Source organism: Dromiciops gliroides, chromosome 2, assembly GCF_019393635.1.
Source record: "Dromiciops gliroides isolate mDroGli1 chromosome 2, mDroGli1.pri, whole genome shotgun sequence".
Taxonomy (NCBI): domain Eukaryota; kingdom Metazoa; phylum Chordata; class Mammalia; order Microbiotheria; family Microbiotheriidae; genus Dromiciops; species Dromiciops gliroides.
The window spans coordinates 602,803,482-602,940,681 of NC_057862.1; the positions used below are offsets into that span (position 1 = coordinate 602,803,482).

The 137,200-nt window shown below is 38.0% G+C and overlaps 1 protein-coding gene across 6 annotated transcripts; it reads right to left on the minus strand.

The window, feature by feature from the left end:
* Positions 1-662: 662 nt before the first annotated feature.
* FOXN2 (forkhead box N2) lies at positions 663-71,649 on the minus strand. 6 transcript variants are annotated; one of them, XM_043987017.1, is made up of 7 exons: positions 71,518-71,646; positions 59,023-59,120; positions 40,911-41,458; positions 24,802-24,926; positions 21,844-21,908; positions 5,245-5,313; positions 663-4,702 (listed from the first exon to the last, which is right to left on the minus strand). In XM_043987017.1, exons 3-7 carry the CDS (start codon positions 41,442-41,444, stop codon positions 4,185-4,187), a joined length of 1,311 nt encoding a protein of 436 aa, XP_043842952.1. In that variant the 5' UTR covers positions 41,445-41,458; positions 59,023-59,120; positions 71,518-71,646; the 3' UTR covers positions 663-4,184. The 6 variants fall into 6 exon arrangements, with proteins under 6 accessions (XP_043842952.1, XP_043842950.1, XP_043842954.1 ...); XM_043987015.1 differs by lacking the exon at positions 71,518-71,646 and adding an exon at positions 71,275-71,446; XM_043987019.1 differs by lacking the exon at positions 71,518-71,646 and adding an exon at positions 70,548-70,817.
* Between the last annotated feature and the right edge of the window lie 65,551 nt (positions 71,650-137,200).

The following is a 137,200-nucleotide window of genomic DNA, read 5'->3' on the forward strand; positions in this document are numbered from 1 at the left end:
TGACTTTTTTCTGACTTTCCTGCATCACTCTGATTTCTCTTTACATTCTTTCCTCTACCTCTATCTTTCTTCTATCTCTCCTACTTTTTCTTCAAAGTCCCTTTTGAGCTTTGGATGTAGGGGCCCTGAAGTTGCTATCCTCTTCTGAGGGTGAACCTTGATCTTCCTTGTCGCTAAAGAAACTTTCTGTAATTCTCAACTTAGGGGAGCTAGGTGGCTTAGTGGATAAAGCACCAGCCTTGGATTTAGGAGGACCTGAGTTCAAATCTGGCCTCAGACACTTGACACTTACTAACTGTGTGACCCTGGACAAATCACTTAACCCTCATTGCCCTGTAAAAACAAACATACATACATACATACATACATACATACATACATACATACATACATACATACGTATACATACATAAATGGAGTTTCAACAAACTCCCTCTTACAGTGGAGCCCTACTTCCAAGCTATACTGTCCCAAGCTTCAGTTCTTCTAACTGGGGACTTCCCACCTCTACAAAAGCTGGGAGGGGATGGGAGAAGGAATCACCTCATATTTCTTTTTTGGGGTGATAGTATAATTCTTCAAGGTATGATTCCAATATCATTATCAGAAAGATACTGCAACAATGTACCACCCCTAATTCCAAAGAAAAAAGCAAGCACACATGTTATAAAACAAAGTTTATTCTGCAATACTTTATCATAATGAATTGCATCTCTTTGGTAAAAATAAACTTTATAAACATTTTAATTAACAGAGATTAGATACAAAAACTAAACATTTGTAAATTGTTTTTAAAATGAGCAAAAGACTTGGAACTGAAAATAGGTTCACTCATAACTGGTCATCTACTGGCAGAGTCATTCTATAGTCCAGACATTCCTTAGGCTACATTAGAAAACAGGATTAAGGGATAGTATAACTCAAATTGCTTTTCTACATTTTTACTTTAAATAAATAATAATTAAAATGACTTGGCAACTGTAAATTGCTTCATATCACTATATGATGGCAACATCATACTTGTAAATTAAGTACTTTAGCTGAATAGAAACATACATTTATATTTTAAAAAACTGTTTTGATAATGGCACTGGCAGTTAGATACGAAGAGTGTGCTTTAAAATAACGGCAGGTACAATGCTTAAAATACTCTACTTTTCCTGTCAATAAATATTTTGACTACATTATTATTAACAAATCTGAGTAAGCTTTGCTCTAACCAAAGCTTCCCCTTTCCAGCCTAACAAAGAACTCTAGAGAAGTTGCAAACCAGAAAGCCTCAAAATTTCAACAAATTCTGCGGTCTCCACAAAATATCAAAAAGTTGCAGTAGAATTAAAGACAATAGTTTTTAGAGCTCTGTGAAGTATCCACATTTGTTGCTTAAACTGGCAGGAAAGACTTCCTGGTGCACCAAGTCTCACACATTCCTCCAGAAACACTTCCTCCTACCTTTGAATTCCTGCTAAAATAAAATTTAGCTGACCATTTGGTATGAACCCTTTACATAATGTCATGAAAAGTAGCCCCAAAAAAGAGAAAGGAAAAAGGAAAAAAAAAAGAAAGCAAAGGAAAAAAAAATTACACCCCCCATTCTGATTATACTAAGTTCATACTATATACAAAAAAAACCAAAACTTTAATTTAAGAAGCCATGCTGAATATGGGAGGGATAGGAAAAGCTTACTGTTACAAAGCTGTAGAAAAAAAGGAAATGATTCACTAAAAGAAATACCTCCTATGTATATGGAAAGGCTGTGTTCTTTTTCTGTATGTAAAGAATAAAATGAAAATATAACTTTTGGTAAGACATTGCACATGCAAATTAATGTGTGTGTATATATATACATATACGTATGTGTGTATGTATATATTTAGAAGACACTGATTTCTATTTGGGGTAAGAAATATTAATACTATGGCAAGTAAAAACATTTAATAGGGAAACATATAGATCAGTACCAATTTCAACACTACTTCTATTATTTTGACATATGGCAAATTATATTTGAACTGAAATCATGGTTTTTAGCCACAATGGCAAAACTCCATCGTGACAAACTCCCTGGGACATTAAAGTGGTTATTAGAGTAGAACTTTGTTAGGAACAAGTTGCTAGACATCAGACACCCAGTCTGTTGGGCCTAGCCATGAAACTGAGCTAACTCCCAATCTTCCCAAGTAAAAGCCCTATTTTGAACCTAGTAGGAGAAAGAGTAAATTGTAAAAACTGTGGTAATAAGCACTTGTGTTATGTTTACTACCTATCTAACAGTTATTAACTAGGGATACTAATGTCCTCTGATAACTGCATCATATATGGTAGAATTAAAAAAAAACAACACACACACACACTAAGAAATATAACCTAGTTGTGCTTAAGAGCTATTTTTCATGAACAATAAATAAAATTACTATCTCTACACTCCCACAAATTCTACTAACAAGGCTTAGCAGGTCCATTTACTACTAAAATAGGTGACATTAACATAGAACAGAGAACATTTAACATTACATATCCCTGCTTAAGGTTTCTGTGAAAGACATTTATTAACATGCATCTTATTTGAAAATTATGCCCAAACAAATTTTAAAAATTAAACAAGAGGGTTGTTTTATCCCTTTTAACAATCCTAAGAGCTTGAAATTATTTGAAAGCATCAAGGCAACATCAACCTGACAAGGCAGGAGGAGAAAGTCAGTCTTTTTTGGGAAAATAAAAACAAAAACATCCTACAGGGAGAATCTTAAATAAAAAGGAGATGACAGAGGACAAGGATAAACTTTTAAAAGATTTCCTTCCAAAAGCTCAGAAGGGGAAAATTCCACTTAGTAAATACTGAATTTACCTCAAATCCTTAGATTTTTCTGAAGAACTATAACTTCAAATCTGGAAAATGCTTCTTATGTAGGTAGAGTCATTCAAATAATACTTAACCACTTCAGCCAATGGATTAATTATTAGAAGCAGTAATATCTATTAGGTAAAGATTAATGGCACATTTGGGTATTATACTGCTTTTTCCAAAGGGGTTTAATTTGTCTAAGTCTGAAAATATTAAGACTAAACTTGTTTTACCCTGTATTTGGATAGATTTTCCAAAATTACCTACCATTACTTAACTGTAAACATTAAGAACTTTTATTCTATTAGACTACATGTTCCTAAAGGGCAAGTATTGCTTCCTTTTTTTGTCTTTATATCTCTAGTGCCTGGCACAGTTGCATGCACATAGTAGGCATTTAATTACTGAACTGAACCAAATTCCAGATACACTCCATTCAAATTATGATTATAATTTGTAATTATAATTGTTCCCATGAAGACAAGAAAATATAAGAGAACCTCTTATTGCAAAGGAGTGACAAAAAAGGATGATTATTACATGCTATCATCTCACTGACTATCTGCTATATGAAGAGTTAACAGAGAATAAACCAACTAATTACTGTATTTAAAGCACTTAGGGTAAGAGCAAAAGTGTCCCCAATAAAGTCTATATAACAACAAATATGTCAAAGAATTTTCAAAAGATGATGTTATAAGAGACATGGAGTAGACTTAGAAATGACATTAAAAATCAAGTTTTCCCATTTTCTACTTGTATAAACAGAACTTTCTGGCAATCATTTTAGTTTAGCTACCTAAGATCTTTCCAAATTTATTTTTCTCCCCCACTTGGTTCATGTCTCAACCAGCATTCACTAAAATTATATTCTACATTGGTAAATAAAATATAAAGTAGGGTAAAAGGGAAAATATCATTTTTAGCCAATTCATCCACTGTATTTCAGTGTTTTAAAAAGAATGGAAAAATTGCTACACTGAGTGGCAAGTTATTCCATTTCGAAACATCAATAAAAGATATTTATCTGGGAAAGATTTTGTCTACAATCTTAAGAGGGAGCCTGAGGATTTCCCTGTGGAAGTTTTCCAAATCTCTGAATCAATGATTAGAAAAGGTATTCTATTAGCACTTCAATCATGCATTGATTGGCTCAATCCTAGGTAAGCATAAGCCTAATTGCAGTGATTAAAAAAAAGTGTAAAGGGAAAAAAGTTAATTAGCATACCCCCACCCCCCCTCCCAGCTAAAGAAGTCTATTATGGCTTTGATCTCCCTTGTGAAGAGAAAGTAGAAGAGTATTGCCACATTAAAAAAAAAAATCACTATCTGGAATTACTATTTCTTCCTTTGCTTTTGGATCTTTGCAGTACTTATTAGAGAACCCAGACACGTGCGGATTCCAGCAAGGTGCAGCAGAGATCCAGCAGCCTCTTTAAGCTCTTCATCAATTTCCTGACATGACTCTCTTTTAGGCTTCTTGATGGGCCGGTCTTTGCCAGAGGTATTTGCACAAGGCTGTGATACATAGCCACTGTCTCCAAGAGGGTCATCTTCATACTCAATGTCTGTATCTTCTTCACTGTGAAACCCTTCACTGCCATCACTTCCTGCAAGATTATTCTTTGGGATAAACTCATACACCTCATCAACAGAAGATAAGGAAGACACACTGGATCTGGATGCACAACGCTGTGTTGCTATGCTGCTTGCGCTGTAATTGTGATCCTCCTTTGGATCAATATTGTTGACTGCAGAATCACTCTCTTGTAAATTTATGGCACTGGGATGGCTAAATGCACTAACAAAACTCCTTTTCTTTTGTAAAGCTGTTTTGAGTGGCAGGGGCTTCTCACCTGCATAAAATGAAGTTCAATCAATGAATACAACATCTAGCTCAACATCAAGTTATTTATACATAGGATTTTCTTGTTGAGACAACTATGCTACTACACTGGATTTACACAGCATCTTTCTTCAATAGGCTACAGATTAAATGAGATATCTAAAATTGTACTTAATCTTCTCAAAATACTAGTCATTTCATCATTTACTAGAACATCTGAAAATTTTAGCACAGTATAGTGAAAAACCACTAGATTTTGAAGTCAAAGGATTTGCGTTTATTAGCCTGGTTCCACTACATGTGACATTCCTTGCCTGGGTGAGTTATGGGCCCAACTTTCTGGGTTTTAGTTTTCTTCTCTGCAAAATAAGGGTGTGGGACTAAGATGATTTCTAGTTGTTGCAAGCAAATACTGCTTGCTCTAACCAAGAACAGACAGCAATAGAAATCTCAGGTCTTAAAATAAAACCATTAAATACTTTATATTCTAATCAGAAAACATTCAAAAGTCCAAAATGTTTTACAGTAAAAAAATTTTAAAACATTTCTTACATTCTAAAATTCCTTGTTGAATAGATGTATTTAAAAGCATCATTGCAGTGGCTGCATCAATATCAGATTCTGAAATGAGAGAAGTTAATTATCAATAACATTTTAGAAATTTTGCTAAAAGAATATCTTTTAAAATGTGATACCTGCATTTATAATTTTCAAACCACTGAAGTCTGTGTTTAACCTTTACTACTGCTCTCTGATCACAAGCTAGAACAAAATATAAAGTACCAGCTTTCAAGTTTCCAGTTTGGGGGAAAGCAAAGGACAAACTTCACTGCTTAAATAACCAAGTGTGTAAAACTAACAAAGTTGTCAATGACAGCCTTTTGCTATGAATATGTTCTTACCAACAATGGACCAGGAATCAGGATCCCAACTCAGGCACTCAGTGGCTGTGACCCTGGTCCATCTAATCTTTCTAAACCTCAGTTTCCATTTTTTTTTTAAGTGAGGCAATTGGGGTTAAGTGACTTGCCCAGGGTCATACAGCTAGTAAGTGTTAAGTGTCTGAGGCCGGATTTGAACTCAGGTTCTCCTGACTCCAGGGCCAGTGCTCTATCCACTGCACCACCTAGCTGCCCCTGTTTCCACATTTTTAAGATGAAGTGATGACACATACTTTAAATGGTTTTTGTTGTTATTCAGTCATGCCTGACTGTGACCCCATTTGGTTGGTTGGTTTGTTTGTTTTTGCAGGGGGCAAAGATACTGGAATGATTTGCCATCTCATTTTACAGATGAGGAAACGGAGGCAAACAGAAGTGACTTGCTCAGGGTCACACAGCTAGTAAATGTCTGAAGCCAGATTTGAACTCAGGAAGATGAGCTCCTTATTTCAAGTCCACTGTGGAACCTAACTGCCCACTGTACATGGCAGTGAGGCGCAAATGTCATCACATATGGAAAGTAGTTGGCATAATAAGGTGTACAAATCTCAGCTATTATAAGCAGCATGTGTCAGTTGCAAAGGCTACACAAAGAGACAATCAACAAGCAATTACTAAATGCTTACTATGTATCTACCAGGCAGATGCTAAGGACTGGGATACAGAGAAAGAGAAAAAATAATACTTGCCCTCAAAGAGCTAACATTTAACAATGTGTACAAAAATAAGTACATGAAAGACACAGACATAATAGATGGAGAAGGAAAGCCAAATAACGAGAACAAATATGTGAGAAACAAAATTCGTCAACCCATGCTTCATGAAGCTGTGAGATAACAGGTGACAACATAAAAAACATTAGCTGAACAGCAATATCTTCACATAAATACAAATGTAGCTTTGTGCAGGAACATGCATAAAACGATGAACTACTGCGGATTTAATTGTCTCTGTAAGAGAGAAGGCTATTATGATCTTAGTCTATTTATGTGTTCATTGCAACATTTAGTGTCTATTAGGTGTAAGGTATTATACTAGCTGCCAAAGATTATAAATGAGTTTGTAACCTAACAGAAAAGGAATGTGTATACAAATTTTCATAATATGACAGAAAATGGAATAAGTGTAAGTATATGCAAAGTACTAGTTCATCAGCACCAAAGAGCTGCTGTGGTACCAAGAGGGGACTGCCCCATCATTAGTGAGCAAGGCAGTTAAAGTAGTCTGGATAACTGAAATGAGGGCATTGCCTGAATTGCCTAATAAGAAAAGAGGAATAAGGAGAAGGACCTACAAGACTTCACCCTAACTGTGCCACAGCATAAAAGAGGCGGGGATGGGGAGATATCTGGTCTCTGAGACAATTAAACCTTAGGAAACAAGCATTCTAAGGACTAGGGACCAGTCAAACTAGGTTCATCAGTTCACACCAATAATCAGCCTACTCAAGATAAGTGTTCACCTTAAAAAGTGAAGTGAAGGGGCAGCTAGGTGGCGCAGTGGATAGAGCACCGGCCCTGGAGTTAGGAGTACCTGAGTTCAAATCCGGCCTCAGATGCTTAACACTTACTAGCTGTGTGACCCTAGGCAAGTCACTTAACCCCAATTGCCTCACTTAAAAAAAAAGTGAAGTGAAGGAATCTAAAAGGATTGAAGAAGGCAAAACAATTATTTCATATATGATTTTGATTTGAGTATAGGAAACCTTCCACTCCTCTACTCTTTTTCAGTGTGGTAAGATGAAACTTAAACAATCATCATCACATTATTCCAAAGTTCTTGTAGAGAAATTAAGTCATAAATTGTAATGGCCAGCCTTACTAATTCGATAAAGATGCGTAAGGGCCTAAAATTCTAGCTGTGATGTCTAAAATTTAATGAATGGTCGCCTTAAATTAGAAAACATATAGCACCAATCTTTGGGCATTAAGTATTTATTAAAGTATATTAAGGGTTAGTAAAGAGAAACACATGGATAAAGTATGAGATTTGCCTGCTCTCCCTATCCTGCCTGTCTCTGCTGCCAAGCCCCCATCTGGCCATGAAAAGACTTCGCTCCTCCCAAAAGCCTCCTGTGAAACAGGAAACAGGGCTGTCCACATACACAGCTCCAAGCTAATCGGTTAGTTTTAGTAGCAATGATTGACAGGACCCTCAGGGTCGCAAACATAACTTCCGGACACTAAAGTCACATGGTTTCTTTTCAGGCCAGAGCTCACAATGTCCCTCCCAGCAGGGGTGTCATTCCAATTCTCACAGATGACAGGATCAAACAATTCAATGATAATTATCATTAGGCAACATACACTTCTCTTTTTAAAAGTTTTATCCATCAAGTTAAATGTTGTAACTTTAAACTAGAATTTATTCATTCAACCATTTATGTATGTATGTGTATGTATGTATGTATGTATGTATGTATGTATGTATGTTTTTACAGGGCAATGAGGGTTAAGTGATTTGCCCAGGGCCACACAGTTAGTAAGTGTCAAGTGTCTGAGGCCAGATTTGAACTCAGGTCCTCCTAAATCCAAGGCTGGTGCTTTATCCACTAAGCCACCTAGCTCCCCTAAACTAGAATTTAAATTGAACTTACACCTTGATAAATTAAACTGAACTAAAGGAAAGATGACAAAAGGAAAATAATGAATATGAAAAACAATACCAGAAACAAAAGTGAAAGTATTGCAAACCACATCAACTTGGATAACTGCAATGAAGAGATAAATTAAATTAGCAAAGAACAAATGAGACAAGATGATGATGAAATGCAACAATTTAGAAAATACCTATGGAAAATATAAAGAATGAATTATGAGGGGGCAGCTAGGTGGCACAGTGGATAGAGCACCAGCCCTGGAGTCAGGAGTACCTGAGTTCAAATCTGGACTCAGACACTTAACACTTACTAGCTGTGTGACCCTGGGCAAGTCACTTAACCCCAATTGCCTCACTTAAAAAAAAAAATGAATTACGAAATAAAACTATTTTGCTGGAAGATGAATCACCAAAAGAAAAAAATAAAGCTAGAGCAATGCTTTTAAGCTTTTAAAAAAACATGATGGATTTGTAGGACCTAACGAAGAGAAATGACCAAAGAGTTTTACTGGGCTTCCTCAAAAATATGACGAAAGAGTCTAACATGTTGTAGGAGACTAACAAGAAATTTTCTCAGAGATATTTAAAAGAGACTGAAGACTTACTAAATGCCAAAAGGGACGAGACTGAGACTCCACTTACCCAGACATATTGTAAACAAATTCTAAGACTGTAATGGGAAAATAATTTTTAGAAGCCACCAAAAAATAAAAATATAATATATCAAACACCAAGAACTGATTCTAAGAATAGGAGTGATGGCCTGATGAAGTGTGGAGGTAGGGAGGGACAGGAGGTCACAGAAAGAATAGCTGTGGAGTAGTGAGGAATAAGGAGAGATGGAATAAGTGAAAACCAGCAATTCTGGAGTTCTTGAATATGATGGACACAGAACACTTATGGGTGACTACAAGATTAAGGGTATGATCATGTATGCCTGTGTGAAGCCAAAGTGGAATAGAAGGAGTAAATTATGGTAGTTGAGTAGCTTTAGGAATAGAGAAGTCAGGGTACTTGAGGGACCATCAACATATAGGCTGAAGACACTGAGTATGAAGGCAATAGTTGGGATGGAGAGAGAAACTGAGCCAGGCACTGAATCTACTGGGGAACATTAAGTGCAGGGGGTATTGGCAGATAACAACCCACAGGATCTGGATTGGGTGAGAAAGCTAGATGGAATGAATCTCAAAAGGAGGAGAGGTTGCTAAGTAATAGTAGTAGAGGAAGGAGCTTTGGAAGTAGCAGTAGAAAGCAAGGAGTATTCTGACTTCCCCACTGAGTCCAGTTACGGGGATAAAAGGCAAGGTATGTAACCAGTTCTGGAAAGGATGGTGAAGAATGTCAGAACTTAACAGGAAGAGGTCTAAAATGAAAGAAAGTTTGCTCATTATAGAGTAGAAGTTCCAGAGAATGGTGTAAAAAGTAGAAAGATCTAGACATTGGGACATTATGAAGTATAGTGGGAAATGAATGATGAATAGAAATCAGAATGGACAGCAAGGGTTGGGGAAGAGGAGTTCTTCTGCAAATGGTAATTCTAAAGGGATAGGAAGACTAAGAGGTGGTGGGAGTATGCCAGCAGTAGAGGAAAGAGTCCAGGCAGAATAGCAGTGGACAGGAGGGACTCCACTAATGAAAGCAGAAGATTCAAAGGTTCAAGGTTTCAGGGCACTGTGGAAGTGTTGTGCAACATAGGCATCAAGAAGTCTAGTCTCAAAACCATCAGGAAGCATTATCTGTAATGTGCATAAGCTAGGAGCATTCCCAGTACAATCAGAGGTGAAACAAGGGTGCCCCATATCATCTCTATTATTTAATATTGTACCAGAAATGTTAGCTATAGCAATAAAATAAAGAAATTAAAGGAATTAGAATAGGCAATAAGGAAACAAAACTATCACTCTTTGCAGATGATATTTTACTTAGAAAATCCTAGAGAATCAACTGAAAAACTACCTGAAATTTTTTAACAACTTTAGCAAAGGTTCAGGATAAAAAATAAACCCATATAAATCAGCATTTTTATATTAACATCAAAGTCCAGCAACCACAAATAGAAAAATCCTATTTAAAATAACTGTAGAAAATATAAAATATTTGGGAGTCTACCTTCCAAGACAAAGACAGGAACTATATAAACACAACTATAAAACTTTTCACACAAATGAAGTTGGATCTAAACAACTGTAAAAACATTAATTGCTCATGGGTAGGCCAAGCCAATATAATAAAAATGACAATCCTACCTAAATCAACCTATTAATTTAGTGCTATAGCAATCAAACTATAAAAAAAGATTTTATAGAACTAGAAAAATAATAACAAAATTCATCTCGAAGAACAAAACCTCAAGGATATCAAGGAAATCAATGAAAAATGTGAAAGAAGATAGTCTAGCAGTACCAGATTTCAAACTGTATTATAAAGTGGTAATTATCAAAACAATCTGGTACTGGCTAAGAAATAGAGTGGTGGATCAGTGGAATAGAATAGTAAATGATTATGGTAATCTAGTATATGATAAAGCCAAAGATCCATGCTGGGAAAAAGGAAAACAGTATGGCAGAAACTGGGGATAGACCAAGACCTCATATCATATATTAGAATTAGGTTAAAATGGGACACAATTTACACATAAATGATGATACCATAACCAAATTAAGAGAGCATGGAATAGTTTATCTGTCAGATTTATGGCCAGAAGAAAAATTTTGTACCAAAGAAGATATAGAGAGCATTACAAAATATAAAATAAATAATTTTGATTATATAAAATTAAAAAGCTTTTGCACAAAGAAATCCAATGTAACCAAAATTTTAAGGAAAGCAGGAAACTGGGAATTTTTGCAACAAGTATAATTGATAAAGGCCTAATTTCTCAAATATATAGAGAACTGAGTCAAATTTATAAAAATACAAGTCATTCCCCAATTGATAAATGGTCAAAGGATATGAATAGGCAGTTTTCAGACAAAGAAATCAAAGCTATCCATGATAGTCATAAAAAAATGCTCTAAATCTCTACTGATCAGAGAAATGCAAATTAAGACAACTCTGAAGCACTACTTCTCACACCTATCAGAGTGGCAAATATAACAAAAAAGGAAAATGTTGGATGTTGGAAGGGATGTGGGAAAACTGGGATACTAATCCACTATTGGTAGAGTTGTGAACAGATCCAACCATTCTGGAAAGTAATTTGGAACTATGCCCAAAAGACTGTGTAAACCCTTTGATCCAGCAATACCACTATTAGGTTTATACCCCAAAGACATCCCCAAAAAAGTGAAAAAGACCTATTTGTACAAAAAAAGTATAGTTGCTCTTTTTGTGGTGGCTAAGAATTGGAAATTAAAGAAATGACTATCAATTTCAGAATGACTAAACAAGCTATGGAACATGATTTTAATGGAATATTATTGTGCTATAAGAAATGACAAGTAGGATGATTTCAGAAAGGCCTAGATGTATAGTGAAGTGAGCAGAACCAGGAAAAAACTGTGCACAGTGTTTGATGAAGAACTCAGCAATACAATGATCTAAGACAGTCCCAAAGGATTAATGATGAAGCATACTATCCACCTCCAGAGAAAGAATGGATATTGATGGAATAGACTGAAACATGCTGTTTTTCACTTTCTTTCATTTTTCTTTATTTGAGTTTTCTTACATAAAAGGACTAACATGGTAATGTTCTATATAACTGCACATGTATAACCTATATCTGATTGCTTACTACCTCAGAGTGAGGGTAGAAGAGGAAAGGGAAGAGGGATAGAATTTGAAACTCAAAACTTAAAATAAATAAAAATGTTTATTATTTAAAAAAAGAAAAAAAAGGAAGAAGTGCAGAAGTTCAGCCTCAGCAAATTGCAAGCAGGGCATTAAAGTGTCTGTTCTTCAGACTTAAAAGATCCATTTCCTTCAACCAATACATATATGAAACCCTTCATTACTGAGTTGCTCTTCTCTGGTCATTCTTCAGTTTATCAATGTCCTTCCTAAAATGTCAGAACAAAGTACTCCAAATGTGGCCTGAACAAGACACTGTATGATAGGACCATCACTTCCTTATTCCTGAGTGCTCTGTGTCTATTTAATGCAGCCCAAGATGACATTCAGTTTCTGGGCTGCCACATAACATTACTGAAACTCATGCTGAGAGTCCATTAAATCATCTAAATCATTTTCAGACAAACCATTGTTTGTTTTTAGCCATGCCTCCCCACCTAGTATCTGGGAACTGTAGGCCTTTGCATTTAACTCTACTAAATTTCATCTTATTAGATTTGTCCCAATGTTATAGCCTGTCAAAGTATTTTTAAATTCTAATTCTTTCATTATGTTACTATTCCTCCCAGCTTTGTATTATCTGAAAATTTGATCAGCACGTCATCTATTCCTTTACCCAAACTGACAAAAGTTACAAAGCGCAGAATCATTCATAGATCCATGGGCACAACACTGGAGACTTCCTTCCAAGCTGATTTGGAAACATTAATGAGTATTCAGTGGGTCTGGTCATCCAACCAGTTCAGAATTCACCCAACAGTAACAGTGTCTAGCCCAAAATTCCCGATTCCCTGTCTTTTCCATAATATGACATAAAATCTAAAAACACACACATACACATAGCCAGGTCCCGAGTATGAATAATGAATCCCGCCCCCAACCCAAACAAATAAATCCACACTGCATATATTAATTGATCAAGTGAACAAATGACTATATTTCACATAATTATAACTTCAAATAGTATGAATTCAAATACATGTGACCAATTTGTAGGATGCATTACTCAGACTAATCAGGGCCTGGCTTTAATTCCATTTCTCCCAACACTACAAATTTAGTAACCATATCCGTGCCCCACCTCCCCCCACCAAAAAAAAAATCAGATTAAACTACCATGACCTACTTTGGATGAAGACACACTGATCTTTTGTGAGTCCTGTGTCTGTATACTCCCCAAACAGACCTTTTAATAGCACATTCTAGAATTTTGCCAGCTCCATTCATTTTCCTTGTTTTCTGAAACTAGAACATTTGCCCTTTTCCAATCCTACCATATTTCCCCCATCCTCATTGATCTCTCAAAGATAACTGATAATAGCTCAGAAATCACATTTGCCAGTTTGTTTAGTGCCTAGCAGATATAGGATCACAGATTTAAAGTGGAAAGGGACATAAAGGTCACCAAGTTCAAACTTCCACTTTGCAGATAAAGAAAATGAGGCTCAGAAGTTAGGAGACATATCCAAGGTCACAATTTGTAAGGGTCAGAGGCTATTTGTGAATCCAGTACAGCACCTGGAGTGACAGACCCTGATACTTAAAGCAGAGTTTGTTCACTTGAGTCAGGAAACTTAAATGCATCAAGGCTGAGTAGGTTTTCTTTATTTCATTACTTATGTTGGGTATCATCTCCCTATGACTCATTTTTGCTCTGTCTTCTCCAATGGAAGGACTGTTCTATGAAAGGAAGAGTTGAACTGTTTTCTGTCACTTATCTTCCCATACACCCCAAGCAGTGACCTTCCTTCTCTTTCATTCTACCTCATTCCCCTAATGCTTTTAAAAAATCTATCCTTTGGGGTGGCTAGATGGCGCAGTGGATAAAGCACCGGCCTTGGATTCAGGAGTACCTGAGTTCAAATCTGGCCTCAGACACTTGACTTACTAGCTGTGTGACCCTGGGCAAGTCACTTAACCCCACTGCCCAGCCAAAAAAAAAAAAAATCTATCCTTTGTTATCTTTAACTTTTCCTGCTACCTTTAGTACATGCCCAAACTTAGCACTCAACACTGATCTTACAGTCTTATGTCAGAAGATTGTAAGATCCTCCGCTGTCTCTCCATGCTTTCATTTTCTGCATGTCTTTTATAAATTGGAGTATTCACTAGCTATGTATTTTATCCCCCTCCTCAATAGAATTGTTTCTCTTTTTTTATAGTGCTTAGTACACATAGCAAACACTTTAAAAAAATATTTGTTGAATGAAGTATCTTCAGAACTAACTCCACCCCACTCTGATCCCCCCCCATAGAATTTTTAGTTTGTAGAATCCTATCTACCTTATCTCTGAACCATTTGCAACCATCCCAAGATTTAAGGAGCTTTTCAAATATACCCACATTTCATCTCTTCAATCACAACTCTAAGATGCAATGGGTAGTTAGCAAACTCAATTAAGTCAACAGCCTATTATGGTAGCCAAGAAAGATAAGAAGGCAAATAGTCTCATTGTAGTCTGCCATGGTCAGAACACATTGTTCAAGTCTGGGTAACACATTTTAACAAGAGTACAACCAGACAACCAGGATGATAGAGGGTCTCAAGCTCATGTTATGAGAACTGGCTGACAGTAATAGGCACAGCATTTTTAGCCTGGAGAAAAAGACTTGAGATAAGGAAAACCAGAGAGCTGTTTTCAAGTGCATCAAGGTCTGATACAAGGAAGAGAAACTAGACTTATTTTGCTTGGCTCCAAAAAACAAAATAGAAGCAATGGATGGAAGTTGCAAGGATGCTAATCTGGCCTTTAAGAAAAAACTCACTAATAATTTGAGCTACCCTAGGTTGGTATAGGCTGTGAGAAGGAACGCCGATCACCCTGACCCAATGTCTTGAGGTAGGATGTCTGGTATGTTGCAGAAGTGATTCTTCTTCAGGTATAGTTTAGACTAGCTAGTCCAGCTATGAAATTCCATGATTTCCCTCAAGGTTCACAACATTTCCATCCCAGTAATTTCCTCTTCTTTGATGGGGAATATAGAATTTGAATTTCTCCTTGTTTGTTTTTCTACCTTTTTTTTTTTTTTGGTGGGCAGGGCAATGAAGGTTAAGTGACTTGCCCAGGGTCACACAGCTAGTAAGTGTCAAGTGTTTGAGGCCAGATTTGAACTCAGGTCCTCCTGAATCTAGGGCTGGTGCTTTATCCACTGTGCCACCTAGCTGCCCCCTCTTTTACCTTTTAAAGGATAAAAATCATCATTGAAGTAAGACAAGAAATTACTAGCAACCTTGCTTTGGGCAGAAAGAGATAGCCAGCTCCAGTAGGAATCCAAATAATGTAGTACCATATCACACTCTATAATTGCCTGTGGAGCAGAAGTGTGATCTGTCTCTCAAAAACATGTACTTCCTCTTTGGGTCTAGTCAAGGTGATCTATAGCATACTTTAATGGCAGTATTACTTCTATTTCTGCCTCTGGTCATTTTTACCCAAATGAAGATTTTCATCCTGTCCCCTATTTTGGTTCCTGGATTTGCTCATGAATGTTATCTTCTTAAAACAGTATTACCACCAAACACCAGGCTCCAACTTTACCTATGCTAATTATTTTCAGCATGGTAAATTCTTCCAGAGCCATATTCTAGTCATAGGTCTCATTCCACCAAGTCTCAGTGATATAGTTACTGAGGTCAAATTCACCTCCTTATTCTAGTATTTCTACTGCATCTTGCTTGTCATTTTGTATATTTCTAAAAAGACATCAGAGGTGAAGGGTTTTTTTTTTGTTTGTTTGGTTGTTTTTTTTTTTGTTTTTGTGAGGCAATTGGGGTTAAGTGACTTGCCCAGGGTCACACAGCTAGTAAGTGCTAAGTGTGTGAGGTCAGATTTGAACTCAGGTACTCCTGAATCCAGGGCCGGTACTCTATCCACTGTGCCATCTAGTTGCCCCCAGAGGTGAAGGTTTTTAAACCTATTACTGAATTTTGTCTCCTGTGGAATTCTGGTGAAGGGGATGTGGTATTAATCTTGATATTATTCTTTTTCTACTTAGCTATACTCTTTGGCATCTAGCTTGGTACATACATAGGCAGTTTTTCTCCCTTCCACTTCCTTTTCATTTTAAAACTCTTGATTAGATTTGTAAGATTCTAGGCAGCATTCTTACCAGCACTCCATCCCTGGCTGGAAGCCTGTCATTCCTATACTTTAAGCCATAGTCCATAAATCCAAATCCTATTCTTAAACATCATCTTCTTAACCAGTTGTTCACTTCTCAAATTGCCTTTTTCTTCCGAATTACTTGTCTTAAATGGGCACCAATGATGGAAACAGCTATGTCCCTAAGATCTTCAGCATCTTACCCAAGACTTCATAATCTTCCACCTTCTTGAAAAGTTGGCTTTTTAATACTGTCCATTCATTCATTCAAGGACTCACTATGTGGAAGGCTCTGTGGGAGGTACAAAGCCAAATAAGACAAGATTCCCTGCCCTCAAGAAGCATATATTCAAGCAAGGGATAACAAATAACTACTATATAAATAAAGAAAAGGCTAAACCGGAAAAACAGATATAAAAGTGCTATGCAAGTTCTTTGTTTGATATGCCCTGAGTTCCTTTCTAGCTAGGATTCCTAACTAGCTTTATAGAAGAGGTGAGTGGTATCTAAACTGGGCACTGAAAAGGAAAGATTTCAAAAAGTAAAGATTAGGTTTGGGATGGAGAAATGAAATGCGGGTGCATTTTATATACATGGAATGATTTGAGCAAAATATACATTTATAGATGTGACAGAGAAAGGTAATGAGGAACTTAAGCTGTGGTGAGTAATTCAGGTATACTGCCTACCACCACCACCACCACCACCATTAGCATTTATATATTTATGCAGAACTTTAAGGTTTGTAACGTCCTTTAGAAATATTCTCTCATTTAATCCTCAGAATTCTGGAAGGTAGGTGTTACTATTGTCCCAATTTACAGATAAAGAAACATTTGCAAACAGAGGTTAAGTGATTTGCCCAGGGTCATACAGCAAGTGTCTAAGGCAGGATGAGAACTAAGGTCTTTTTTGACTCCAGGTCTATCACTTTATCCACTGTACCACTTATCTAGCTGCCTCAAGGGCATATATTGCTGATTACTGGAGAGTTATGGTCATTACAGTGGTAGTTAGGGCCAGCATGTAGAAGAAAATAAATGATGGGCTAAGGGACTAAAACTTTAATTAGCAAACAATAAAGAATCACTGAAGGTTTTTGAGAAGACTTTATCTTTCCTATGCCTAGCACAGTGCCTTCCACAGACACTCAAGTATTCAATAAAGATACAAGGAAAAAGGGCAAAGGGCAAAGAATTGAGGGGATGCTTCCATTTAACAAGAAGGAGAAAGAAGTAAAGGAGATTTGAGATGGCGATCGCAAAAGCAATTAGATATATAAGGAGATGTGTAAGAGTACATCTCAGAAGGCATAGAAAAGACCAAGAATAAAAGGATGGTCAAATGTCAAATACTGAAGAGAAGAAAAAGAGTAAAAGGTGAAAAGGCTACTGGATTGGGTCACAAGTTAACTTAGCAGTTTTAGTAGAATGATATGGACAGAAGCCAAATTGTGAACTTCAGAATAGATAGTTAATGTAGTTTTCTCTTTCAACATGATTGGCAGTGAAGAGAAAGACAAAAACAGGATGAAAATAAAGGGAGAAGGGGGCAGCTAGGTGGCGCAGTGGATAAAGCACTGGCCCTGGATTCAGAAGGAACTGAGTTCAAATCTGACCTCAGACACTTGATACTTACTAGCTGTGTGACCCTGGGCAAGTCACTTAACCCCAATTGCCTCACCCCCCCCAAAAAATCCCCCCAAACTGTAGTAATCAAAGACCCCTGGTTTACATCAGTTTGGACAAAGTATGATCTTAGGAGTGTTAGAAAAATATAACGATAATCTCGAAGTAGAATTTATTTCCAATTTCTATTTATAGTGCTCAATCTGTTCTAGCATTTAAAATTAAATTGAAAAGACATCTTTACAGCTACATTTAAAAACACTTAAGAATGTTACATTTTAATTGATGAAGCACATCGTATACATTTTAGAGGAGACTGGTTTTAATGGCTTCCAAAAAACTCTGATGCCTATGTCTCACTGTGTCATAGAGGTGAAGATGAGCTTTTTAATGCTATCCAGAGGAGCATGGCACCTGATTGCAGATTCCTCAGATTGTGCCTCCTGCCCGAGGGACAATCTGGCTAAGCTGGGAAAGGCCAATCACCAGTAAGTCGACCACTACCATCCATTAAACAGAAAAGCAATATAAGACAACCCTCAGTCCTTTCCTTTTTTGTTTGTTTGTTTTTGTTTTGTGGGGCAATGGGGGCTAAGTGACTTGCCCAGGGTCACACAGCTGGTAAGTGTCAAGTGTCTGTGGCCAGATTTGAACTCAGGTACTCCTGAATCCAGGGCTGGTGCTTTATCCACTGTGCCACCTAGCTGCCCCAGTCCTTTCCTTTTACAAAGGACAAGGAAAGAGGGCAGAGGATGCTATGGGTTTAAAAAAAATACTACCTAAAAATATTCATGTAACTTGATACTTCAGATGTGAGATTATTGTCCAAAAACCAGTGATTCAGTATACCAGTGTAAGAACTAAATCATATGTACCGGCACTATAATAAAATGAAACATAATAAAAAAGAAGCAATAACTAAATGGAAGGATACAGATTTTCCCCTGACTGTTAATGAGGAGTTGGTTTCACTGTGTGCCTAAAGTTCACAAGAGATATTATTTTAAGTGATATTTGGCCATCTCACCTATTCACCTATAATGAAGACCACAGGCAAGAATAGCATAAAGATAGTTGTAGCTTATATACTAATGATGCTATAGATAAGGCAGAAAAAAATTCTACAAAGAACTTAATGTAAGTCCTCCAAAATATGTCAACATATACCTGGATGATTGGTGACTACAATGTGAAGGCAGACACAAGAATAACAATGAAACAGATGGTATAGGATTAAGGGGAAAAAGAAGCGAAAAAGGCTGTACATTAATCAGAAGATTTTTAATACTTTTTATGAGGAAAGGCACTGGACATGGTGAGCACCACTATAACATCAAAAAAGAGAAATGAACTACATATCTAAACAGAGAATAACAAGCTGTCTTTGTGTACTCAAATCACTGACAGATTAGAAGACAGATAAAACTGAACATCAAGTGAGAAGGATAAAGGTGAGGGGGGCAACAATGTTGGTAATTAGAGCAGATTCGACCTGACCTTTAAATAAGGTGATTCTGAAAAACCAAAACTAGAGAAAGAAAAGGATTGTAATTATTATTTCTTTAAATAAACTATCCAGTGTAAAAAAAAAATGACCACAATATAAGGAGGCCAAGAGTCCTGAAGCTACCTAAGATGTGAACTTTTAATCTCCTTCCCAAACACAATGGGCCAAGATATAATATACTGCAGAAGATTACATACAATATGAGCTTTTAAAAAAGTGAAAAGCAGTGGAGAGATAAACAAGTCAGTAGAAAATATCACTTGAGGCCCAACAAAGCCATCTAACTCCAAGTGTACTTATAGTTGAAACTAGGAGGCAACAAATAGGTATAAAGTGGAACGGATCTGCCAGCATTTTTACAGCTTTACCTCACAGCCTCTATTGTGCCATTTAAAGAAGTGAAGAAAATAAAATCAGGAACAGAAGCTGGATTTGACCAAATATTTTGATGAATATGATTCTTGATCTCCTAAAAAGCCTGCACTTTTTCACTGGTAATGTTGCAGCATAAAACAGGAATTATAGATTCCAAAAAGAAATAGTATTGAGTTTATGACCTTAGGTCATCAAACCCAACCACGTTTTTAGAGATGAAACCAACAGGAATCTAATAAGTAAATAAATGATCTATTTAGTCTGTATTTGGTACATAGCTAAATGGTGATAAAATGCCAGCAATTGTTTTTTTATTTTTATTTTATTTTGGTTGGGCAATGAGAGTTACGTGACTTGCCCAAGGTCACGCAGCTAGTAAGTGTCAAGTGTCTGAGGCCAAATTTGAACTCAGGTCCTCCTGACTCCAGGGCCGGTGCTCTATCCACTGCGCCACCTAGCCGCCCCCAGCAATTTTGAAATAAGACTAGAAATCCTTAAAGACACCCTGTTAATTTTATAATGGTGAAGTATACAAGACAGATAAGAAATTATTTAATCAGGTCAGGGAATGATATAAGGAAGGGGGCTGAAGTTCAATGAGTAATTCTGCGGTTTTAAATAGAAAGGCCCTGTAGTCTCTCAAAACATACATATTAGAGGATCCTAATGGAAAAGAAATCCCTACTGGAAATATTGGCCCAGAAAAATTTAAAGTGCTATGAGTATTATTTCAATTAATTGTTAGTACCTTCTAGCTTCTTTGATTTAAATAGTACCCAACCTCACTATAAATTGCTAAATTCTTTGCCACAGCTGTTCTATCTCAAACTAGGCTTAAGTCTACCAACAGGTAAGATCACCATATGTAAAATCACACAGGGTTAGGGTCAGGAACCATTTAATCCATTCCCCTCCTTTTACAGATAAGGAAGCTAAGGCCAGGAAGGTTAAATGATCTGCCCAAGGTCCCTCAGGTAGTAAGCAACAGAGCAAGAATTTGAACTTAGGTCCTCAGACTGTAGATTTATGATGCAAAGACTCCTCTCCAAATTCACCAAACAAACAAGACAAAAATCCAACAAAAATACACACAATACATTTTGTTCTCTTGCTTACTCAGCATGTAATTCCTCTGAATCTTGCAAACTGGCATGTATACTGTAATAGAAATATCTGAATAAAAATAATAAAGCCAACATTTACATAGTGCTTACGATGTTCTAAGCACTTTGCAATTATTACCTCATTTTATTCTCACAACATCCCTGGGAGGTGGGTGCTATTATTCTCATTTTACAGATAAGGAAACAGAGGTAACCAGAGGTTAAGTGGCTTGCTCAGGGTCACACGGCTAGAAAGTTTCTGAGTCTGGATTTGACCTGAGGTCTTCCTGACTCCAGGCCTGGTGCTTTATCCACTGTACCACCTAGCTGCCCCAATGTAGTTATGGAAGTTGGGGGGGGGGGGGCGCAAAGATTCAACTTTTATACAAACTCAGTGGTTTCCCAAGTTTCTAGATAATTCATTCTCACAAATAAAAGCTGGCTACCCTAAAACAGAAAGAACCAGCCCCCTGTGGTCTAAGTCCAGACTTTTTTCATGCTTATTGGGAGGAAATGTAGTTATTACTATAGAAAATAGTTCCATGAAAAGTTGGTAAATATAAAGGTATAAAATGAAAGACAGCCTGTCCATTAGTTCCACTCAGGGAGTGGTAGAAGGCAGTATACAGAGGGAAGGCAATGGTTTTACTAGGATGTGGTGGGGGGGGGGAGAGAATAGAGGAGGCGTAAGAGGCAAATTGATGTACAGCCCACAAGAAGAGGAAAACATGATTAAGTTTACTGAAGAATTTTGTCTGAAGTTGGTAGGAAAAACCTGTGAAAACACCTCTCCTCAAATGAAATGGCAGGACCTACTGAAATGGGAGGAAAGAAGAACTCTTAGATATAGGCCATATATACCATGTGGAACCTTTGACATCATTCCTTGTGCACTGTGCTCAGTCATATTTTTTATGAACTAACCTGATAAGAATATGGTGAGGAATGGGGACAAAAAAACTTAGGTATGTGCTAATCTAAACAACAGCAATTGAAAAAAAAGTCTATGATGGTATTATTAAGAAATGAAATTCTATAGGAATTAGTAACATTTTCAGATTTTTTTTTTTACAGTTTATAACATCAAATTTTTATACATACCTTTGAGAGTTCGAACCTGGCTCTGCTTTAACACAGAGGTTATATAATGAGGTGGTGAGGATCCACTAAAAAAATAAAATCACAACAAAAGTTTTATTATGTTCCTTTTTGTACTTAATTCTTAACAGTCAAATTTCTTCTTTTTTTTTTTTATTAGCTAGCAGATTTATTTGTTGGTGGGTAGAGTAGTGTACTCCTTAGAGGGCTGGCCTTGGTCAGGTAAATCCAGGTTCAAAGTCCACTTCTGACTCATTGCCTGTATGACCCTGGGCAATCTCTCAGAACTCCAGGCAACCCTCTGAGATTATAAGATTCAGAACAGTTGCTAAACTGTACTCGTGAGGGAATTTTCTTAACAGGATTTTCCCACACAGACAAAATCACAGGTCTGGGCCTTGCTATCTGAGTTTACCAACCCACTCCCTTGGTGCCCCACCCCCAGACCCCCCAATACAACGAGAAAAAATTTTTGGATTGTCCAACTGTTTCCTGAGATGATACGCAGTCCAGTTTGGTACTGGAGAAATTTAGGAAAGACTCGATGCTTAAATGATGAATGTAAGTGTAACTACTGGGACAAAAGTTCCAATAATCCATAGGGTTAAAAAAAAGTTTTGCTTTATGTAGACTCATTTCTGCTGACAACCAATTAATTTTATCTACACATTGTGAGTACTTTAAAAAACATTTATAATAATAAAGATTATAAATATTACACTGATACTTGTATTCACTAATAAATATATGTAATCACAAGAATCTAGAAACCGGACAAAAAATAACTACTGTTGTACTGTGTTATCTATATTAGAACAAATGTGTTTTATCAAATAAATTTTCCACCTTTTTAATGACCACAATGTTGTTAACGTTACTATTAAAATTTTACATACATTACAATAAGCCTTTCCATTAGACTTTTAAACTATGACTTTATGTCACAAGAGGATCTCTGTATCAGAGCAGGAAGGGGCTGCAGGTCATACAGGGAATAGAAAGTAAGTAGGGAGAGCCAGGATTCAAGCCCTGGTCCTTTGATTCCAAATCCTTGTCACAGTGCCAGGTCTCATCTGGTGAATTTTAAGCTGTATTTGATGGCTTCTGGGTTCCTAGTTCCATGATTTTGTACTTATAGTGATAAAATGTCATGGTGATAATGGTTATGGTGAAGTCGGTAGTAATGGTCTAGATGGTGGTAATATAGTAATAGTGATAATGGAGGTGGTAAAAAATATATGGGATAGGATTTTAGGAGTTCAAAGGGAGGTCATTCTATCCAATAATTTATTTTCTATTGAAAATGTTTCTGAAATTAAGTCATCAAAACAGGAGAGTAGTCTGCCACTACACCTAGGTGTGTGTCTGTATGCCAGTTACTTCATCTCTCTGGGACTTCCTTTTGTCATCTGTAAGATGAATAAATTATAGGAGACTATATCTAAGCTTTTTTCTAGGTCTTATTATTTTAAATGGGGAAAAATTTTAACACAAGATAAAATTTTTAACATAGAATGAAATAAGTAGAACTAAGAGAACTGTATATAGGATAAACTCCAATAAACAACCTTTCTAAAAGGCAGTCAGACTCAGATCAGTTGCTGTGACCTATCTCAAGTTTAACGATCATGTGACAAAATATACTTCCCTAATCCAGGAAGGGAAGGAGGGTAAGGGAGGGAGAAAGTACAGAATACTGTCTACATTGCCAGATGATATAATTTTGTAAGGTTTTACTTAACTGCTTTTATTTACATGGGGCATAGGTGGTACTTAGAAAATGACAATAGTGTTAAAAGCAAAATGCATAACCAAAAAAATGGATAAGGTTATATCAAAATAGGTATCCTTTATATTGTGACATTGTTATCATTTATTTTTGTTTTAGACAAGGCAAAAAAATTCTAAAATTCCAGTAAGCTTGGTAAACCCTTGAACATATGGGAAGGCAAAAAAAAAAAATCATTAACAGAATCATAAATATTGAAGTAGAAACACAAAAAACATAGTATTTTAAATATGTGTTATATGTGAATTTCTAGAAACACTGCCAATTTTTAATTATCCATGTTTTGGGGGGAAATTTTAAAAATAAACTTAAAAGGCTAACCTCCATCATCAATTTCAAACTTTACTTTAGTTAGACTTATATGAATGAATATCATCAACTGATCATTTCCTTATAGGAAAGATAGCTGTAAAAACTGCTAGCTTTTATTTAAATTGTATTAACTAGAGCTAGATCTTATTGATGCACATTCTTCCGACCTATTAGCAGTTCAATAGGAAGCTAAAAATATTTAGTAGTTTCATTGTAGACATGTCAACTTGGCTTTTTTATAGTATCTATACAAATCTTTCTCTCCCTTCACATCCCTCCCCTCCCCAATCCCTGCCATCGTGATTAGACAATTTTTTTTTTGGTAAAACTCCAAACTGAAACTTTAAATTCTCAATGAAAAAAAATTTTAATGGAATTTAGAGACATTAAAAATTAACTTTGTTGTATGAGTGTGTTGCACACTTTTGCGAGCTCCTTATAATAGCTGCACAGACTTCTACCTGACTCAAATCAAATAATGGTTACAGATAACAATAGATCCAAAATGGTTACAGAATGCTTCTTTGAACCAAAAAACCAAACTCCAATTCAAAGATATATACTTAACATGATTTAAACTTTAAAATGACCCCCAAAAATGCTATTTGCTTATTTTTTTAATAAACTTAAATGTATGTTCCTACCATTTCCTTGGGCCTTAGAAACATTTGTTTAAAAGAAAGTTTTAAATGATCACTTATTTCTCACAGGCATGAATGAAATAATCCCAAAGCAAAAGCACAATGTAGGTCACTGTCTCATCCTAAATTCAGCTTTAAATGAAAATTTTGCCATTTCTTCACTTCAGGAACCCCCAAACACTTAAACCACTAATTATTTGTAACTGAATAAACCCTTACTTTTGTGGTGATGCAGGAGGGGTGTAAAATGCAAGTGCTGAGGAAAAAGGCTGCTTCTTCAGTGCTTGTATAAGATTGGGTTTATATTCTGGATCAACACACCATAAGGAACCTTTTCCATTCACCTAGCAGTAAAGAACCAACAGGATTAATGTTTTGGTTTTTTTTTTTTAAAGTTTTTAGAGTACACAGATAACTAGAATTTAAATGTTCTTATTCCAATATTTATAAGCTTACAGAAAAGGAAGAGGGGAAGAAATGAGGAAGGCTACAGGGATGGGAGTGAGAATGTGTTGCTGCCCTTATGATGCCGAAAAACCTAGCTGGGAAGACATCGTATACCAGCATTTGCCAAGACGTTTTCTGTGCAATGCCAGTGTTATATCTTCTTCACAAAAGATTAAAGGTGAAACTGTGTATCAAAACTACAGATTACATGTGGCAATGTTTTTACACAGCTGGTAGATAGCATGCCAAGTTTTAGGGTCAGGAAACTTGGCTTTATTTGACAAGGATGTCAAACACATTTAATTGCTAAATGAATAGTATCAACAATAAGTACCATGAATTCAAAGCAAGGAAAAAAGCACTGCAGGCTAGAGAGGTCCAAGTCAGCAAGATAGTCTTTAATAAAGAATGATCGCTCATAGGCTCAATCCCCAGTTTTACTAAAGTTTGCTAACTGAAATACACAAACTGCAAAATATATGAAGAATATGGTGATCAGGTCAGGTAGCTTTTTTGATAAATACCTTTTAAAGAGGATTAATAAAATTGGATTTATAGCACAAGATAGCAGGAAACTGGGTGGGTGGGGGGGAGACACACAAGAAAGCAATTAGATGGAGAGTTGAAACAATTTATAATCCTTACACTGTTGGGTCCTACCTACAGGAAGAAACCTGGCAATTAATGTTAAATTACATATTACTGGGGCAGCTAGATGGCGCAGTGGATAGAGCACTGGCCCTGGAGTCAGGAGGACCTGAGTTCAAATCTGGCCTCAGACACTTAACACTCACTAGCTGTGTGACTCTGGGAAAGTCACTTAACCCCAATTGCCTCACTAAAAACAACAAAAAAAAAACCAAAAAAACCCCCAAAATTACATATTACTAATAAGATTAGAAAATCAAGATAAAAATATTACTAACCAAAGGGTTTGTTTGGGGATGGAGGGAGTAGGTAGAAAAACTATTACCTTGTTTGCCTATTGGAAAAATCTTTCTAGCTATACTTTTTTGAAAAATCAATTATGATCAAAATTAAGAAGGCTAAAAATGAAACAGCATACTATTTCTTACTTTATTTTCAAATGATCTATTATATTACTTCAATTCTACAGGGATCTGGGATTTTATTGGCATAGGTATTCTATCCACCAGTGCATATCACAACCATTCTTTTCCATGGAAGAAAATTGTTTTGGTTTAAAAAAATTCATAATTCCAAAGTCAACCTGGAGATAAGTCGCTGCAAACCAGCTAAATTAATTCTAAGATTACAGTCCATACATTGTCTTATCCTGTACTCAAAGCCATTCCAGCTATACTCTAACAGTTTAGCTTGTGGAGAGTAAACAAATTCTCATTTTGATGAATTAACTTTGTCCTATAATCAAAGAATAGTGCTGGCTTGTTATCACAACCAAAATAAAGCAAAAATGGTCTCTGAATTTAGAGTAGCTGTTTTTTTTAGAATTCTGAATAGATTTAATTCGGTAACAAAGAAATACACACAAAAGGGCAATACCTTAAACAGGCACTACCTTATAAATGAAATAACCATGGGGCTGTGGCAAGATGAAAACACTAATGGACTGTTGGTGGATCAGTAAATTGGCACAACCATTCTGGAAAGCAGTCCGGAATTATGCAAAGGAAGTGTCTCAAACATTTATACCCTTTGACCCTGAAATTTCACTACTGGTTATAAATCCCAAGGGAGACCCCATATACATCAAAAAGATCCCAAATACACCAAAATATTTTTAGTTGCACTTTTTGTGAGAGCAAAGAACTGGAAACAAAGGAGTTTGCCATTGCTTAAAGAAAGGCTAAACAAACTGCAATACAAGTAGTACTTTCCTAACACTCTCTCCCTAACTTTCCCCTTCTCTCACTCTTTCCATCCCTTCAGATTCAAATGATATAAATCTGAGTCTGTATCATCCAATGATTAAAGAATAGGTAGTTATTACCTTACAAAGTATGGAAGAGGTTGAATTCACACCCCAAAAATAGAGTTAAAAAAAGGAATATTATTATATTGTTAGAAATGCTAAACATCATGAATGTATGATTAATGAGCATGAAGCATGGAAAGACATCTAGTGTTGGAACATGGTAGGCTCTTAACAAATGTTTATTGATTGATTACATATATACAACTATAACAATGTACACAAAAAAGAAAAACAACAAAACAATACAACAATGATATAGAATTATAATAACCAAGCTTGGCCTCAAAAAGGTAGGAGTGCACACATCACCTGGCTCCTTTGAAGATGTGGAAGAACAATGGTTGTGGTATACTGCATATAACATCAGTTTTTGGATACGTTGTCTAATTTTTTGGAAATTTTTTTTTCTTGCTCACGTGATACTTTATTAGTGATGTCTCTTGTGGGGGTGGAAGAATAGAGTAGAAAAGTAGAAGGAAAGATATCAACAAAAGATTTATTTTAAGCACCCAAGAAAAAAATCAACTACTTAAATCTTATCAGTAAGAGCTAATTATGTGTTTGGTGATTAAAATGTAGACAGGAAAATTTTAAATTAAATCACAAATAATTTGGTGCTTCTGAAATCATAGCATAAAACTATAGAAACTAGTACTATTGCTTTCCAGAACTCTGCTCAGTTTTACATTACGATAAATTTTAACCTTTACAAACCATGGTTGTTAGGTGGAAAAGGCATAATAATTTAATCACCAATAAATTATCAGGTTTAAAAAAAAATTATCTACCAAAATGTTCTATTTTGGCATAGTTCTATATGGCTTAGAAAAAAGTTCAAAACTGCATTTCACATTGTTTTGCGGGAAGATTGTAGTTGTTTTGATCACTATGAAATGAGCTCTTAAAATATGAAAGTAGGAAAATCAATATTGAAAATGTACTGCTGGAGAACAGTTAAGCTTCTTGAGTGTGGTCTCAAGTAATTCTGGTTATGTTTCCATGGTAGCATTTCCTTTCCCTAGCTCTGCTATTGGTAATATGAGAAGACTATGTACTTACTGCTTTTTGTTTTAGATTATGTAGCTAAAATTTGTTTTAGATTATATAGCTAAAATACACCTCACAACTTACTAATTTTCATCTAAAACCTTATCTATATATTATAAGATACATACTACATGAAGCTGAGATATGAGTAAATGAAGAGATTGATAAAGTGCTGTCAAAATAAATGTGCAAAGAGAAGACATTTATGTGATGGAAACAGGAAACATGCACATACTTTCTTTCAGTTTGTTATATTTTGGAACAATGTATAGTTTTTCACATAAAGCTAATTTAAAAGGGCAAAGTTTATTCCTCAACAAATAAGTAGCCAAATGATATGAGCACTTTTTCTCCCAAAAAGAAATGTAACCTATCAACATAGTAGAAAAAATGCTAAAAATCACTGATAAAAGAAATGCAAACTAAAAACTTCTAAGGTTTCACCTCTACACCAAAATTGGCAAAGATGATGAAAAACAGAAACAATCATTTCTGGAAGATCAACACAATAATAACAATCCTGTTGGGAGAGTTGTAAATTATAAATAAACTTTTGAGAAAAGTTACTAAAATGTGAATGCCCTTTGAACCAGTAATCTTACTACTAGGCATATATCCTAATGAGGCCAATGACACAAAGAATATCCCATAGTGTATAAACTGAAATATTAATAACACTTTTATAAGTAGCAAAAACTGGAAAAAACATATCCATCAATTGAGAGATGAATAAATTGTGGCAAATTAACATAATGATTATTTCACTACAAAAAATTATGAATGTGAGGAAATGAGAGAAACCTGGGAAAACTTGTATGGACTAATAATGCAGAGTTAATAAAGTAGAACCAAGAAATATATGCACTGTCAGAACTCATATCAAATGCAATGATCAATATTGGTTCCAGATGGTTGATGATGGAACACCTATCCTTTCTCTTCTAGAAGAGGGAGATATTGATATCACTCCTGTCTCCATAGTAATGGGGTAGATGGTAGAGGCTGTCATGATAGGAGCTGAGGTCTTATCTCCCCTCTTCAATCCTACTTCCTCCACTTGAGCCTGATTCCTGTCCCTAATCAACTCTCATCTCTATTCTGGTCTCCATTCTAGTTCCTATTCTCAGCCCCATCTCTAGCTCTCACTTTGGTTTTTTTGGGAGTCTCGATATAAGAGGCTCTTATGCACACAATCTCATATAGTCTTCCTTCCTCTAAGGATCAGAATCCACTCTCCCTAAAAACTCTAAGGTGTCCCCTAGTCTTTAAAAAAAGGGCATATAATACAAACAATAAAATATTTATTCTTCTACTTTGCTAATATTTCAAGCTTTTTCTTGCACTAATAAAATTCCTTCTTATTGGATCATAGACTCTAAAGCTAGAATGAAATCATAGATCATCTATCTAGTAGGCCCACTACAAATTTATATTAATTCATCTCAACTGGGCCCTTGCTAAAAGGAAAACCTATTCTTTTCTTTTTTTCTTTTTTTTTTTTAGTGAGGCAATTGGGGTTAAGTGACTTGCCCAGGGTCACACAGCTAGTAAGTGTTAAGTGTCTAAGGTCGGATTTGAACTCAGGTACTCCTGACTCCAGGACCAGTGCTCTATCCACTGCGCCACCTAGCTGCCCCAAGAAAACCTATTCTTAACTGATTTGCTTTCCCACTCCATGATGTCAAACTTCATCCCCCTTTGTTTCCCATAGCATTTCCTCCCTCCACCCTCTCAGCTAAGGACCTCACCTTATACTTCAACTGAAAAAAATGAGATTTTTATGCCAAAAGTTCTCCTTTTTCCACTCCTCATTTCACTCAGACTACATCTTTCAAGCTGTCTTAGATGAATAGTCTGAGACACTTCTCTTAGCCAGAGCAAAAAACCCTTCTGCATTCACTTTTTTAAAAAATTTCCTTTTTTTCAGTGCAATGAAGGTTGTGACTTGCCCAGGATCACAAAGCTAGTAAGTGTCAAGTGTCTGAGGCTGGATTTGAACTCAGGTCCTCCTGACTCCAGGCCCAGTGCTTTATCCACTGCGCCACCTAGCTGCCCCCTACATTCACTCTTTTTTTTTTAGTGAGGCAATTGGGGTTAAGTGACTTGCCCAGGGTCACACAGCTAGTAAGTGTTAAGTGTCTGAGGTCGGATTTGAACTCAGGTCCTCCTGACTCCAGGGCTGGTGCCCTATCCACTGTGCCACCTAGCTGCCCCCCCCTACATTCACTCTTAATCCAATCAGCTCTGTATTCTTTCAACAAATTGCCCTACTAACATCCCTATTCTCTCTCTAATCTTCAATCTCTCCCTCTCTGCTACCTACAAATAGGCCTGTTTCTCCCCAGTCCTCAAAAAACCTTCATCTGACCATTTCCACTAGCTATAATTCTCTATCTTCTTTCCCTTTGTGGCTACACTGGATGCCTCCACTTACTCCCCTCACTTTCTTCTAAACTCTCTGCAACCTGGCTTCGAACCTCATTCAACCAAAACTGCTCTCTCCAAAGTTACCAGTAACTTCTTGAGAAATCTAATGGCCTTTACTCAATTCTGATATTCCTTGACTTGTGACTGGATACTTTCTCCTTTCTGGGTTTTTCTCTCTCCTGGTTCTCCTTTCTGGTGATACCCTCCTCAGCTCCTCAGTCTCCATTGTTAGCTCTTCATATTATGCTCATTATGAGTGTCCCCCAAGACTAACTCTCTTTTTCCTTTATACTTTCACTTAGTGAATGCATTTGTTCTTATGGATTCAATGACCATCTCTATGAAGATAATTCCCAGATATTTTAAGGGTACCACAATCCTCCTAGTAATCACTCCGTTTTAAAATCTTGATGTCAGCACTTCCTTACTCCTGCTCACCCCACATATCCAATGGGGACAGCTAGGTGTCACAGTGGATACAGCACTAGCCCTAGATACTTATTAGCTGTGGGACTCTGGGCAAGGCATTTAATATTGTCTGCCTCGCTTTCCTCTTCTGTAAATAAGCTGGAGAAGGAAATGGCAAACCACTCCAGTACCTTTGCCAAGGAAACCCCGAATGGGATCATGAAGAATTGAACAAGACTGAAATGAATGAACAACAAAAAACCCTCATATTCTATACATCTTGCTTTTTCCCATTCACACAGTCACTACCCTAGTTCATGTTCTCATTATCTCTTACCTGGAATACTGCAAAAGCTTTTAACTGACCTCCCTATCTCAAATATCTCCTTATTCCAAGCCATCTTTTTATTTTTATTTTTTAGTGAGGCAATTGGGGTTAAGTAACTTGCCCAGGGTCATACAACTAGTAAGTGTTAAGTGTCTGAGGCTGGATTTGAACTCAGGTACTCCTGACTCCAGAGCTGGTACTCCATCCACTGTGCCACCTAGCTGCCCCTCCAAGCCATCTTTTTTTAAAAAAAATTTATTTTTAATGAACAAAAGTCTATTTTTTCTCCCTCCTAGCATCCCTCATTGTAAAAACCCAAACTATTATTATATGCAAAGGCAGGCAAAACAAATTCCCATACTGGCCATTTTGAAAAAATGTCTCAATCTATAACCTGTCAAGAGGTAGAGATACCATGTTTCATCATGGGTCCTTTAAATAGCAGTTGGTCATTTGCATTGATCAGTTATTAACTTTTTCAAAGCTGTCTTTATAATGTTGTTAATGTATATATTGTTCTCTTGGATCTTACCCACCTCACTCTGAATCAGTTCTTGTATTTCTCCTAGGTTTCTCTCTGAAACCATTCTCTGCATTTCTTATGACATAATAGTATTCTATCACATTTATTTACCATAATTTGTTCAATAATTCCTCTATTAACAGTACCCCTTTAGTTTTCAGTTCTTTCCCACCACAAATGAGATGCTATATAAATATTTTTGCACATAATGGGTTTTCTCTTTGATCCTTTTGAAGAATAAGCTTGATAGTGGCATTGCTGGGTCAAAAAGTATGCAGTTTAATAACTTTTGGAGAACAGTTCCAAATTACTTTCCAAAATGACTAATTCATAGTGTCATCAATAGTCTATTAATGTACCTTTCCCCATAGCTCCTCTAACTTTTATCACTTTCCTTTTCTGTCAACTTTGCCAATTTGATAATATCAGGTAGGACCTTAGAGTTGCCTTAATTCATTCTTCTTAAATACATTCTTCTTCATTAACAGTAATTTGAGAGGGCAGCTAGGTGGCACAGTGGATAGAGCACCGGCCCAGGATTCAGGAGGACCTGAGTTCAAATCCGGCCTCAGCCACTTGTCACTTACTACCTGTATGACCCTGGGCAAGTCACTTAACCCCAATCGCCTCACTAAACAAAACAAAACAAAAATAGTAATTTGAAGCATTTTTTTCATTTGGCTATTTGAGAGGTTGGTTTTTACCATTTATCAGCTGGAGAACAGCTTTTATTCTTCTAAATTCTGAATCAATTCCCTATTTATCCTGGAAATGAAACTATCAGATCTATTTGTTACCAAGTTTTTTCCATTTACCTGTTTCCTTTCTAATTTTAATTGTACTGCTTTGTGCAAAAGACTTTATTTTATATATATCACCAAAATTATTTGATATTGACTAAGAAATAGAAAGATGGATGAGTAGAACAGATTAGGTTCACAAAATATAGAAGCAATTGAGCACAGTAGCCACAAGTGTGATAAATCCAAAGATTCCTTGCTAGTGGGACTAATAATTTACATAACAAATACTGCTGAAAAAATTAGAAAACAATCTGGCAGAAACTAGGTATAGGTCTACATCTCATCCCATATAGCAAGATAAGTTCCAAATGCACATATAACTGAGATGTAAAGGATGATATGAAAAACAAATTAAAGAGCAAGGAAGAAATGATCTTTCAAATCTATGGAGAGGGGAAAACAGAGGATCACAGAAAATGAAGTCTAAAAGTTTCTGCACTCTGATTCATCTTTCACGTGGCTACCAAAGTGATTTTCCAAAGTGTACTCAATAAATTCCAATAGTTCTTTATTACCTCCAGGACCAAATAAGTTCTCTGGCATTTATGGTCTTCACATTCTGGCTGCTTCCTATCTTTCCAGTCTTCTTATTTTATTCCCTGCTCCAGGCACTCTATGATCCAGCTATACTGGCCTCCTTGCTATTCCTTGCACACAACACTCCATTCCCACATCTGTGCCTTTTCACTAGCTGTGCATTAGCCTAGAATGCTCTCCCTTCTCACTGCCAACTCCTTGTGTCTTCCATTTTCACTATCTTGTGTGTACATATTTATTTACATATTATCTCTCCTACTTAGAACAGGAGTTACTTGATGGCAGGGACTACTTGATCTCCATTGCTTCGCATTGTGCCTTGAAGAAAGTAAGGTAACAGTAATAGTATTACACATGGTAATAAATGCTTGTTGAACTAACCAAAATTATTAGTTGAAGCCAAGTATCCAAAGTTGATTCCATTTGGAATCTTCATATAAACTTTTCTCCTTCTCTACTATGCTACAGTAGAAAGAGTGCTAAATATAGAAGCAGGAAACTTGGGTTCAAATCTTGGCTTTGCTGCTTCCTAATTTTATCACTCTTGATCAAGTCACTTAACTTCCCTGGGCCTACCCATTAAAATGAAGGGGTTTGAATGAATGATCCTCTAAACCTGAAATATGACATACCCACATAAGACTGTCAACTCCTCAGCCTAGCTTTTTTTTTTAATCCACTGAGCCACCTAGCTGCTGCCCCCCCGCCCCCAGCATTTAAAGCTCTTTATAATCTAGAACTACCTTATGAATGGCTTCATTAAAAAAAAATTTTTTTTAAATGCTTCCTATGTATCAGGATTTCCTCCTCAGAGAAAAGTCACTTAACCCTGTTTGCTCAGTTTTGTCGTCTGTAAAATGAGCTGGAGAAGAAAATGGCAAACCATTTCAATATCTTTGCCCAAGAAAACTCCAAAGGGGGTCAGGTCAAGGAAGAGTCAGACACAACTGAAATGAATGAACAACAACATTTATCAGGTACTGTGCTAATCACCAAGTACACAAAACCAGAAAGAGGGTCACAGACCTCAAAGGGCTTACATTCTAATAAAAGACAAAGAGGGTAGGAATGTTGGGAAGGAAGGGGTATTTAGGTCAGGGAAGTCATTGGACTGGGGGATAGGGAGAGGGCCAAACTTTAATCGGTAGTATAGGGATCTGGCCAGGGTCAGAAATGGTGAAAGCTCACCAATCAAAATCACAGGTCTCCAAGTCAGTAGGTGAACTATGAGGGTGAAGGTAGAGTGTGTATTTCAAGGTAATGGCCCCCCAAAAATCAATCTTCTACCTTACTACAAAACCATGTTAGAGATTCCTTTCTCTCCCCTTAATTCACTCCCTGCCTAAAATATCCTTTTTCTCTGTCTTTCTGCATAAAACTCATCTTTCAAAGCACAGTTCAAGCTGTAACTTTTAAATGAGGTTTTTCCTATTAATTCCAATTCTCTATCTCTCTGACCTGGCTATACCAATAGTTTTTACCACTTAATATTGGCACTTATGGAATAGTTTGGTATTTTGACATTGCCTCATGCTATTAACTCCCCTAGTCATTTCTAACTACTAGTAGGTGATTATATTTAACTATTTGACACAACTAAGTGTAATTCTTTGGGGAAAATATTAATTCTTTACATTTATTTCTCTCTGGTACAGTAAACAATATCTTGGTGGTCTGAAAGGATTAGAGTACATCCTCATGTTTATTCACTAGGGATGTCAAGTCCATTATTTGCTATTCTATATTTCCACTATTTTCACTTAATAGCATGCCACAATTTATTGTTCTTTTGACCTAAATCATCCCATTTTGGCAATTAGGGGCATTGACAGTGCAGCAAAAAGTTATAAATAGCTGTAAAGTGAGGAACAAATGAAAGTTTGATGAGGAATGAAGTCAACCATTCAGAAATTAGAACTACAAGCTTTCCAAACCATTAGGTGAACTAAGATGAGCTAAAGCCTTTGTTCTTTTACTTAGAGCTTTGCCTGTTGTTTTGTCCTTCATTTTCAAAGAGAACCAATGACATTGCAGGGTAATGTCTTAACTTGTGCATTTGTGAGGCAGAGCTGCACAAAGTCATCAACCTTACTCTCTTTCAGAGTCATCAAAGTCCAGTGGCAAGACAAAAGTCAGGATGACTGGTGACAGCCCAGGATGCAGTGAATAACCCTGGCATCTTGGATGTCCGAACAAGTTCTAACTGTTCCATAGTACCTGCTTTAGCTGCCTTCATGACCGTTGGAATAAATTGTTCTTAACAGTCATATGCTTGAGGTAGACAACCCCCTAACTCACTGATAGATCCGTGGCCCCCGAGGTTACCCATAACCTAGTATATACAGCTTATCTACTGAGATGGTTTTTCCATGGTATGGCTGCTGTGCATCCTACAGCTCCTTGGAGCCACAGGTGACAGTTACATGCCATGTGAATTCCAAAGGTAGATGAGCAGCCTTGAAAAGGGCTTAGGAAGTCCTCATGCCAGAGGAACTAGTCCTCCTTGGATATCCCATAAAACCCTGGACCTTCGTATAGGAACTGAAGTAAAGAGTTAAACTTAAGAGATATAACTGTTGCAAAACAACTGCCATAAAACCTAAAAAGATAAAAAAATATCCATGTATGCTTGGGAGTTTCATGATTAAGCTACTAACTTTTTTTCTTTTAGATAGAACCTGTTGTTATACTTCATTAATTTACGTAGCTCTCAGTGAAGAATTTAGTCTATGAATGTATATTATTACCCTCTCTGCAACTAATAGTACAAGACTGCTAAAAGGTTAAATGACTGTCTGAGGATTATACAGTCAATCTATGTCAGAGGCAGGCCTTGAGCCCAGGTTATCTGACTCTAAAGCAAGCTACTGATTCATAGTACCACAACCGACCCTCATTTACTTAACAAATATTCAAATAATAGCATTACTCTTTCCAAAAAGAATACAACATTCCTGATTGCATTATTCCCTGGAAACACAAGAATGAATAAAAAGAGAAAGTAGCATTAAGCATTACTCTACAGAACAGTCTTACTTTCAAAGTTTTCAATTTAATATCTTGTTGTATGTGACTTTTTTTTAAGCTTCTAAACAATACAAAATAACTACCTGCCCATTTAACATGCAACAAAGGTGGTTTAGAGGATAGAGAGATGGACTGAAGTCAGGAAGACCTGATTTCAAATTTTTCCTCAGACACTAGCTATGTTGTCTGACAATGGCCAAATTACTTAACCTCTCTCAGACTGTTTCCTCCTTTGTACCACCTACCTCACAAGAGTGTTCTCTAAGGATCAAATGGGATAATATATACAAAACACTTTGCAAACTTTAAAGCTCCATGCAAATATCATTAAGGTATTTTATTTCATTTCATTAAAGTTTTTCTTTTAGAAAAGAGTATGGGGCAGCTAGGTGGCACAGTGGATAAAGCACCAGACCTGGATTCAGGAGTACCTGAGTTCAAATCCAGCCTCAGACACTTGACACATACTAGCTGTGTGACCCTGGGCAAGTCACTTAACCCACACTGCTCCGCCAAAAATTAAAAAAAAAAGAAAAGAGTATATCCAAAACTTTCAAAAATGGGGGGGGTCTTCCCAATTTGAGTACCCTTAGTGACAAGGTTGCAATTTGTTTTGGTTCAGACCCATGATTTCACTAGAGTATGAAACACCAGCAACCAATAACGACCAGCAACTGTTCTACAACTTAGTCTTAGGAGAGTTGTCTGGAGGCAACAAGAGGTTAGGGGACATGCTTAGGGTTGGTCACACAGCCAGGCTAAATCAAAATTTGAAGCCAGGTCTTTCTGAAAGACTGACTCTCTAGCCACCTTCTTATGAGGTTGCAAAGGGAAACACAAGTAATCCTAATATCAAAAACATTCACTAATGAATAAATTACTTATAAAACTAGTCCCAATTTAAACATTCCTCTTGCCTTAGGGACAGAATATATGCCCATCCTGACTCACTGTCATGCCTCCGTTAATATCTGATTTTTGGTGAGTCTTCAAAAAGGAATGACTTGAATATCTTTTTCTTTCTTTCTTTCTTTTTTTTTTTTTTTTTGGTGAGGCAATTGGGGTTAAGTGACTTGCCCAGGGTCACACAGCTAGTAAGTATGTAAAGTGTCTGAGGCCAGATTTGAACTCAGATCCTTCTGAATCCAGGGCTGGTGCTCTATCCACTGCGCCACCTAGCTGTCCTATGACTTGAATATCAAAGGATTAATAGGAGCCCCTAAGAAAACTGATGAAACCCTATAATATTTTTGCAATAATGGCCAATAATGGCCATCTCTTATTATATGTCAAAAGTGAAATAAAGGTTATCTTGCTTTCTTATCATACTCTTTTCACTATTAAAAAAAAAAAGGCCAAAGTTCCAATATGTTCATTCTATGCTTGTGTTCCTTCTAAGAATGAGCAGTTTTGATTATTTTAAAAAATAAGACAAAATAATTTATCATTTTATATGTTGTTTCATTTTTCAAGATAATGTCCAATCATACTATTTACTATGAAACTCTTAGTCCCAATTTGAAGGAGATTTACTTTAAGTAGCCCTTTCTAGTATGAATTAACTCCATCCACAAAAAAAGTACCTTAAAAAATTAAAATTTAAAAAAGTACCTTAGAATTTACTTAAAGTATAATTTTTATAATTGCTTCTTCCCAATCCAATTTGTTCCAAAACTCCTCCCTGGATGATTCAAAAGTGTATTTGCTTTAAAATATTACATAGGTTGATAACAGTTTCACTAAGTGGTATATCATGAAACAGTGAAAGAGTAACTTAATCCAAAAAAATTAATAGAGTGAGGTCATTAGGTAGGATAAATATTCTGGAATTGGGATTTGTCAGAAAAAGTGGAACTAATATTCTTACCCTTTACCTATAATAACACATGATAATTTGTCTATCTACATCTCAATAGCATGGAAAACTTAGTGCAATGTACATAATGTGGATTCTCAAATGAATCTGAGAATGATTCTAACAGTTGACAATCCAAAAAGGAAAAGGGAATGGGGAACGAATCCTTCTATTAAATACCTGACAACGTTTTTGGTTGGGGGAAGGAGGCCAAGCAGGGCAAACTTATTCATGCAACAAAATCTGTTGAGAAGCCAATAGAAAGTCTTTGTTATCTTATGAAAATCTCACCTTTACCAATGGTTGTGGAACATGTATCTTTTTGGGTATCATTAAACAAAATGGAAGCAAGGACACATTAGCATGTAAGTTATACAATTTCCAAACTAAAGTGGGCATAGTATCATGCTAAGGTACAAATCTCAAAAGTAAGACATTGTGATCATCTCACTCACCTTGGTAAAGCTTGCCATAGGACCTTCCAGTAAGTTAGGTGTAATGTAGTGCATGTCACCCCACCATCACTGAGTTCATGATAAGAGTGAAAAGTAAAATGTAAGCTCACTGAGAGCAGAGATTACTTCATTTTTGTCTTTGCATCTCCAGAGCCTAGCAACAGTGGGTGTATCATACTTATTGAATTTATGTTTTAAAGCATAAATAGTCAGAGGAAGGAAAAGGGAGCTGCCTAAAGAGAACAGTACAAATACAGAAAGAAGTCATTAACAAAATCAGATTTTTAAGAAGATATATTTAGAAAATGGAAGCAATAATTTCTCGACTCAGAGGAGTAGTACTATCTCATTAGATTAACATCTGAAGGGTAAAAGCCAAGAATGAACAAGCTGATTACAATTGCCAAGAGAAAAAAAGTGGGCAGGTGGTGGGTGGTAAGGAGGGTAGTTTGTTCTTTAGATATGTTGGAGAAGAATGGGAAAAATAAAAAGTTTGGGAATTGCTTAGGGCTAATGATAAGAAGGCTGAACTACAAGTATTTTGTGGCTTGTTTTCTCAGTCTAGAATAATAATCACTGGACTTGGAAAGATAAAGTGTAAATGTTTATGAGAAAATCAGTGATTTAACTGTTCTCATACTAAAAAACTACAAAAACTAGTAGACATGACAGCTGCTATCCAGGATTTTTTAATGATCTTTGCACAATAGAAGATAAATGTTGAGCCTAGTTTCTTTTTGCAGGACAATGAGGTTAAGTGACTTGCCTAGGGACACACAGCTAGTAAGTGTCAAGTGTCTGAGGCCGGATTTGAACTCAGGTCCTCCTGAATCCAGGCCCAATACTTCATCCACTGTGCCACAACCCTATTTTCAAAAAGAGAATGGAGTCTACGAACTATATATCAGTAAGCCTGAGAAAAAGCACAAGACAGATGATTTACCCAAGGTCACACAGGTCTTAAGGAGAATAGTTGGGATTCAAACCAGGGCTCTCCAGTTTCTACATTTAGGGCTTTCTGAGTGCTCAGAAAGTAAAGATGTGACCACTAAAAGCCAATCTAGCTTCATCAAAAACATGTCTAATTGTTTTCGTTTTCTTTTTTTGAAAAGGTAACTAGATGGCAATTGAGGGAGGAGCTTGTGTCCCTATCTCCTCTTTTTCATTGTGAACTCTGGAATTCTCTGTTTTTCATAGTAAACCTGTCTCCTCCACTTGGAAATTATTTGTATTTACATACATATTTGTTCATCTCTGAAACAAATTTAAGCTCTTTCATTTAATAGGAACTGTTTTGTCTTTGTATCTCTAATACAACCCAGATCGTGATAACTAGTAGGACTTAAGTGTTCATTAAATTGTTCAATAACCCTGAAGAAAATGACAGAAAAAGTAAAGTGTCTATTACAATAATAGATATTCATATCAATGAACCTGAGTCATCAAGAAAAGGTTACATTATGTTCAGTCTCTTCTGTTTATATAAAGCAATGAAGATTTAAAAAATATTTCTGGAAAAACTAATTTCAAAAAAGTTTTGGTTTTTTGGTTTTTTTACCTCCCAGAAAACTGAAGCTCGCTGAATTCACTAACAAAATTTATATGATGAGGATGGATAGATGAGGCTAAATGATTATGACAAACACTACTGTTACAATAGAATTCTATATATTATCACTATAATATTTTATTGTCCAACATCTAAGAGCTTTTAATTGACAAAATATAATTAGTCATATTTTCATCATTCCTTGGGGAGACATTTTTATCTCCATTTTATAAATCAGGAATGAAGCACAGAAATTTTGGAAAGTCAAATAGCAATTCAATAGCCAATTTACCAACTTGCAAATTTCAAGTCCTTTGCTGTCATTTATAGCAACCACAATGATCAAAAGAATTCAAATAACTTTATTAAACCTAAGTAACAGGGCATAAAAGTTAGATCTTATTGGGTTTAAATTTTAAAGTAAAAGGCTGACCTTTCATGACATAAGGAGAAAACAACATCTGCATTGTCTCCTTGAGTGCTGGAATGATGTTTTTTACTTAACCTTTGTATCCCAGTGCCTTGTACATAACAAGCCTTTAAATAAAAAATTTTTAAGTCACAATTTTTAAAAATTTCAATTTTTAAGAAAAATTATAGAAGCTAAGTAATTATCCCATTTCCTGTGGCTCATTTGCCTAGGGAAAAAAACAAACCATTACCTTAACTTTTCTACTAAGAACAAAATCATACAATTAAAGCTACCGAGACAAATATAGTGTTAAAAACATTAAGGTGACTACATAAAATCAGAAAAATTTATGAAGATATTCTACAATTAAATACATCCAGTATTGAAGCAAGAAAATAGAGTTTAAAACTCTGAAATTAAAGCTAACAATGAGCTTGTGGCAAATGATTGGTTTATGGAATATTTAACTGTCTTGATTGCTTTCACATTTAAAATGCTATATGGATTCTCCTCCCCCCACCCCCAAAACAAAGTAGTGGTAAAAAAGTCTCACCTTGCCATGGCTTCTCTCCACTTTCTGAAAACATTTATTTAAAGAAAGGTTGTGTCGGACAGAATTCTTCCAACCTGTTGGTGCTGTAGCAAAATATGGAAAGCGTTCCAGAATCCAACTGTAGATTTCTTTGACTGGCAAACATTTATTTGGAGAGTGTTCAATAGCCATGTAAATGAGAAGACTAAAGGAATAAGGGGGTTTTGAATTCCCTGATTTTTTTTCTGGGTTCTGGTAGGATGGTACAAAAGATGGCACATTATCACCTTCAATGTCATATATTGGACTAACAATAGGAAGACCCTCATTTCCAAGGCTGAAGTTTGTTAGAAGATTAGTACTTTCATGAAGCCAGTTCAAGTTTGTGAGCTCATCATCTGCTGATTCACTGTCCACCAAAGTAGCTTTTGGCCTGGCAGCATCAACTGCTTCAGGCAAGCTTCCCATTCTGTAAATCTGGCTTAATCCTGCAACCTTTTCTGTGCTGGGAGTTTCAGCTCTCTTATCTGGAGTCATTCCAGTTACTGGACCCATTTAATCCTATGGCTCTGCAACAAAGAAAACAATTATAAATCAATGTAATCCTTAATACTTTTAACCTGTTTGTGCACTTAAAGTACTGATTTAAATGCTCATCCTAATATATGCTTGTGTGTGTGTGTGTGTGTGTGTGTGTGTGTGTGTATGTAATAGCTATACAATGGAATAAATTTAGATTAAGAATAAGGAAATGGGGGCAGCTAGGTGGCGCAGTGGATAGAGCACTGGCCCTGGAGTCAGGAGGACCTGAGTTCAAATCTGGCCTCAGACACTTGACACTAGCTGTGTGACCCTGGGCAAGTCACTTAACCCCAATTGCCTCAGGGAAAAACAAAACCAAGAATAAGGAAATGGAAAACATCCCACATTTACATCAAAAGGTTACTTACTTACTAAATGCTGCTATAGTCCATCCCATGAATAAGCAATTAGTAAAAATCTATGCCAAAAGTTTTCTATTAATTATAGACATAAAACTAAGTTTTTAATTCCATTCATAATATATAAAGCCGAAGAATAATAACAAAAACTAATGTTTAGAATGATCCTAGATCCTACTACTTGAGATCCTCCTTTGCTAAAATCAAATTCTAAATAATTCAGTCAATCACCACAATAAAAACTTAAAACAATATATACAAATGGTCCTGGGGGGGGGGGGGGAGGAGAACCAAACTACTTGAGAAACAAGCAAAAATTTCAAGGAAAATGTCCTTACTGAATCATTATTTAGAATTAAATAATCCAAACTACTCCTTTTATAAGTTTTTGTTGTTGCTGTTGTTTTATACCAAAAAGAAAAAGGGACAAGCATTTACTAGATGGCTACTGCCTACTTTAAAGTCTTTATTAGTAGCCAGATGCACTGAATTTTCAAATGTGGTTTTCTCTTTTAAATTAAAATTTTTTAAAACTACCATATATTACCTACAATTCCAACTTTCTTATGCAAAATCAGGTGAAGGGCTAGGACATTTGTATAGAGATAATAGAAATTCTCTCCCTGATGTTTTCACTTCAAAAAAGGGGGGGTGGTGGTGGTGGTAAGGAAGCCCAAGTAAGCACTGGATTGCTAGTCTACAAGTACCCATAGTTAATTGTCATTCAGTTTCATTAGCATTCCTCCCTCCTTAGAGCAACTTCTCTGCTTCCCAGACAGTCAAAATTTGTGGGAGGGGAAAGTAATTTATAAGTGATTAAAAAATAGTACTGGAAAGAAATTCTAAATGTAGAGTTCCAGATTTGGTCATCAAAGGACCTTTTATACCAGGGAAAGATGATAGATACTCTAAATGAAAGGAACTTTAGAAAATATTTAGGAGATGAGAGGTATGCTAAAGATAAAAAGGGGTTATGGGGGTGGTGGTATATGTTTTAATAAAAAGGAGAAAAGAAAAAGATCAAAGAGACAGAATTATGATAACTGATCTCAGAGAAAAGGCAGAGCTGCTTAGCCCCCACTTTGCTTCTGTTTTCTCTGCCAAGAATGATCTGTGGACTGGTGCAAAAATGGCTAATCTGGGATTTGATATCCAAGATAACTTAGGAAAAAGTAAGAGAACATCTAGGGGCAGCTAGGTGGCGCAGTGGATAAAGCACTGGCTCTGGATTCAGTAGTACCTGAGTTCAAATCTGGCCTCAGACACTTGATACTTACTAGCTGTGTGACCCTGGGCAAGTCACTTAACCCCCATTGCCCTGGGGAGGGAGAGAACATCTAGTCACCCTGTATGAGTTCACATCACCTAGCCTAGAAGAACCACCTCCACAGACTCTACAAGCAAAATTCAACAGGTTGGTATTCCAATACCCCATATTTCTCATCTATCTTGTCAGAGCCACTAGAAAATACTAATATAAAGTGCCTTCATTAGATAAATTCCTTCTAGGAGAGAATTAATATATTTTATTTAAAAGTATACTGTCATTCACAGAAAGTTTTATTTGTAGAAAAAACTGATTGAGGTATAAGTAACAATTCCATTTGTAGTTTTAAGCCGATTTTTAAAAATTCACAAAATCTAAATGATTATTGCCAATACAATTAGCTCCACTTTTATCCATTCTATCCTTCACATATGAATTGATGTATTAAAAGGATTGTTATTTTCAGGATTTGTATCAACTAATGAAACACTTTTGGGAAATCTATTATCATCAATGGAAAATCACCTGTTGTTGAAAGTCATCTGACTACTTAAAGTATAGTCTGTGGTCATAGAAAAGATTAAATTAAAAACTTTTGGTTCTCTAAAGAGTTTTGCAACTGGGAATCACGTTTTTTATAATGAAACTTTCATTTCCTTGTTTTTTTACAGATGTATGGTCCATTGCACCCATTAGTGAAATGTGGGCTTAAAATACAATTATACTATGCACTCAAACCATTCTTAACAATTTTCAACTTTAAATGAAAAATTTTGGAAACATAAAAATGTTAAAGATATTATCTATCCTCCCTCTTTATCATTTAACTTGGTTTTAAGTCAGAATTATACCATACTCAAAAAATAAAAATTTACCACTTGAAATTAGGTCTGTGAAGAAGCATTCCAAGTAAGTAAAGTTTCATATGACCTCCACTAAAGTGATCCTGATTTGCTTCAACCAGGGTAGAGGTGAAAAACTAATAAATTTTAGTATACTGGAAAAGCTTTGAGACCAAAGGAAGAAAAAAGCTAAATTTGAGGGGTTTCCACATGATAATTATTTTAGCCACAAAAATTAATAAACTGTGTTCTAAGGTATGGAGAGATTTGTGAATTTCTTTGCCAAGAAAACTCCAATGGGGTCAGGAAGAATGGGACAAGACAGAAACAACTGAACAACTCATCTTCAATGCATCTGTGTCATCACTGATGTGGGTACTACCTCTAAGTATGCAGATCACAAGTTACCTAGACCTTTTCATCCTGTGCTTTCTTCTTTGTTCTCTCAAACTTTCCTCAATGGTTCCACCCAAAATTCTAGATTAGGAGTTCTTAATTTGGCGTCTAACCAGATTTCAAGGGTTCAGTGAACTTGGATTTTCACTAACTTCTAACTGAAATTGAGCATTTCTTCCATTATGAATGTAGGCAAAAAGATTATTGAATGAAGCATTTATTCTTGGTATGTGCAAAGCATTGTGCTAAGTGCTAGGGATACAAACAGAAAAATAAGATCTCAAAAAACTCACAATGGGGAACAATTTAATGGGGAAGAAAACACACAGGGAAGGTTTCAGCTACAAGTCAGATGTAGAGGTCTGATTGTCCTTAGGGTGCAGCAGAGCACATGTCAATGTCTCTTCTTTAATGTTACTTTGACTGATACTATTATATCAGGTTCTATTGGACAACACCAAAGACTTGGGTGGCAAGAGACTTTGGTAGCTATGGCTGTGGCACCTGCAGAAGCAGCTGCCAGGCTCTATCCCTATAAGGGCTGCTTCCCAGAGTGATGGCTGAGGGGACTGAGGTAAAAGTAGGGGTCCTGAGCTGTTTCCATAAGGATCTGAGTGGAGATGGTGGTATGATTTGCCTGGCATACACTGCTTCCCCTCTCTACCTCACGGTACTTTGCTATTATTCAGAGAAGAGGTCCACTGGTTTCACCAGACTGTCAAAGAGGAACACAAAAAAATGCCCACTCCAATTTGATTCTGGATCCACTTCACTGTCCATCTTGAGGAGATTATGCTATATTATTCAATAACCAATATTACTATGTAATTCATTCTATTCCCCCTTTTGTCAAATCCCCATTTCTCAGTCTAGCTCCAAAGACAACCTCTCAGTCTGAATCATAAGCATATAGAATAATCATTCCTAGTGCAGGGGCACTTGATAAAGAACCAGCTTAGGCTGGGCCCCTTGTGGATGGGGGTCCTTTGGTCCTTTTTTCTTGTTAAAGTTAGAGATGATCTGGTCTCCATGGGGAAACTAAACTGGGATGGGGGAATCCTGATTGAGATGATTGTACTTTTCTAGCCAAGATTACTAGAAGTAGCTGATACCCATCAAGCAATTAATATTCCTTAATTGCCAGAGCAATTAGACAGCTAGGTGGCACAGTGGACAGAATATTGGGCCTGGAGTCAGGAAGACTCATCTTGTTGAGTTCAAATACAGCCTTAGACTACATGTGTGACATTGGAAAGTCTCAGTTTTCTCATCTGTAAAATGAGTTGGCAAACAACTCCAGTATGATTGACAAGAAAACCCCAAATGGGGTCAAGAAGAGTTAGACATGACTGAAAAAACAAACAAAACTGCCAAAGAGGGGCATGATCAGCCATACCTGAAGGTCAACCCACTTTTCCCAACTGCAGACTAATCCTATCACCCTAGGATTACTTAATATCTCCCAAGGAGGAAGTAAATAGGAAGGAGCTGAGATAACTCTTAACTAACTTCCTTATTAAAATGCCTACCAATTGGAATCATCTTACCTTTGCCAGGGGAGGTCCAAAAGATATAGTGACAGGTCAGTCAGAAAGAGTCTAGTAACCCAATTTATTGGTTATTGCTAGCCTAACTAATAAACTGATCATGCTTAGGTCCCTGACTTTTTGGCTGAGATGGCCAGCATGACCCATTTTACCATCACTGTTAATAATGTGTTATCTTGCCTGGAGAAAACTTTTACTTTGCCACAATCTCAAGTTACTTGTCCAAGAGTTTATATGTGTATGTCTATCATGTATGTATACACACATATACATATATATGGAAGCAGCTCAATTGGTTGTCCACCCAGTTGGATATCAAAGTCTAGATAAGACATTCATCTATTTGGTTTTTCTCTGGAGATTGCTATCTTATCTCCTGTAAGAGGTTGTGAATCTTTCTGCATTATTCTGGGGTATGATGCAATCAGTACAATGTCATCAACCAACCAACAGGAGCATCTAGAAAACTTCCATCTATGAAGAAAGCCTCTTCAACTTGAGTTCTGCAGTTGATATCCTTTGTGATAACAGCAAAATCAAGCAATTAACAAACATTTATTAACTACATGCTTTGTGCTATGCACTATGCTACTAAAGCAAGCCAGCTGGCGACACAAAGTCATTGATAAAGGAGTACAAGATAAATATTGAATTTTTAAAAGTTATTAAGGCACCAGCCTTGGATTCAGGAGGACCTGAGTTCAAATCCAATATCAGACACTTGACACTTACTAGCTGTGTGACCCTGGGCAAGTCACTTAACCCCAATTGCCTCACCCCCCCCCAAAAAAAAGTTATTAAGGGGGAAGGGTACTAAGAACTGTAAGTTGCCTCTTGAAAAAGGAGGCACCTGAACTGAGCCTTGAAGGTAGGTAGGGTGTTCCAAGCAGTATAGGTAAGAATAATAGAAACAACAAACACAGAGTATATGTGAGGGAAAAATTATATAATAAGCCTAGGATGATAAACTGAAAATAGCAAAAAAAAGTTTATATTTTATCCTAAAAAGTAATGGACAGGGGCAGCTCGGTGACGCAGTGGATAGAGCACCGGCCCTGGAGTCAGGAGGACCTGAGTTCAAATCTGACCTCAGACACTTAACACTTACCAGCTGTGTGACCCTGGGCAAGTCACTTAACCCCAACTGCCTCACTAAAAAACAAAACAAAACAAAAAAGTAATGGGCAAGCACTAGTTTCTCAGGCAGAAGTGCTATGATCCAGCTTATACTCTAGGATTATCAATTTGGCAACAATATGGAGGATGTATTAGAAAAGGCACACACTTAAGGACCAATTAGAAGGCTACTGAAATAGTCCAGGTGAGAAATAGCAGGGTGCTGGATGTAGACAGAAGAGGATGGATGCATACAAAGATGCTGAGGAGATGTAATTTACAAGACTTGACAAATTGATTAGATATGGGAGGGGAGTGGTAGTGAGAGTAAAAAAGTCACAGATGACTCCTAATTTGTAAACCTGGGTACCTGAAAGAATGATGCTGCCCTTAACAGAAATAAGGAAATTAGGAGCAAAGATGGGTTGGTGGGTGGAAGATTTCCCTTCCTGGTTTTGGACAAATTGAATGAGATATCTACAGGCCGTTTAGGTATAGATGTCATGAAGATAGTCAATGAATGATGCAGGAATGGAGCTCAAGAGAGGGATGCAAGCTGCAAACTTGGAAGTCATTTGCATAGTTTTGCTATAAGCACTTATTTTAAAAATGCAAATCTATTCTAATATATGTTTGGAAATACTAGAGAACTTGAGCATAACTCAAATTTTATATTTGTTTATATGTGACTGTCTTCAAAAATAGTGAGAACAGAAAACAGTACCATTTTACAAAATTCACAAGCTGCAACCCTTCTAACTCCTATTTCCACAAGGAAACTTCAGGTCTCTTCCCAAGCAAAGTAGCACATGTATCATATATCTTCTTGTGAAGTAGGAACTGTAGGCTCAACAGGCCTGACTGACTCCTACGTCCCCTGCCCTACCTTCTACTATGGCTAAGGTCCCTAGTCCTTGAATGGCAACTCACCAAGGCTCAATTTTGCCAGACCCTGCCCTGTGAGTACCAGAACAAAGGCTGAGAAGTAGTCCTATTTATGTATTTCTCAACCATTTGACATGCATAAAACTCTGGTACCACTTTTATTAGGTTCCTTCTCTCTCTCTCTCTCTCTCTCTCTCTCTCTCTCTGGGTGAGGCAATGAGGGTTAAGTGACTTGCCCTGGGTCACATAGCTAGTGTCAAGTGTCTGAGGCTGAACTTGAACTCAGGTCCTCCTGAATCCAGGGCTGGTGCTTTATCCACTGCACCACCTAGCAGCCGCGGGTTCCTTCTCTTTAAAAAAAAAAGTGTCACTCAAGTTTTTAAGTGTTGTGCCCTTAACTCTACTTTCCCCATTAGCCCAGGGGTTTTTATGGACAATTTTGCATAGTACAGTAATTTTTTAGTAATGCATACGTCATGTATAGCAGAACTGATTGTAACTGAATCCATGGAAGATGATGGGATCACCAAGAGAGAAAAGGCAGAGGATAAGGAGAGGGCCCAGAACAGAGCCTTGAGGAATACCTAAGTATAAGGGAATAAGGAGTCGAATGATAAACCTACAAAGGAAATCAAGGATTGCTCCAACAGTAAGAAGGAAAACTCTTTTTGCAAAGGGAATAAGCATTCATATAGTACCTACCATGTAACACTCTGCTAAGAGCTTTTTACAAATATTTCATTTGAGCACTAATGATGAAGCATACCATCTACCTCCAGAGAAAAAACTGATATTGACTGAATATAGACTGAAGTATACTATTTTTCACTTTCTTTCATTTTGTTCTTTTATTAGTTTTCTTTTTTTTGTTTTTTGTTTAATTTTTATCAAGCACCTAGAATGTGTAAGACATTGTACCATGTGATACACAGGTGTCATCTTAAGGTTACACTCTGATGAAATTTGCATTTGAAAAAATAACTCCCAATATAAGGCTGTATGTGCTAAAAGCCCCAAAGTGGCCCAGACAATTAGTGTTATGAGAGATTCCAAGGAGTTGAGAGTGGTCAGGGAAGGATGGCAAACTTTTTCTAAGTTAAAAAACAGCATTGTACCTGCTGGGTCATATTTTATTCACTACCTGATGTGCAGAAAATGGGGTAGGGGGTTTGGGTAGGGGTAAGGGTTTGGGAAAGGGGTTAGGGGTCCTTAGGAATTCCTCTTTAAAGAATTACACCTCTTGCACACAAAAGCAATAGAATAAGATAGTAGTTTATTCAGGGGCAGGGGAAGGGAAACAATGAGAGAAATCCTTGGACTTCTCATGGGGAGAAAGGCATGGCACAGAGTGTGGCTCTGAAATACCAATCTCTAGAGTTTTCTTATACAAAATGACTAATATTATTTCATTTGATCCTCACATCAATCCTGTGAGGTAGATACTATTATCTCCATTTTACAGTTGAAGATATTAAGGCAAACAGAAGTTAACTATCTGAGACTGGATTTGAACTCAGGTCTTCCTGACTCCATACCCAAAGCTCTATCCCCTGTGGCATAAACTGGTCACAAAAACTCAAGAGAAAATACAGGAAGGAAAACTCAACAGTGACAACAACCAAAGAGGTCAAGAAGTATAATGACTGAGAAAAGCTATGTGATTTAGTTTTAAAGAGATAAAGAGTGACCTTGAAAAGAATAATTTCAGAAGTAGTAAGAATGAAATATTGCAAGGGGGTGAGAAGAATGCCTTGTTTGATAAATAAATAAAAGGACTGCAAAAAAAAAAAATATTTCTACCTCTGTACCTACCAAGTAAATATATGATCTTAACATATGCATGGGGGGTACCTTGTTGGAATCATCAAGGCTATTATGTTCTATGAAATCAATTTTTTTAAAGCCCACTATCGTGGGATATTACAACTCTTATCAATTAAAAATATTTAAAATAATTCCTTCCCATATGGCGTTTCCATAGGTTGTGGTTCTAAATTCAGTCAATGGTCTTTTTGTTCTTTAAAAAAAGAAATCAAGAAACTATATATTCTTTCAAAGCATTTATTGTCCCCCCTGTTCTCATGTTCTCTCTAATACTAAAAAAAGAAAACCTTTGGAAAAAATATGTGCAGCCAAGCAAAGAAAATTCCCACATTAATCATTTTCAAAAACATATGTCTTAAGATCTTAAGTGTTATCCTACTAGGTCTATATCCCAAAGAGATCATAAAAAAGGGAAAAGGACCCACATGTACAAAAATATTCATAGCTGTTCTTTTTGTGGTAACAAAGAATTGAAAATTGAAGGGATGTCCACCAATTGGGGAATGGCTAAACAAGTTGTACATAGTATGAACAATACTTTGTGATGATCAATTGTGATAGACTTAACTCTTCTCAGTAATATAATGATCTAAGACAATGCCAAAAGACTTATGGTAGAAAATGCTCCGCACATTCAGAAAAAGAACTATGGAGCCAGCATGCAGACTGAAGCATACTATTTTCACTTTTGTTGTTGCTTTTTTGTTATTGCTCTTGTTTATTCTTTCTTCCATTTTTTCTTTTGTTCTGATTAATGAGGAAATAATGTTTAACATGATAGTAATGTACAAAAAATTAAGTGTCATCAACTCTGTCAGGAAGTATGATTTATCAATGTATGGCTATTACGAAACAATGAGAAAGGGCTATTTTCTCTATCAAAGAAAATCATTTTGAGATTGGAAGAAATAGAGCAAAAATGGTTTCTAGGGAATTAAAACCCAAGAGAAGTAAGTAGTACTTCTCACTACTTACAGTAAGTAGCACCTATTTCAATAAATTCAAGTTACCAGATTTGAAATCATTATATCTGGACTATCACATTCAATTTTGGCATTTATATTTTAAGAGGAACACTGACAAGCTGTATTGTGTCCCCAAAAAAGTGGTTCAGGATGGTGAAGGAGCTTAAAATTATTACATATGAGAAAAACTAAAGGAGAGAAGGGAGAACATGATAGCTCTCCTCCTGAATTCAGTCATGTAAAAAGATTTAAAAGTGGCTTTAAAAGTTGCAGAGAGGGAAGTTTCAAGTCAGACTTCAGAAAATGCTTCTTATAGATTGTTTTTGGGGGGGGGGGTGAGGCAATTGGGGTTAAGTGACTTGCCCAAGGGTCACACGGCTAGTAAGTGTTAAGTGTCTGAGGTGGATTTGAACTCCTGTCCTCCTGAATCCAGGGCCAGTGCTATATCTACTGCACCACCTAGATGCCCCCAGAAAATGCTTCTTATGGATCAGAGCTGCTTCCAAAAAGGAATGGTTTGCCTGAAGATTTCCTGGATTTCATCAAAGGAAAACTAAATAACTAGTTGTCATTTCAACAATGAAGTGGAACCTAGCTAAGTACAAAGGCTTATCACCTGATTAGTTATTGGATGCTGAAATTGAGGGGCCAAAAGGATTCAGAAGAATTTCTACCATGACCAAGGTGGATTGCAATCCACATTTTTGGATAAATTATTTGCATAAACTATTAACTTTGTTTAGCAAACTTTTCTGCCTTCCCCTCAAATCCCTACAAAGAAACTTCAGGGTCGATGATGGCATAACAACAAATCCTGAATTGATAGAATCCAAATTAATTTCAATTCTGTGTTATAGGCAGGTCCATTTTTAGAAGACTGAATTTACATTTACTTCAAAGATACATAGGAAGACTTATATTGAATTAAATCACAAAGACAGTAGATCCATAAGAATGGTTGTTGTCCTTTATGCTTGAAGAGGACCAAAATGACATCAAGATGTTGGAGTCAAGGTACAGTATGTCCTAACTGTGGCTGAGCAGAGCAATAGGAGCTCAGAAGACTCTACCACAGGTTGGACACAAACAGTTCCTATGAACATTTGGAGATTCGATAAGAATATACACCCAGTATATGTAATGAATAAAACTGAGTAAATCAAGATATCACAGTGCAATGAAGATTAAATTCAACACATATCTTAGTACAACCCTGTTAAAGTTTAAGCACACAGCATTCCTTTCTTTTAACAAAAAATTACAAATGTATATGTTGTCATATACTATCATTAGCAATACTTTGCGTAGGTTGGGGTTTTTTTTTTTGCTTATTTGCTTATGTTCTTGGTTTGTGTGTTTATATTTGTATGCTACATTAAAGCAAAACTTCAATAAAAAATGCTCGTCTCATATTTTACAAAATTATTTGCTTTTAATTCATTAGCTTTACAAACTTTCTTTTTAGGCATTTAATAGCTTTGCTAGCTTTATTTCCATTATCAAGACATTTTACAATCCAGAAGAGTATAGTGTCATCTGCAAATTTCAAAATTCCCCAGGTAAAAGGACAGTCCTGGGAGAAAAGGGCAAGAACCAGGTATGCCCTTATAAAGTGAAAGCTGAGCTATTCGTTTAATTCAGGCCTTCCCTAGCATGTAGAATACAGTGGTAGGAACATAAAAGGAACTCAAAGTTGTTTGTTGAATGGAAACAGTTTTTGCTTGAATAGCCTATTTAATTGACAATTCTACAATTCACTTTACTAGTGCAAACCTACCCTTAGTTTTGCATCTATCATAAAGAGAAATAAGTTTCCATTCAAACTCTGGGTTCTGTCTCTTCACAATCTCATTCTTTTAGAAAGAGACCATTAATACCAGTTAGTTATTAGAAAATTCTACCTTCCCTCTAATAGTTAAAATGGGACAGACAAAATATTTTAATATCTTAAGGATACAAAACATAAGTTTCTGAAACAGAAGAATATCTCAGTTTGGAAAAAAAAGGAAAAATCAAATTCTTACTAAGCATTAATTCCCCAATTTTAAGTTACCATTAACGAATAATTTAGTAGCAAAAGTTATATGGTTGCATCATGATTTCAAAACTTAGAACTTAAGAGGACTTTTGACAAACTAAAATTCACAAAGAAGAATCCTTTTTCTCATAATTAACAACTCTCAATTTTCACTTTGTTTTTTTCCATCATAAAACACTGTCCATCTCATAAAGACCTGCTACTCAGACAGGAGATCAGATATAAATCCCAAATGCAGTGCAAAAGGCTTCTATTTGATTACAATACAACATGATGTCATGTATCCAGGACAACTGAAGCATTATGGTCTCTTAGGGATAAAACTGCCTCTTGGTCATAGATTTAGGTGACATGGCATGTGATCTGTTGGAAAAAATTGCATGCAGCTGCAGTCTTAAGGAAAACAACAAAAAGGGACAAAACACAAAGGGGTCAAAGTGCTGTTTTCATAGGAAAACTTTAAAACTTTTAAATGGGTAACAAACTATAATCATTTAAAGGCAGAATACAATTTCAAAATTAATTTCATTTTGATGTTAATGTAGTCTTCTTGCTCCCAAAATTTGGTTAAATACTCTTAGAAATGTAAATATTTAAGCCAGATCTACCTAAATAACTTCTTTAAATCTTAAAGGAAATCATTCTTAGGAGATTAAAAAAAGTCAAGGTGTAATCAAGAATGACTCTCACTGGAAAGTTAAGAAAAAATAAAACCCTGGAATTACAGAGTGTGTGGAAAACAACTCTTGAATTCTGTGAAGATTTGATTTACTGGCAAATATGTAAGAAAATTAGAAGCTCTATATTATTTATACACCATGTACTATGTTCCCCTTTCCAAGTTTTCAATATATTTGTCATATTCACTAGTTTGAGAAGTGAAATAACTAGGTATTTGAAGTAAAACATGGTGCTGAAAATCAATAAACATCAAAAAAAATAGGTAATATTATTTAACTTTAATTTTATAGAGGGCACTAGACTTGGAATCAGGAAGACTTAAGTATAGACAAATCTCTTCAAGTCACTTGCCCCTGCTCTAGTCACTTCATCTCTCTGAGCCCTTGAAGATCCATTTCCAGATCCAAAATGTCTGATTCTAGAACCTATTATGGAGAAAAGGGAAATAGGGTAGAAAACACCCTATAAGGGCTGGAGACACAAAGGCAAAAAAAGTTCGTGGTCTCAGGAAAGCAATTTTATATAAAATGGCTCTTACATTGTCAGCAAATTCTTCCTATCCTATAGTGGGAGCATAGGTAATTCAAAAAGCATCATCACAAAACATGCAGACCCCAATTTAAAAAGCAAAAACATTTTCTACTAAGAAACATGGTTGGGCAGCTAGGTGGCCCAGTGCATAAAGCACCAGCCCTGGATTCAGGAGGACCTGAGTTCAAAACTAGACTCAGACACTTGACACTTAGTAGCTGTATGACCCTGGGCAAGTCAGTTAACCCTCACTGCCCCACCAAAAAAAAAAAAAAAGACTGAACAAGAAACATGGTTGTTTCTAATATTTTTTGCTAAGCATACTGCTATAGAAACTGAACTTATAAAATTCTGCTATTATCTAGAAATTTCACAGTAGTATAAGATTAATCTGCAAATTATAAATCATAATTGGCAAGCAAATCAGAATTAAGAATCTCTATATTTTTAAACTGTTGCAGCAATCCATACAAGCCTCAAATAAAAAAAATTGTTTGTTAAAAGTGGTGAAAAATTAAAAGGATAAAATGCTAATTATCCTCATCACTTACAATGAGAAGGATTGCTTGCCTGTTATGTGCTTCAAGTGATATAGGCACTAGTTAAACTAGCTCTGTTCTCTGACAGATAGCTTTCAATGGCACTTTAAAAAAATAATGTGTATAGACAGAACAAAGTTCATTTCAGAAATGTAGAAGTCAATGAATCTAAGGTACTAAAAAAAGTACAAGGGTAAATTCTGTTGGCACTTGAGAATAGCCACTGGTATTTCTTGTCATCAAAATTTATGTGTAATATAGTTTCAATGACCTTGAATCTTTGCCATAATTACAGTCTGTCATGCAGTCAAACTCTACAACCAATTTTTACTCAATTACTTCATTATATTACTGCCAGAAAATAAGCAACTATTTTAAATACAATAATGATCAGAAATAAATTTAATAAAGATAGAGGACACTTCATCTTATTAATAGCATTGATCTTTTTTGTAATGCTTTAAACAGAAATAAGACAAACTTCAAAAGCAAAAGGAATTTGCTTCTAGAAATTCTAAATCACTTTACTGAATTTTACTACTTGACAGCATTCAACCTATTATTTCCTAAGCTCACCATAAAGCAAAAAAGCCTATTTAGATGCAATCCCATTATAACATCATGTTTAATTTAAAAGGTGATAGTTAAATCAATCCTACTTAAAATTCAATTAGCTCTAACCCAGTACAATTATCTAAATAAAATAAGTCTATTATTGCTCCAAATATTAATGATGTGATAATCAGCATGAAATATCTAGAATTTTTAAGATAAAAAATGACAGCTGTCTTTATGGACTAGCTAGATGTAATGTAGCCATACCTTCAACTAGTAATAACATTTGTATGTGTAACTATACACACACACACACACACACACACACACACACACACACACACATGATCTGCAGAATACTTTGAAAACTCTCCCAAGGCAGCTAGGTGGCGCAGTGGATAGAGCACTGGCCCTGGAGTCAGGAGTGCCTGAGTTCAAATCCGGCCTCAGACACTTGACACTTACTAGCTGTGTGACCCTGGGCAAGTGACTTAACCCCAATTGCCTCACTAAAACAAACAAATGAAAACTCCCTCAAATCCTATTCTAGATCTCCACGATGTTGGAATAACTAGTATGTGCAGTCCTACCTCATAACCAGGCTTCTAACACAGCCTGTTTTTTTAAAGTTGGAACATCCATATTCACTATGACAATTTAAGTGAGGAAGGGCTGTGCAAGGTCAACAACCTCACTCTTTGCTCTACAGCCATATGGGTCCAGTGGCAAAACATAGATCAGGATGACTGGGGATGGTGCTGGATGTTTAAGGTAATTGGGGTTAAATGACTTGCCCAGTGTAACCGTCTGAGGTGAGATTTGAATTCAGGTCCTCCCAACTTCAGGACCAGTGTTCTATCCACTGCACCACCTAACTGCCTCTCTAGTACTAAGCATATATTCCAAGGAGTTTCCAAATACACTAAAATATTTAATGAAGCATTTTTTTGTGATGGCAATGAATTAGGAACAAAGTAGATGTCATTCAATTGGGGAGTGGAGAAATAAATGATGGTACATTAATGTAATGGAATATTACCATGCTATTAGAAATATGAATACAGAGAATCATAGCAAGATGAATTGATACAGAGTAAAGTAAGGAGAACCATGAAAACAATATAAATAATAACTTCAACAATTTAAATGGAAAGGACGAAACACCACAAAAACAACTGAATGTGAATATTACAAGAAACAAGTATGACTCCAAAGAGGAGAAGACATTTCCACCTCCCCACTCCTTTGCAGAGGGGGAATATCCAGAGGTATGAAACACTGCATATATTTTTAGACTTTTCAGTGTATAGATTGGTTTTGTCTATTTTTTTTCCATTAAAAACATTTTGGTTTTGTATGGGTAGGTTCTCTGAGGGGTGAAGGAGGATTCTGGAGATAAATAGGTGATGCAGAAAAAAACAACATGGTATAGCAGAAAATTAGACTGGAGTCAGACTTGGGTTTTAGGCCTGCTTCTGCCATTAACCCTCTGTGATGACTCTGACAAATTAAAACTTCTCTGAGGCGGGAGGATGTGCTTGTCCAAAATCTTGTATACATTTTTGGATGAGGTTCTGTATTAAATGTTTTTACTTACTCATTTTTCTTAATTGTTTTTTTCCCCTTTGGGAAGAATTCAAGCTGAAGGAAGAGTGGGAGATGACTGTTATATAAAGACAAAAGGGATCAACAAAACATTCAAAGTAAAATTAAGCCTAAAAGTAAAACATTTAAAAAAAATAAAAAGAGAGGGGAGAGAAAAAAAAATCACAGTCCTTCAGAGCCTCAAGTTTCCTCACCTAAAAAATGCAGGACTGGAAGAGAATACCTCTAAGGTTCTTTCCAGCTCTACAATAATCCAAATGCTAATCAGAAATAAAATTCAAATACTGACTTTCTTCTAGGATGACCTATATCCTCTTCCTAGTTGAAATTAATCTTTCTCTCACCTTTCTCACAGCATCTTATCTTTATTGTCTCCTTTGCATTTGGGATTATATTCTGGCTTGCATCACAGGCATTTGAATAAATATCTTATCCCTCTATTTCCCCATTAGATTGGGAAGCTTCTTAAGGATGTTTGAAGTCTGAGTTTTATTTCAATTTTGCATCTTCAGCACCTATCCAGTGTCCTGCACATAGCTGGTACTTCCTGAAGTGATACACATATAAGAAACAAAGATTTTTCTTAAAAAAACTTAAGAAACAAAATTGAGAAGTGTACTACTGAAGACCAGAGTAGCTGACTGTTGTATGCTCAAAGTTCAATTGACAGAGAGGATGCTGGCAGATGACATTTCACTAACTATATCAGTTCCTGGAAGTATGAGAAAATAATGGGTTTTGGAAGGCCCAAAGGCCCTAGCTCCGAGGAGACTGATTGGATTAAGATTAATTGGACTGAGGGGCAGCTAGGTGGCGCAGTGGATAGAGCAACGGCCCTGGAGTCAGGAGGACCTGAGTTCAAATCCAGCCTCAGCCACTTGACACTAGCTGTGTGACCCTGGGCAAGTCACTTAACCCCAACTGCCTCACCAAAAACAAAACAAAACAAACAAACAAACAAACAAAAAAGACTGATTGGATTGACTGACTTCTCTGCTTAACTCATTTAAAGTTAATTCAATTAAAACCACACCTGCCTGGCCCTCAAGAGGGTGTGAACTCTGACCAACACAGGACCATCCTAATGGATAACTAATGGATTTAAGTGATCCTAGCCAATTAGCTTGAAGCAGTGTGTAAAACCACCTCTCCTCCAGACACAGAGAAAGCTTCCACTCTCAGTTTGGCTCTAGAACAGGCTGGTAGTGGAGGACTTAGAGGAAGAAGCAGGCCAGGCTGGAATTCTAGGCTAGAAAGGCCTTTTCTTAACTTACTAACCCAGGTGTTCTCTTTTTACTAATACTTGGTATGCATTAATAAATGCTTAATGCCCCAAAACTGGTGCTAAAGCTTCTAATTTATAAGTAACAAATACATTAGAAACCCCAGCTAATTTTCCCCAAACTTGGGACAGAAATAAGGCAACCACATTTAATTTTACACATCACAGAAGGCTACAGGGACCTTCTCATTGAGATCCACTATCACACAAAAGAGACTGCTTTAACTCTACATAAAAAAACAAAGTACGTGTTTCTGGGTAATGAGCTGCACATAGACAAAAAGCTGAGCCCAGAGGGCTATGGAAGAGATCAGCCTAAATGGTATTTAGTAACTTTTGTTGCTTTTTTTATGTTCTTAAACTGTCATTAATGTTAAAACTCATCTTTTTAACACTATTATTTTCTCAGTAGTAACTACATTGAATATGACTACATCTAAAGAATTATAATTGCAGGTGAAAGGGCAGCTAGGTGGCACAGTGGATAGAGCACTGGCCCTGGAGTCAGGAGTACCTGAGTTCAAGTCCGGCCTCAGACATTTGACACTTACTAGCTGTGTGACCCTGGGCAAGTCACTTAACCCCAATTGCCTCACCAAAAAAAATAATAAATAATAACTGCAGGTGAAGCAAAGATCAATGAAAAGACATAGTAGGCATAAACAGGCTTCAATATATAAACTGGGGATATTTAACCAAGAGAAGAATTAGAGGAGTCATGATAAATATCTTCAAATAATTGCCTGATGAGTTTCATGGGAGAGTAATTGAATTTCTTTTGTTTGACCTTAGAGGGCAGAACTAGGTGCGGTGGGCAGAAGTTTCAAAGAAATTAATTTAGGACTGTCATGAGGAAAAATATCCCACAATTAAAGCTATCCCAAAGTAGAACAGACTGCCTTAAGAGGTAATGGCTAGGGGCAGCTAGGTGGCACAGTGGATAGAGCACCAGCCCTGGATTCAGGGGGACCTGAGTTCAAATCCGACTTCAGACACTTGACACTAACTGTGTGACCCTGGGCAAGTCACTTAATCCCAACTGCCTCACCAAAAAACAAAAACAAACAAAAAAAGAGGTAATGGCTGGCCATCTTCATACACAGATCAGACACTACTTACTGAGGTTGTGGCTGAAAAGATTCTTTAGCAGATATGGACTGGATTAGTTGAGAGTCTCTGGAATTCTGTGACATTACCTACAGAAGACATCACGGTATCTGTGAAAGATTGGAAAAGGAAGTCGACTAGTTAAATAGCAATAGTAAAGGTATAGTAAAATTTGGATACTCTATTTAGTTGATATCCATAAGGGTTGATACCTATGAGGAAGACATCTAGAAAGGATCTTCTGCAGAGAATTTACAGAAAAACCTGGACAAGGAGTGCAGAAGGCAAGGCTGTTGGATAGAGTACCTATGGCAATAAAAATTAATCCAATGAAGTATACTAACTATACTATACACTAGCTATAGTATAAATCTGCTATTACAAATATATTATAAATCTATGAATGGAAAAAATCCAGAGATTAAAAGGTAATCACACATTGGAAGCATTGTCCCATTTAGCCTCCTAAAAATGCTTTAAACAATACTATTTCAAATCCCTAAGTTTGTTTTATAATTAAAGATATAATACCAACCACCATGAAAAAAGAAAAAAGTTGCACTTACAAAATTACTCACCTATTATCTTGTCATGCATATTTTCTAAGCACTATCTTTACTCATTCACACAAACATCTAGAGTACACCTAAAATTATAGCAAAGCATGTTTTCTTTTCCAAGATCAGTTTTGTGAACTCAGCATTTCTTTTCTTATTTCCCAGATATCTCAATTCTTTACTTAATGACAATGTTTACAGTTTAATTTATTTCCCTCACAATGTATAAGGACTTCGGGGTGAGAGGTGGGAGAGAAGAGGAGAGAATAGGGCAGTGCTGGATCTGTGATTTCACTGGCATAGAATTACTGATACGAAAATTCTCTCTATTAATGCAGAACTCATCTCTAACTTAAGGAGCACTGAAAGAGTGTATCTTGCTCCCCCAGCATTGCTCCCCCAGTATGTGTCTGTGACAAGACTTGAACCCAGGTCTTCTTGACTCCAAGGTCAGTTCTCAATCTACTATACCACCTATCCCATCACAGAGAAATAAACTATTTTACAATAACTAACTGATGAAGATCTATTTTACAGTAACTGATGGTATCTTGCATTCTCCACTGGTATCTATACAATGTCAAAAAGATCTAGAGAATTATGAGAGGGCATGATTGGGTTGAGATCCACATTATGGGCAGCAATACCTACATTGATGAGATCATAAATCCAAAATAGCAAAGTTAGCTATTTCACTCTAGAAATTCTTTTTTAAATAATATTTTCATCATTTAAAAATACCACCACATAAGACATTAACAGTGCTATCTATACCATGTTATATTCAATTTGTAAAAAGTATAAATCAATAACACTGAATGTTTGCTGATAGTATAGCTCTAAATATATGAAAATATCTTAGCTCATGATTCCCAGTGTACCTGGTGCTGGTAATTCAGGTAACTTTCCTTCTCTCTACAGTATACAAAAAGAATTCCAAATCAAGCTTTTCCCAAATATTGTATTCCTCTATGTGATTTATACCTCTCAAAGGAAAAAGTCATTTGGCACCAAAAAAATTAAACATTCAGTAAGTATCACATAAAATGTTTATAAAATTCTTGCTCCAAAGAATTTCTAGATAGTCTATATATATTTAAAATTCAGTCTTGTTTTCAAAAGAATAGAAATTCAGGGCAATACCCTCAAAGCACAAACACTTAAGTGCATCTACAACGGAAAAATAATCCCATGACCCCTCCATATGCTCCCTAAAGGCAATAATTGATTCTTAAGTGCTCTCTCACCAGAGAGAAATAATCAAGGCCACTGAACAGATTTCAATGCTTTTGGGTATACATAACCTGTGACAGATACTTCATTGCTATAAAGTATGTTTTTAAAAGAATTAGCCAGACTTGAATATGATTTTCAAAGAATTCAGTAAAATTGTATACCCAAAATTTTAGTGGGTATAAAAAATGTGAAAAGAACATCCTCCAAAATGAAAATTTTGGAAATTAAAGAACTTTTTTAAAAATTGTAATTGTTTTGGAATTAAATTGAGATTTCTCTAAAAAATGTAATGAAGGAAAATTAAAGTCTTTGGGAGGGGATCTCTAGAGCTTCATAAATAACATAGGAATCTAAAAGCTAAGGTTTTTTCAGAGGCAATCCCTGATTCTCAGTTATATGCACCAGCAACCAAACAATTCATTGATATTTTTATCTTATTGCCTGTATACTCAGGGTACCTCAATTTCTCACAAGTAAAATGATAAAAGAAATAACTGCCATCTAGCTATTTTAAAAGGATATTGTAACAAGTTTATTCTTTGAATAATTATTTTTGAATAACTAATTTTTTAATAGTAAGAGGTACACTATCAAAGTGCCATGGATGCATAACTTTGTGACTAAATATTTCATTAGACTAAGTATGTTTGTTTTTTTTTGTTTGTTTGTTTGTTTTTTGGTTAGGCAATTGGGGTTAAGTGACTTGCCCAGGGTCACACAGCCAGTAAGTGTTAAGTGTCTGAGGCCAGATTTGAACTCAGGTACTCCTGACTCCAGGGCCGGTGCTCTATCCACTGCGCCATCTAGCTGCCCCTAGACTAAGTATGTTAAATCTTAAGTTGGAATTCTCAACTAGCTGTTTGGGTTTGTTTTGCCACTCTTTCAATCTTATTTGAAAAGTATCGAATCACAAGAAAACAACTTAATCAGGGATTTTTTCAAAAAGCCTACTTTGAAAAAATATCCTGCATGGCACAATTTCAGCTCATTTTAATCAATGTACAGCAACATAGATAAGAACTGATTTTTCAGAACAATGATCCTGAGGAAAAGCCAGATCATATTAAATTATTTTCAATTGGCTATATCTAAAGAGAAGTAATATTCATGCATCTCAGTTTACTCAATTTAAGCAGAAACTGTAAGAAATGACGTGAGAAGTGATAAGCACAAATAAATTTTGGAAAGTGTTAATAATGATTAAAATTTAAAGAGATTTTCTGGATAACCAAGTCAATCAATTAATTAAAATCTTCTTTCACTAAGCATTGTTATTTACTGTACAATAATTTTCTATGGACTTTCTATGGCATTGTTCTATTAATAACTATTGTTGTCATAACTAAGAATGCTACCACTATTCTATTATTAAACAAAAATACCTGAAAACATTCTTCCAAGTGACTTTTTGATCCCTGAATTTTCTACTTCTTCAACCTAATTTTTTTCCCCATGTGTGTAAGCAAGCATGCCCCATTACAAAGGTGGGGGAAGAGAAAAAGATTTCAGAATTACATAACAGTGATTTTTAAAATTTAAATACTGTGAAAATATCAAGACAAAATAGAAAAGTTAAGTCCTACTTTTTTTCCCCAATGACCAGCTTAGTTAACTCCCTTAACTCCCGCAAGCAAACTTCCTAAAGAATAATTATTATCCACCCGTGAATTTAAGGAACACAGGAATAGAATACTCACTTTGGGAGAATCAAAAGTGCCTTCCCTCTAAGGTTACCTTTGTATGTATCTTGTATATACCTTTTATGTACAAGGTCTCACTCTCCACGCCCCCCCCCATTAGAATGTTAATTTCCTTAAAGGCAGAAGGACTGTTTTTGCTTTTCAGTATTCCCAGCACTTCTTAGCACAGTTCCTGAAACATGTCTGTTGGCTGATTACTGACAAAGTAATTTTTCATTACGTAATAATGTTGGCAACAAAACCAGGTGTGTGTCTTAAAAATTACATGTTCTTTTACCTTTCACAGGTAAAATGCCTAAGGACAAAGTCTGAGCTTAGGTATCTTGGCAAGATCCATGGAAGTCGAATTCATCAAGACCTAGCAACTGATTAGATATTGGGACAGTGGGACAACAAGGAAGGAAGAGGTGTAAGAGAAGGTGACACTAAGGATTTAACTCAGGTTACTAGAAAGATGGTGGTGCCTTGCATAGAAAAAGAGACATTAGTAAGAGGGCTAGGTTTAGTCGGAAAGAGGAGTTCTACTTTGGACATAATGACCTTAAGATGCACATGGGACATCCATAGAAATATAAGGAGTTATAATGTAGGCCAAAAGCTTAAGAAATGGATGATACAGATTAGATGCATACATTTGAGAAGTCTTTTGAATAGAAGTAATAATTAAAACCACAGGATCATCAAGGGATAGTAGAGAGTAAAAAGGTCCAGGACAAGTCATGGGAAATGATAATAATCCAGCAAAAGACTGAGTAAGAAAACCAAGAGAGCAGCATCACAATGTCCAAAGCTGCAGAGAGGTCAAGAGAGATGACCAAAAGGTCACTGGATTGACCAATTAAGATAATTTTGGTAACCGTATAGAGACTGCAATTTGAATGAAATGATAGATATGATCCTCACCAAATTTGCAGATGCCACAAACATTAGGAGTTAGCATACTGGATGACAGTGCAAGAAAGATGAGTGGCTAGAATATTAGGCTAAAATACAAGGATCCAAGACAATTCTGAAGGATTTAAGAAGAAAAATGCTATCCACCTCCACAGAAAGAACTGATAGAGTCTGAATGCAGACTGAAGCATACTTTTTAAACTTTACTTTTCTTGGTTGTTGTTTTTTTTTGGGGGGGGGTGGTCTGTGTTTTCCTTTGCAACATAGATAATATGGAAATGTTTTAAATGACTACACATATATAATCTATATCAAAATGCTTGAGGGGCAGCTAGATAGTGCAGTGGATAAAACACTGGCCCTGAATTCAGGAGGACCAGAGTTAAAATTCACCCCCAGGCACTTGACAATTACCAGCTGTGTGACCTTGGGCAAGTCACTTAACCCCCCACTGCCCCACCCCAAAAAACAAAACTAGTTTGATTTGATAATGCTTGCCATCTTAAGGAGGGGAGGGGGGGGAAAGGTGGGAGGGAATTTGGAATTTTAAATTTTAAAAAATAAATGTTAAATAAAAATTGTTCTTACAGGTAATTTTTAAAAATATGTAAATGTTCAGGAAAAAATAGTATTAGGCTGAACCAAGATGAAATTTAACCTAAAAAATCAGCTACACAAGTACAAGAAGTGGGAGGCTTGGCTAGAAAACAGTATGTGTAAAGATATGTTAGCATACTGAAAGCTCAATGAGTCAACAACAATGTGCCTTGACAGCCAAAAAGGCTGCACTGAAAACCATAGTGTGCAAGAAGTTCTAGTCCCACTGTATTCTGCCTTGGTCAAACCATAGCGAGTCTCACTTTTCAGGAAAGACATTGACAAACTTAAGAGTTTTCTAGAGAAAAGCAACTAGTGTGATGAGGAGTTCTATAAAGAATGTAATATTGAGATCAACTGAAATATTTTAGGGACTGCTAAACCTGGAGAAGACTTAGATGGGCTCTTCAAAGTCATCTCACCAGGAGTGATTTTACTTGTTCTATTCAGTCCTAGAAGACAGATCCAGGAGCAAATGGCTGGAAACTGCAAAGAGACAGATTTAGGATCTATCTAAGAAAAAACTTTTCAAGGATTAGATCTGTCCCAAGTAATGGCTGTCCTTCATTAGATAAAGTTCTTCAAACAGAGGCTATATGATCACTTGCTGGCAATGTTATTTTTCGATGGGAATTATTGTTCTGGTATGGGTTAGATTAGACAATCTGTATGACCCTTTCCAACTCAAATTTCCCCCACTCTCCATTCTCACTACTAACTGGCTGCCCTGCACACTTCTAAGACCTACATTCTCCTGCCCAACTAATCTTTCTTAAGAACTGTTTTCATCATGTCACTCCAGTTCAAAACCTTCAAATGGCTTTCTTTCTTTTTAAAAAAATTTTAATTTTTAAAATTTTTACTTTTTTGCAGGGTAATGAGGGTTAAGTGACTTGCCCAGGGCCACACAGCTAGTAAGTGTCAAGTGTCTCAGGTCAAATTTGAACTCAGTTCCTCCTGAATCTAGGGCTGGTGCCTTATCCACTGGGCCACCCAGCTGCCCTAAAATGGCTGTTTTCTACTGAATCTAAACTCTGCCCAGTTTTCAAGACCATCTAAAATCTGAACCCTATTGTATCCAATTTGAACATCCCCTCCAACCTAAAAGGCTTCTGCTCCCTCCATACTTGCTCATTAGCCTTATCTGGAACAATAAACTGTTCTTATTTATATAATACCTTCACTTTAAAGAGCACCTTGTTATCTCATTTAATCCTCACGGCAGTCTAATTATTATCCCAATTATTATCTAATTATTATTATAGATGAGGAAACTAAAGCTCAAAAAAGTTCAGTCCCTTGCCCTGGGTCACATGGCTAGTAAATGACAAAGGGGTAACACTAGAACCCAAAGCTTCCAATTACAAATTCAATGCTTTACTCTTACCTCTAGTACTACAAATCTTTCAACCAACAAATTATTTATGGAAGGCCTACTGTATACCTCTGGGAAATAGAAAGTACAAGATCAGGAAGCTAATAAGCAACTTATTTCACTGGGTAAACATACTGTAAAAGATAACATTTATATCTTCATGTTACTTACTCTGGACAACAAATGTATACATCAAGATAGACACATTTTTAAGGACTACTAATAGACAATCGGCTAACCAGTATAGTGAAGAATCAGTGAAATGAACCAAGCCCCCCCCCCCCCACCTTTTTTTTAGAAAAATGGGAAATTGGGGCAGCTGGATGGTGCAGTGGATAAAGCACTGGCCCCTGGATTCAGGCGGACCTGAGCACAAATTCAGCCTCAGACACTTGACAATTACCAGCTGTGTGACCCTGGACAAGTCACTTAACCCTCAGTGCCCTGCCAAAAAAACAAACCAAACCAAACAGATTTGTTCTATTTAATTGATCCAACATCCACTGAATATCAATACTGATGCACCTGTTTTCACTATTTTCCATTTTGGGGTTTTTAAAAATTTTTATTTAGAATTTTATTTTTTCAAATGACATGAAACATACAAATTTTGACAGCAATTTTTTAAAAACCTTGTGTTCCAAATTCTCTTCCTCTCTTCCTCCCTCCCTCCCTCCTCCCCCCTCCCGCCCCCGCCCCCCCCCAAGAACTCAAGCAATTCAATATAAGTTATAAATGAGCACTCATGCAAAACATTTCCACAAGAGAATTGTTGCTTGGGGTGGGGGTGGGGGGCAATGAGGGTTAAGTGACTTGCCCATGGTCACACAGCTAGTAAGTGTCAACTGTCTGGGACTGGATTTGAACTCAGGTACTCCTGAATCCAGGGCTCGTGCTTTATCCACTGAACCACCTAGCTGCCCTGAACAATCTTACAAAAGCACTTTCCTAACTACCTGATCAGGTAAGTAGCAAAATTGCCTATTTTACAGAAGAGGAAACTGAGGCTTAGTTTAAGTGACTTGCCCAAAGTAACACAGCTAATATGCAGTGAGAATAGGACAATTCCTGGTCCAATGCTCTATGAAATTGGCTGCCTCTTATTCTGAAAAGAGATCTAAATGGGAATGTAAATTAATAGTTAAGTACTAAATTAATAGTACAAAAATTTTCAGTTTGTGTAATCAAGGAAAACTTGGACCTTGAAACAGATGAGCTGGGATTTTCATTGATGAAAATATGGGACAGTACTAGAGTTTGGCAGAATTGATGTAAACCACCTGGAAAGGGAGGCAAAAAGTACAAGTTATATTTTAGGAAACGTGAGTATCCCAATTCTGGCTGTCATGTAGGAAAATAGTGAGAAGGAGAATGGGCATGAAAGTTTCATGGAGAACAGGGAGAAATGAGGCTAGAAATGAACACATTGAAAGCTTTAAACATTAATCAGAATAGTATGAAATTTGTTCTCTAGGTTAATGGAAAGATACCAACAGTTTTTGAGCAGAGAGGTAACAAGGTTTTATTTAAGAAAATTAATCTCCTAGTTGTGGTATGAAGGAAGGATGGGCCAGAAAAGGAAGAAGCTCAGGAGCCAGAGCAATTGCTAAGCTCAAGGCCTATTTTCTTCATGAAGCTTTACCCAAACTACTCACTCCTCAAAGGTTACTGCCAGTCCTTAATTTGAAACACACAATTGATCTAGCATTTAAATTACAGGATGACATATTGTCTTGTATTAGTTACTGTTCTTTCACCCACTTTCAACAAATTTAACAAATAGACATTTATTAAACAACTCCTAAGTCCAAGGCACTGTGGTGGGTCACTGGAATTGCAAAAACAATATATTCCTTGCCTTCAAGATGCTTCCATCTTACTAAAGGGATACAAAACATGCACAGATAAAGACTAAGTAAATTTCTGGAGGGATAAAGCCTGGCTCTGGAGCCAGAGGATTTTGATTAAAATCTCCCATGAAGTTTATTACCTGTGTGACCTTGAGCAGGTCACTTCTTCTCATCTGTAAAATGAGAACGGATGGCTCTGAAGGTTCTTTCAGGCTCTAGATCTATGATCCCATGAACTCAGGAAATGAGAGGCACCAGAGCCTGGAAAGAAGCTTCAATGTGGAAGAGGTGAGGAGGCAATTCATTCCAGTGTCTATTCAAAGGTACAGATACAGAGGATGACAAGTAGAGTCCAGAAAACCACTAGTAAGCTAGTTTGGCTGCAACATAGAATATATGAATGGGAATAATGTGAAATTAGTCTGGATGGAGAGGTAAAAAGGAGCCATAGTGTGGAGAGCCTCAAATGCCAGACTTACATGTGATTATATTAATCAAGCTTGGTCCCAGAGACGAGACAAGCAAATTATCTCTCTTCTTTAGAGAACTGTGGATATGGAACTCTGAATATACCAGCAAACTAAGGTAATGTTAGTTAGTTTTGCTAAATTGCTTTTTTCCTCTTTAATTTTTATTCATTCATTCATTCATTCATTCATTCATTCATCTCCTCCCCCGTATCCCCAATGGATCATTGAGCAGGGAAAGGACACAGTACATATTTAGATACAAAAAGCAAAATATATCAGCAACAAATTTTTTAGAGCTAGGATAAGCAGCTCAAAACCTCTCAAGAATATTAAATTGGCTTGTTAATGTTAGAAATGTTGCATTTGCCTCCCCAGTTTGAAGGCAAAACCCATCTTTTTAAATTTACTGTTTTCCTTATAGTACCTAACCACTTGCTAATGAATTTTTATATGACCACAACAAGGCAGAATTTAATTTATTAAGAGCAAGACAGGGGTGGCTAGGTGGAGCAGTGGATAAAGCACCCGCCCTGGATTCAGGAGTACCTGAGTTCAAATCTGGCCTCAGACACTTGACACTTACTAGCTGTGTGACCCTGGGCAAGTCACTTAACCCCCACAGCCCCACAAAACAAAACAAAACAAAAAGAGCAAGACAGAAATGATAAAGTAACAGATAAGAAATTTAAGTAACAGAGGTACCAGATTATAACCCAGGGTGGGAGATGGAGGAAGAGTGGATTTTATGTATCTTTGTCTCCCTTTGCATCAATGGATTTAAACATAGAATGCATCGATCAGACCTAGATTGAATCTTTTTTGAGCTAAACTTTTCTAGATTTTATTGACATTCAAAAATAAACTTAGTAACCAAAAAAACTGCAAAGTACAAGTTTTTTAAAAATTGCATACAAAACCATAAAGTCTATTATTTACAATTTGTTTTAAAATGTCTATGTTAACAAAAAAAATCCCATTTCTTTCCATGACTTCTGTATTTTTTTTTGGTACATCTCCATCTCCTAGTTTTGTTGTGACTGAATTTTTCCTCTTCAAATAAATGTAATCTTGGATATTATTGATTGAAGTCCCTATAATATGCTTATCATTTAATTTATTAGGCCACATTATATTGCCAGTATAGTGCTTATTTGAGGAAAGATAACAAGATGATCAATTAAGTTCTATCATAATTATTTCACATTCCTTTTACATTTATTTTCACATCTTTTCCTGCATAGTATCTTGGTGTTAGCCTCTGGTTGTTTTTGTTCAGTCTTTTCAGTCATGTCTGACTTCCTGATCCTATTGGGGGTTTTCTTGGGAAAGATTAGGTTTGCCATTTCCTTCTCCACCTCATTTTACAGATGAGGAAACTGAGGCAGACTGGGTTAAGTGACTTGCCCAGGGTCACAGCTAATATCTGAGGAAGCATTTAATTGTCTTCCTGCTCTATCCACTGCCAACCCCCAGCTTCCCCATTAACCTCTTACACGTTTTAATCAATCGATTCCATTCAAGTTACTACATTCCATTGTTACCCGGCCATCATTCCAAATACATAATATAAAACCAAAGTTTTCTGTTTTAACACTGTGCCTCTTTTAAATGCTTTTCATAAGTTAGTTATAAAAGTAAAAACTGGATCAGCTAAAAAACAACAAAACATAACTTACAAAAAATTTTAGTGAAACTTTGTAGCAAGGCAGTCTGTTTTCCCAGTAATATTTAGTATATACAGTACAGTTATGAAATTCAACACATGAGTATCAAATCAGGATTGTGCTTTCATGTTCAATTTATCTGCACATACATTGCTGCAGCAGTCATGCATTCTATTTCAAACTAAAACAACATTCACTCAAGACGTCTCATCTACACAGTAGTTAAAAGGAACTAAACAGCTCACTTCCATAACAAACTCAATCAACAAATAGTTGCTGAACTCTGCTACCTGTAGAAAATGTATCTAGATCCTTTCTGGTAATTGTTTCCATTTTAAAACTGAAAAACACTAGTTTGAGAGGTGAAGTGAAACTTTTAACAGAAAAAAATAGCAAATTAAAAAAAAATAATCAAAGCAAGAGCCTTTATGTCTAATGGCCGATCTACAAAAGTAAGAAAGTCAACATATATAATCAGAGGTATTTTCCTGAGCTGGGGAACTTCACAATTCTATTAACTTGTTCCCTCCTGTTAAAATTACTGAGAGTCGCCAGCACTAGACCTTAAGGATGAGTCAACAAAAAGGCAAAGACAAGAAGTTACCGGAGGACTACGTGCAAAAGGAAGCTGCAATGACATCTTATTTCTGACAACTCACTGCCAGAAGGTAGCTGCAGCTTTGCTCCAAAGACACGGGGTCTAGTAAAGCCTTTGACCCCAAAAAGCTGCCCGCCTTCTTTAAAGCGGAGGTGGCCACACGTCAGTCACAATGCGCACTACAATGGGGGAAAAGGTAAAAGTTAACCCAAAGATAAAGTAATCGCCTCATTCGGCGCCGGAGGGGATCGGCTTCACCTCTTCCCAATTGGCATTTGCTCACAGATTCAGGGTGGGGAAAGAGAAAGGCTGAGTCACCTTTTGCACTGTAAAAAGTTGCTATTTGCAAAGAGAACAGGGAAGGAGGGACGTTCGCCGGTACGATCTTCCTCGTCGGGGGTAGCAGCTACAACCAGGAAGGGCCAGAGCTAAGGCTCCTCTGCCCTGGTCTCCTCCTCCTTCCCCAAACCCCAGGGGCTTCGGTAGACACATCTACTCCAATTAGTTGGGAAGAGAAGTGGGGACGCCATGGGCTGGATAAGACACTCGGGTCACTTTCTTCCTCCCACCCCCCTCCCCCGCCCCGTTCCTCTTACTCCGGGCTGGGCTGGACGCGTAAGGCGGAAGAGCTTAGCATGTGCCTTATGACCCCTATAAAGAGAAACCTTCCTTCCTCCCTCCGCCTCCTCCACACCAAAAAGCCTCCCGATTTTCCAGGGAAAGGGTCTGAAGGGCAAAGGCAACCACGTCGCCACACACACGCGCGCACACGCCAAGAAGCGCGCGGCCAAAGTGTCCGTGTTGCACAACATCAACACCCACTCTGCCCGAGCAAAGCAGGCCAGCGGCACCAAGCTCCCCGGCAGCTGCTGACACGCACGGGGGGAGGGGGAGGAGGAGGGAGCCGTCCAACAGCCCCCGGTACCTCAGCACCCCCTCCCTGCCCCCCCCCCCCCGCCAAACTGCAGTTTCCCACTTCTCCAATTATTTTTAGCCCCGAGTACTAAGCGATCGTCCTACGCGGCTACTTCCTTCCTTCCCCAATTGAAGCCGGTGTCTGTCCGGACTAACCTCGCCCCCCACCCCCCCCCCCCGGCCCCTCACGACACAGCGTGCCTCACAGCGGGGGGCACCGGCGGGGATTCCCCGCCAGTGAAGACACTCACGGGCAGCGGCGGCGGTGTCAAACCTCCCCCCAAAACTTATCACACACAAGACCCCCCCCCCTTCCCCAGCCCCCTAGGAGTATCCACCTTCGCCCCCCCCTCCCCCGACAGGTCAGGCTCTGCTCCCAGACGCCACCCTCTGAGAGACCACACGGACCTCTTCCATTCCCGCTCGCGTCCGTCCCGAGCCGAGTCCGGGTAGGCACACGCTCTCTCGGCGGCGGCAGCCCCCCGCCCCTCTCCCTCTCTCCGACCCGGGCCGAACTTGCGAGGAGGGGGCGGGGGAGAGAAGGGCGCGAACCGCGAGTGAGCGCCGAGCAGCAGCCGCGCGGGGGGAGGGGGGTGGCGGGCGGGGGAGAGGAGGGAGGGTGCTGCGACGGCGGCGGCGCTCCGGACTCACCGTCAGGCGTGTGCCTCAGGAGGGTGGGTGGGTGGATGTGGAGGGGAGGGAGGGAGGGGGACGCACAATATGGCAGAGACCCGCAGCTGCTCCCTTCAGCCGCCGCCGGGAAAGAGACAGCGGCGCTCGAGCAGCTGCGGCGGCGGTGGCGGCAGCTTTGCCACATCCCCCTCCCTCCTCTTCCTCCTCCTCCTCCTCCTCCTTCCCCCCCCCGCTACCATGGCAACGAGGCGCCCAAGTCCCTAGCCCCGCCCTCTGCCCCTTTGGCTCTGGGGAGAGGCGGAGCGCCCACCTTCCTCCGGGGCTCCTCCCACTTCCTACCGAGCGGACTCGCCCCGCAGTCCACGCTGGCCTTTCCCAAAAGGGCGAGACCGCTAAGTAGGCGGAGAGGAGGGAATAACTAGGGCGGGGCACTGTGTTCCGTACTATACTGTAGACGGAAAGGGCCGGGGGGGGGGGGGGGGGGGCAGGGTGGAGGTTGTGGACGTTGAGGGGTTGGCCGGGGCAGAGAAGGGGGCATGGAATAAAGCGGGAAAATGGAAAGGCTGCGCAGGGGGTCTGGGCTGGGCCAATAGGAGAGTGGTGGAGGCGGGGCCACGTCCCTGAATGGCCTAGCTGGGAGCTGTGGGACGGGAAGAGCGGAGACGTCCCAGCTGGACGCTCATTACGAAGATTGGGGGGCGGGGCTTAGCCTGCGTATTCCTAGGGGCGGCCTGGGCCCGGCTTCTTGGGTCAGAGGTTGCTCCTCGCGAACCCCTCCCTTCTCCTTAAACAGAACATCCATGAGTTTCCAGCTGGTACTTCTCTCTGTAACTCTCTCCAATTTATCCTATCTATATCATGTTTGTCCATTTGTCCGTAGCTGTTTACATGTTCTCTCCCCCTTTGGACTGAGCTCCCTGACTGTAGGGACTGTTTTTGCCTTTCTTTGTATTTATGGAGCGCTTAGCACGGTGCCTGATGCATAGTAGGCATTTTTTATAAATGCTGGTTATCTGATGAGACTCAGAAAGACCGAGATTCAAGCGTTGCTCTGACACGTGCTCCTTGTGTGACCATGGGCAAATAATTTAATCAGGCCCCAAGCTGGAAAGGAGTTAAATAACTGTATCTTGACTTTGTCCCGTGTACAGATCTCAGAATTTGAGAGTTGGAAGGAACCTCAAAAGTCATCTAGTTCAAAGAAATTCTACTATACCACAACCCACTAATGTTCAATAGCCTCTGCTTCAAGACTTCTAAGGAAGAGAAGTCCACTTCAGGTAGCCACATTTAAGTATCTTTGATTAGAAATTTTCCCTGCCACCGAACCTAAATTGACCTTTTTGCAACGTTTACCCTTTGCTCCTGTGCCCATCAGACAAACAGAACATGCCTAATCCCTTTGCATGACAGCTTCAAACACTTGAAGATAGCTATCATTCCCAATTAGTCTTATTTCATGGTGTGGGAACTCCCTTCACTTCAACCCCTCTATTGCTTATAGTATTAACTCACATCTCTACGAAGCTTTCTGGTTTTAATATACTTTATGTGCATTATCTCATTTCAGCCTCATAGCCGCTATTATTATCCCCCTTTTGCAGATGAGGAAATTGAGGTTAACAGAAGTTGCTACTTGCCCAAGCCTTTGCAAAACCTCTTAGCACAGTGCCTGGCATCTAGTAAGTGCCATAGAAATGCTTATTCTCTCCCTATGATCACATAGCTAGTAAACTCCCAGAAGTAGTGTTTGAACTCAGTCTTTTAGCTACAAGTCCAGCACATTGGCCACTACTCTGCCTCACCTCTTTTGTTTGTGTTTTTTTTGGGGGGCGGGGGTCAGGCAATTGGGGTTAAGTGACTTGCCCAGGGTCACACAGCTAGTAAGTGTTAAGTGTCTGAGGCCAGATTTGAACTCAGGTCCTCCTGAATCCAGGGCCAGTGCTCTATCCACTGGGCCACCTAGCTGCCCCTGCCTCACCTCTTTTATACATGAGCTATAAGTTAATTTTTAGCTCTAAATCCTATGATTCTATAAAATAGAATCAATTTCATATTGATAACAATTGTATGTAATCTCCTGGTCAGTGACTCAACAAATATTCATTGAGCAACCACCAGGCACTGAAATAGAGGAAACAAAAGGTTCCTCCCTTTGCTGGGAGAGGTGAATGAACTTAGATAGACATAAACATTTTTTGGAATACTGATAGTACTTCAGTGTTTAACTAGATGAGTCATCTCTTTGATGAGGAATCTTTCTCCTATGGTACAAATTGAAACTCATCAATGTCCTCTCATTCTGTACCATTTGCACATAAGCTCTCCACAGGCATTCCATCCAACATTCTGGGAGGTCTTTACCTAGGTTCTAGATCTCTTGAAATAGCTTACTGCCTTATCCTTTTTTTTTTTTTTAGTGAGGCAATTGGGGTTAAGTGACTTGCCCAGGGTCACACAGCTAGTAAGTGTTAAGTGTCTGAGGCCAGACTTGAACTCAGGTACTCCTGAATCCAGGGCCGGTGCTTTACCACTGCGCCATCTAGCTGCCCCGCCTTATCCTTTTGATAATATCTTCTATACCACTTCTTGTGTGTAATTCTTCCTTGTAATATGACTATTTATGCTCATCATAATTGTTCACCAATTGTGCTTAGACCGAACCAAAATTTTGATTCTTTAGGGAATGTGTTTTCCATAATTCTAACATATAGCATCACTAGAAGGCAATCCTTCTCCTACTCCTTATTGATTAAAGCTATTACAAAGTGAAATGTGCAGCATGTGGCAGGTTATTATTCACTGGGGGAAAGGGAGGGATGTCTTGAAGTTTAAAGTCTGGATGTTCAAGACAATCCCAAAGGACTATTGATGAAACATGCTACCCACTACCAAAGAAAGAACTGATATTGATCGAACACAGACTGAAGCATGCTATTTTTCACTTTCTTTAATTTTTTTCTTTTGTTCAAGTTTTCCTGTATAAGATTACTAATATGGTAATGTTTTGGATAATCATACATGTATAACCCATATCTGATTGCTTACTGCCTAAGGGAGGAGAGAGGAAAGGGAGGTAAGGAGGAATAAAAATTGGAACTCAAAAGTTTAAATAAAAATGTTTATTAATTTAAAAAACAACCACAATATGATTGAAACTGTATGCATTGAAGTTATAATGACCAAGCCTAGACCCAAAGAAGAGATATGAAATGAGACCTCCCCTTGCTTCTTTGTATAAGGTAGGATCCATGGATATACAATATTACATATAATGAAAATTATTTTGCTATGTTTAAAAAAAATAAAGTCTGGATGTTCATTTGTTTGGGATACAACAAAGAAGATTCTTGATTAGTTATAGGTTGGATATATGGCCCCTAGGATCCCTTTCAGATTTTTGATTCTGTAGTTGGGTGTTTCTCAGGGTTCTCTCAATTCTCTTGTACTCACCTTATTCTTAGTTAATTTTTACATTTTCAATTTTACTCTCATAAAGAGTTTTTTAAAAATTATTTCTTTCAGAAATTCTCTATCTTACCAATTGAATTGGAAAGTTTTTGAGGAGAGGAAAGGGACCGAAAATTCATACGTACATGCATATACATATATATACATATACACACATATTTACATATACACATAACACTCTGTACACACTGGTGTTCATCAACTACTAGTTAACCTTTCCATTCACAAATCCTGAATACACAGGTGTAATGGGGGTCTGGCACATGCACAGAGTACCACTAATGGTGTCTCCCTACATGGAAGAGGCTAGGAGCCTGTTTGTTTCTCTTAGTCAATAGTGATGACATGTAATGAAAGTAGCTTGGAGAGACAATGAACATGTATAGCTATTATGTAACTGTTTTTTAGCCTATTAACCACATAAACAGGAAATGTTTTTTCAATTGGCCAGAACTGGGACTGTCTTCAAAAGTCTTTAGTGTGAGCCACCATTTTCATTCTGTTTGGTTCTTCTCTCTTGATTTGACTCCATCCCTAATGATGTCTGGTGAAGGACAATGATTTAAAGGATTCACAAGTATGCTACCTATGTGGTGTTAGAAAGCAAAAGACTTTGGGTCATCCCCACAAAGACTGACAGGTGGCAGTTTCTTTGTATCTAAGTTGTGCAGCCATCTCAGTATCAATGCCACTTGGAGCAAGAAATAACCTTTTGGAGTGACCATCAGGATCTATTATTCCAAGTTAGATGAGATAATTACTCATCATGCATGGAAGCAGCATCTGGACATGAATTTGGTGGGACCAGTGTTATGCAGGAACTGAACAAGGCTTGAGCTCATTTTCCCCAGAGACTGAGGTGAGATACGGGAAAGTGTGTCCACCAAGTTGGGAGTAGGAGTGGTGGAGTTCACACTTTTGTTCTCGTTATAACTTTGAAGTAAATATCCCTTTCCAAAAGCTAATTAGTCAGAATGTCAACTGGAAATGGCATGCTAATTATTTATGGCTAATAGTGAGGGAGATAACAACCAGTAGGGGTTCAGACCAAAGTCAGTAAAGAAGAGAAACACCTCAAACCTCTCAGGTTACCTTTAGTCCAGAGAGGAACATTGAGGCCAGGTCATATTTGCCATATAGGGTAGCAACCACAAATTATTTTCCTGAGATAAAATCTATTCCAGGTCATCAATTGACTCAATAATAATAATGCCTTTCATCTATATATAACACCTTACTTCAATGATTCAAGGATCCATGAATTTGAAAATATAGCTATTTACTCCATCTATGAAGATCACAACTCTTCTACATCCTAAGAAGTGGTCTCTTTGAGCCTTGTAGTGGCCAAAAATATCATCGGGTGGCCAACATGGTGATAAGCCTCTCTGACCTTAGCTAGGCAAATTTTCTGATGACACAGTCCATCACTTTCCAGCTAGGTGAGACTTCCTAAAAATTTTACTCCAATTACATTGCCAACTTTGTGTCACACTGAGGCACCAGAGGATGGCTCTAGGAGAGGTAAACCGGCTTTCTCAAAATGTTTTTTCAAACCATATATTGTTGGATCTTAACAATAAAACTCTGCAACCATACATTTGGAAGCTGGAAGCAAATCTAGATGTCATCTCATCTAAGCTCTTTATTTCACAAAGAAAGAAACTGATACCCAGGGACTCGCCCAAGGTCACAGGACAATGCCTAAGTAAAGACTTAAAGGCAAATCTTTTTGACTCTAACTCTAGTCCTCCTTCGTGTAGGATACATTGTCTCTAAACATGCCAAATAACCCTTAAGGTTGAGTCCTTTCCTTTCACAATACTTTGTTTCAAAAGTACCCTTTACTTACAATAACCAAGACAATAAACATTTATTCAATACCTACTATTTGCTAGACACTGTGCTTGGCACTAGGGATACAAAAAGAGACAAAAGCAGTCCTGCCCTCCTGAAACTTACCAACAACTGATAATGCTAAGCATATAGTAGGCTTGGAAGCCTTTGTTGAATCAATAACTATAAATTACTAAGTACTGGGTATACAAATAATTGCTATCAATAACTCCTAATTGCTAAGTACTAGGTATACAAATAAAAGCAAGCAAGATAGTCCCTACCCTCAAGGAATTTACATTCCTGTGTGTGTGTGTGTGTGACTGCACATTGAGGGGTGCTTGAAATGGGGGTTATAGAGGGGATGGATTGTAATATATGGTGAAAAGACTAGAAAGTGGCAAGAATGCCTGGGCCCTTTGAAGATAAAACAAAAATTTACCTATCTGAGATGAAAATTTCAATTTGAATTTAATATACTATTTACAAATTTAAGTTGAATTTAATATATCATTTATAGATCATCCTTGTTATTAATTCACTTAGCTATTTATTAGAATTAAAGGGACTTAAGGGAATTTAACTGGGCAAATTCTACTTTACTATCCCATTTCCAGTTTTAAAGCACAATGCTTTAAAGCTTCATGGTAGATGTAAATCATAATCTCTCTATGCCTTAGAACATGGTCTTCCTGACTCTAAATTAAAAAAAAAAATCATCACTAGGTGGACAACCTTCTGATAATCACCTCCAAACTTAGTTGGTCCTTGGAAGACAGGCATAGACTCTATCTCCATGCTGTAATTAGGAATATTTCAGTATGATAGGACCTCCCAGAGCTTACACTCCTCTAGCATAGTATTTGAGAACCTAGGGTCACCTCCATACTATGATGAGACATAGGATTTGGTTTATTATTATTATAACTGGACTTTCTAAGACACTGTTAATGGTACTTTGAATTTATCCAACTATTCTTGAAAGCAGTTTGAAATTATTCTAAGAATTCTTAGACCCACATATTCTACTTCCTGGCCATCTGTTCTCTAACCATCATTCTCATCCCACTCCCAATAGAATCTTGTACTCAGCTCCTGGATCCCCCAGCTCAGGTGAATTTTTGTTTTATCTTGCCAAGATCCAGGCATTCTTGCAACTTTCTAGCCTTTTCACTACCCCCTCTCTCTAGCCTTTTCACCATCCCCTCTCTAACCCCCATTTTCAAGCACTCCTCTATGTGTAGTCATTCCCCTTTCAAATGTCGGTTCTTTGAGAATAAGGGAGTGTCTTGCTTACTTTTATTCGTATTCCTAGTGCTTCACAAGCATTTAATAAAATCTCTGTCTCTGTCTCTCTCTGTCTCTGTCTCTCTCTGTCTCTCTCTGTCTCTCTCTCTACCCCCCACCTGTCTCTGTCTCTGTCCTTGTCTCAGTTTCTCATCACCACCATGCCCCTGATCTACACATCAGGAGGTCAATGACAAAAAGAAAGGTCCTGCATGTAGTAGCAAAGAACTAGAAACAAAGTAGATGCCCATTGAATGAGGAATAGCTAAACAAGTTATGTAATGGAATTTTACTACACTGTAAGAAACAATGAATATGAATAGTAAAAGGAAGCATGGTGGAAAGACAAATGAACTGATGAAAAATGGATTAAGCAGAATAAAGAAAAATATACAGAATGTCTACAACAATATAAATGTAAAGAACAACAACAAAATGAAACTGAACACTCTATAATTTTAATGACCAGCCTTGGCCTGGAAAAAGTGATATGAGAATATAAATCCCTGTTGCTGTTGTTCTTCTTGTTACAGAGGTGGGTGATGATGAATGAAAACCTGCATTTAATATCAGACTTAATTGCTTTGTTGGATAGTTTTGCTGATCCATCCCCCCCTTTTGAAAAAGAAATTCTTTGTTGTAAGAGATGATGCTTTAGTTGGAGGAGGGGAAAAAGAGGAATATGGATTAATGTGATATGAAAAAGCTATTAAAAAAACAAAAATAAAAAAACAAGGGCAGCTAGGTGGTGCAGTGGATAAAGCACTGGTCCTGGCTTCAGGAGGACCTGAGTTCAAATCCAGCCTCAGACACCTGACATTTACTAGCTGTGTGACCCTGAGCAAATCACTTAACCCCCATAGCCCCACAAGACAAACAAACAAATAAATAAATATAATGACTAATGTATCATAGTTCTTTAAAAATCTTCCAAATTTTAAATCTATTTTCTCTCCTTTTTAAAAAATTAATGAAGTGTTGTCATATCTCTTAGAGATACAAATCTTTCATATAATAAGACTTATTTTCTAATAATTCTCTTAAATTTAATCTTCTAAGTAACCTAACTCATACTTGGAAACCAACCCCAATTGAGAACCAGCCCCACCCCGTTTGCCTTCTTTCTCCTTGAGCTTTAACTTCCACTTTCACTTTAACACAATAAGAGATTTTTTTGGTGGGGTTGGCAAGCTCTAGGTCCCTCAGAGTAAGAGGAATTGTCCTCCATCTGAGTAAGAGTTTCACAGAGTGTAGTTTACTTGAAAGACTGGTTGTCTTGAAATCAAGAAATCTTGTGGGATAGTAAAAAGAGCACTCGATTTGGACTTAAGGGAGCCAGGTTCAACTCTCAATTCTCACTATCTGCATGACCTTGGGCCAATCACTAAACTTCACTGGACTTACCACCTGTAAAATTAAGGGGTTGGGCTAGATGACTTTTAAGGTCCCTTCTAGTTCTAAATCTGGGCTCCTGATTTGGGGGGAGGGGGTTCATTAGAAAACCTTAAAGTACTTCCTAGGTGTGAATAGATTTCTGAGACCAAGGATCATAGAGACTTTGGAAGACTTTCTAAAGAGACTTTGCAAGTCTTGGGCTAGAGAGCCCAGGTTTATTTGGGGGTTCTAGTAGCCTTCAGGAAGGAACTATCTCCTAAGTTTGGGGGTACCAAATAGAAAGGCAGCTAAATGAGAGTAGGACACAAGTAGATAAATACATAAACTAGAAAAGATGGATTTTTGGCAGAAGAGTGGATTGGAGCCAAGACTGGGGAGAAGCAGCAGTTGTGACAGTTGGTAGAGGGCTGAGTCAGTAGTTCTCTTTTCATTGGCTTTCCTAGATAGCACAGACTTGGAGCCCCAACACAGCTTCTATACTTTGTTTAAATGCTTATTTGCATATATTTATTCCTTGATGCTGCACATAAATTGCAAGGCCATTAACAGTGACATGTGTTTAAGTTTAAACATCTATGGTTTGTTATTGGGTAGGAGCCATTTCCCTGATTTTCTCTGGAGTAAGGTCTGCTCTTATTAGATTGAGAGATTTTGTGATGTAAGTAACTTTAGAGAAATTCTAAAGCATTTCTATTAGGTTGCTTTTGGACCCAGTGAAAAAGATAATTCATAAAAAGATGAGAAATTAGAAGACAGATATTTGGTGGAAACTATTGTCATGGAAAGGTGGTGGGGGTCCTTAGGTATTCCTCTGTAAAGAATTACACTCTTGGGGGCAGCTAGGTGGTACAGTGGATAAAACACTGCCCCTGGATTCAGGAGGACCTGAGTTCAAATCCGATCTCAGACACTTGACACTTACTAGTGGTGTGACTCTGGGCAAGTCATTTAACTCTCATTGCCCTTCAAAAAAAGAGAAAAGAAAAGAAAAAAAGAATTACACTCTCACACACAGTCCAATTAGAATTAAAATGGTCTTTTATTTGGCCCTAGAGAAAGTGGTTGAGGGGTTGAGGGGTAAATCAAAGACTTTACCCCTGGGGAGGAGGGCTCAAACATTCTCCTGCCAGAACAGAAGGAAGGCAAAAGCTTATATAGAGGATAGATGGGGTGTCCACCTGAAAGTGGAAAGTTCCCTTTGGGGTGGGGTGGGGAAAGCTTGCCTGCTTCTACACCTAATTGGCTTTGCTGCTATAGAATTTTATCTTCCCTTACTTCTCACATTAGTCCATTTTGTTATCTAGTTGGCCAAGCTAAACTTCAATAGTAGCTTAATTCCTCCATATGGCTGTCCTGTTATTTGGTCAGCTTTGGTTTTGCTTCTCAAAGGAGAAGCTTCTTCTGACTTATCCTAAGCCCATGTCATTATGATTGTCCTTGAGTGAACCTGAGGAGCACTGTCCACAGCCTAGTGTCCATAGACCCCAAACCTATAGGTCTCTACAGAAATTACATTTTAAAATTCTATTCAACTATACCTCAAAAGATAGAAATAAGTTTATGTACATATTTTAATCATTTAAATTTTTTTTTTCTGGTGAAGGGACTGGTTGGGAGGAAAAGGTTAGGATTTGGCAACATAATAGCATTTACATAATACATAATAGTCTATATTTCTAACTGAGGTGATCAAAGATATGAGATTTGAAATTAGAAACTATTCTTAAAGGATTTCAGAAGGAACTAGAATCCTGGGAATGGTGTAAACAGAAAGACCATTTCATTCCTTTTTTTTTTTTTAAAGATTAAGTTCCTTGTTTTGGTAAAAAAAAAAAATCACTTAGTTCCTTTCCTTCTGTTCCTTGTCTTCTACAAAGTATGTAATCATTTCTAAGCCTATTTGATTCAAGATGTCTCCCCTATCTAAAGACATCTTCAGCATTTTTAGCTATCTGGAAACCTCCTTAGCATCCTTTCTGCAGTAAATTTGTAAATTATTGAAAAGTTGCTCCATAGATGTCTACCCACCCTCCCCCAATCCCTACCCCATGGGTATAGTGACAGTGCAACTAGGCACCAATTAGTGCAAATAATTAGTTCCCCTCAAGTGGTCACATCATTTGAATTTGCATTGGATAATTCCTTTGGGATGACACCAGTTACCATATTTTGCATAATTATAACTTCAAATAGTATGAACTGAAACATATGCAACCACATCAGGAGATTCATTGTTTGCATTAATTGGAACCTAGCTATACCTCCAGAGTTTTCTTGGGAAGTCCTGATTTCAAGAATAGAAAGTAAAGTTATGACAAGGTTTTGTAGAAGGAATATCCTTTGTCAGACCATGTATTTCTTTTTTTGATTAGGAAAATATAGTCACTTACACTGCTCGAGTTGAGATCCATCTACCTTGGCTAAATTTGAAAAAAAAAATAGTACAGAAATCTTGAGTATAGAATAAAATTCCTAAAATACACATCTGACCAAGTCACTCCCCTACCTAAGATGCTTCAGATGTTCCCAGTTGCCTTTAGAATAAAATACAAACTCCTCTGTCTAACATTCGAAGTTCTTCATAGTTTGGTTCTAATCTCTCTTTCTAGACTGATCACATATTCGTTCATAATGATGGACAAGTTCTATAGGCTGTCTGTTCAAATGCACGATATAATCTGGGCAGTAGACATTCTTCATCCATTTGGTCTTTCCTGTCTGAAAGATCAGACCAAACTTTTTTGTGTGAAGACAGTTCTCTTTAGGGATTAGACAGTAGGTACTTTGTGTTGCTCAATTTATACTTTGTGGATATAGATATAGATATTTATCTATGTACATGTTATTTCCCCCTAGCAGAATCCAATCTTTGATGGTAAGGACTATTTCATTTTTGCCTTTCTATCTCTAGTACTTAGTGTACACAGTTCTTGGGTGCTTAATGAATAATGATTGAATTAAATTGATTGCACACAAATTTGTAGTTTTGTCACACCTTCCTGTTAAACCAAAAAACAAAAACTCTCTGACACTTATTAGCTGTATGACTCTGGGCAAGTCACTTAACCTCTGTTTGCTAGTTTTCTCACCTGTAAAATGAGGACACTAATAGCACCTACCTGGAAGGGTTGCTGTGAGAATCAAATGAGATAATATTTGTGAAGTACTTAGCAAGGTGTCTGGCACATAGTAAATTCTTTTTTTTTTTTTTTTTTTGCAGGGCAATGGGGGTTAAGGGACTTGCCCAGAGTGACACAGCTAGTAAGTGTCAAGTGTCTGAGGCCGGATTTGAACCCAGGTACTCCTGAATCCAGGGCCGGTGCTTTATCCACTGCACCACGTAGCCGCCCCCAGTAAATTCTTAATGAATACTTATTCCTTTTTCTTCCCTTCTCTCTTCTTCCAGCCTCTTCTATCTCTAAGCCATTGCTCATAGATTTTTCCCATTTCTAAATTGGACTTCCTAACAACTCTCATGTTGCTGCCCCTCCCTTCTTTTCAAAGACATCTCAGATGCCATGTCCCATGAGAAGTTTTCTTGACTATCCCATTTTCTCAGGTGAAGGTGATCCTATTTCCTCTAGTACTCTGCCTGAACCTCTCTTTGGCAGTTGCCTTACCATCCCTTGTGTCATTTATTTGTATACTTGTATATATGCACTCCTTGAGAGTAGAGACTGTGTCCTGCTTTTATGTTGTTAGTGTCTAGCAAAATGTTTCATACTACTCAGTCACTCAATAAACATTTCTTATGTGCTAATATATGTCAGCTGTGCTAAGCACTGACAATACAAATAAGAAACACAACAAAACAAAACAAAACAATAGTCCTGGACTTCCGGGAGCTTACATTCTAATGGGGAAAGACAATATACAAAAGAAAGCTGAAAAGGGGTGGGGGTGGGGGAGATGATGTTCTTTGTGAAGTCAAAACCCAGCAGAACAGTTGGTATGGAATAGAGTTGGAAATTCTGAATCCTCTATAAAGGAAGGATTTGGGAAGATTTGTTATTGTTCTGTTCTCCAGCACACCAATCAGAGGGGAAAGGCAACCGAGGGTGCTGAGGAGGTGTTGAGGTACCAAACCTGAAGCAATCTCCATGAAGTTGGAATTTCTAGTGATGAGCTTATCAGGGGGAAGAATAATGTTCCCGAGGTCAAAACTAAGCAGAACAGCTGAGTTAGTGCTTTATTTATAATTTATTGGAATGCTTTTGTTGTTCTTCCAGTGCTATAAAGATGGTAATTTCTCTTATTATTATTTTCCCTCCCTCCAAAATATTTTTATTGAGATGACATATTTATTGAGATGTCCTATTATAATATAGGAAAGGAGGGCTGTAAGATTCATTGTTTAAATGCTTTTGTGTTTACCATTAACCCAGAGGGTATTTAGATATCATCTATACATTTTACCATTCATATTTTTAATAAGAGGCAATCTGGCATAGTGGATATGGTGCAGATCTTGGAGAGAAGAACACCAGGTTCTAAATCCTGCCTCTGATATTTACAAGCTTAGTGACCCTGGGCAAAGCACACATTTAATCTCTATATGCTTTAAGCAACTCTTTAGGATTTATCCACGGAAGTCGTAGCTCTAAGACTGCCCTACCTCTTGAAATCTATTGACCAAGCCCCCTGTAGTTAAGGAAAAACTAGCCCCCGGGGTACTCACTTCTCTATGTCCTTAGATCTTTTACGTAAAAGTAATCAATCCACAAACACAGCATTTAAAGGAACTAAAGTGGGAAAAAAAAAGTAAATAGTTTATTCTCAAGTAAGTGCTACATTTTAGCAAGAAGGTGAAAAAAAGTGCAAGAAAGTCACTCCTTTGCCTGGGGGAGTTCATTAAAATGCTAAATTAAGAGTTGTTGTCATCTTAAGTACCTTTAAATAACTCACTGGTGGCAAATTTCCCAGAACCTCCCCGGTTAGAGTTAACTCTAGCTACACTAAACTAGCTAAGACATTGCATTTACTGTGTAAAGAGTGATTTAAAAAATTATGCCCAAAAGGTTAAACTACCAGACCAAAATACCCATTCATCCATATAACTATATAGAGGCTATAGCTATAGATAGGGTCTCCCCGTCCCCTAAAGGCCCAAAATGTAGTATTTGTTGTTTTAGTGAATTTCACATTGTTGTGAAATCCTTTTTAAAAATAAAGGGTTATTAGGTAGGGGGTGAAAAATAACACAGAATTCTTGAGATAAAAGGGACCTTAGTTCAATTTAGTAAACATTTCCCATTTTAAATCCCTAATTTACAAATCAGGAAACTGAAACCCAGAGATTATAAACTGTTTTAACTGAATTGTATTAGAACATTAATATCACCTAATAATGAAAAGCAAAGTGAAATAAAATAAATAACAATGATCACTGATGCAAATGGAAAATGGAAAAAAATACTTAAATTTTGAAAAAATAATAGTGAAAAAACCCACATTCAATAACCCTAAGGTTAATTTTTGTGTGTGTGAGGCAATTGGGGTTAAGTGACTTGCCCAGGGTCACACAGCTTGTATGTGTCAAGTGTCTGAGGCCAAACTTGAACTCATGGCCTCCTGAATCCAGGGCCACTGCTTTATCCACTGCGCCACCTAGCTGTCCCAAAGTATTTATTTATTTATTCATTCATTCATTCATTCATTCATTTATTTATTTATTTTTTGCAGTCCAATGAGGGTTAAATGACTTGCCCAGGGTCACACAGCTAGTAAGTGTCAAGTGTCTGAGGCCGGATTTGAACTCAGGTACTCCTGACTCCATGGCCGGTGCTCTATCCACTGCGCCACCTAGCTGCCCCCAGGTTAATTTTTAATAAACATAAAAAGATAACCTCGGGTGCAGCTAGGTAGTGCAGTGGATAAAGCACCAGCCCTGGATTCAGGAGGACCTGAAAATTCGGCTTCAGAGACTTGACACTTACTAGCTGTGTGACCCTGGGCAAGTCACTTAACCCTCATTGACCTGCGCCCCACCCCCCTCCAAATGAAATTAATTAAGGCTATTCATTGGAAGGTCTAATACTGAAGCTGAAGTTTAAATACTTTGGCCACATAATGAAAAGACAGGACTCACTAGAAAAGATCCTGATGTTGGCAAAGATTGCAGGTAGAAGAAAAGGCAATGGCAGAGGATGAAATGGATAGATAGTGTAATGGACATAATAAACATGAACTTGAACAGCCTCCAGGAGATAGCAAAAGAGAGAAGGGCCTGGAGTGCTATGGTCCAAGGGGTCACAAAGAGTCGGACATGACTGAATAACTAAAAACAAAAAAGTTAAGTTTTGGAATCCGAATCCACACAAAAGACTTGTTCAAATTCAACAAATAATTATTAAACTCTTAAGAATATGCAAAATACTCTACTAGACATCTCTTCTTCACCCCTTATCTAATAAAGTTTTTAAAAGACACAGATTTTTCCTTAAAGGACTTCACATAAAGTTCTATTACAAACTAAGATGTACAAAACATGTATAATTCAATTCATTAACAATTGTTGTACCTTCTATTTGCAAGGCACTATAGCAGACAGATGGTTAAGACCTACCCTCAAAGAGTTAATAATCTATGAGGTGGGATATGTGTGTACACAAAACGTATGATCAAAGTTAGACTCTGAAAGGGACAAAGAGGAAATGTAAAGTGCTCTAGGAAAATTTGAAGGAGAGATACACTTTCATATGGAGGAAAGGCACTGATTTCTTCACAGAGAAGGTAACATCTGAGCGGCACTGTGAAAGAAGAGGACTTCAGCTGGGGGCAGCTAGGTGGTGCAGTGGATAAAGCACCGGTCCTGGATTGAGGAGAACCTGAGTTCGAATCCAGCCTCAGACACTTGACACTTACTAGCTGTGTGGCCCTGGGCAAGTCACTTAATCCTCATTGTCCCCCAAAAAAGAAAAGAAAGGAAAACTAACTAAAATAAAGTGGAAGCGCCTTCTAGGCACAAGGTATGGCATGGGGATGACCTTCCAAAATGTACAGAGGTAGATGTCAGGATGAAATTAGAATATGAAATAATAAAGTTTATAAAGTGCTTTAAAGTCTGCAAAATACTTTACATGATATCTCATTTTATTCTCATGACAACTTTGGGATACAGATCATCCCCATTTTATGGATGAGCAAACTGAGGCCAAGTGAGTGCTCAGGATCACATAGCATTTGAACTCAGGTGTTCCTAACTTCAAGTCCAACACTCTATCTTTTGTGACTGCAAAGGTAAATAGCCGCATAATATGGAATAAAACTCTATACTCTGCAATTTTGCCAAAATCTGTCAGAAAATTTATTCATATAAAAACATTTCTGCTTGGAGAGAGATTCAGGGTGACCTCTGCTAATTAAAATATTCAAGCACATCCCCATTTACATTTTATGGTAGCAGAGAAACAAAAGATAAAATTCCCCAACAAAGGAAAACAAATGTATGTAGTTTAAGTTTAGGGTTTTTTATTCACTTAAACAGAATAGCAATGTTAATGCCAGAAGCCCATCCTGGAAGATTACTCTCTTCAAGGATTCCCTTTTCAATATGGTCTAAGGATGAGGAGAAACCTCTCTAAGTTGTAACAAAAAGGAGACATTCATTTTCTTAGTGTTATTATAAATGAGAAGAACACTAAAAATCCTAGTTTCTGGGAATCTAGATCCTTTCCTGAAATTGATTATGTCTTCTATTCTGGGGAAACTGATTAGATCTTTGATACAAATGAGACCAAAGACTTTAGACTAGCACACTGCCATATTATTTCTTAGTATTTTATCAGACAATTGAGACTTAAGTGATGTAACCTTCCACAATAGTTTGTACTTTTATCTAAAGGCAATAAAAGCCATTGAAAATTTCAAGCAAGATTATTTTGTCAGGTTGTAAAGGGTAGATTGGAAGGGGGCTGGATGATAGCATATTTGTTAACTGCTTATTCTGTGCCAGGCACTGTGCTAAGCACTGGTGATACTAATACAAGACAGCAAGACAGTCCTTGACCTCGACAAGCTTACATTCTAACAAAGAAAGACAACACATAAATAGGGAACTGAAAAGGAGCTTGACATCTGGGGTTGGAATTGATAAATGGAAAGTAAAGCAAAAGATCATCTACCATGATCCAGGGTGGTTCCAAGTCTAAGGTTCCGGAGGACAGGAGGTAATGATGGGGTCCAACAGTGGAGACAGCAGTTTGGAGCTGGTGGATGAGGAGTGGAGAGACCATGAAGTTTAAAAGCTAGATCAGAAATAAAAAGCACCTGAACGAGTATGGTGACAGGATGAGTGGAGATGAGGGGGTGTATGTAACTGATCAATCAACCAGCCAGCATTTAATAAGCACCTATTATGTATTAGTCACTATGCTAGGGTTAAGGATAAAGGATTGGCACTTGACTTGGGATTTCATTGGTATAGGGAACTCACAAGGTGAGGAAGCTACCTCTACCATTACCGGGTAGCACCTTCTCTGAAATTTATTATCTTAAGAGAGCTGGCTAATAATAAACTGAGAGGTTAAATGATTTATTCAGCATCACACACAGAATATGCCAGTCTTGACTTCAACCCAGGTTTTATTGTCTTCCAGACTGAATCTCTATTTTTATTCTTTCTCTAAGCCTGGGGATCACCTGCAAGGTAGTGCTTGAACTATACTTTGAAGGAAGCTAGGGATCCTAAGAAGTGGAGGAAAGAAGGAAATATATATATTCCATGTATGGAGGGGCACCAAGATGGCAGATTGAATGTTGTATATGAGGAAGAGTTAGTAGGTCATTTTGACTGGACCAAAGAGTATACAAAGGACTTCTGGGTCATGTGAGCAACCAGATGGAAGACTAGTCATCTTCTCTGATCATCCTAATGTCTCAAATTCCTCTGAAACAGAAGTGCCAAAGATAAAGCAACTTTAGCTATCTCCATGTTCTAGGACAGGACTTCTTAAACTTTTTCCACTCATGACCCCTTTTCACTCAAGATATTTTTATATGACCTCTGATATATAGGTATATAAAATAGGTATACATAACCTTTTACTGTTGCCAAATTTTTTGCAACCCCTGCATTTACTTATGCAACCCCACATGGGGTCATGAGCCACAGTTTAAGAAGCTTTCTTCTAGGAAATCCAAAATCCAAAAGAAGGTTTAAAAAAAACCCACAATAAAAAACCATGAGCTGGCCTTACTGACCCTGAGTTCATTCAATGTCCCTCCCCACCTCTCACACTACTGACATGAGGCTGCACTAATAGACTCAAGAACCCAACACAGACTTACAAAGTAACCCATCCTCACACCCTTTTCTCTGTCCGTCTTTCCAGTGCTATGAAGACCCCAACTTCAGGTTTTGGAAGTTTGCTCATGTGAGATAGCCAGTGTGGCTGCAACCCTTAAGGAACAAAAGCTTGTTAGCAGCCACAACCTCGGTAAAAATGCTACAAAACTGAACTGTCAGTGCAGAGAATTAAGGAACAGAGGGAGAAGGATAGGACACCATGTGTGCAGCACTTCACTAATCTGAGGGAAAGAGCACAGCATCCAGCTGGGACCGCTTCTGATCACCCAAGTCATTTGGGGCAAAGACCTAGGCTGGATAACCTGCCTGATGTGGGAACAGACTAAGATGCTTTGAGATCCAGCCCCCAAAGAAACCACCATCAGAGGTGACAGAGTCAGAAAGTGAATAGGGGAAAATCAGGAAGAAGAAAAAAAAGACTGAAATTACCAAAGATCTCAGAAAGAAGGAAACTCAAAGACTTTTAATATAACCAGATAAATTAATAAGGAAAACATTAATAGTAGAAGCAGGGGCAGCTAGGTGTTGCAGTGGATAGAACACCAGCCCTGGATTCAGGAGTGCCTGAGTTCAAATCTGGCCTCAGCCACTTGACACTTACTAGCTGTATGACCCTGGGCGAGTCACTTAACCCCCACTGCCCTGCAAAAAAAAAAAAAGAGTAGTATGTTTTGTTTAACCTAAAGATCATAGGTCTCCCAGAAGAACCTGACAGACAAAAACCTTTAACACTAGAATGTAGAAAATAATAGATGAGAACTTCTCAGAATTTTTGAATGTAGAAAATGAAATGCCAATTCAAAGAATTCACAGATTGCCTCCAGGAAAGAAACTAAGACTGCAACTCCAGGACAAATAGAGGTTAAATTTAACAAGTCAATTTAGAAACAACAAATTCTGAAAATGATCAGTAGAAAGGCCTTCAAATACAAAGGAAAGTAAATTTGAATAACAGAAGACTAGTCTGCAAATACCAGAAAATGTAGGAGGAAATGGAATAATGTATTTTGAAGATCAATAGAGCTCAGGATACAGCCCAGGGAGATCTACCCAACAAATCTCAGTTTAACCATGGGGGGGGGGGGGAAGATGAATATTCAAACATAAAGAGGTATTTGAGGGGCAGCTAGGTGGCACAGTGGATAGAGCACCGGCCCTGGAGTCAGGAGTACCTGAGTTCAAATCCGGCCTCAGACACATAACACTTACTAGCTGTGTGACCCTGGGCAAGTCACTTAACCCCAATTGCCTCACTAAAAAAAAAAAAAAAAAAGAGGTATTTGAAACATTGTTTTAGAAAGAAAACCATAACTGAATAGATGATTTGCTTCTTAAACACTCTAAACAACAAAACTGCAGAAGTAAATCAATACAGGAGACAACAGCAACAGAGTAACAGTCCAGAGATTAATGAGAAACATTTACACAGAGAGACAGGGGTAAAGTTGGAAATCTGGTGTAGGTAACAATGAAGAGGTAGGCATGCAGCATTATGGATAGAACCTGATGTGAGAGTACTCCCAGATTAATATGTCTGTTTTCTATGAGTTGCCATACCAGTCAGATGCACTGGACACAGAGTCAAAAAGGAACCAATCAGGATGTTTCTTGCTTTCTTTCTTTGTGGGACAATAGGGGTTAAGTAACTTGCCCAGGGTCACACAGCTAGTTAGTGTCAAGTGTCTGAGGCCAGATTTGAACTCAGGTACTCCTAAATCCAGGGCCGGTGCTTTATCCACTGTGCCATCTAGCTGCTCCCCCAATCACAATGTTTTGCAGGAACAGGTGACCCTGTGGTTGATTTAGGTTGGTTTGGGGTTCATAGTTCAGCAAGGTCAACCAGTGAATGCCAGCAAACACATCTGAGAGTGAGCAAGACTGGTGCACTGCAGGGTCCTGATTGGCTCCTTTCTTTGGGGAACTGCATCACAACATGGGATGGTATGCAAAAGGGAGAGAGACATTGTGTGATGATCCACTGTGATAGACCTGGCTCTTCACAGCAGTGCAATGATCCAAAACAATTCCAAAGAACTCATGATAGAAAATGCTCTCCACAACCAGAAAAAAGAATTGTGGATTCTGTATAGCTGATGTTGACCATTTGTACTTTTTTCTTTGTTTGTTTTTGTTTTTTGTAGGGCAATGAGGGTTAAGTGACTTGCCCAGCGTCACACAGCTAGTAAGTATCAAGTGTCTGAGGTAAAATTTGAACTCAGGTACTCCTGAATCCAGGGTTGGTGCTTTATCCACTGTGCCACCTACCTGTCCCTAGAGCTATGGATTCTGAATGCAGATTAAACCATACTGTTTCTACTTTTGGGTTGTTTTTTATTTCCTTCTTTTTTGAGGTTTTTCCCTTGTGTTCTGATTCTTCTTTCACAATATGACTGATGCAGAAATATGTTTAATGTGATGGTACATAGATAACCTATATCAGATTGCTTTCTGTCTTGGGGAGGGGGGAAGGAAGGGAGGGTGGAAGAAAAATTTGGAACTAAAAAATCCTATAAAAACAAATATTGAGACAGCTAGATGGTGCAGTGGATAGAGCACTGGCCCTGGATTCAGGAGGATCTGAGTTCAAATCTGGCCTCAGACCCTTGGCACTTACTAGCTGTGTGACCCTGGGCAAGTCACTTAACCCCAATTGCCTCACCAAAACAACAAACAAAAAAACAAATGTTGAAAACTATCCTTACATGTAAATGGAAAACAATAAGATACTTTTATAAAAAAAAGGGGGGGGGCGGGGGAGAGGCAGATAGAGAGGTTGTGTGATGTGTTAGGTCAAATCGAGGCCTAGTAATGAGAGGAAGATGACCCCTGTGGTCTCAGAAAGAGAAGAGCATACAGGGGAGTGGGTGAGGAGGAGGGGCAAAGGACTGAAAAAGAGGGAAAAGGAAGGAAAGCTTGCTTTGGTGATAAAAGGTTGTTCCATTGATGAATGGATACATCAAGTGAATCCCAAAAAGCAGGAGTTGTAATTATGTTATCTGACAGAAGAAAAAGAAACATTAAAAAAAAGTGATAAACAAGGAAACTATATTATTCTGAAAGGAACCATAAATAACAAACCAATATCAGTAATGTTATTTATTAGAGTCATGTGGTAGAAAATATAAACCTCTATGACTATAAATGTGAATGAATAAAACAAGTCCAATAAAATAAAAAAGTGACAGATCAGATAATAAAACAAAGCTGCACAAACTTGTATAATCCCTGCCTTCAAGAAACAAATTTAAAAAAACAAAGAAGGGAAGATAGAGGTAATTGGACCTCTTTGGGACAAATGGCAGTTGGGGAAATGGGAGAGCATGGAACAGGAAAGGTATAGATTAATAATGGGCTGCATAGGGGCGGCTAGGTGGCGCAGTGGATAAAGCACCGGCCCTGGATTCAGGAGTTCCTGAGTTCAAATCCGGCCTCAGACACTTGACACTTACTAGCTGTGTGACTCTGGGCAAGTCACTTAACCCCATTGCCCTATAAAAAATAAAATAAAATAAATAAATAAAAAATTAATGGGCTGCATAGTCATGGATGTGCTGGAGGATGGGCCCAACCATGGGCATATCCTTTCTGACACCTGAAATAATTGGCATTGTTATGGGAGCAAGGCACAGTGGAAAGCCTGGAATGGATGCCTTGGCAATTTTGATTGGATGAGTAATACAAAAAAAGAGAGAGAACAGATAATTATTGGGGCCATGAATCAGAGAACAAGAGTCTAGAGTGAAAAGAAAGGATGGATAATGGATAACAAAAGGGACACAAAAAGTAACTAATATTGGAGTTGTTTTTTTAAGTTATTGTTTTTCCCTCTTCTGCTATAAACACAGTACTATTTACTTCAGTTACCTTTCCTTAATCTTTTTTAAGGTGGCCCTATTTCCACTGGATCTCTTCCCCTCACTCCTGATCCTTTCATCCTATGTGTTTGTTACCTCCTTTTCCTTTAGGTTTTTGCTTATTAGTTACTTTTTCTCTCCTGATTTTATCTGGTTATATAATAATTCTTCCCACACAGATTCTTCCTCCGTCTCCTCTTCTTCATTTAGTTCAGTGCATTAGTTTTATTTTTTCTTTTATTATATGTTTCATGTGTAACAACTAAGATTCTGAATTCCCTTAGACATGTTTTTAAGAACTCTCATTGTTTGATTTGATTATTGACAAAGCTATTTTAAAGTTGTGTTAAGCTCAATTTTGTAGGAAATTTTCCTGACTGATTACCAGCATCCAAACACCAACCCCTGAAAAGATTTCCATTCCACGACTACACCCAGAGGACGTCCCAAGAATCATCTGAGAAAAGACTTTAAAAGACTTGAACAATTTGATTTTGTTGATTTTTATTCCCTTCTGTTGTTATGTACACCTTTTGTAATATGTATTCTCTGTAGAGGCCCTCCCTCTGCAGGCCAGTGTCAAAGCGCCGATTCATGAGGGACCGCCCCCTGGACAAACTTTCCTTTTTCCCTTTTTCTATAATGTTATTAACATATTGTTTGTTAGCATAGGGTATTATATTCTGTTATTTTTGACTGTTTCATCAAGGAAAAACCCTGTGTTTCTTGAAGAAACAAAGGGGGGACTGTAATGATTGGAATGACACCACCTGCTGAAGACTTACTGTAGGAAAGCTCCTCCATGAGGAGAAGGCGCCTGAGGGCAAGCCATGTGGCTTTTCTTTGGCATCAGGAAGTGACGTTTGCTGGTGGGAGGAAGAGGCGGCAAGGCTGGCTTTCTTGGTCTCTTTCATGAGGACTCAGGTGGACAGTGGAGGTAGAAATGTACTCTCCCATCAATAGATAGATGAATCTAGGCATTTCTCTTTCTTTTCACCAAATTCTTATTCTTTTTAATAAATGCTTAAAAGTCTAACTCTTGGGGCAGCTAAGTGGTGCAGTGGATAGAGCACCGGCTCTGGAGTCAGGAGGACCTGAGTTCAAATCTGGCCTCAGACACTTAACACTTACTAGCTGTGTGACCCTGGGCAAGTCACTTAACCCCAATTGCCTCACTAAAAAAAAAAAGTCTAACTCTTGCTAAAGCTTACAATTTATTGGCAACCACTCATTAGATATTTTAGACAGACTAGCTAGAATTTTAGCTCCTTACAGTAATAAACTTATTTACTACAAATGCCTTAGTGTCCAAATTCATAGCAACATCTGAACTATAAGGAGACATAGACAATGACACAATAGAGACAGGAGATTTCAATATCCCTCTCTCAGCTTTGAATATATATATAAACATTTTCTTCCTTTTTAATTAATTGTTGTTGTTTTGTCCTTCATTCACAAATAGGACCGTGACATCAAGATATGATGTCATGACTTGCACTGAATTGGATTTAAGTGAGGAAGGGCTGTGCAAGGTCACCAATCTCACTTTTTCCTCCAGAGCCATTCAGGTCCAGTGACAAGATATAGATCAAGTCTGGATGTTTAAGGCAATTGGGATTAAGTGACTTGCCCAGGGTCACACAGCTAGTAAGTGTCTGAGGTGAGATTTGAACTGAGGTCCTCCCAACTTCAGGGCAGTGCTCTATTCACTGTGCCACCTAGCTGTCCCCATTTAATTAATTAATTAATTTTAAGCATTCATTTTTAAAAATTAGCTCCCAAATTTTCCTTCTTCTCTAATGCCTCTCCCCCATCCATAAAGAAGGCAAGAAATATGACATCAGTTGTACATGTGAAGTCATACAAAACAAAATTAGATTTGGATAAATCTAACATAAAGATAAAAGGGAAAATATGAAACTAAACAAATTGCTGGAAAAACTAGAGTTAAAAGACTAACAATGCCTTCTTTTAAAAATTTTTTTTTTAAGAGGCAACTGGGGTTAAGTGACTTGCCCAGGGTCACACAGCTAGTAAGTGTTAAGTGACTGAGGCCGGATTTGAACTCAGGTCCTCCTGGCTCCAGGGCCGGTGCTCTATCCACTGTGCCACCTAGCTGCCCCTTAACAATGCCTTCTAAATGGGACAGCAAAAGAATATATGTATTTCTCAGTGCCACATGGAACTTTTTAAAAACTTGACTGTTTACAGAGCTATAGCATATTCTAAGAAAGCGAAAATAGTAAATGCATTCTTCACATACTATAATACAATAAAAATAGTAATTAATTCAGGAACCACAAACAAAAGATACAGAACTAAATGGAAGTAGAACAATGAAATCCTAAATAATGAATGAGTCAGAGAGTATTTAAAGGGAAAAAATGTGTCAAGTCTGAAAAGATAGGCTGGACCTAAATTAAGGAGGACTTTATGGTTCAGAGAGAAGGGATTTCTTTTTTTTTTTTTTTTAGTGAGGCAATTGGGGTTAAGTGACTTGCCCAGGGTCACACAGCTAGTAAGTGTTAAGTGTCTGAGGCCAGATTTGAACCCAGGTACTCCTGACTCCAGGGCCAGTGCTCTATCCACTGCGCCACCTAGCTGCCCCGAGAAGGGATTTCATTTTATATCAGTGTCAATAAAAGAGTCACTGAAACTTCCTAAAAAGGGAAGTAACATGGTCAGTTGTACCCTAGAAATTTCACTTTGGTAGCTGTCTCAAAGATTGATTAGAGATCAAAGAGCCTCAAAATAAGGAGATCAATCGAGAAGTTATTGTAAGCGTCTAGGAGAGAGGTAATGAAGGACCAAACTAGGGTAGTGGCTGCATAAGTGGAAAGGAGATATATGTTAGAGATATTGTGGATCTAGAAGCAACAACATGTGGTGATTGATTGGATTTGGGATATAAGGAAGAAGGAGTAAAGAACTGAGAATGACTGTTGGTCTGTTCAAAACTAAATGATGTTGACTTTACATATTTACATATTTATAAAAGGTTTTGTTTTTCTCATTGGATGATGCAGTAATAGGGAGAGGGGAAGAGTTTTGAACTAAAAAAAAAGGATTAAAAAAGTCTCTGTACTTTAAGAAAAAACAAAACTAAACGTACTTTTTTTTTTTTTAAAGCAGGGCAATGAGGGTTAAGTGACTTGCCCAGGGTCACACAGCTAGTAAGTGTTAAGTGTCTGAGGTCGGATTTGAACTCATGTCCTCCTGAATTCAGGGCCGGCTTTTTATCCACTGTACCACCTAGCTTCCCCACTTTTTTTTTTTAAATAAAGGAGGAAAATGTCTAGGAGAAGAGATCCCAAATGACATCATAACAGCTACAGTTATTTTCTACCATACATCCCATTCCTACCTCCATAGTATCATAGCAGTTATGTTTCAAGCAGACATTCCTAGAGGAGCTGCTGTTAACTGCTTCCTTGACACCCAGAGTATGTTGTGGTTACCTTTTTATATGTATGATGCATTATCTTACATGGATAGCAATTAACCATTTTATTTATGCATGGAGTTTTTTCCCCCATGACTTATTAATTAAGATGTGCACTACTATACTTAATTCTTATTTTCATCTTTTTCCCATATCCTACTCATTGGCCCCATCAAATGTACAAAATATAAATTTATTTGGAAGCGGATGAAAAACTTCCTTAACCTATAGCCCAAGTTCTTCATGTTTAATGTATTGAAGGCTGGGTTCCTTATTAGCTATTTTTTTGTTGACTCTTCTTCCTTGTTTTCTCCAGCACACAGTTAATCTCCAGTATTCTGGGATCATTGCTTTGAAGGTCAAAGAGTCCCTCTAGTCCAATGCCATCATTTTACAGATGGGGAAACTGAGTTGTTAAGTGATTGGATGTTAAGTGACTTGCCCAAGGACACAGGTAGTCCTATCTGAAAAAGAATTTGAATCTAGTGCCTCTGATTTCAGAGCTAGTGCTCTTTCCATGGTACCATGTTTATAATCTATATGTCCCAATATGCATATGCATTGTGTTCATGACCATCTGGCCCAAAGTACAGACTGACTGATAACTGCATAGTCTCAGGTCATTAGAGTTTCTCAATCTAAACTATACTTCAGGCTAATACATTATATAAATTCTCAATTATGGATGACTCTACCATGTTCAGATGCAGCAGAGAGGCTATTAAAGATTTTGGGGGCTAAGATTAGGATCTAGGGAGTACCTGAGAATGGGGGTGGTAAGGGTATGAGAAATAGGAGGAGTTTTAAAAGTTTATAAGTTTCAAGAAGCAAAGGCATCTGGTAGTAAACATTTTGCAAATTAATGAAAATTTGCTAGACTGATTCTGACCCTCAAGTGGTTGAAAAACATGAGGATAAGAATAAAGAGATGAGGGAGGTTTCTGGTAGAAGGCTAGAGCAATAGAAGAGATTGGGCTGGCCACAAAAAACCAACAGATCTGGGACTGAAGAGAGTAAGGAACATATGTAACAACACACACAGAATCTGCTGCTGCTGGGACCAAAGGTATTATGGGTGTTTGCATTCTCCTGTTCCACTAAGGGGCACCCTCTTAGCTCTGTCCATATTCTCTGACCAGGTTTAATCCTGGGGAGCCATCGTCCCCATATCAGGGAGTAAAGCTCTTTTTCTTTCTGTTGTTGACTCTTTGTACCCATACCCCACAGCCCTAGAGAGAGAATCACTTCAATCATTGTTTTGGCTCATGTCTAGGCCCTCCCCAGAAAAAGGGTGGGGTAATAGAAAGGCACTCAGGATTCCTGTAGATCATATGTAGCCAAACTATTTACTTAAATAGATGCTACAGAACACAAAAGACTCATCCGCACAAAGTTGCATTGTTGTTGTTTATACTTCATTTCCAAAGAAGACCAATGACATTATAGGGGTTGTGACTTGAACAAGAATTGGATTTGAGGGGCAGCTAGGTGGTGCAGGGGCGTCTAGGTGGCACAGTGGATAGAGCACTGGCCCTGGATTCAGAGGGACCTGAGTTCAATTCCGGCCTCAGACACTTAACACTTACTAGCTGTGTGACCCTGGGCAAGTCACTTAACCTCAATTGCCTCACCAAAAAAAAAAAAAGAATTGGATTTGAGTGAGGCAGAGCTGCACAAAGTCATTAGCCTCACCCTCTCCTCTAAAGTCATTGGGCCCAATGGCAAGACAAAGGTCAAGATGATTGATGATAGCCCAGGATGCAGTAGGTGATCTTGACCTTTCTAAATTAAGGTCTTTCCCAGATCTCAGTTTATCTGAGGTCACCACAAATTGAAAAAATTCTTTTTTTTTTTTTTTTGTGAGGCAATTGGGGTTAAGTGATTTGCCCAGGGTCACACAGCTAGTAAGTGTTAAGTGACTGAGGCCAGATTTGAACTCAGGTCCTCCTGACTCCAGGGCCGGTGCACTATCCACTGCGCCACCTAGCTGCCCCGAAAAAATTCTTAAACATGCAGTAGTAACTTACAGCTAGCTGTCATTAAATTTTCCCAGAAAGTTGAGACTTAAAACATCAAAAGATGAAGTAGATCATGAGACTGCTGAGTCTGCATTTTTCCTTTCCCTTAGCTCTGTACTGTTTCTTTTTCTTTCTTTCTTCTTTTCCTTCCTTCCTTCCTTTCTTTTTTGTACTGTTTCTTTCAAGAGTCATTTTTGGCAAGCCAGGTCAGGGCTTTCAGCAAGCCAAAAGCTTCTTCCCGTTGGTGCCATTTCTCCAAGAAAGGTATAGTTGAAGATCACTTTTCCTGTTGACTGTCACCTCTGACTGAGGGACTCAGGATCCTTTGCCCTTTCAAAGTCAGAAAGCTGCCTTGAAGGCTGAACAAATTCATCCTGGGGTCACTTTTGGGTCACCTGTGTTCACAGAAGGCATACAAAATAGAAGAGGCATCCAGGGATCTGAAGTCTAGGTTCAGGCTCACCTAGGCAGCTCATGTATGATCACTGTCATACGCTAACAGCTACCACATGAGGGAAAGTCAAGGTTTGAAGAATTCTGATAATGTCTGCTGAGGGGAAGAAAAAGTCTGGAGGATGGGATCACTTCCTTTAAGATCCAGTGAATTGGCAACTCTTCCTGGCCAGCAATATAGAATGAGAGACCAAGGAAACACCTAAGATTTACCATATAATCCTAAAGTGACAAGTGCCTAAGCTTTAAGCCACATGTTTCCCTAGAATTTATTAGAGCACAGGCTCAGGACTCCATGATTTGTGCTCCAGCAAGAGCAGACCAGAGGGCCTCCTTCTTATCTGCCTATAACACACAGGAATCCCAAAGTCTAAAGTAGAGATTGAGAAATACACATTATAGAGGGTCAAAGGGGTAATACTGAAGGCAACATCAAAAGTACAGGTGTGGGGGAATAAGGATAATATTTTTGACTCCTATCATTGCTACAGGGAAGATGGGTCACTTTTAATTCTATTAGAACAAGGAGGGTCTTGCTTATGTTGAACCCACTACAACCTTCATGACTTGATCCCATCCCTTCATCTGTTCCCATCTTCTCCTGCAGATTGCCCTCTTTCTCTCTTTTATAATCTTGGCTTTATCTATCCTCTTCCTCCTGCACTGCTTGCCTGCAAAGGTACCTATCTCTCCATCCTTAAAAAGCAAAAAACCAGGGCAGCTAGGTGGCACAGTGGATAGAGCACTGGCCCTGGATTCAGGAGGACCTGCATTCAAATCAGGCCTCAGACACTTAACATTTACTAGCTGTGTAACCCTGGGCAAGTCACTTAACCCCAATTGCCTCACACACACACACAAAAGCAAAAACCCTCAAAAGACAAAAAGAAAATATTAAAAAATCCTCCACTTGACTTGACCATACCTTCAAACTACTTTACAATATTTCTCTTCCCTTTCTCAAACAGAAAGAAAAGTCACTCATTGCCTAAACTTCCTCTCCTCTCATTCCTTAACCTTTTTTGATTTGGCTTCAGATGTTATCACTCCACTGGAACTATTCTCTCTGATGGTCTTTTCTCACTCCTTAACTTCTTCCAGACACTCTTTCACTTCTGGACTTTGTTGACTCTGCTCTCTCTTGATTCTCCTCCTCCCAGTTTGACCACTCCTTCTCAGTCTCTTTTGCCAGATCATCATCTATGTACTTCCCTCTTAGCTATGGGTATACTCCACAGCTCTCAACTTGGCCCCTCTTTCTGTATAAACTTTCTCTCTTGGGGATTTCATCAGCTTATATGAGTTCAACGATCATTTCCATGCTAAAGACTCCAGTTAAGTGCTATTATTATCCCCATTTTATAGATGAAGAATCTGAAGCAAACAGAAATTAAGGGACTTGCCCAGGGTCACATAGCTACTAAGTGTCTGAGGCTGGATTTGATCTTAGGACTTCTTGGTTCCAGGTCTGGGGGGCAGCTAGGTGGTGCAGTGGAGAAAGCATTGGCCCTGGATTCAGGAGGACTTGAGTTCAAATTCAGCCTCAGACACTTGGCATTTACTAGCTGTGTGACCCTGGGAAAGTCACTTAACCCTCATTGCCCTGCAAAAAAAAAAAAAAAGATTCCAGGTCTGGCACACTATCCATTCCACGCCTAGAAGTGCCTCATGCATCTCAAATTTAACATTTTTGAAATGAACCTCAATATCTTTCCCCAAAAAACCTTCCCCTCTTCCTAATTTCCTTGTTTCTGTACATGGTACCACTGTCCTTCTGATCAAGTCTCTTAGTAACTTCACTATCATCCTCTACTCCTTATTCTTGCTTATCCCACATATTTGGTCAGTTATCAAATCTTACCATTTCTACATCCATAGAATCTCTTGTCCCCTTTTCTCCTTGTACATAGCTACCATCCTAGTTCACATCCTTATCATATTTCTCTTCAACTATTGTAATAGCATCCTAATTGGTCGCACTGCTTATAGTCTTTCCTCAACTCCAAGCCATTCCCAAAACAGTTATCAAGATGGTTTTCCTAAAACATAAGTCTGACCATGCCCAATAAACCCCAGCATTTCTCTATTGTCCCTAAGGTCAAACATAAACTACTTTGTCATTTAAAGCCCTTTGCAACCTGGCTCCATCCTATCCCTTCAGCTTTATTTGCATTACATTCTACAGCCTAGTCAAACTAAACTTATTGCTTTTCCTTACAGACAAGATCACGCTTCCAATTTCCATGTCTTTGTATGAGCTGTTGCCCATATCACATGCCTGGAATAAACTCTCTCCTCATCTCTACAATTTATAATCTCTAGTTTTCTTCAACATTAAGCTCAATCACTACTATTTACAAAAAAAGCCTTTGCTGAGTTTCCTGGATGTTAGGACCTTCTCCTCCCCAAAACCTTGTATTTATTTTGTATAGTCTCATATATGTGCATGTTATTTCTTCAGATTAGATCTTAAGATCCTTAAGGGCAGACACTGTTTCACTTTTGTCTTTGTATTTCTAATGCCTAGCATAGTGCCTAGTGCAGTACCTGACATATAGTTTGTAGAGGATGGCAAGACCTCAGGGAGAGATCTTGTAGTTGTGGATACAAAGCCCCATTTGGGGAGATAACTCTGGGATATCACTTCATGATGGGAAGACAGCCATCTTGGGACATAAGACAGTTGCTAGAGAGATGGCCACTAGGAGAGAAAGCAGGGCAGGGGTCAGCCACCTTGGGTGGGGAACTCACTTTGGGCACAATCAATTGTATGTGGGGAGTGGGAGGGTGTGAAGGAAGGTCTCCATCTGTTAGCTTCCTATTTTAATACTTGCCTACTAGGCTATTAGCTCAGTTGTTTCTGCCTAGTGAAGGAGTACGAATGCTGTCAGATGTCCTCTAAATTTTGGATCTGTGGAAACAAAGCATCCCAGTCTTAGCTTTGTGTTTAAGTTAGACTAAATGATCTTTATGGAAGACATTGATTTGGTGATTATTTTGTACATTATTTTATTGGACTCCGGGCAGATCATTGACCTATCTAACAAGATTTTCTTATATACCTAGTGTAAGGTGCCTAAAATTCTAGCTATGATATCTAAAATCTAATGAGTGGTCACCTTAAATTAGAAGCTTTAGCAAGAGTTTAGACTTTTAAGTATTTATTAAAGTGCATCAAAAGTTGGTGAGGAGAGAGAGAGAGAGGTAAAAGGCAAACTTCCTCTCACTAACTAATGGACCCCAGCATCCAACCTGCCAAGCCAAGGTCAGGAACCCAAAAAACCCCTACTCAGGGGCTTCACCCAGAATTCCCCCTTGTGAAACTGGAAACAAGGCAGTACACACACACACACAGCTCCAAGCTAATTGGTTGGTAGCTCTGATTGACAGGTCCCATGGGTGGTTCTATAGATGTAACTTCCCAGATACCAGGCAACTTCCAGATGCCTGGTAACTTCCGGGCACTAAAGTCACATGGTTTCCAAGTCATATGCTTTCTCCTTATGGCAGAGCTTCCCTGCAATATCTCTCCCAGAAGGGGGTGTCATTCCAATTCTCACACTAGGCATAAAAAACCCATATACCGAGGCATTAAAAATTGAGCACTCAGTAATTTTCCCCCTTCCACACAAGGTCATGATGTTTGGACTCCCCTGGGTGAGTTTATATCTGCTTGCAATGAACTATGTGTTTACAAATATACAAATGTGTGAAGTAATATGTATAAGAGTGTATATGTATATATGCTAGAATTGATGATAGCCCTTAGATAATAGAAAGACACATATGTATTATGTGTATATATGTGTGTATGTATATGTGTATACATATATGTATGTGTATATATACATATACACACATACACACATACATACATACATATATATATATAGCTTAGCACATCTTTGAAAACTGGAATTCCATGTCCATTGGTGATTTGTCTTCATTGTTCCCTTTTCCCATCTCATAGCATTGTCCAATTTGGTTTATTGCTGATTTGACAAATTCTGCTATTGTTTTTCCTCTTTCTCATTCCTAAAAAATACTCTGTAATATCACAGATGACAATAAATCTTTCCTCCATTGAAACGTTTCTTATCGAGAACATTGCTAATCTGCAATGGTATTGGATAGGTTCAACAGAAAGTGAGGTCTTTTCATGCCCATAAAACTTACTATATTCACCTTATTATGGGATTTGGGGTTAATAATCAGCAGAGAGGGAAAAGTCGACTGGTTGTAAGTAAAATCTCCCTTGAATTTTGTATTCATTTCTTTTCTGGACATCCCTTTTAGCTAGAGTAGCACAAAGTGCTGCCTATGCATAGATGTGAATTGCATCATAATTTTTATTTATTTATTTCCAGTGCTGAGACAGCAGGAGCCCCTGGAATAATAGTTTTTATAAGCATTTTCCAATGGTGAGATCTGTGCAAACGTGATGAAATGATTGAAATGATTCATGTGTCTGTTGGTACTAAAAGTGACCCTCACTTTTCTTCGGCCACTTTAACAGATACATTTCATTTATTTGATGAATGCTGATTTATGGCTTTTTTCTGTACCTCTGAGAATGGTGCTAGGCATGTCTAGCTTTGTTTATTGCTTTACAATGAAGTGATTGAATAAAAAAGCTGGAGATGAGATGGGATAATGCAATGTATTTCCTGGTTCAGTCAGTGACTTAGTCCCTTAACATTCATTGGCTTCAATTTTCTTGGCAACAAAACCCATAGAATAAATTATTTTCAAATTACTTTAAAATCTCTGAGGAAATATTTTTTGTTACCAATGCCAAGTAATAATAATAGCTAGCATGTATATAGTGTTGTAGTGTTTACAAAACACTTTCCAAGTATTATCTCATTTTATCCTTATAAGGATGGGAAGAACAGATGAAGAAAGTGAGGTAGAAGTTGCATGTCTTTGAATTCACACTATTCAGAGTTGTAATTATGTAAAAATATCCACCAATTCCAGCCCAGTGGGTGTATGTGGGGTGTGTGTGTAAATATGGGGTATGCAGGGAGAACTAGTACCTCTGGTGTGAGGGACTGCCAAGCCTTTTTCAGTACTGCTCATTTGCCTTTGGTGTCCACCTTCACCCAACTCTCACCTGTGGCTCCAAGAAGTTGTAGCATGTGCAGAAGCCACACCCTGGTAAAATTCTCTTAACAGACTGCTAAACCAGGTTGAGAGCAAGCAACAGGTCTCAAACCCATCTATGAATTAGTGGCATCTCTACCCCAAGCATATGAAGACTTCCCCTGGTGAAATGGGCAGATGAAAACAACTTATTCCAATGGCCATGTAGCAGGTGCTATGGAGTGATTAGAGCTTGGTCAGACATCTAAGATGCCAAGTTCATCGACTGCATCATGGGTCATCACCAGTGTCTTGACTTTTGTCTTGCCACTGGACTTCAATGACTCTGGAAGAGAGAATGAGGCTGACCAGTTCACAACTGCCTCGATTAAATCCAATTCATGCATGAGTCAAGACATCACCCTCCTGATGTCATTGATCCTCTTTGAAAATGAAGGATGAACAACAACAGCTGTGTAACATTAGGCAAATCACTTACTGGGTCTCAGTTTCATCTTCTACAAAATGGGGATAAAGAATACTTGCCCTATTTACCTCACAGGGCTGGGGTGAAGACCAAGTGAAATAATCTTTGTTTCTCCAAAGCCTAACCCAGTGCTTTGCAAATAATGAGTGCCTGGTAGACTTGCTAATAAAAGGTGAACTACAAAAGTAGGAAATGAGTGTATTATCAGTTGCAATTACTCTAATTTGCAGTGGTTTGCTTAATTGTTTTGGGGGTATTGTTTTTTATAAGTGTTTGTTGGGATGTTTATTGGGCATAAATTGTGTCAGTTGTTTTTCATTCCTTGAGTTCTTTCTAACCTTTCATAGCCCTATGGACATGCCAGGCCCCTTTATCCTCTACTATTACTTGAAGTTTGTTCAAGTCCATGTTTGTTATTTCCATCTCATCCTCTGCTATTCCCTTTCCTTTTGCCTTCAATCTTTCCCAACATTTGGGTCTTTTCCAAACAATGATGTGTTCTCATTAGATGGCCAAAGTTTTTAAGCTTCAGGTTCAGAAAATGTGTCAGTATAGCATATATCAAGATAAGGTCCAAATGGGTACATGATATAGACATAAAGAGTGATACCAGGGGGCAGTTAGGTGGTGCAGTGGATAAAGCATTGCCATGGATTCAGGAGGACCTGAGTTCAAATCCAGCCTCAGACACTTGATACTTACTAGCTATATGACACTGGGCAAGTCACTTAACCCTCATTGCCCCACAAAAAAAAAGAGGGATACCTTGGGCAAATTGGGGGAGCATAGAATAATTACCTGTCAGATCTATGAAGAAAGGAAGAATTTATGACCAAACCAGAGAAAGATAACATTATAATATATAAAATGGATCATTTTGATTATATAGTCATACCTCAGCAATCTTTGGCTTCAAAACTCACCAAATTCTGATATTTGATGCATTTCAATGAGAAAAATATGCTTCCACACTCAATGCTCAGTACTCATCACATTTGCTAAAACCCATGAGTCAAGATGCCACCCTACATCTTGTATCTCCAGAAGAAACAAAGATCAACACATTATTCTCACAGTAACTCATGCTCAGTGCAGAACCCTACTAATTTCACAATGTGCTTTCTTGTGCTTTTATTTATTTCAAGTTTTTTTTCTTTCTTACAAGTCATCATGAGTTTAGAGAAGGCTAGTAATAGCACTCAGCCGAAAAAATTAGTGAGAACCATGATAGAACAGAAAAAGAGATACTAGCTAAGTATGAGCATGATAGTTGTGTGTCTGATCCCATTGCCAAGTACAAAATGCCTAAAACAATGATCTCTATGATAGCGAAAAATAAGGAAGCTACCAAAGGAACCAGTGTTGCTAGAATTTTGGAGGCTCTGACTAAGCAAAGGTCACAGACATTGGAAGAAGTAGAGAAATTCTACATTTGGATTAATGGAAAACAGTTAGTAGGTAATAGTATTTACAAGGCAATAATTCAGGAGAAAGCAAACCAATTGCATGCTGATCTGTTAAAAGACAAGCTGGGAACAAGTGGTGATACCAGCGAAGTGTTTAAAGCCAGTCATGGATGGTTTGATCAATTTAAAAAGAGAAGTGGCATTCATAGTACGGTGAGGCATGGAGAGGCAGCCGGTGCCAACAAAGAAGCTACCGAAACCTTTGTTAGTGACTTTAGAGACTACCTAAAAGGTGAGGGTTTTATTTCCCAACAAGTCTTCAATTGTGACAAGACTGATAAAGTAAAGTTCAATTTTATTTTATCTAATTATTGTTTTTTATTTATGTCTTCCTAGTTTTAAGTTTTTGTGTGTTTGTTTTTGTGGGTCAATGAGGGTTAAGTGACTTGTCCAGGGTCTCACAGCTGGTGTCAAGTGTCTGAGGCCGGATTTGAACTCAGGTCCTCCCGAATCCAGAGCCGGTGCTTTATTCACTGCGCCACCTAGCTGCCCCCTAGTTTTAAGGTCTTGTATCAAAAAATAACCCCATCAATTTATAAATTGCCAAGTAAAATGTAAAATTTCTGGGGTTTGGAAATTTCAATTTACATTACTCCTTATGGAAAAGATTCATTTGGTACTCATAGTTTTTACCACTTGTTATGCCTTCTGGAACCAATTAATGATGAGTACCAAGGTACCACTGAATAAAATTTAAGTTCTTGTACAAACAGGAGCTATGCAGCCAAGATTAGAAGGAAAGCAGAAAGCTAGGTGTGGGAAATGTGGCCTCCCCCCATCTCAAAAGTTTAAAATGCTAATATCCACAAACTTGAGTGGGCTCCTGCCAGTCTAAAAAGGGGTTGCCTCCCCTCCTCTTCCCCAGCAAACTGAATCACATGATGAGGGGGACCCAAGGCTGGTCCTGTGGTGGAGGAGTTTAGAGGGCTGCCTCTGTGTCACCTCCCCCCATTGGCTACACTGTTTTCTGATTGGCTAGTTTTTGGCGCCAGCGTCTTGGCGCACAGATTGTAACTGGGGAAGGAGGAAGGAAACAGCTATGTTAAAGGATAAAAGGGTTCAGGGACCCATGTTTTTCCGCTTATTCCATTAGGGAGCTGGCCCATTCTTGCAAGAATGTAAATAAAGACCTTGGATATTTTTCCAACCCTGAGTCCCAGAAATTTTTAAATGGGGTTTTTCACACTAGGGGGAGTTTTTTTTTTTTTTTTTACATCAAGTGTCTTTGATAAATGCCTCATTTCGGGGCAGCTGGGTGGTACACTGGATAAAGCACCAGTCCTGGTTTCAGGAGGATCTGAGTTCAAATCTGGCCTCAGACACTTGACACTTACTAGCTGTGTGACCCTGGGCAAGTCACTTAACCCTCATTGACCCGAAAAAAGGAAAAAAAAGAAAGAAAGATAAATGCCTTATTTATCAAATATATGGAGAACTGTGTCAAATTTATAAGAATAGAAGTCATTCTCCAATTGATAAATGGGGAATATGAACATGCAGTTTTCAGACAAAGAAATCAAAGCTATCTACAATCATATGAAAAAATACTCTAAATCAGTATTGATTAGAGAAATGAAAATTAAAATAACTCTGAGGTAGCACCTCACACCTATCAGATTAATATGACAGAAAAGGAAAATGATAAATGTTGGAGGGGATGTGGGAAAATTGGGATACTAATACCCTATTGATGGAGTTGTGAACTGATCCAGCCATTCTGGAGAACAATTTGTAATTATGCTCACAGGGCTATAAAACTATGAATACCCTTTGACCCAGCAATACCACAACTAGGCCTATATCCCAAAGAGATTTTTTTTAAAGGATGGGGGCAGGGCAGCTAGGTGGCACAGTGGATAAAGTACCAGCCCTGGATTCAGGAGGACCTGAGTTCAAATCCGACCTCAGACACTTGACACTTACTAGCTGTGTGACCCTGTGCAAATCACTTAACCCTCATTGCCCTGCAACAAATAAACAAACAAACAAATAAATAAAAGACGAGGGTAAGAGAACCTATTTGTACAAAAATGTTTATAGCAGCTCTTTTTATGATAGCAAAGAATTGACCATTGAGGGGATGCCCATCAATTGGAGAGTGACTGAACAAGATGTAGTATATGATTGTAATGGAATACTATTGTACTATAAGAAATGATGAGCAGGCAGATTTCAGAAAAACAGGGAAAGGCTTACATGAACTGATGCAGAATGAAGCAAAGAGAACAGGAGAACATTGTATACAGTAACAGCAATATTGTGTGATGATCAGCTGTGAATGACAGGTATTCTCAGCAATGCAATGTTCCAAGATAGTTCCAAAGGACTTATAATGAAAAAATGCTATCCATCTCTAGAGAAAGAACTAATGGAGTCTGAATGCATTTTGAAGCATACTCTTCTTCACTTCTTTTTTTTCCATGTTTTTCAAAATCTGTTTTCTTTTATAATAAGACTAATATGGAAATATGTTTTGCATGATTGCACATGAATAATCAATATCAAACTGCTTATCATCTCAGAGGAAGGAAGGTGGAAAGGGAGGGAGGAAGAGACTTTGCAATTCAAAATTTTAAAAAACATGTCAAAAATTGTTTTTACATGCAATTGGGGGAAAAAAAAACATGATTAGAAGACAAAAATAAAATAAAATATGTCAGTGCTATCTCCCAACTCTTAAAAATGAGATGTTCAATAGATTCCTGTCAAGATGAATGTATATAAGATAATTTTGTAACCACAATGTTTGGTATAAATGTAAGATTTTATAATAATAATGGTGATGGGTATTGTTGTGAAATTAACTTCCCCCTTATTTTTATAAATATCTTTTGGTTTTATATTCTCTTCATTTTTTAATATGCCCCTCCCCTCTCAGAAAGCTGTCTTTTATAACAAAGTTTTTGTTTTTAACTTAAAAGAGAAAAAAATCACTTTAGGAAAAACAATTAACATATAAATCATGTCTGACAGTATATGCAATATTCTGCTGTAACGATTGGAATGACGCCACCTGCTGGAGACTTACTGTAGGAAAGTTCCAACATGAGGAGAGGGCCTCTGAGGGCAGGACCATGCGGCTTTCTTTGGCATCAGGAAGTGACGTTGGCTTGTGGGAGGAAGAAGGGGGAGGCTGGCTCTCTGACTCTCTTTCCTTAGGACTCTGGTGGAGAAGAGAGCTAGAAATGCGCTCTCCCTTTAATAGATAGATGAATCTAGGCCTTTCTCTCTTTACCAAATTCTTATTCTCCTTAATAAATGCTTAAAAGTCTAACTCTTGCCAAAGCTTATAATTTATTGGTGACCACTTATTAGATATTTTAGACAGTATAGCTAAAATCTTAGCCCTTACATTGCACACATAGAATCAGCCAAGCACTATGTCTTATAATTTGGCTTCTACAGACTGCCAAGAAATTTAACAAGAACACAAAATAATAAAAATGCTTTCTGCCACAGCACCTCGGTGTGCATCAATACTTAAATATTTCAAGTACACAAGGATTCATTGCTACATGTACTTCTCCTTATACAAAAACTGTTAACACATGTTAGTAGGAGTTTTGTTGAGTGGCTGTGGCTAACAAAGATTTCTTTGGCTGGTAGACCCAAAGTTCATTCATTTCTGGGCTTTTTCAGCTCCTTAGAAACTGTTGCAGTTGTGAACTCCTCTGACTTAACTTCCCAGGTCTCAGGGTCACCCTCCAATAGTTAGTCCCCCAGCTAGTGGAGAGATTACCAAATAACAGAGAAGTCAGTCAATAAACCTTCATCAAGCACCTATAGGCATTGTGCCAAGTGCTAAATCTACAAAGAAAAGGCAAAAGACAGTTCTGGCTCTCAAGGAGTCACAGTCCAGTAGAGTAGACAACATACAGACAAACTATATACAAACAAGTTATAGACAGGATAAGTTGGAGAAAATAAATAGAGAGAAAAAAGTTCCGGAGACATAAGTTGATTTGAGTCCTGGAGCCTAAACCAGGATATAAAAAGCCTAATTTGAACCTATTTCTCTCAGGGCACAATTTCCTGGTATTTAGTTAAATAAGTAGCTACTTTAGGACTTAAAATGACACTGTAACATCCTAAAACATAAATGTAGCTTGCAGAAAGTTTAATTTACTCTTTAAGAAAAAGCTTATGGTGACTATCTGGCATTAATGGCTCTTAAAATTGAGACAGTTTAAATCATCTCTGTAAGTCATATATCATTGTCATATCATTTTAAAGGAGAAAGGGAAGGCAATTAATAGTTAAATGCAGAGACTTCATTTTCATTCATTTCCTTTGAACTAGTAACAGTGACACAAAATAAACCTTTGTTTTCTTTTCTTTCTTTCTCTCTTTCTCTCTTTCTCTCTCTTCTCTCTCTCTCTCTCTCTTCTCTCTCTCTCTTCTCTCTTTCTTCTTCTCTCTTTCTTCTCTCTTTCTTTCTCTCTTTCTTTCTTCTTTCTTTCTTTCTTTCTTTCTTTCTCTCTTTCTTTCTTTCTTTCTTTCTTTCTTTCTTTCTTTCTTTCTTTCTTTCTTTCTTTCTTTCTTTCTTTCTTTCTTTCTTTCTTTCTTTCTTTCTTTCTTTCTTTCTTTTTTGCCGGGCAGTGAGGGTTAAATGACTTGTCTAGAGTCACATAGCTAGTGTCAAGTGTCTGAGGTCACATTTGAACTCAGGTTCTCCTGAATCCAGGGCCAGTGCTTTATCCACTGCGCCACCTAGCTGCTCCAAAACAAACCTTTAAAAGGAAAAACTCCAAGCCTCAGCTTTCAGCTGATAATGAACATAGCAAGAAAAACCAAGAGGACATACATACCAAGTAAAAAAGGAATTCACGGGGGCAGCTAGATGGCACAGTGGATAAAGCACCGGCCCTGGATTCAGGAGGACCTGAGTTCAAATCTAGCTTCAGACACTTAACATTTACTAGCTGTGTGACTCTGGGCAAGTCACTTAACCTCAATTGCCTCACCAAAAAAAAAAAAAATTCCTAACCTAGCAATTCCATTCATCTATCTTGGGGCAGCTGGGTGGCGCAGTGGATAGAGCACCGGCCCTGGAGTCGGAAGTACCTGGGTTCAAATCCGGCCTCAGACACTTAACACTTACTAGCTGTGTGACCCTGGGCAAGTCACTTGGCCCCAATTGCCTCACTAAAAAAAAAAAAAAAAAAGGAATTCACATCTTGTCCACATTTTGAACTTCTCTTAAATAATTTTTTTTTTTGCAGGGCAATGAGGGTTAAGTGACTTGCCCAGGGTCACACAGCTAGTTAAGTGTCAAGTGTTTGAGGCTGGATTTGAACTTAGATCCATCCTCCTGAATCCAAGGACAGTGCTTTATCCAGTGCACCACCAAGGTGCCCTCTCTTAAATAATTTTTGAGCCTCTAGAGGCAAAACACCAACTCTCAACTTTCTCTCCTCTACCATCCTTCCTTGAAACCATTGTTCTCCCCCAAATTTCCTTTGACTAAACAAGATGAAACAGGAAAACTCGGGGGGGGGGGAGGGGTGGACAGCCAAAAAACAGCTCAGAGTTTGACTTGGTAAGAGCCTAACGTGCTTGTTCCATCTGTGTCATCTTTCATCATAAATTCTAAATTCCCAGGCACATAGATGCCTTGTTTTAATTCACTTCTGTCTATTCTGTTTTCATGTAGTCAAGCACATAATATGCCCGGAATAAATCTTAATTGTTGTTGCTACAGCTAAATTTCCCCAACTGCCAGATATTTGGCAGAAAACACTCAGAATGGCAGACACATGCCCTCTTTTCAAGGACTATTCAGGTTGAAGGAGTGGAAATTTGACCTACAGTTTATCACTTACCTTATTAGCATATTAATGTCACCAGGATTTGCATGTGACTGGGGAGTTGTTTGGCCACTCCCATAATCCAGCTGGTTTAAAAATCACTGTTTTCTCTTTATTTTTAAAGAAAAGGTGAGACAAATTGTGTTCTACTTACATTAGGGAAAATGAAAGCAATGATAATATTTGTAGCTTGAAGTGAATTAATTGCTTCCAAACAATCCTGATTGGTTTAGCCCCTTAGGTATCGCTATTTACACATGCCTCTCAAATGCTAATGACCAATTTACTTTGGCCGTTAAACATAACATACCTTCAGAAATTCCTTTTGCCTAGAAGTACATTACCTGCATATGTATGTATGTATGTATGTATATGTGTGCATGTGTGTATATATACATGTATATAAACAATGCATTGATGACATTTCAAGAATTGTCCCAGTGAATCCAAAAGGGAAGCCTCTGTACCCTAACTACTCCAAACCCCAGAACCCAATTACTGATCATTCCTCTTCCTAAATATTAAGACCCAGTCAGACTGTGACTGTTGTTTGGTGGTTTCAGTCCCATCTAACTCTTCGGGCCCCATTTGGGGTTTTCTTGGTAAAGATAGTCCCGTGGTTTGCCATTTCCTTCTCCAGATAATTTTACAGATGTGGAACTGAAGCAAACAGGTTGAGCTACTTGCCCAGGGTCAAACGGCTGGTAATGCCTAAGGCCAGATTTAAACTCAGGAAAATGAGTCTTCCTGATTCCCAGCCCAGTGCCCTATCCACTATGCTACCCAGCTGCCCTAGGAATCTGGCACATACTAAGTGCTTAGTAAATGTTTTTGATTGATTATATATATATGTCATCTCCCCCAACTAGATTGTAAGCTCCATAAAGGCACAAGATGTTTTACTTTTTTCTTTGTATCCATAATGCCCAGCAAGTATTAGGCATTTAATATATCGATTGACTTTGGAATGAATAAAACGAATACTATTTGCCAAACACCATGCTGAGCCAAAAGTAGACTTCTTGCCCTCAAGGAGTTTACATTTTAATAATTGCAGCAATACACAAAAGGGAGGGGATAGTGTCTAAGAAGTAGAGCTTTGGTTGGGAAGGGGAAGTGTTATGGGGGAAATTGATGGGGGTTTGGGGTAGGGGTTCTTAGGAATTCCTCTTTAAAGAATTACACCCTCTTGTACACAAATCCAATTAGAAGAAAATAATCATTTATTTAGGTGCTAGGGAAAGGAAATCAAGAGAGAAGTCCTTGGACTTCTCATGGGGAGAAGGCATGATACAGAGGCATGGTTCTTTGAGATACCTATCTCCTGAGCAGGAGACAGGCAGATACTGTTATAGAGGACCGATGGTGGTCTGATGAGGTGATCATCTGACTGTGGAAAGTTCTCTTATTGGGGGAGGGCCATCCCCCACAGGTGGTGGCTGGGGAAAGTTGGGTGAGGGGCACTCTGGATCTCTTAAGCCATATCTCTCTCCCACAAAGGCAACAGCCACACCTAATCTTATCTCCCTAGGGGTGCCGGAGACTGGAATGAGGGGTGGAGGTCCTGGAGCTAACTCAGTCCTAATCCTGTGCCACTTATCTCTCTAGGTGTGTCTGTCCTTTGGTTTAGTTTCTCAAGGAGAAGGTTCTTTGATTTACCCCAGAAAACTTCTGAGGTACCCTGGGGCCCATAACAAGAAGGTTGGAGGAAAGGGTTCAGGTGAAGCTATTAGTGAGGAGATGGTTGGAGTGGATTGAGAGTAAAATCTGGTATGGTGGCAGGGACTTTACTGACGTATTGGTCCTAGCAGTCACCAATCATAACTCAGAAGGGCCCCAAGGTAGAAATTTCTCTAGAGTGGTAAGATGTCTGGAGAGTAGGTAGGGCATGATATTTTTAAATACTACTACTACTACCTCACAAATGGCTGAGGGAATGTGTGTGGGAAGGAAAAGGGAGGAGATTTTAGTACACATTGGGACCTGGGTTCCTACTATCTCAAAATGGAGAAGTGTCCCCAAGTCCCAATATGAGTTAGGGCATCCCCTGTTATAATCTTTTTTTTCTATTAAAAATACATTTTATTTGATGACTTTTGTCTTTACATCATAATCATTTTAATCCTGTCCCCAGGTTGAACCCTTTATTGTGAAAAAGAAAATGTATTTGGAAAAGACACCCACATAGTGACTGCATCTCACCATATAGACAATATAACTCAGAGTTCAACTTCTTTTTAGTATTTTTTTTTAACATTGTAATCATTGTACATGTTCTCTTGGTTTGGCTTATTTTGCTCTGTATCATTCATGCAAATCTTCCCATGTTAAAATGACAAATGTTGGAGGGGATGCGGGGAAACTAGGACACTAATGCATTCACTGTTGGTGGAGTTGTGAACTGATCCAACCATTCTTCTTCTTTTTTTTTTGTGAGGCAATTGGGGTTAAGTGACTTGCCCAGGGTCATACAGATAGTATGTGTGATCTAACCATTCTTGATAGCAATTTTGAACTCTGCCCAAAGAGCTATAAAACTGTGTATTCCTTTTGACCCAGCAGCACTATTACTAGATCTGTAACCCAAAGAAATTTTTTTTAAAGGGGAAAGATCTATATATACAAAAATATTTAAATCTTTGTAACAGCTCTTTTTGTGATAGTAAAGAATTATAAATTGAGGGGATGCCCATCAAGTGGGAAATGGCTGAACAAACTGTGGTATATGATTGTGATGGAATTGTACAATTAGAAAGGACAAGCAGTATGCTTTCAGAAAAACTTGGAAAGACTTACATGATCTGATGCAAGTGAAGTGAGCAGAACCAGGAAAAAGTTGTATACAATAACAGCAATGTTGTATCAATGATCAACTGTGAATGACTTAGCTATTCTGAGCAACACAATGATCTAAGACAGTTTTGAAGGAATTACAGTGAAAAATGCTATCCCCCTGCAGAAAAAAACCTGACAATCTGAATGCATTTCGAAGCATACTTTCTTTTGAAACTTCATTTTTCTTGTTTATTTGGCTTTTTGGTCAGTGTTTTCTTTCCTAACATGACTTATATGGAAATATATTTTGCATAATTGTACATATATAACCTATATAAAATTGTTTTCTGTTTCAGGAGGAAGGAAGAGAATTTGGAACTCAAAATTTAAACGAGCAAATGTTAAAATTGTTTTAATATGTAATTAGAAAAAATATTTTAAAAAATGAAGCCTTGCAGATTTCTCTTTACTTCTAGAATCTTCTTTCTTTCTTTCTTTCTTTCTTTCTTTCTTTCTTTCTTTCTTTCTTTCTTTCTTTCTTTCTTTCTTTCTTTCTTTCTTTCTTTCTTTCTTTCTTTCTTTCTTTCTTTCTTTCTTCCTTCCTTCCTTCCTTCCTTCCTTCCTTCCTTCCTTTCTTTCTTTTGTGTGAGGCAGTTGGGGTGAAGTGACTTGCCCAAGGTCACACACTTAGTAAGTGTCAAGTGTCTGAGGCTGGATTTGAACTTAGGTCCTCCTGACTCCAGGGCCGGTGCTCTATCCACTGTGCTACCTAGCTGCCCCACTTCTAGAATCTTCCTTCTGCTGTTAAAACAAAAATAAAAACAAAAACAAAACTTTCCATGTTTCTCTGAATTCTTCATATTAGTCTTTTCTTACTATATAATATTCTATTACATTTGCATCAGTTTTTTCATCCATGTTTCAAATTATGGGATACTCACATTGTTTCTAGTTCTTTGGTACTCCCAAAGAGTGCTACTATGAATATTTTGATATGTATTAGACTTTTACTAGTCTTTCACTTCGTTGGGGAAAACAACCAGTAATGGGATAGATTGGTCAAAGGTTATGGAGAATTGAGTTACTTTTCTTGCATAATTCCAAGTTGATATTCAGGACAGTTGGATCAATGCACAGTTCCAGCAATAGTATATTAACAAGTCTGTCTTCTCACAGTTCCTCCAACCCATTCTTTATTTTTTCTTTATTTGCCTTCTTTGCCAATTTGCATGGTTTGGGTGAAACCTCAGAAGTGGCACAGTCTTTCTTTGACATGTAAAGTAGGTAGGAGCTTTCTTATCTCTTTGGCAAGTACAATACTCTGCATTTAAAAAGGCAGCCTAGTTTAGTGGACTTGATTTATTATTTTGTTGATTGTCTAGACTAAAGAAAGTAGTGAAGAAAATGCAAATTAAACTTGAAAGTTGTCCTGAGTAGGTATTATTATTATTTTTTACTTGCTGGAGAGCCAATAAAACATTCACTAGCACACCTTGGTTTTCATGCATCCAGCTTTCTCCCTTTCCAATCCACCTTTCAACATTATTGCCAAGTAATCTTCCTAATGTCACTCTGATCGTGTTCTTCTACTTACAAAAAAGAAAAAAAATCAGTGGCCTACAAAATGTCTCTCAAGGTTTACTTCATACTGTTAGTTCCAGCCTGATTGGACTATTTCCATCCTGTACTCTCTCTTTTCACTTGTTCTAAAGGAAATATGCCTTCATTCATGCTGTCCCTTATGCCCAGAGTAAAATCCTCCTTTCCACTAAACTAAGATTCCATCTTTTCCTCCCAAACACCTTGGCTATATGTAACTAAAAATGAACTCTGCCTTTTCAAAACATTTTCCCTGGACTTCACTTTTATATTGACCAGACACTTCTTTGTGTGACCTGGGTGTGGAGAAAGAATGTTCAGAAATCATTGGTTTGCTTGACTGATGAAACTAGCCCACATGGAGAAGCTGGGGAAGGCATTTTCCCAGCAAGTTATAATGTTGTGGATTTGGGGAAGTGCCCCAGAGAGTTTGTAGAGCACATAGAAAGTTTCTGTACTTGATTTCAGTGGTAACAACATGGTTCGGAGGAGCCTTTTTCAATCAGCTACATTTTCAGAAAGACCTGAATACATTTCTGGCTGCCTCTCTTCACTTCATCTGGTATGTCCATTCACAGCTAATGGTGACAGACCATGCTAGAAGGGAAGAGGCCTAGTGGTGCCAAGAAACAGGTCTTCTGCATTTGGCCTCTGCATGTGTTCTTTTCCCTTTTAGATAGGGGATATTAGAACTTCCATCCTTGTGAATTTGAAAGGTTAGAAGGGTGCTCCATCAACTTAGGGTTCCAGAACCAGTGTAGAATCAATATATTGAGGAGCAAGGAGTGAGCTTTGGGGCCCCCAGATCAGTAGTAGCTAAGACAAGGACTCATTTGAGAATCAGGCTGCATCTGGATATGAGTTTGAGGGGAGAAAGGCTATGTAGGAATTGAGCTAAATTTCAAGTCTCCCCAAATAAAGAACTCACTGATCCCCACCTACTCCCCATTTCCAAGCCAATGAGTTGCCTGGGGCTGATCAATTTTTGTCAATTCCAGACTCTTGATTTGTTTTTTGGAACTCCCCCAAACAAATTATCCTTTCCCAAAGATTCCCAAGCTTACTTCCTAGACTTTAGGTTATTATGTAAAAAAGTTCACTTACATTAAATAGTTTCTGCCTGGGAGAAACTTACTTTTCCTAAGGGCAGTCATATAGCTCCCTCTGTTCTGTTACCCCATATAAACCCTGTCCTCAGTCCCCATCTTTGGGTATTCCTTGCACTCTTGCTTTGTGATACTCCAAGTTATAGCTCCTTTGTCCCGATTAAAGACCTTATTTCTCCTATATTGATTGTTTCATTAATTTTCAGTTTAACATCTCTCTTTCCCCTCAGAGATTTGAGGTGGTATAGGGGAGAGATGTACTAAGGAAAATATTTGTTATTTTATTCTTGAAGTAAATACCTCTAAAGCTAATTGATGTTAAGAGGGTCAGTGGAACTGGGGCACTAATCACTTTTGTCTAAAATGGAGTGGAGCCCTGAGGTTGTAGCTCCAGCAAATGGCATTAGAGAAGAGACTATCCCAGCCACTCAGGGTACCCTAGAACCCTGAAGGGAGCTGTAGTTGGCCTGGCTCTTGGAGAGTGAGCTAGAGGATATATGATATAGTTACTTGTGAATATGTTGAAAGGATGATTATGAGATTCAGAGTTGGAAAGAACTATAAAGATCATTGTGCAAACTTTTCAAAATCTTTCAACAACACTCGTACATATACATATTCTTTCCTATACACATATGAGGAAACCAAGGCCCAGAATTGCTTGATCAAGGTTAGACGGCTAATAAGTAGTATTGCAGAGACGTGAACATTTATCTTCTGATTCCAAATTCAGTCCTCTTTCCTCTAAACTGTGTTGCTTCCTCTCTTCACTCCCCATTAAATTGTAAATTCCTATAGGGCAGGAAATATGTTCTTTCTTTGTTTTCCTGTTGCCTTGCAAGTAGACTTTTCATTAATATTAAGTGTTTGATTTGAATGGAAATGGCATATTTTTCCTCCCTATCACCAGGTATCAAAATACAAGTGGTTTGATTTCTTCAGGTATCAAAACATCTGACATTCTAAATTAATTCACAGTGAGATGTTAAAAACTTGATGTAGTCTACTCCCTCCCCCAATATTAAGAATATTTTGTTTTCACAAATGACTGATGGGAAGAGGACCTTGAATTGCTTATGATGGAATTTTACACTTGAGTACATGTGGAAGGAATCATGGAAGCTTCATGGTGTCTGTACCACATAGGGGATTTGTATATTCTATTTATAACCAAGGTCACAATCCAATTATGGCTGAGAGAACAATAGAAGATGGTGGGGATGATGATGGCCAGCATTTTAAGGTTTGAAAAGGATTTTATAATTATTGTCCCAGGTCCTTAGGAAAAGAGAAAGCATATTCCCTTGGTCCTTGGTTAGAACTAGGGGAAGAATACCTTCCTGAAAAGGTAGCCAGCCACAAAATAGCACCCCAAATCTATTAACAAACATTATTGATCCTTTACTTTGTTGTTGTTGTTTGTCCTTTGTTCTTAAAGAGGACCCTGACATGGGGAGGTGATGTCATGACTTGCATTGAATTGGATTTAAGTGAAGCAGGGCTATGCAAAGTCACCAGCCTCACTCTCTCCTCCAGAGCCATCTGGGTCCAGTGGCAAGATACATATCAGGACAGATGTTTAAGGTGATTGGGGTTATGTTGATGTGGGATGGAATTTAGGGGCAAATTGATCGTGAGTTGTCCCAAAAGAATTACAAGATTCAGTGACTCAGTTTTCCAAGTTTTATTGCAATACTGTGAGTGAACACAGGGAGAGAACCAGAAAAGTGGAAAGGTATCTCTTGAATAAGGAAAGAAAAGACAGTTATATTTATAGTATGGATAAATTGATTATCAGTCTCATTATAATAATCACCTTAGGGAGGCACAGGGGAGGGTTTAGCCTAATTTGGAGTTCCTAGGGGCTTAAGCCAACCCCCGAGGCAGGTACCTTTTTCTGTGGAGGTGTGTTTTGGGAGTTTATATGTCATAAGGTGAATCTGGGGACAAATCTGGCCTTTTCTGCACATGTCACCTTTTGACATGCTTAGTTTCAAAATATTTTCATTTATCAGCTTGAATTTCTATGCCCTGTCTGTGTATCATTGTTACAGTTAAGGTCTCTATGACCTGCCTCTTTATGTTCTTGTTATGAGTGCTGATTAATGTGGGTAACAAGAACCTAGGCCCTGACTTATATTGATGACGACTCAAGTCTTAAGTTATCCATTAACTAGGGTCTGAATCTCTCTTAGAGCTCAGATCTAAATTAGAGCTTGGGTCTTAGATTTTTCTGTTAACCCCTATTTTGCCTCCTACATCAATGTGACTTGCCCAGGGTCACATAGCTACTAAGTATCTGAGGTGAGGTTTGAACTCAGGTCCTCTTGACTCCAGGGCCTGCGCTCTTTCCATTGTGCCACCTAGCTGCCCCACTGATCACTTACTACTTATTCTACAAGGGCCTGTGCTAGACCATGCTGGATGCAAAGTATAAGGCCCTATCTCTGATACTGATGAACTTACAGTCTATCACAGCATTTGAAAGGACCTTTGTGTCCATAGTCCAGCCGATATACCAAAGGAATCTCCACTATGATATAGACTCAAGGCTCTTTAATATCCTGGTTGTCTTCCTCCTGACACTCTTCAGCCTGTACAATCCATTATTTTACAGTCCCAAACTAAATATAATACTCCTGATACACTCTGAAGAGGGAAGAGCACAGTGGGACTAGCATTCCCTATTTCTGGAAAATCTGTCTCTCTTATTGGAGCCCAAAATTTCATTAGCTTTTTTGATAGCTCTGTTACATTACTGGTTCATATTAAGCTTGTGGTCTTCTATAATCACCAGATGTTTTTCTGAATACCTGCCATTTATCCATTCTTTCTCCATTGCATCCTTGTAAAGTTAATTTTTTGTACTCAAGTGCAAGAGTTTACATTTATCCCTACTGAATTTCACCTTGTCAGATTCTGTACAGTGTTCTAGTATTTGTTGTTCATTCATTTCAGTTGTGTCCAACTCTTCATGACCCCATTTGGGGTTTTCTTGGCAAAGATACCAGAGTGGTTTGCCATTTCATTTTCCAGCTCATCTTTTAAAATGAGGAAACTGAGGCAAACAGGATTAAATGATTTGCCCAGGGTCATGCAACTACTAAATGTCTGAGGCTGGTTTTAAACTCAGGTCTTCCTAACTCTAGACCCATCACTCTGTCCACTACACCACCTAGCTGCCCATTTCTAGCATTTAGTTGAGAAGAAATTACATAAATGCACATCAAAAGTAACTAAGGAGACAGAGCAATTTAAATGGGGAGAAAAAGATAATAAATGCTACAGGAGTTTATTAGTGGGGGCTCTGGAAATTATTGGAAGGGATTAGGGAAGTCTAGGTAGAACTAAAGCTGGGGCTTGAAGAATGCAGAAGATTTGTATAGGAAACAAGAGGGAAGGAGGAAAATTTCAGACTGAGGAGTGGTGTGAGCAAGTTCAAGTTTGGGGACATAAAACATGATGCAGTTGTAAGAGCAGTGTTGTTGGAGACACACAAAAATCCTGGGTTTCAGACCCACCTTGGACACAGAAAATTTCTCTAAATTTCTTCAATTATTATGAGGCTAGTTGAATGACCTCCTTGGTGGTATCAAACTCTAGTAGAAACCAGTTTCTATCAGCAGATATTGACTTTGAAAACCACAAATTAACACTATCTATGTTGTGTTATATTTTTATTGATTTTGTTAAACATTTCCCAAATACATTTTAATCTGGTTCCAGCTGCACTTGGAGGAGGCCAGGGGACTGAGGGTTCAGTTCAAACTGCAGGGGGCTATTGTGAAGAAAGTGCTTTGTAAATCTTAGGACTCTATAAAAGTAAGTAAGCATGGGGCAGCTAGGTGGTACAGTGGATAGAGGACCGGCCCTGGAGTCAGGAGTACCTGAGTTCAAATCCAGACTCAGACACTTAATACTTACTAGCTGTGTGACCCTGGGCAAGTCACTTAACCTCAATTGCCTCACTAAAAAAAAAAGTAAGTAAGCATTATTACTGATCCCCCCCAAAATACCCCCACTAGTTCAAATACAGGTCTTATCCCCAAAATAACATTTACTTTAAAGAAGAAAGGCATATAGGCACCTGAAATATAAAAGTAAAGGGAATTGGTCAATGTGGACCCAGTCCTTGGAGCATGTGCAGGTAGCTCTGTCTCATACCAACCTACTAGTATGCTTCAGGAACCAGTTTTTGAAAGTCCATGGAATAGAGGAACCCTGCCCCCACTTGAGAGGATATACAGTAGTGGTTGGAGTTTGGAAGACCTGAATTGGAATCCTGACTCAGACACTTAACCAGCTGTGTGAGTCTAGGCAATTCATTTAACCTCTGTATGTCTCAGTTTCCTCATCTATAAAATGGGAATAATAGCAACTACCTCTTTGGGTTGTTGTGAGGATAAAATGAGATAATATTTGTATAGTTCTGCAAACCTTAAAATACTACATAAGAACTTTATCGTCATCATCATCACCACCATCACCACTATCATTCTCTTATTGTGACTATGGAAAACTTTTTAATTGGATGCTAAGCAAGAATGGAGTGAGCATTCAAAAGGCACTAAGTAGACAAATTTAATCTCTCTTTTTCCTATGGCAATCTAGGTAAGGACTATTATAAATCTGTGTGTGTGTGTATGTGTGTGTGTGTGTGTGTGTGAGAGAGAGAGAGAGAGAGAGAGAGAGAGAGAGAGAGAGAGAGAGAGAGAGAGAGGGAGAGAGAGATTGAGATTGAGTGTGCTAGCAGCCTCTTTCCTCTTCTTGGGCTGATGTCAAGCCATGAGTACGGTACATGGTGAGGCTATTTTTCTGTCTCTGTTTGCTGTGTTTTATTATTATTATTATTTTTTTAGTGAGGCAATTGGGGTTAAGTGACTTGCCCAGGGTCACACAGCTAGTAAGTGCTAAGTGTCTGAGGCCGGATTTGAACTCAGGTACTCCTGACTCCCGGACCAGTGCTCTATCCACTGCGCCACCTAGCTGCCCCTTGTTTTATTCTTTCTTGTTCTTAGGTGAATGAGTGTTGGGGACAGAACAGACTGTTATGAGCTTGTGATCTTCAAAAGGCAAATGAGCTCCCAGAGGTCCAGAAAATACTGGACCTATGAAGTCCTATACCTATTGTCCATATTATAATAATCAACATTTATATAGCACTTTAAATATTTGCAAAATACTCCACATATCATCTTATTTGATACTCACAGCACTGTGAAGTAAGTGCTATCAATATCACTATTTTACAAATGATGGAACTAATCATACATTTCATACATTTTCTAGATGGGAACTTAGACATGAGCCATCCTAAGCTTTGATTTATTTGAGAGTGTACTTCCCCACCTTAAAATATGGCATAAAAAGAAGGAAAAAAACAGTTTGGCAAAGATGACCAATACATCGACTAACTCTGAAAAGATATGTGGTGTTGCATACCCATAGTCCTCCACCTTTGTGAAGGTTTATTATTGTTGTTTGTCCTTTGTTCTCAAAGAGGACCATGACAGATGTCATGACTTGCACTGAATTGGATTTAAGTGAGGAATGGCTGTGCAAAGTCACCAACCTCACTCTCTCTTCCAGAGCCATCTGGGTCCAGTGGCAAAATATATTATCAGGTTGGAGAGGATGTGGAAAAACTGGGATGCTAATCTACTACTGGTGGAGTTGTGAACATATCCAACCATTCTTGAGAACAATTTGGAACTATGCCCAAAGTACTATCAAAGTGTGCATACTCTTTGATCCAGCAATACCACTGCTAGGTTTATATCCCAAAGACATCCCACCCAAAAGAGAAAAAGACCTATTTGTACAAAAATATTTATAGCAGCTCTTTTGTGGTGGCTGAGAATTGGAAATCAAAGGAATGCCCATCAATTGGGGAATGGCTAAACACGCTATGGTATATGATTGTGATGGAAGCAGGATGATTTCAGAAAGGCCTGGAAAGACGTATAGTGAAGTGAGCAGAACCAGGAGAATGTTGTGCACAATGATAGCAATGTTTTTTGAAGAACTGTGAATGACTTAACTATTCTCAGCAATACAATGATCCAAGACAATCCCAAAGGACTAATGATGAAGCATACTATCCACCTCCAAAGAAAGAACTTATATTGATTGAACTCAGACTCAAGAATGCTATTTGTCATTTTCTTTCATTTTTTTCTTTTATTCAAGTTTTCTTATACAAAATAACTAATATGGTAATGTTTTATATAATTGTACATGTATAACCTATATCTGATTGCTTATTGACTCAGGGAGGGGAAGGAGAAGGAAGGAAGGAGGGATTGAATTTGGAACTCCAAACTTTAAATAAAAGTTTATTATTTAAAAAATAAGTAAGTAAATTTTGTATGTATGTGCATATATATAAAAATTATTATATATATAAATTATCAGGACAACTAGAGATGGGCATGGATGCAGGGGGAGACCTTGGCCTTTTAAGGTAAGACATTTTACAGGTCTCAGTTTGCCTGAGGCAATGGCATGCTGCCCAAAGGAAAGGAAGTTGCATTAAGATATTTCTTCTTTTAGGCCAAGATTGGTTATTTAATTTCATGGTAGCACTTCTTGGGGAGTGCTAGTCTCTAAACTTGTACTCATATTCCTAGATTCGGTCCCCCAAAGGGCACATGCTACCTTGGATTCTAAGAGTAGCCCTGTTGATCTATACTCCTAATACTATAGTTTGTGAGCCCCTACTGGTGTGCTTTCCATTAATAGTCAGTCAGCAAAGTTAATTAGCTCTTAGCAAAGATGTATTAAAATGATATAGCAAGAATAGTAGTTACAAAATATTACTCCCATAAACATGGGCTCATTTTCCTACAAATACTGACAAGTTTCACAGGAGTAGTAGGCTCCATTCTGAGTACAATGGCAATGAAGCACACATATAGGATAAAGCTGTGGGGGCGGGGTGGGGTGGGGTGGTGGTAATAGTATCTTTGCTGGTTGGATTACTCAGCTGGGTCCCCCATGGTTTACTTCTCTCTATAGTCTGACTCTTTTTTTAGGCAGTCAAGGGTCATGTTCCTTGAAATTTCTTCCCTCAGGAGACTATATTTCTGTATCCATGTCCTTCTGGAGTCAAGATCTCTGCTTCCTGCTGGATATAGTGTCTCCTACCGAATGCGTAGGAGACTCAAAAGCTTAAGGCTTAAAAGCTATATGATTGATGGCAGAGGAAAGAAAAATTCCCTCTTCTCCCACACAGGGATCTCTTCCATAGGAAGCTCCTGGCTTGCAATCTCTCCTACTCTCCAAGGACTGAAATTCTGCCAGAGCTTAATTATTTAAAGCTCCCTGGAGTGTGGTTAGTTTGCTTACCCAATTGAATTATTCCCTTCTTGATTCAAAGAGGGGTTTGTACTTCACAAATGAAACAGAGGAGGAAAAGAAGAAAAGAAAGAAGGAAGGAAACATTTATTAAGCACCCATTATATGTCAGGCACTGTGCTTTGCAAAATTACTTCATATGAATCTTGCAACAACTTTGGCAGTAAGTGTGATTACTATCTTCATTTTATGGTTAAGAAAACTGAAGAAGACTCTAGACTCAGTACTCCATCCATTGCCTCACAGAATGTTATATCTTGTTAATAATCAATAAACATTTATTAAGTAATTATTATATTAAAATCTCATCATGTGTGACTTTCTGTGATTATATCAACTGAATGTGTTTGAATAAAAATCTCTTCCTCCTTCCTCCCTCACCCTTACTTCAGAACCAGTTATAATTGTTTTGTAGTTGTTCTATTTCTTTTTAAAAAATTAATTAATTAATTAATTTTTGGGGGGGCAATGAGAGTTAAGTGACTTACCCAGGGTCAAACAGCTAAGATGTGTCAAGTGTCTGAGGCTGGATTTGAACTCAGGTCCTCCTGAATTCAGGGCCGGTGCTTTATCCACTGTGCCACCTCGCTGCCCCCTGTTCTTTCTTTTTCCATTGTTGTAGGGATCGCATATTGATTCCCTGGTTCTGCTTGCTTCACTTTGTTTCAATTCATGTGGCTTCCTATGCTTCCTTGTATTCTTCATAGTCGTATTTTTTCCAGTACAATAATATTCCATTATATTTATGTGTCACATTTTGTTTAATCATTTCCCAATTGATGAGTCTATTTTATTTAAAATCCTTTGATACTAGGGGGCAGCTAGGTGGCACAGTGGATAAAGCACTGGCCCTGGATTCAGGAGCCTCAGACACTTGACACTAACTAGCTGTGTGACCCTGGGCAAGTCACTTAACCCTCATTGTCTCACCAAAAAAAAAAAAAAGCTAAAATCCTTTGATACTGATGCTGAAGTCCCCTGAACTTATTTTTTTGACTTGCCATATTTTCTAGAAACAATGGACCCAGAGCATGCAGGAAACCCTGGATGTTTCAAGGAAGATGCCCCCCCAGCATTGACATAATTTGCTGTTGCCCTCCAAGCTGGACTCTCTGTGTGTACTTGGGAGACAAGACAGGCGCCAGCTAGTCTATGCCAGGTTGGGATACTACTGGTGTAGCTGGGGTTGTCTGCAGATAAGGGGACCCTCCTATCTTCATAGTCTAGCAACTCCTAAGGAAAAAGAACAGGGCTTTTGCCATCACCTTGCTCCTCCTTTTGGGGAATGGTCTTGTCCTTTTTCCCCCAACCTTTGTGGCACCATTCCCCTTCCATGTCTTGCCCCTTCCTGGTATCCCTTCCTCCCTGTGTGCTGCTATTATAAAACTGCAAACTTCTGTCAAATTGGGAAACCCTTTGGGTTCCACATGTGTGTTCATTTCTCTTGTAATAAACTGGGTTTTCACATAAGTCTTAGGACATTGTGATTGACACTACAAAAGGTGCTGCTAAAATAATTGGTTATATGTTATATCTTTATATCTCCTTTTGACTAAAAGCAGATTCTGCTTCTGGGTCAAATGGTAGACAATGTTGGATTTGGAATCAGGAAGACCTGAGTTCAAATCCTGCTTCAGACATTTATTAATTATCTGAACCTGGGCGAGTCACTTAACCTCAGCCTCAGTTATTTCATCTATAAAACAGCATAATAATAGCACTTACCTCAAAGGATTGTGGGGAGGATCAAATAAGATAAAATACCTAAAGTTCTTCAAAAACCTTCAAGTGCTTTATAAGTACTAGTTATGATTCTGTTTAAGACAGCTTCTCTAAGTAAGAGTCATAGAACAGATCACAGTGTTTTGGTTAACACCAAAAGCAAACATAAAATTTTAGAATAATGGGGTGAGAAAGAGCCATAGAGTTCATCTGGTCCAGTCCCTTCATTTTGTGGGTCAATGAAGCAAGGTCCAGAAATGAAGCTACTACTGGATGTCTCTTTACTTCTAGTCTCCATGTTTCTTTTGTGACAATATACTGTCCTCTATAATACCCCCTTTAACTCTACTTGTTCTCCAACTGAGAGCTAGTGTGACATAAGGGATAGAGAGCCCAAATCAGGAAAACTGCCTATCTGCAGTAGTGGAGAGTGTTTCATCATCCAGAGTTTCCTATACATATACATATCTGGTTTAAAAAACAACAGGGGGAGGGAGGAGAGGGAAGGAGAAAAATTGGAAATTGGAAATCTTATATAAACAAATCTTGAAAACTATCTTCACATGTAACTGGAAAATAATATACTTTTATTTAAAACAACAACAACAAACAAACCACAACTCCAATTAACTGGAGTCAGTTCAATCGAATCCAACTGGTATTTATTAACCTCATCCAACATGCAAGGCCTGTGCTCAGTACTGTAAATATAAAAACAAAATTGAAGGGGAAAAATGAATCCTGCCCTTAATTCTGGCTGAGGGATATAATGGGCTCACAATTTTTTACATTCTAATTTGATGAGAAGGGAGAGAGCACCAACAACTGGTGGGATCAGGAAAACCATCTCATAAGAGGTACCACAGGAACTGAGCCTGAAGTAAGTCAGGAGCCCAAGGTAGGGGTGAGTTGATGTTCATTCTAGACATCAGAATAGCTTGTACAATGACATGGAGGTAGGGAATGGAATGCAGAATTCAGGGAATAGCAAGCCAGTCTATTTGACTATAATACAGAATGAGTAAATGGGAGGAATGTACAGTCACTCTGGGAAAATTACCTGGAATTATATGGTGAGAGGCTTTAACTGTCAAATTGATGAGTTTGTAGCTTATCCTAGAGGTAATAAGAAGCCATTAGAGGTTGAACAGTCCTGTGATATAGTCAGATGTGCTTTAGGAAGCTCATTTCAGCATCTGTGTGGAGAATGGATTAGAAATCACAGATACTAGGAGCTAAGCATCCAGCTAGGAGGCTATTGCAATGAGGGCTTGACTGGGGTGGTGCTGTGTGGGTAGAGAGACAGAATCACATCTGTGAGATGCATGAAGGAGAAGGAAAATCAAGGGATGACAACACCACATACATTACATGCTACAGCTGAGTCAAAATGGCATATGGTAATACATACTGCTTGCTTTGAGCAGCTGCAGTCATATTTGGATGCAAAATCCTGGAGTTACATAGAAAAACAGTCCATAAATCATAAACCAGCAAGGACACTAGCTTTTGGGCCTAGAGACATTCACAGTTCTTTTCTAACCAGAAGGATGCAACAAGTAAAAATAGCATTTTTATATACTGCTTGGTAAGATTTTGTTTTATTTGACTAACAAGGTAATTTTCTGGACCTAGCTCATTTGTGGAAGATCCACCATGAATCTGAACAGAAAATAGCAGTAATTTCCTAAATACAGCCAAGTCAATCGTATCCGTTGTGCACAAACAGAAAGGCTCCTGGGTCGCAGTACGTGGCCTGCTATGTAATCATCCTGGATGAATAGCCAGAGATACTTTGTTTTGAAGGGGGTGCTGAAATCCTGCAGGTTTAATTGCCAATAAATCAGCATGACCTCCACTCCCTGGCAGGCCTTTTTTACAATGATCTTTTCAACCAGAAAATGAAGAGACCGAGTTTACAGTGTGTTCATACTGCCTATGGTAAGATAACAGCCATAACCCATGCAATTCCCCCTATTACAGGCCATACTAGATAATGAAGGACTCTATTAATGACATGTTCTATTTGCTTTGGGGTTATTTTCCATTCCTATTATAGCGATTTCTTTTTTGTTGTTATGGAGAGAGCCTTTTTTTTTTAATAGCAATCTTCTTAGCATTGGATAGTTCTGTATTTCACCAACACTTGAGATCTCTTTTTTGCAGTTAATTCTCATAAATTTGTATTTAAAATAGTCTCTGTTGCTCTCAAAAAGCTATTTGAAAGCTTTGGATGTTATTTATTATTGTATTTATGATTTCTTTAAAAATATTGTCTACTTCTTAAATTCATATTTCAAGTTCATTTCTATGACTAACAAGCTCTTTGATATTTATCCATGGTATGGTGCCTTTCAAATACTGTGCATTTGGGCATATGTTCAATTTGTACTTGTTCTTATTACAAATTTACATTTCACTTCCACAATCTACCCCTCCCCCTCGACTTTGCAGAAGTGGAGGGGCTATGGGTGTGGAATACCACATGTAATGTCAGTCTTTTGTTGATGTGTTGCTTAGTTTTACTGAACTGTTTTTCCCTTTCTTTTTAAAAATAGATTGTGGGGTAGATGTCCCTAGAAGGGGTGGGGGAAGGATACATTAGAAAAATTAATTCATGGGAAAAAAAAGAAAATGTATATAAATATGAATATCTTTGTATAATTATATCTTTAAAATGTTTCACTTAAACTATTTGTTTCAAAATGACAATGGATTCTTATACACTTTTATACTAGTTTTTGTTGGGAAATTTAAGCAAAGCTATAACTAGGATAGGGTAAAAGGGCTTTGTCCCAGGTTGCTACCATTTAAAGTACACTGACAACATTAGAAGCCCAATACATGGAAGAAAAAACAGCTGAGGTTACCATCTAGTCAGCAAGAATAATTAGTTAAAAATGAGAAGTTACCAGATGGTAGACTTTCTGCTGTGTTCAAAACCCCATTTTTCCCCAAGCAGAGATCTCTTTATCATGACCTCTTTCCTATGTCCCCAAATCTCCCTGTACCCATTTTATTTTATTATTTTTTTTTGTCACACAGCTAGTAAGTGTCAAATGTCTGAGGCCAGATTTGAACTCAGGTCCTCCTGAATCCAGGGCTGGTGCTTTATCCACCGTGCCACCTAGCTGCCCTCATGTTCATTTTATTTTAATGCTTCCTCTGGTGTAAAAATTGCTAGTTATGCCTCCAAGTATAAGGGAAGATGACATTTCTGAGCTGTCTTGTAACACCAAGATTGCTGATTTGGCTGCAGAAGATCTGGGTTTGAATCCCTGTTCTGCTGGTTATTAGCTATGTTATATTAAGTCCCTTGACCTCTTGCAGACTATTTTCTCATCATTAAAATGAGGGAATTAGAGTAGATCAGGGATTCTTAATATGGGAACTCTGAACTTGTTTTTTAAAAAAAACATTTTAAGAGGTGGAGCTAAGATAGTAGAATATAAGCAGCAACTCATCTGAACTCTCCCAATATTCCCCTCCAAACAACTTTAAAATAACTCCTCAAATAAAATTCTAGTGTGGCAGAAACAACAACAGGTCAGGATACAACATTTTTCCAGTTCAAGACAACTTAGGAGGTTGGCAGGAGAAGTCTGTGACACTAGAGAGAAGGTTGGCACAGTGCACACCTAGGCAACACCAGCAGCAGGCCTTGTAGGCAGCTATAGCAGCAGCAGCAGCTTAGGAAATTCACAGCTGAGAGACAGTAAGGGGGTCAGACAACTGGTCAGAAATAAATTACAGGGATCCCTTTGCTGCCACTGGATGCAACATCCTGGTACAATGCTTATATGTAGCTCTGGGTTGCAGATCCAGGGCAAAGAAGAGCACTAACACTTGTCACAGGGGAGCAGGGGCTCTGGTCTCAGTTCCAAGGTAGAAAGGAACACTAGCACTTACAACTAACTATAGCACAAGAGGAGTTCCAGCACCAAGAGAAGCACTAGTACTTATGACTGCAGGAAGACAAGGTCTTTTCCTGGGTAAAGACCAGAACACAGGTCAGGAGAGCAGTGAACACACCTCTCCTTGGATCATACTACAGAACTAGCTCTAAAAATAACAGCACAAAAAAACTTTAAAGCTTTGGAAAGTGCTTCCTTCATCCTGGAGCAGAGCCCAACTTTAACCTAAGGTTAAAAGTAAAGAAATAGGCTGTAAAAATGAACAAACAAACAACGACAAAAAGAATATGACCATAAAAATCTACTATGGTGACAAGAAAGACAAACTCAGAAGTCAATAATGTCAAAACAGCTATAAGCAAAGCCTAAAAGAAAAATATACATTAAGCAGAAGTCCAATAAGAACTTCTAGAAAAGCTCTGAAAGGATTTAAAAAATCAAATAAGAGGGGTGGCTAGGTGGCACAGTGGATAAAGCACCGGCCCTGGATTCAGGAGTTCCTGAGTTCAAATCCGGCCTCAGACACTTGACACTTACTAGCTGTGTGACCCTGGGCAAGTCACTTAACCCCATTGCCCCATAAAAAAAAATTTAAAAAAGCAGAATTGGCCAAATGGAAGAAGAGGTACAAAAATTCACAGAAGAAAATAAATTCTTAAAAATTAGAATTAGACAAATGGAAGCTAATATTCCATGAGAAACAAGAAACAATAAAACAAAATCAAAAGAATGAAAAAAAATGGAAGAAAACGTGAAATATCTCATTAGAAAAACAACTTACCAGCAAAATAGATCAAGAAGAGATAATTTAAGAATCACAAGACCCATGATCAAAGAAAGAATGTAGGTATCACATTTTAAGGAATTATCAAGGAAAACTCCCTTAATATGTTAGAATCAGAGAGTAAGATAGAAATTGAAAGAATCCACCAATTGCCTCCTGAAAGAGATTGCAAAATGAAAACTCCTAGGAATATTATAGCGACATTCCAGAGATCTTGGTTCAAGGAGATAATATTGCAAGCAGCCAGAAAGAAACAATTCAAGTATCATGGAGCCATCTTCAGGATCACACTAGATTTAGCAGCTTCCCCATTAAAGGAGTAGAGGGCTTGGAATATGATATTCCAGAAGGCAAAGGAACTAGGATTACAACCAAAAATAATCTACCCAGGAGAATTGGGAATAATCTTTCAGGGGAAAATTGATATTTAATGAAATAGAAGCCTTTCAAGAACTCCTGATAAGAAGATAAGAGCTGAATAGAAAATTTGACTTTCAAATATGAGGTTCAAGAGAATCATAAAGAGGTAAATATGAAATAGAAATCATAAGGGACTCAATAAGGTTAAACTTTTAACATTCCTATATAAGAAGATGATACTTATAATTCCTAAGAACTGTATCATTATTAGGGCAGTTGGAAGGAGTGCAGAGGGTACAGGTTTGAATTGATTTGATGGGATGATCTAAAAAGATATGAAGGAGTGAAAAAAAAGGATGCACTGGGAGAAGGGTGAAGGGAGAAAAATGGAGAAAATTATCTCACATAAAAGAGGTATGCAGAGAAGGATAGAGGAGAGAAAATGGGTGGAAGTAGTGGGCAATGTTTGAACCTCACTCTCATCAGAACTAGTTCAAAGAGGGAATAACATGAACACTTATTTGGGTATAGAAATTTATCTTATCCAACAGGGAAGTAGGAGGGGAAAGGGATAGAACAAGGTGGGAGAGTTGATAGATGAGAGGACAGATTAAGTGGGACAGTGTTCTGAAGCAAAACAGACATTTGACAGGGACAGGGTAAAAAGAGAGAGAAAGAAGGATAAATAGAAAAAATAGGATGGAGGGAAATACACAGTTATCATAACTGAATGTAAATGGGATAAACTAATCTATAAAACAGAAGCAGATAGCAGAATGGATTAGAAATCAGAATCCAATATTATGTTGTTAACAAAAAATGCATTTGAAACAGAGAGATAAATGTTGGAGGGGTTGTAGGAAAATCAGGACACTAATGTACTGTTGGGGTTTTTTTGTTTGTTTATTTGTTTCTTACTAATGTACTGTTGGTGGAGTTGTGAGCTGATTACAACTATTCTGGAGAGCAATTTGGAATTATTCCCAAAGGGCTATAAAACTCTGCATAGCCTTTGACTCAGCAATACCACTACTAGGTCTGTATCCCAAAGAGATTTTGAAAAAAAAGAAAAGAAAAAGGACCTATATGTACAAAAAATATTTATAGGAGATCTTTTTGTGGTGGCAAAGAATTGGAAATTGAGAGGATGCCTATTGTAATGATTGGAATGGCAGGTGGTGTCATTCCAATCATTACACTATCAATTGGGGAATGAATAAATTGTGGTATATAACAGTGATGGAATACTAACATGCTGTCAAAAATGATGAGCATGATGGTTTTAGAAAAACCTGGGAAAACTTATATGAACTGATTCTAAGTGAAGTGAGCAGAACCAGAAGAACATTGTACATAGTATTGTATGATAATAAAGTGTAGACTTGATATAAGAATGGACAGCTATTTTGAACAATACAATGATCCAAGAAATTTCTGAGGTACTTATGATGTAAAATGCTATCTACCTTCAGAGAAAGAACTGATGGAGTCTGAATGTCGATTGAAGCATATTTTTTCACTGATGGTATTTTTCTTTCTTTTCCCTTTTTCAACATGGCTAATGTGAAAATATGTTTTGCATGATTCACATATATAATTGATATCACATTTTTTACCTTCTCAATGGATGGGAGGAACTCAAACAATTTTTTTAAAGTTTAAAATAAATTAAAAATTAAAATGATATTTGGATCACTCTATTTGAATATGATTGGTTTCCTTTGTAATACTGTGTGGTTTCTTTTATGCATTTAAAAATATTACTCTGAGAATAGATCCAGAAACTTTCACCAGACTGTCAAAAGGGTCCAAGACATGAAAAGGATAAGAATTCCTGAATTAGAAGTTTTCTAAGGTCCTTAACAGTTTTAAAATTCTATCATACATTAAAAATTCAATTAATTTTAACAAATATTTTGTTTTATTGATATGGTATTTGATATTTATTGATATGGTATTTAATGATATGGTATTTAGATTATAATTATTAGAAATATAATATATATTAAATTATAATTATATGGTGCTTAATGGTAGATAAAGTGCTTTATATATGTTATCTCATTTCATCCTCATAACAAACCTTTAAAGTAATTGCTATTATTATCCCCAATTTACACATGAGGAACTGAGGTTGAGAGAAATGAAATGAATTGCTTGAAGTCACACAGCTAATAAGTGTCTGAGGCAGGATTCAAACTCTGTTCTTCCTGATTTTAAGTCCAGTTCTCTACTGTGCCACCTAGTTATCTAGATAAATTTTTATCAGTGTCTTTAATTTTTATTTTACAGTCATTCTGGAAATATATGCCTGCCTCCCTTTGATTGTTCCTTCCCCTATTACTAATGTAACATGGTTGACACTTCCTATCTATGTTCTGTGAGGGCCAAATTTAATAAATGGAGAGTTAATTGAGTGGCTCACCATAATATTGGGGTCCTGGAAATAATGAGGGACCTCTAGGTCCAAAGCTCCCTCCCCTCTGAACTGCCTTTTTAGATATTTCTCCCAGGCCAATAAGAAAGGAGCCTAACAGCCTCTTTTCCACAAATGAATCAGGTTTTATTAATAGGAATGAAATAAACAGCAAAGGTGAAATTAATAAAATCAAAGACAAGGGAATAGGGAAAAAAGAAATACGGATAATCCTCCTAACTCTAACCTAAGTCTATACAATCCCCAAACTCCCTTCCAGTTCAGCTAATTCAAAAGAGCAGGGCTCATATGCTAACTCACCACCTGGAGTGTCTGCTCCTGCTGCTCCCACCACAGGAAAAGAAAGTCACTCAGGAAGAGACTGAGCTCCCCTCAGTGAGCGTTTACTCTCCCTCCCCCAAAAGGGGAGGTCCTTCAAAACTGCCTGTGGAGAGTGGTTTCTCCTGCTGACATCAGCAGCACACATCACTCAGAGCAGGCCAGGTGTGGCTCATCCAAATCAAATCCAATGGTCTGCCAAATTCCAATAATCTTACCACAGTTCCTTCATTTATTAGGGAACCAGTGACTAGCATGCCAGTTCCATTTAACTACTTAACATTAATTATCTTTTACCAAGTCATATTTAATTCACAAATATAGAAAGGACATTCAAACATTTCCCTAATACCTTAGGTATATAATTTCCCCTATACCACGTCTGTCTTGGTGTTGAGGGAGGAAATGAGGCTCATAACAGCATTGGTCCTACCAAGTTCATATTTAGATGTGGCACGACTGCCAGATAAAGCCTGCTGCTGGGCTGGAGACCTTCAAGTCACTCCCAAAGATTGTTCCTTCCTTGCCCTTCTTCTTCCCTCCCTCTATCTCTCCCCCTACCTCCCTCCCACCAGCCCCTACTTATCAGTACTGTGTTAGCTGAATTCTGACTGATTCCCATGGCTTCTCCTAGGTTGAAGATTCTACTCCCTTCAGCAGATGCCATGAGCTAAAAATTCATCAATCTCTGCGCCACTCCCCCCCCCAAGCAAATGAGGCCAAGATACCATAGTTGAAGCTGAAAGGACTTTTTGAATAATCAGTCTCCTCTTCAACCCATGGTCAGCTGAAGCAGAACCAATTACCAACTACAAACATGCTCCACAGTCTGGTTCTCCAAGGCTCTTCCTTACATGATTCTCTTGGAAGCAGCTCCTTAGAATCTTCCATGTCAAGAGATTACTCTGCCCACATCTCATGCAACAGATCCTTATCTCACTAAGAAAAACAATTAAGGAAAAACAACGTATTTGGTGACCTAGTCTGGTAATGAAGACCATATTTCGCCCTAGTTGTGTACCATCTTTCTGCCTTGAGGAGGGAGGTCTATTTGATAATACTGAGAATTAAAAGACGGCACTTACAATGAAACAGCAATAGAAGACAGATATACAAATCAGTCATTAAGTATTTATTAAGTGCCTAGTATATGACAGGCATCGAATTAAGCACCCAGAGATACAAAGAAAGGCAAAAATCAGTCCCTACCCTTAAGAAGTTCATACTCTAATGAGAAAGACAATGTGCAAACAAAAATGTATAAACAGGCTATGTACCAGATAAATAGGAAGCAGTCAATAGAGGGACTGCACTAGAATTAAGAGGGATTATAAAACACTTCCTATAGAAAGTGGGATTTTAGCTTTGACTTGAAGGAATGCAAAGAAAGCTTTGGGGGGAGGGCGGCAATGAGGGTTATGTGACTTGCCCAAGGTCACACAGTAGTAAGTGTCAAGTGTCTGAGGCTGGATTTGAACTCAGGTCCTCCTGAATCCAAGGCCAGTGCTTTATCCACTGTGCTATCTAGCTGCCCCCTGGAATGTAGAGAAATTAAGACGTGGAGATGAGGAGGGAGAGAATTCCAGGCATGAGAGACAGAAAATGAAATGGAGTGTGTTCTGGGATCTGCAAGGTCAGTGTTATTGGATTAAAGAATATACACATAGGGAGTGGGGTGTAGAGTATAAGAAGAGGAGAAAGGTTGGAGGGGGAAGGTTATAAAGGGCTCTGAATGCCAAACAGGGGATTTTATGTTTGTTCCTGGAGGCGATAGGGAATCACTAGAGTTTATTGAATAAGGGAATGACATGATAGCTAGGAAGTGAAGTCAATAGAGTGCTGGGTCCACAGTCAAGAAGACCTGAGCTCAAATCTAGCCTCAAATACTTAACCAATTGTGTAACACTGGGCAAGTAACTTAACATCTGTCTGCCTCAATTCTATCATCTGTAAAGTGGGGCACATAATAGCCCCTACCTCCCAGGGTTGTTGTGAGGATCAAATGAGAAAACATGTTTAATGCACTTAGTCCAGTGGCTGGCACATAACTGGTACTGTATAAATGGCAGGGATTATCAATCATTTAAAATATTTTTATATGCAGCTATCACTTCTGAATGTTTGTGTTCTTTGGGAAGTTCTCATGTGACCCTGCTTCACCACTCAGCATGGCAGAGGCAATCCTTGGCAGAGCGATTTGAGTGGGCAAGAACCTATTTCCATCTGCTCTTGGGGAGGAGAGGAAGAAAGAATAGGAGACAGAGATGGAGTCAGAGAGAGACATAGAGACAGAGACCAGGAAGGAACCATATCTTGCCTCTTAAACAGATTCTAAAATGAGTTACTTACCCAAGGAGAGAACCAGTAAGAGAGAGTAAAATGGGCTTGATAAACCCTTAAACTATGTTAGTAGTTTTTAATCTGTATTCCATGAATCTGTTTTTAAAAATATTTTGAAGGGGCAGCTAAGTGGTGCAGGGGATAGAGCACTGGCCCTGGAGTCAGGAGGACCTGAGTTCAAATTTAGTCTCAGACACTTGACACTCACTAGCTGTGTGACCCTGGGGAAGTCACTTAATCCCAATTGCCTCTCTCTCTCTCTCACACACACACACACACACACACACACACACACACACACACACACACACTATTTTGATAACTGCATTTCAATATAATTTATTTCCTTTGTGCTCCTTTATATTTCACGTTAGTTATTTAAAAGCTATTATTCTGAGAAGGATTCTAAAGGCTTCAATAGATTGACAAAGAGGTCCATAAAACACAAAGAGGTAAGAAGCCTTGTTTTCTGTGAAGCTTGTAAATCCTTCTTTGTCTCCTCAAGCCCATAGGCTCACTCCCCAGCAATCAAGCAAATGGAACAGTGGCTTGACCCATTCACCCCTTTGATCTTTTGACTTCTACCTGAATGAGGCCACCTGGGGCTCAAGTTGCAGGCCAGATCAGTTTATTACCAGCTCTTTCTTCTGAGCAAGCACACAAGTTATACCCAAGCTGTCAAAATGTTTGCTGTATGCCTCCTAGACCAGTAGATTTGGAAAAGAGGATACTCAGATTCTATTCAAGATTATATATATATATATATATGCATACACACATACATTCATACACAAATACATACTACAAAATATATGTATTTTATATTATATATAAACACATGCATATGTTTAGATAGGGTACATCCAAGATAGAATTGTCAGTGAGCTAGTTTAAATCCAAAGAAAAGGTTTACAATTATTGGGGGAGGAACGATTTAAAGCTTCAGTGAGGCCAGGCATGTTCTAATTTAAAACACTGAGAAATAGAACCATCTTTGACAAGTGAAATGAAATTCTACATGACCCAAAAGAAATGGAGGACAATTTGTTGAGGGACGGGAGAGCGTATGACTTCTTCCA

Bases quoted from the DNA above. Each gene is read 5' to 3' on its own strand.
- FOXN2 (XM_043987021.1), bottom strand. From the start codon at position 41,444: ATGGGTCCAGTAACTGGAATGACTCCAGATAAGAGAGCTGAAACTCCC. The intron at 24,927-40,910 runs GTGAGACTTTTT...CTTTACTGCTAG, and splicing joins TGGAGAGAAGCCATGGCAAG to GTGAATGGAAAAGGTTCCTT. The intron at 4,703-5,244 runs GTAAGAAATGTT...CATTTTATGCAG, and splicing joins TCAACAAGGAATTTTAGAAT to GTGAGAAGCCCCTGCCACTC.